The sequence below is a fragment of the Paralichthys olivaceus genome, chromosome 16 (assembly GCF_024713975.1).
Source record: "Paralichthys olivaceus isolate ysfri-2021 chromosome 16, ASM2471397v2, whole genome shotgun sequence".
Classification (NCBI taxonomy): Eukaryota; Metazoa; Chordata; class Actinopteri; order Pleuronectiformes; family Paralichthyidae; genus Paralichthys; species Paralichthys olivaceus.
Genome location: NC_091108.1, coordinates 8,710,211 through 8,821,319, shown reverse-complemented (window position 1 = coordinate 8,821,319; position 111,109 = coordinate 8,710,211). Strand labels below are relative to the sequence as shown.

At 41.5% G+C, this 111,109-nt stretch overlaps 1 protein-coding gene across 14 annotated transcripts; it reads right to left on the bottom strand.

Annotated features, from left to right (window-relative positions):
* Positions 1–19,560: 19,560 nt before the first annotated feature.
* LOC109638845 (adhesion G protein-coupled receptor L2-like) lies at positions 19,561–107,089 on the bottom strand. 14 transcript variants are annotated; one of them, XM_069511131.1, is made up of 24 exons: positions 106,417–107,089; positions 85,655–85,867; positions 67,377–67,590; positions 63,287–63,396; positions 61,210–61,224; positions 59,230–60,030; positions 50,611–50,910; positions 48,946–49,046; positions 47,108–47,293; positions 44,840–44,878; positions 42,404–42,587; positions 40,744–40,866; positions 38,180–38,385; positions 37,510–37,683; positions 35,198–35,407; positions 33,822–34,042; positions 32,972–33,038; positions 30,405–30,496; positions 28,867–29,035; positions 27,785–27,913; positions 26,328–26,424; positions 25,062–25,187; positions 22,201–22,254; positions 21,471–21,610 (listed from the first exon to the last, which is right to left on the bottom strand). In XM_069511131.1, exons 2-23 carry the CDS (start codon positions 85,728–85,730, stop codon positions 22,217–22,219), a joined length of 3,678 nt encoding a protein of 1,225 aa, XP_069367232.1. In that variant the 5' UTR covers positions 85,731–85,867; positions 106,417–107,089; the 3' UTR covers positions 21,471–21,610; positions 22,201–22,216. The 14 variants fall into 14 exon arrangements, with proteins under 14 accessions (XP_069367225.1, XP_069367228.1, XP_069367227.1 ...); XM_069511132.1 differs by having other exon boundaries at positions 21,482–21,610; positions 22,216–22,254; XM_069511124.1 differs by lacking the exon at positions 22,201–22,254 and having other exon boundaries at positions 19,561–21,610; positions 106,417–107,087.
* Positions 107,090–111,109: the final 4,020 nt, after the last annotated feature.

Genomic DNA, 111,109 nt, shown 5'->3' with positions numbered 1-111,109 from the left:
TGCTCTAAATATTTAGCCATTGCAGACCTGCAGTTCATGCTCTGTGTCTGCCTTAACAAGATGTGACCGTGTCTGGACTTAAACTCAATTCACATTATTACACTTCTCAAATAGCTCTAAATTTCTCCTTGGACATGAGAGACAGTTTTGGCCTCAGGTACCAGTGTTCAACAGGGAATGGCTTGTTAAATAGCACAGAATCAGAGCTGTGGAGTCTGCAGAGGCGTCTCACACGTATTGCTCAAGACACTGCTGATTCCAGGGTAACTTTCTGATCTTTCAGTATTCAGCTTGACTCCAACTTTCCCTTTATAAATCAAGAATGTGGGAGTGGTATTCTCACCCCATCTTTTTTTCCAACTCTCCTGATAGCTCTGCTTCCTGTGTTCAACATCTTTTCTCTAGCCTAGGTCTGCCTGCTACCGTTGTAATTAAGACCCAGTATTATCAGACCGGGATCAGATGAAAGGCTCATGAAGCACTGCTGAATTCAGACGTATGCCAAGGGCCAGCTCAGTTACAGACTTAATTCATATTCCCTTTGTTCCTCTCCAATCTCACAGAGGTCTGGAGGCTGCTGGAGGACTAGTGGGTCTAGTGACAATATAACAGGTATTGAATAGACCATTTCCAGTGTCACCATGTGGCGACTAAAGGCTTCAAAGAGCCGACAATTTGCTATGAAATGAAACCAGGAATCAGTCTGGCCCACACGATACCGTGTATCTCCAGCACTGCAATGAGACATTTAGCACCCCCACATTAGAGACCCTTGAACGTCATTATTTTCCTGAAAATATGAGTCTGCCGTGGCAATCGTGTGAAAGAGTTATTTTCATTCATAGAATGTATAAGTCATGATGTGTTTCCTGAGCGTGGACCAGAGCGAGGGACATCATCCGTTTTGCTTCCCTTTCTTGGCTCAAACCCTCTAATAGGCTGTTTCAAGTCTATTTCTGTAAACATGGCAGAAATTATGCTACCTAGCCTTGCAAGTGAAAGGATTCTGTTTGTAAAAGCTTGTTTGGTATTCCAGTCATTCCCCACCGAGCCATCTGGTGGCGGTCTTTGCACTCTCCTAGTGGATCATTACTCTTAGTGATGTTGTTGCCCTATCACTTGTTACCTCATTAAAATGAGTGATAATAAACCCCACAGGCCACGTGCACTGAAATCATATTGATCTTCAAACACATGCATATCCCTGCCATCATATGCATGTATGCATATAAAACCACAAATAAGCTCTTATACAAACCCCTCCACTGTTAGAATATTTTATCTATATTTATGGCCCAGCACATTGCAGGTGCTCGATTCATACATACTATAGAGACGCAGAGAGCAGGCTGGGTTTTGAAAACACAGACCAGGAAGAATGTTTAATCAGCCAAGGTCATGGCCGTGTGTTGCCATGCACTGTTGTCGAAGGAGGTTCTGGGAGAATATAGGGACCATCTCTCATCTGTATTCTCTTCAGATGGCTTGCGTTAGTAGGATCATGCAGATATGGGATTTTTTCTCCCAGAATTAAAACCCAGATGTCATGCTACCAGACACACACGTCCTCGCCACAGTAAAATATTATTTATGGTGCTGCAGTCAGCATAACTAATGCCTCACACTCAGCAATCACTCACTGTGAACAATGCAAAAACAGTCTTCAATTTGAACTTGTTGGCAATAATCCAGTTCCACCCATGCACCTAAATCTATCTGCCCTCCTCACTCTGCTCACACACGCACGCACTCACATGTGAATGTTAAAAATTAAATAATTTCACAGAAACCAAAAGAAAACAGTGATGTTTCTTTGATTTTTTTCTCCCCACTGTGGTCCCAGTTATTTTTTCTGGATGCGAGTTTAAATGTCAGAAACACTGAGTAAAAAGACTTTTACTGCAGCGCTGCATAAACACAGCAGTTTAGCCTCTTTCTTTAATAAATCCTCTACTCAGTGAAGTGATGTGGAATGCACTGTGAAGTGTGAATAGTAAATGCAGTTAATTAATAATTTCATAGTAAGGTGAGAACTGAAATGCTGCATTCACGTAATATATGCGACACCAGATTATCTTTTCCCTTCACAGAGACACACACAGAGAAGATGAAGGTTATGCATCAGGAATTTGTCGCACAGAGATTTTTAACGCCTCGCTTCTGCGTCGTTTAATGTAAATATTGTAATAAATTCTATCATATCTACAGATAAATGTGACATGTTAATACGTGTTTGTTGTGAGGCAGAAATCCCAGATCCATCCTGAAGTGGCAATCGACTGTGCCTCAGATAGGAAGCAGCTGAGAGCCTTCTGCTGTTTTACATAGAGAAGAGAAGCTTTGATGTTCCCCAATGAATTGTGCAGCAACAACTGTCCCAACAGGAGAGATAAGATCCACATGTCACAGGTACAAGCCACACAACAATATGACAAGGGCCTTTCATGCAGTAATTGATTATGCTAAAGCACCAAGTAAATACGGGCAAGGCACCAAACAGCAGTTTAACATGTCTGTTCTTTTGCTTTGAAATAACCTGGAAGCTGCAGTGATTATTTCTGTGATTTCTTACAAAAATACCCCAACCTCCTTTAAAACCAACTGATGGGATTGCACAAGCTCCAGTGTGTATGTTGGATGAAAAAAACAACTAATGCAAAAGAGATGAGGATGTTTGTCATTCTAATGTCCGCCTTGGCATTTTTTGGCAAAACACGCGGTTCTTCAGGGAGCCTGCGAGTGAAACCTTTCTGACTCTGTGCCCACATCGTTGCATTCTCTGTTCTGTCATTATGAGTCCTCACAACGGAAAAGCAGCCTGAGCCGGTGCCAGCCATCTATACTTAGAGCGGAAGACATTAAATGGAGACATACCTGAAGTGACACAAACTTGGCAGTACTGAAATAGTTTCCAGATAGTTAATTAACCTCAGCGACTGGATACAGCAGCGCGTGCGTGGCTGGTCAGTCGCAGCCTGTGCTGGGATAAATACAACCAGTCATGTTGACATGCCACAGCTCATACATGTCATGTGTGCACGGCTAGCTTCAACATGTTGTTTAGAGCTGAGTTCACAGGGTATTTTCATCAAGGAGGGGGAGAAGGTGCGTAGCCATTATGTTATGAAAACATACTAGAATTCTCCCTGCCCATAATTAACTCAACTAGTTTCTAAAATTATATTTGTATAGAATAGTGATACAACCTATGTCCTTTTCTCTCATTTTTGATAACAATAATAAATATATATATTTAAAAGACCAGTCCACCAAAATTATAAAAAAAAAGCAAATTAGGGTAATTGTAAAGCAAAAATACTGACAATTCCTAGTTTTTTAAATGTTAATATTTGCAGGTTTTCTTAGTCTAATGTGACATATTATTAAATATGAATAAAGGTTTTAAGGTTTGGTCAGACAAAACCAAATTTGGAATTCTATTTTCCACTTCACACTGACTTTATTATGATCATCATTATTATATTTATAGTATTATTGTTGGATACATTTCGTGCTAATCCATACAATGACCTAGATGTATCTGATCTAAATCTGTATATGCAGCATGGTACTAAAATGGCCCATCAGTTTCAGTGGGGGTGTGCCCTACTAGTTTTATTAAGTTTAAAAAAATCAAAGCGATCAATTCATCATGAAGATAAGTGTTGGTTACAGTCTTAATTGAGATATTTTATCTCTACGATGAAAAGTGAATGAATACATTGTCGCAGTGCTCTGTTGGAGAGATAAGTAATGACAGCTAAACTGACATTTGAAGTGTAACAGTGGTTGTGTTGCATGAGGTCCAGATGTCACTCTGCTGGGATGTTATGGAGAGAAAATGTCGAGCTAGGAGGTGGCATCTCAAAGTAACTATTAAGTCCAGAAAGCCACATGAACATTTATGTGGATCACTCCTCTGGTTTTAATCATTTCCATATTTCTCATCACCATCGCACACACAGCTAAATTGAGTAGATTTTCAAAAGCCTCATCTCCAAATCAAAATGTCAGAGCGGGTGGGACTGAGAGTGAAACATGTGGTGGGCAACACCTTGCAGCTCCTAGGGAAAGAAAAAAAAAGTATTCACATTTGTTGAAAGAGACTGCATGTGTCAGAAAATGGAGGTAAAATTGGAGGGAAGAATCTCGGAACTGGAATCAGGGAATGATGACACTTGCATGGCTGCGATTACACAAATGAATAGAAAACAGGTGGAATTGACATGCACACATCAGAAACTCTCAATTTTGACAGTGTTGATTTTTTGAAGGCTATTTCCCAACCACCTTTTGTGTGTGGAATCCTTGGCTTTTGGTTGTGCATGGCACTTTTTCATATACCAGGCTCGTCATCTTAGCTGAAATGCAGAGGTTTTTGTCAGGTTATATCAGTGGAGAGTTCAGCACACAGCTCTGTTCACAACCTCACATGCATGCGCAAAGACATCTGTCCAGACAAACCAAAAGACAGCAAGATTTTGTCGCAATTTGTTGAGCAAACCCAGTCAGTTTGAAAAGGTATATTAGCGTGATATTGGTGCCAAAAACAATCATGGCCAACATGTTGAGTATCCCAAATTCTTTATATGTATAAGCCCCACAAAGGCGTCATACCCCCACGTCCATTCCCTGACGTGTCTCTGTCAAATTGCCCCCTGATATTTTGTTTTAACAGAGTTTAGGTGATTTAAGAAACCCTAACAGAAGAAGACATGCGGTTTGTATTCTCATGGCTGTCTCGGCTTAAATGTCTCCAGATTCCTCATGGAAGGGATTGTAGGGGGTGATTTGCTGACGTTATTTACATGGAGAGGGTTTCGCAGCCTCCTCGTTGGCCAGAACATCAGGATTTTGGAATTTTTTGGCAGTGACCTACATCTGGATTTCTGCACTAGCGGATGCCCCACCCCCTGACAGCCTCTTGCAGAACCACAAGGCTGTTTTTGCTCTTGCTCTGAGTCACACTGCAACCCACACAACAGTGAATCTAAGAGTTCCCTGTCACACCTATCACAGCGGAGTCCAGTCCAGTCCTAAAACAACACTTCCTAGCTGTCTCTGCAACAAAATATGAGACAGAGGAGGAAGAAACAGAAAGTGTCCTTAAGGCCTTATTCTTCATGCTGTGTGTGGAATAGTATGTGGAGCACCCAATCTGGTTTTCATCCTCGGTGCCCCACCCTGGCTTAAATACAATGGATTGGGAGCAGGCCTGTGACTTTTAACTCACTCTGCAGATTCTATGCTCTGCCGCCAGTCTGGCCAATCTGCAGCCCAGAAAATTCCCTTGATGTGTCCGCCAAAGCAGCTTTGAATCCAATCATAAGGCCATAGGTTCCCTTGTAATAGTACATCCATGGTCCTTCGCTCAGACACAAGGACGTTGCGTTTACGTTCAGCAATGTGGAAAAAGACAGAATGATTTTAGCCATGAATCTCAGATCCCCCAAGTGATGCACTGCAAGACGCAGATAGTTCAGTAAACCTTCTCAATAGTTAATCAGTGAACTCCCTGGTGAAACTCTGGCTGGGAAACAGTTAAAGTCTCGTTTTTTTTGTGTCAGTTGTTGAAATTCAACCATAATTTTAATATACAGTCGAATATATCATCTGGCGCATCGCCCGGGGTGTGTAATCAAATCTATATTTGTCTTAGTTATTTCCACTCTGTTACTGAAGTGCCGTTTTCCATAGTAGAACCAGAATGGAGACTTTAATTAAAGAAAGCTGTGGTGAATGAGTGAATGTCAGTCTTTAAAAACCCAGTTGTTCACCCGTCAAACTTTGAACCACTGTTCTACGGAGTTGAGTGTCTCCACAGTGGGTTTTGAATGATTTTCTTGTTGTAGCCACCGTACAAACAAAGGCACCCCTGTAGATTTATGTCTCATCCCTCTCTCTCATATTGGACTCTGAGGGTTTTAAGGCTGTAATTAAATTCCAATCCCCACTCTCACTTCTCCACCGACTGTCCCCATCTCTGTGGGAGGTTGAGAAGCTGGGTTTTACCGCCTGTTGTGGTTTGTTTGAGAGATCCAGAAATCTCTGGAAACCCCGGCCATTACAATAGAATTCACACATGTGGTGCAGAAAGAGAGAGGGAGGGGGGGAGAGAGAGAGAGAAAGAGAGAGAGAGGGAAAAGGCCTGTGCTGGTTCACAGACGGAAGACTGGTGCGACATCCGGTCTGGTCGAGCATTTGAGACACTGCAGAATGTGTGCATGTTTTACCCTCATCTCCACCTCTGCCTGTGAACTGCAGGATTTGAGTATTCTCATGTCGAAGTTAGGGAATGCCCTTCCAACACGATGCCGTTTCATGCATTGCGATGGTGCTTTTCGGGTGTTAAGATGCCCTTATGAATAACTCAATCATCGTACCTATCAAAGCTTCTCCTTACCAGATGGCCACCCACTGCCAGAGCACAGATTGATGGAGTCAGCCCATAGCATGGCCAGCAAACTGGAATCAGCTGCAGCAGCAGGCTGTCAGTTGGGACTCCTGACAGCGATATGAGGGGCTAGACTGAGCAAGTCCAGTCCAGCGGGGACCAGCGGGAGTGGAAGGATGAGTTCTGCACCACTGATCCAGAGTGACAGTGATGGACAGGTTCAGAGAGGAGAGCTGATGGCCAAGGTTTTTCTTCTGTCTGAACAGCGTTTGAAAAGATGGACATGGCGGTCACAGGGCTTCAGAGTCCAACACGGCATGTGTGTGCCTGAGTGTGTGTGGTGTGTGTGTACATGTATGATTGCCTGCTCCAGAGTGTTGATGTGGGTGTGCGTGCATGTCAAATGGTCAAGCAGAGCAATAAATGTGAAGAGTGACAGTGAAATCTGAGATCAAAACCTTGTTTATGTTCAATTTTAGGTTGATTTTAGATGATTTGATTTAGATTTCAATATATATAGTTATATATATAGTTATATATATAACTATATATATATATTTTTAATTGATCAGTTATTTAGGCCGATTAAATATCAGAAAATTGTAATTGTAATCCTTAAGTGGAATCTCCAGATGTCTTATTATGTCTGACCAACAGTCGATGTTCAGTTTTCTATCGCATTAGAGGAGTAAAGCAGAAAATCCTCACAAATGAGACGATGAAATAAGAGGATGTTTAGCATATGTGCTTGAAAAATGATTAAAACTAATAATCTATTATCAAAACTCTTGCCAAATATTTTCCTCTTGATAATCGACTAATTGTTTCAGCTCTGTAATTTCTGAAAAAAAAAATTCATATTAAACACCGTTTTGTTTAGTTTTTTTCCCCCAAGTCTGCTGAAGCTGCAATTACTTTATAAACTCCAGTAAGAGAGAGGGAACCATTAATTCTTTAGGGTTTTTGGAGTCAGCTCTGTCTTGTTAAAAACCTGAGTTATTTGTCACAAAACATGTTTCTCCAAAGCTCGTGCGTCGTCGAGAGTCAGGGTTCCCTCTGACAAGTAATTACGTCAAGAACAAACGTTCCCAACGGCAGCAATTAATGTTGAACTCATAATACACAATGATACCCCCAGGCCCTGGATCTAATATGAACACTGGCACCCCTTGTCGTGCCATTTACCCAGTTGCCTGCTCTGATGACTAACATACTTAAACAGGTTTTCTTATTAAGCTGCATGTGTGTGCATGTTTCACCCGTCCTCCATATTTCCTCTGTGTCCTTAATTCTCTAGACTGCAGTCATACAGATTATATATGTCATCATATCCAAGGACCGGTAATAGAACTTGTGTTTTTTCTATGGGAACACAGTTTTTCAGACACATACATTATCGATTGCTACAACTTCAGGATGCAGACTGGGTGTATATCCTCTTTATGATGAAATGAATCTTTTTTTGACTGTGGCTTCTCCTTCAAGATTTGCAGTTCCTCCAGGAAATACATTCAGCGCAGATCCCTCTTCACCCCCTCTGGAAATAAGCGAAAACACAAGCCCTCGCCTCCCCATTTTTCCTGGACGCCTTCAAGGTCTCCACTATATCTCACACACACCGCATCCAAGTTTGAATTATGTTTAACACAATTCAACCATGGTCAGGAGAGCTTTCAGAATCAATACACGATAGGCTCGGACAGAAAAATGACCAGTGCATCTGCCCGATGTGGAAGATTGACATGCAGCATTTGGAGTCTGCGGTTTGAGGGACGGCTTCCTCTTGTGCGTGAGGTGGTCAGAGACAGCTCTGGGTTTAGGCTTTAGGGGCTTTGTGAGGTTGTTAAAAATGTTCCTGCTCACTTTTCCAGCTGCAGCCTTTTAACGGTGCATTAAACGACAGTTACCCCCAAAAGGTCACAGGGGAAAACAAGAAATGCTATTTGAAAATCAAGGGAGGGTCAAGAACAATCATTTTGCAGTACTCTCTCTTTTTCTTTTCCTTACTGTTTTTTCATGTGCAGATGTGCAAATAGAAAAAACAGATGAGTCATGAGTCATTTTACTTTGGAAAAAGATAGTTCCCAACCCTTAAAATGCATCAGTAACACAAACTTACAAGGGTATTTAAGTGTTTATTTTAGTTTTGAACAGTTATAGTTTAAGCTTTTTATTTATTTATACCCTATCACTCGTAAGCATCTACAGCTTAAAAGCTCTGTAAGGCTGTATTTAGAGATTGGGGTTGTTTTGCTTATGTCGGCTTGCTAATGCTCACTGCGGCAATTCTAACATGATGATGTTTAGCAGGTATGTTTACCATGTCACCAGCTGAGTTTAGCGTGTTAGCAAACATTTGCAGATTAGAACTAAATTCAAAGCACATCTAAAACTGTTATTTTGTCCTAAGGCAAATTCGGCTTTTCAGTCCATCCAACAGTTGCTATGATATTTCACTAAAAACCACCGTGGCTGACCTCATAGTGGCATCAAGGGGAATAATGTCTGAACACACTTTTTCAATGCCTAAAACCAAAATGCTGCACTACATATCTAGTCGAGCCAGAATCCAATTTTTTTTAAATTAATACATTGAAAAGAAATCACACAGGTACAAAGAAAACCTGAGCTAGCCTTGATTACACCAAAGGTTCAGTGTGTAAGATTTAGGTGAAAGCATCTATTGGAAGAAATTCAACATAAAATAATCCTAGTGATGTACAATATGTGTGTTTCACCAATATTGTACAAATTGTTCTTTTTACCCTACAATAGGGCTTTATATTTAAATACTCTATATTTACATCAGGAGTGGGTCCTCTCTACGGAGGGCGCCATGTTTTTATTTTCTTTATTACAGTCGTCCAAACTGGACAAACTAAACACCTTTTGAGTTTTTAAGACAACTACCACAGTTTATCTTTCATGTTTGGAAGGGGAGGGTGGGGTGAGGGGTATTCAGCTGCAAGTGACACTTCACCACTAGATGTCACAAAATTCTACACAGTGAACCTTAAGTCACTATTTTCAAGCTTGTTCCTGTAGTTCAAATAAATATATTTTGATGAACTGACATCTCATTTATTCATTTCGTCACCCCTTAATTATTGAAAAGGTTGTTTTTCACCAACGTAAGGCTTCCCTGATGGATACATTTTTGTCAAGTATGGTTTCTGTCATTTTTAGGTACCTTTTCTTAGGAATTTAATATTAAATATAAATATAGATTTAATGCTAAATGATATTCAAAAATATCATAGACGACAGCTGAGATGGATTCACAATTGGTCAGCTACTTTGTATCAATTAGTAATTATGAATTTGAGCACGCAACTATCACATGTGGAGTTCCTCAAGGGTCCATTCTTGGGCCTCTTCTGGTCAGCATGTAAATAATCTATCTTTCTCAAATTATGGAATATTACATAGTTTCTTACTACAATGCAGATGACTCATAAATATATATAATAGTGTGACTACAGTCCCTTACATTCACTGAAGAGGTACATTGAACAAATCGATGAGTGGCTCTGACAGAATTTCCTGCAACTGAACACAGAAAAACTGTAATTCCTATTTTTGGCCACAAAGAATAAAGCTAATAATTCAGTGTTTATTTTGAGTCCATGATACTAAAAATCCACAAATCAAGCCAGAAATCTTACAGTTATGGACCCAAACCTAAATTTCAACAGTCACATAATATAATAATTGTAAAAATCCACCTCCTGTCACCTTAAAAAAAATGTAATTAATGGATCTGTCTAAAAGAGATACAGGAAAAGTGTTTATTTTCAGCAGGCTGTTGCAATGCATGTCTTCACAGGTCTTAGTAAAAAAATCGACCAGACAGCTGCAGCTCATCCTGAAGGCTGCTGCCAGAGTTCTCACCAACACCGAGAAAGTAGAGCACATTACTCTGCTCCTTAAATCACTGGATTTCAGTGCTTCCTGTGTGTCAGAGGATAGATTTCAAAATCCTATTACTTGTCTATAAAGCACTAAATGGTTCCGGGCCTAAATACATCTCTACTTGTTACCCCTCAGGCTATCTGGAACAGGTTGACTCCATGTTTCCAGAATTAAAACCAAGCAAGGTGAAGCAGCTTTTATTTTCTGTGCTCCCAGTACACCAGTGGAACAAGCCTCCTGAATACCCAAGGCCTGCTAAAACTGTCAGCTCATTTAAATCAGGTTGTAAAACACTATTGTTTCCTGTAGTTTACCAATAAATCACATGCATAACCTCTTTTTATTCTAATCTTTAACTATTTATTTTCTTGTTTTTGCTTTTATTATCTGTTAAATGCATTTCAGTGTCTTCTCAACATCTTATTCTTTATGTGTTTCAATGCCTCTGCAAAGCACTTTGAATTGTCTTGTGTCTGAATTGTGTTGTGTTAATAAACTTCACCATCCACGGGAATAAAAACCATGAACATAGTTCCATCAAGTGTGGTTAAACTGATTTACTGATTTATCTATTTGAATGAATACACTTTTAATTCATTTTTTAAATTAATTTCAATTAATCACTAACAATTGATCAATGGATAGCACATAAAAATAATATTTCCTTTTTTCTATGCAGGGCATAACGCCATTGATTTCTTAGAAAACAGCTCACTCTCAAGGTCATATACAGCATATGAATTTATATTTATAGAAATACATTTATTATTTATTTTATGGGTATACACCCAAAGAGAAAAACTATTAACATTGCTGCGTCTCTTATTTCTTCCACGACATTTCATTCACTCTCCCTGCACTCGAAAAACAGTCAAAAACCTTTCTCGATTTAGAAGCAACAAAGTGACGAGAGAAGGAGAAGAGGGCACACAACCAAGGCTCTGCATGACCACAGTGGGAGATTTCCCTTTATACACTTACTGAAGCGACCTTTTGGCTCAGGTAAAGTTGAATATGTGAGTTCTAGAAATTCAGCTTATCATTTATAATGCACCTCCTCAAAAAGTCTCTGGGAGTAAAAAAAAAAGTGCAACGCGCAACCAAGGTAGAAACAAGTGTTGTATTGTGCTCTCAATAGACTGAAATGTTAAAGACGAACGCAGGCATGGGGTGAAAACTTGGAGATTTCTCAGACTGCCTCGAGCTTTTCCAGTCTGATCTCTCACAGGCCTGAGAACAGAGCTGCAGTGACTTTCCATAAAATATCATGGTTTTCCTCCTTCCGAATTCTGAATCACTTTTCTATCTTACATTGAACAAATGTAAAAAAAAAAAAAGGAGAAGAGAAAGCTTTGCTTCTGAAAAACACAGGGGCAGATATTTGCCCTGTATTAATTTTTTATTTAGCATCAATACAATTGTAACATTTTTCAACACTTTTCCATCACTGGAAAGTCAGCTGCCTTCTCTCTACCAAGACCTCAGATTCACATTCAAGTCATTCACAAGCATGAACAGAGCTTTTCTCTGGCCAAGACTTTTAGTAGAAAAATAAAAACTAGCATATCTACATAGTGCGTGAGGTGTGGAAGGAATATTAAATGGCCTAAAAAACATACAGTTAGATTGCCAATATACATAAAGTGAAGGTGATATTGGCCTGTTGGACAAGCTAACATTTAAGTTGGCCCTATAAAACCATGTTAAACAGATGTAAATATATCATCTGAAATAATACTATTAAAAAAATATATTATCCTCTCTTGATATAAACGAATTTGACTAATATAAGAAACCATAACCATAAACTCACCAGCAACATCCATTTATTCAGACATTGCCAATATTAAAATGCTAGTGTTAGTAAGTGTCTTAAGCAAAGTGAAATCTGCCCGGTCATTATTGAATATTTCTGTGTCTTTATTGTTTGACAAAAGGAAGTGATGCACCTCATGTCCGGGGACTCAACTCTTTCAATCGGCTCAGAGACCTGAGGTTGCCAAACATCTGCTCCGCAGTTGACCGCAGACCCTGCTCAGCAAGGTGCCTTGCTTCAAGGCAATCTGATAGTAGGAGGTTGAACCAGCTGAGGAGCTTCCCTCTGAATTTTCATCTCAGCCTCTCAATGAGAGTGTCAGAGTGATTTTTCCAGACCGTCACAGTACAGCATATTCTTTGTAGTGTTGTGTGGTGAGTATGTAGACGACCATTTCTAATTTAAAAGATAACAAAATCTTCTTTCAAAATAAAGTGTAGACGGTGAAATCCTCCCCACAAAAACATTTTGTTCCCGTCGCTCTTTTGTTTCCATGTGTTTGTGGGTGGTTTGGAGTGTGTGCCTCCGTCTTAACCTCTAAACCAAATATTTTGAGGAAATATGAACCATTGTTGATGTAGTGTGTAGCAAAGGTCATTAAGTGTCTACAAGAGAGCAACAATAAAACATGTCACCATGTGTAGCGGCTCAGTGCATCACAGCTCTGCAGTTTTCAAGCTGCAGCCAAACTTTTATTCAACTTACTCTCTTTCTTTCTTCTTAGTTTTTTTTTTTAGACCTGCCGCTTTGAATTTCAAATCAATGGCCCAGGAAAACATTGCTCTGGGCATCTTTTGAATGCAACTTCAAGCATGACATTGATTATCTTAGCTTCATAATTATCTCCACATGCTACTGTACCGCTGCACTTCGCATTCAGCCCAGGCTCACTACATCTTCTCTGAGCGATAATGGCAACTGTAAGTTAATTAGCGGTGAGTAAAGGCCTTTTAAATAAAGCGTTACTCAAAGACATCCCGCTGTTTAATGCTATAAATTTCCTCAGTGATCCGACTGCGAGGTCAGCGACAACAAAAGAACCGCACACTGACATGGCTACTGTCAGTCTGATGGAAATGTTTCCACTGCCGCAGTAAAATATTCAGTTGTTCTGTTTAAATCTGAAGCAGAGTTGTACAGAACAAATCGCACCAGCAGTTCCTCATTTCATTGTTTTGTCTTTCGCTGTCCCTTTTTGTGATAAATTGGAAATGCAAAATCGCCACAGATGTGTTTGTGTAATGGTGGGGCTTTCATATAAATAATGGGTGTACAGTTTCAGACATATATGGAAAACATCTGTGTGAATGATCTGTAATTATCACTCTGAAATTCCACCGAATAAAACAAGAACAAGGCTTTTTCTTGAAGCATTTATATCCCATGCTATACATGATTCAATAAGAAAGGGGCTTTGCTGTCCAGGCTGTCTTTGACAATACCGTCTCTCTGAATGGTCATATCAAAAGGCACTTTGAAGTGGGACATACACTAGAAAAGACCATATTTCATGTTCATATGCGTTTCTCATGTTTGATGGAACGTCAGACACGTTTGGAGTTTATTCACATATTCGCTTTTTCTTTCCCTCCCGGTCCTGCATTTTTTTAAAATTACAATCATTACATTTTGACTCAAATGACCAAAAACTGTGGGACCAATTGCTTAAATATGGGGAAATTCCTCTCCTGAGCTTTTGACTAATAACAGTCATGTGTTGTGTTTGTGTCTCCGGGGAAGGCATTGCCATTTTTCTTTTTATAAAACCAGACACAACCCAACAAAAACACAGGCCTGTGCTGAGTGTTTACTGTATAATGGGTGTGACATGGTACCTTAGACCAGCGCTGAGGTCACTGCTGGTGTTTCCTACGAGGTATGACAGCTTTACAACTGCGGGGCTCAGACTCGGATTGTTTCTGACACTTTCGGCTGCTGCAGCTCTCCGTCTTTCTCCTTTGACGCTGTATCTCAAACACTTTTTTCTCTTTCATTTTCACACACACACACACACACACACACACACACACACACACACACACACACACACACACACACACACACACACACTTGACATAATGCATTCCCTAGCACCTTAACCTAACCATCTCAACTAAATGCCTAACCCTTAACCCAACCTAATTCTAACTCTAGAACCAAGTCTTAACCCTCAAAAAGCCAATTTTATTTGTGAGACCAAGCCAAAATGTCCTCACAACTTCAAAATGTCCTCACAATGATGGTATAAAACCAAAATTGGCCCTCATAACTATAGATAGACATGCCCAAACACACACACACCCAGGCAAGAAATGATATCAAGCCTTTCTCAGCCAGACTCAAAGAGGACTCTTGAGCATATTTTAAGCCCAAAGTCTAAATCTCTCATAATAGGCTTCTTTGTGGAAGTCATGGAGGAGGCCTGTATTTCTTGTGAAAAAGTGCCTCTGTTGCATGGAGCGAGTTGTGGTGATATTCTAACAAGCATTAAAACAACAAACTAGAAATATCACAAGGCTAAAATGAGGAAAAAAAGAAAAATGACAGCGCAGTTAAATTGAAATATACTTGCATCGGAAGATTATGCAGCAACCCGCTAATTTTAACAGCAGAGCAGGATCTTTACAGCAACGTGTTGTGGTTTCTATATTGGTGTGTGTGCAGCTTCTCCCTATGCTCACACAGCTTCATCCAGCCTATAACACAGCCTATAAGCGCCCCAGCCTGTATGAAAATGTGACAGGACCTGATTTCGTCTTGTCTTGCCGTTTCTGCTGGCAGCACTTCTCGGTCTTTACCGGGGCTTTAAACGCACACAGAGAAGTTGAGTCAGCCAAGGCGACGCTGCGTTGTTCGGTGGGACGGTGGCAGCCGAGCAGGAGCGATTCAGATGTTCTTTATCTTCCTGCTGCAGAGTGAAATGCAGAGGAATGTAAGCTGTACATTCACAGAGGCCCTGAGGAAATATAATACTCCTTCTCCATTGTGGCTGTGCTAATGTAATTATGCATAGTTCCTGCACCAGCTAGAGAAGAGATTACTATCCACGAATATAAACATTGTCTGTAGGAACACCATTTCATTTTTAATAATAACACTATATATGTTTTTAGGCAAGACCTCGGCGGAGCGGGTCAAAAAGATTTGTATTAATGCAGAACATAATGCTCATTCCGGGAAAAGTTTGGGATAAACATGGAGGAATAAATAAATCGCTTTTAAGTGCTCATGCTTACAAGAGTATGTACAGTATCAGCTACGCTCGCTCAGCACGTGCACACACACCGCATTTCGGCCACGGCTCTGTGATCTGATTTTGAATGCAGTATCTTGTTTGATGTTTTTTTGATGATGGACATGAAATAATGTCCAAATCACCAGAGGCCGGAACATCAAACAGATCCAAATGAAAACACGGTAATGTCTTCTCGGACTGAGCCTTATTGCACTTTTCATTTGCCTCTGCCCCACGGAAGCCGAGCTTTGACTGGGAGCAGATAAAAGATGAGCAGATAAATGAAGTGCTTTCATCTCCCAACAAACTCTGACAACTTTTTCATTTGCAGACGCAAACACCGCACGGGTAATGCGTCGCGAAGTAGCATAATCAGATGATCGCAGAAGGTAATGTCAGCAGCTCGAGAGGAGTCAAAGGTGGGGGGCAGAATCAGTGGAGAGGATGAATGGCCACAGATCACTACAACAGGATAAGGGGACCACAGCCCCCCCCCCCTCCCATCTTATTGGTTGAGAGGATGTGAGCATCTACACTGTATATTGTTCAATTTCAGACTCCAATGTTCTTTTAGATCATAGGCTGAGAGAGCTTATACAGAGCACAGGTGACTAAGTGATAATGAACCAATATATATGCATCACGCAAAACCGATCCTTATGCTTGGGAGAGGGAGCCCGGCTCATTCATTCATCACAATTTTGTCTGTTATGAAAATGCAGACGAGGAAACTTCACCCCTCCTCGCCGTGACATCACACTCACCCCGCAGGGCTCGTCAGTTGCGAGCTGCCATGTCGACTCTCCAGTGTCTGTAATAAGGAAGCGCTCATAGACAATGCCGGGCCCATTCTTGGTGAACCGTAAGCGGGTCGTCAACTTTTGCATTTAATTTGATTTATAGCTGAACGGAAGCCAAGTTTCCATATAATTTACAGACCCATTTGGTGTCTCCCCGGGCTTTTGGATGGCTCTGTGTAAACCGAGAGGCTGATGTTCAAACAACGAGGCGGGAGAGCCACAGTGGACTCAGAGCTTTGCCTTGGCCTCCACGTCAGTCTCCTGACAGCAAACTGGCACCCGGCTCAAACTAATAAAGTGCACCACCCAGATCCTCCGGTGACTGCATGTACTGTATATCTGCCGAGCTTCTGTGTGGTCAGTCGGAGACGAGCACTCCTGGAAAGCAGAGGGTGAAAGACGAAAATCTGCTAAAGTCTGTGACGCGAGTCTCCTTCAGCCTGTCTCCTTCCCGGATGATGTGCTGCACCTCAGCACTCCAAGTGATTTGGACACAGAGACTGATCAAAAATGATTATGGCCCATCCTGTTAAAGTCATAATTAATTACTGCCATAAAAGCCTGGTGATATTTTATTATGGTTGACAACTCCCATAAAAAGAAGTGAAAGCAACAATGAAGTGATGCTACTACAACAAGGGTAGATTACTGACAGGGCAACTGTCCAGAGGCCTCAAAGGGTTAACTACACATCAGTTTGGTCTACATAGCAAGAAAGTGCATCAGCTATGATCTGTAAATCATCCTCCATCTTGAGGCCCAGTCTTGTAGAGGGGCCTAATGTCAAGAACAGATTTTAAGACCTTATTGTTTTCGTAACATGCAAGAGAAAGTTATTTTTTCTTCTGCATATGTTTGTTTGTCTGTTATTTAGCAGGATTATGCAACAACTACTGAACAGATTATTTTAGGCTTGGTGGAAGGGTGCTGTATGGGTCAGGAAAGAACCTATTAATTTGGTCCAGGATTTTTCTTACCATTGCGAGATCTTTCTCGATTTTTAGAGAATATTTCATGGATCTTGATGAAAAAACAACCGGGCATGTTTAGGATGTATTCATGAGTGTGTTCAGTCGGGTGCAGATCCAAATGAAGATCTAGGGAATTTAAACGTGTTAGTGTAAAGAGACTGTTGGGCCTTGGTGTAAGTATGAACTCTGCTGAGAACTATTCTACTTTATATTGAGTTAATAGACTCTCAGAACACTGAGCAAATCTCAGGAAAGGTACATTAATCTATCATAGGAGAAAGAAGTAGTGAAACATTATTCATGTGGTAGCTGAATCTGCAGCCACACAGTTCAAATAAATGGTAAAATTCACTCATCACATTATATGGATTAAATTCACGTTCATGGTTTCAGACACTATCACAGGTTTGAATGAGGCGGGCACAGTTAGTTTACACAGTTTTGTCCTTATAGTCGTATTAATTTAGTTTTCTTACCATTTCCGCGGCACCACTCCTTCTTCCTGGTTTGGGCAAAAGATGAGGGTGTGGGTGGAGCCTGTTTAAATACAGAGGCCCAGTGAAATGGACAGGATCAAGTGTTGCATCAGCATGGGGGGCTTTCTTTGAGTGAAGTTTTAGTTGCCTATTTTGTTTTCCCCCTTCGCACCCAAATGGTCTGATCATCTGAACATTTGGTAGGTGTTTGAGTTCATGTCCTGGTTTGGTGACAGTGTTTTTTCAGTAGAGTTTTGTTTTGTTGACCTCTTTAAAGGACCAAGTTATGTCTTTAATTAGCCTTTTTTTTATTCCTGTGATTTTTGATATTTTTGGGCGTAATTCTGGACAGTTCCTTTAAGACCAGGTGAAGATTTTTACTTTGCACTGTTTGTTTTTAGTCTAAAAATCACTTTCACTCTCATAGAAAAGTGGCAAATACACAACACTGGCGTCAAAGAATCTTTTTAGTATTTTAGAATTGATTAATTAACTCGAAGTTTCAGCTCTCTAGCACTGGCTGGTTTTATTTCTGGGATCCTGATTAAATATTAAAACTGCCACAGTACAGTGAGGATCAGTGTGAGGACCCGAAAACAACGTATTGCTGCAGGGCCCAGATTAATACAGCCATGACTAACCAGTGATGCCTCTGCAGCCAAAGCCAGAATTAGCTTTGTTCCTCTGTGATACACTTCCAGTGTTCTGTCAAGTCTCTTCACACTTTTCCTCAGTTGCTTTGGCTCTATTGTAAGAAAATTTTGCAAAATACAGTTCTCAGATCTGTAATTCATTACTTGACAATGTAATGCATGAAGTCAAATGTTCAAATGGTCCAGTGATGCATTGCTTTAGGTCAATCCTTATATTTGAGACATTTTTATAAATGTAAAAGTTGAAGTCATATTGAAATCATATTCACAGAGACATGTGTTTGTCAGCTGAATCATATCTTCGCCTTCATTATTGAGGTATTGTGTAGACATTGTAGACTGTATATAAAGATTAACAACGTTAACCTCCATCTGTGCAGAAACATGTCCTGAATACAAACACTGCCATCTGACACTTGAAGTGGAGCAGCAGTAGCAAGATCCTGCCGATACAAGTGCTCAACCAATCATGAGTCAGTCAGAACTGTCAATCATACTGTTTCACTCCGTTTTTATAGCATCAAATAACTAATTAAAACCAAACTTAACCCAAAAAATAACACTTGATGGAAACATTTCGGCTTCACTTTTAGGGAACGTTCATGTCGTCCATCTTTATTTACAGTCTACACTCAGTATAAAATGGTGTGAATATGTGTAATACCTGAAACATTTACTTTCTATTAGAGTAAAATTTACTAAAATTACAGAATGTCCTATTTTTTCCTTTTCAAATGAAAGTATAATTAGTGACTTGTATTCGTAAAGAAGACTGACTGACAGTGGCCGGGACAGTCAGACAGTAACACAATATTTGTTTTGTATTTGTTGCAAATAACAAAAATGTACAATATCTTAAGTGTTATCTGTTAAAGGTTCAGTGTGTAAGATTTGGGAGAAAATTATAGCACAAATTCAATATCAAATAATCCTCATGATGTTTTCACTGGTGTGTTGCATCAAAATTGTATGAATTGTTATTTTCTTTACCCCAGAAAAGGCCCTTTATATTTAAATACTTTATATTTACATCGAGGGGGTCCTCTCTACGGAGGCCGCCATGTTTTTTATAGTAGTCCAAACAGGACAAAATAAACTCCTTTTGAGTTTTTATGACAACTGAAGGTTTCTACATGCTTTCTGTCATGTTTGGAAGGGGGGGTGAGCTGATGGGTATTCAGCTGCAACATGCAACTTCACCACTAGACGTCCCTACATTCTACACACTGTACCTTTAATCGTCATTTTTACCCCATGTTGAGATTTTGAAGACAAAATGAGAAAAATAATTGAGACATCTGCGAACAAGAAAAAATTTCACATTTATTTGATATCAAACAGGAGTTGATTTAAATATCAGCTGATGATGGGCTCTTACAAAAGAAATAAAATGAACCTAATCAGTGCTGCAACAACTTTTCACACTTTCCTACCACATTCGCCCCCCCCCATTTTTTTCTCTCTGAATACTTCAGTTAATAAATTAATTAGTGTCAAGGGATGAAATATGTCTGCAAACACTGCAATATCGCATCGACACGAACATAAGTCCTTAAAACCTGACAATTTCAAGTAAAATAAATTACACAAGAATCCAATTCACTCCAAATCTGTGCATGGCCCCGGTGTTAACAAATATACTACTGGCAAAAAACTCATCATTCATGAAAGCAAAAGCACTTCACAAGCAGAGACGTGAGCATGATTTTATATGGACTGATATCTCTCAAAACTTTTTTTTTTTTTTAAATGCAAACATACAACGAGTCAAGTGTGAGAGGAAAAAGCACATTTCCACCATTTTAATTAACCTTGTCTGAAGAATTGTATTAACATTGAAAGGGTATAACTACTGAATGGTTGTTGTTTCTTTTTTTTTCTTTTTTCCTTTTAACTTTTTACACTAGTGGTACAGCAAAATATATTTTCTTTAGCTGTTACTTTGACAACAGTTAAATGTGCAATAGAGAAAATATAAGGCCTGAGTCTGAATTAGTGGTTTCTTAACTTTACAGTCCTGACTGTGTATTGGAGCCACACTAGTTCTAGTTCTGTATTTTATGACTAAAAAGACCCTGGTTCAGCAAAGTCCCCCAGGAATATGTCAGGAGTTTCATAGTTCTTTGCTCTGAGTTTTTTTACATTTTTTTTTTTTTATCCCTTGTTCTTCAACTCTTCTTTCAGTACAACAGAAATGAGACAGACTTATCTGTGTGACAGCGGCCTGTGTGTTATTCTCTGCACCTCTTTAGTCCAACAGCAGAGTTTTCACAGACCACATTTGTCTGGAATCGCATGGACGTGTTTCGTGTGTTAATGAGATCTGTGTGCAAAAGTCATTTATTCATTCCTCTTCCCACCCAACAACATTTCACTTCCTGTTGTAACAGGAAGAGCGTGCGGAGTGCGGAGCCAGACTCGCCGGCTCTCTTGACATCAACCAAAAGTACCCATCTGTTGAAACCTGTGCAAACAAAGACGGCCTGCTTAGAGGCTGGTAATGAGCTGCATTTGTCCGTCGGTGGTTGCCTCTCCCTCCTGCGCACATTCTTCGTTGTTGGGCGAGATGATGCACCCGTCGCTGATGCCTCGGTTTATGTGGTAGTAGGACAGGGGCTGCGGTGCGTCGCCGAGCTCGGGCATGCTTTTATGATACGCGTCCTCGCTCTCGCTTCGAGGAGAGGGGGAGAGCTCATCGTCCTCCTCCTCTTCCTCTGGGGGGTATGGCGAAGCGGAGGGCGAGGGTGAGTCTCTCAGGTTTGGCATGCTGGTGTAAAGCGAGTCTCTATTGTTGTTGGGTGAATGGGATCCCGTGTCCTCCACTGCGGTAACAGTCTCGGAGCCATGGCCACCTTGCCCCTCCAGGCGCCTGGGGGCCTTCTGATTGCTGTAGAGCAGGGAGTGAGTCCTCTGAGGCAGGAGGGGGGCCTCCAGTGCCTCCTTGTGGTGGGGGTGCAGGAGCAGCTCCAGGGTGGCGTGGCCTCCTCTTCCACTTCCTCTCTGCGGGGATGAAGCCTCGGCATGGTCCGCCACGATGGCGTCATCCTCGCTGCCGCTCCCACCCCCACCTCGGTCCACTGTCACTCTGGTCTGGGGAGGCAAGGCTCTGTCCCTCGGGGCGTCGCGACCTTTGGGGGCCCCGCGGGGCCTGAGGTTGTTATGAACAATCTCAGAAATGATCATCTTCTCAAAGGCGACATCGTCCAGGTTGAGGGCCCCCAGGTCACCTGCAGCCCGAACAGCCACGGCCTCATAGTCGTCTTCTCGCAGGGAGTAGCTGTTGTTGAAATTGCCATTGAGGGGGAGGGTGTCCATGGCACTGATGTCCCTGCTGTTGCTCAGAGAGTGCTGTCCTGCAACGAAAGGCAAAGGGAACGCGTGAGGTAAAATGTATTTATTTTTGACAGAACAAAACAAAACCGTCTCCACTACACCATCCACACATACTTGATACTGCTCAGGACACTTCACTCTTGTGCTCTTTAATCTCTGCGTTAATTTTAATTTCATCCAGATACAGAAACTTAAAAAATCCCAAAAAGAAACCAATTAGCTCTCCAAAATGTCCATCCTCCTTCTGGCTGAATATGTATTTAGCCAATCTAAGAAATGATCCTGAACAATATTGGAGAAATGAGAACAAGCAATGACTCAAAACTTAAAAACAATACTATAGCATCATGTTGTAATGTAGCGTATGAGCAGGTAACAACACAGAAGCACACAGAAAGCAGCAAACAGGATGAGAGCAAAAGAAACAAATGGATGCAAGCTGATGAGGAAGTGACACAAACAATGAGAAAAACATTCCACCTGTTAAAAGACGGCAAGACAAGAGAGTAATGCTGAACACAGATGGCCGCCACCTCTCTGCACTGAGGCCCCACAAGCACAGCAACAACCCCCACACACCACGACAGACAGGCACGGTGCAATGACTCACTTTGCCACCACTCACATCAAGTGTGTCTGCTCAGGCTATCTGGCCTAAGAACAGCTGATGTGCAAAAAAAGTAAAACAGATGCTTTTTTTCAATTGCAGCAGAAACAACGAAATCACTGAAATAAGACAAAAGTGGAAGCTTGTAACATCCAGCCTGGATTCAGTCGATCCGAAGGATTGTCTGTCCTTGCAATTAACCATAATTCAGCCCGTGGGATGCTTTGCACAAATTGTCTGAGGTGGAAGGAGAATGACAGCGAAATGATGTGTTTAGCAGTTTGAGAGGGAGCTAAAGGACAAATCAAGGACGACTGAATCCTGGACCCAGCAGGTGAAAGGGTTCAGCAGCAAGCAGTCTTTTTTTTTTTTTTTTCAAAAAAGAACATTTCTGAGACACATATTTTTACACAGTGTATCAGTATTATGTGAGCAACACAAACCCACACCCACAACCACACACACACACACACACACTCAGAACAGTGTACACTAATTTTGTGCAGCCCAATGACTAAGTTCAAGTAGCAGTATGGAAGTGAAGGGGTCCAGTTATATGAGGGGTTTATTTACTGCGTAACACCGTGAGGCTTTCGAGTGCAAGGCTGACATTTTGTAGGGTGTCATCACAGTCGGTTTTCACACACAATAAAGACAAACTTTCGTCGTAGGTTTCAAACCAACGTGTCGAACAATGGATGATAGCAAGCGGAAAAAAACACCTCTGGAAACAGCATCAAAGACTTTTCTAAAAAGAGTGAAAGGAGCGCAGAGAGCAAAAGGGCATAAAAAAGAGGATGGGTGGGATTATTAGACGCTTCCCTGAATAGACCCCACGTCCAAATTTGCATTTGTTTATGCACTGGCAGTGATTTTATTTTAGACAGGTATTGTCTGCGGGGAGAGGAGGGGGGAAATGATGTGAACAGAATTCAACTGGACACGGCGACAGCTGCACTCTGGGAACGGCTCCAGCAGAGATTCATCCAAGATGTTCTCCTTACAGATTTTACTGCGTCGGATGAACATCTGCAGAGTATTAGTTAGTATTAATACACTCATAATAGGAGACACACACACGCAGACACACACACCCTTCCTTGTGCAGGAGCTGAATGTAATGACTATAGCAGAGGGCATTTTCAAAGAGCTTATGTTAAACTTGACGGCCTCTCTGCACGTATTTCATACTTGGTTGGTGATCTTCACACCAGGTTTTGACATTTGTGTGTCACACCGCTGCCTGCTCTGCACAAACTGGTTTCCATATGTTAAATCCTTAAATTTTCCATGTTTGTCACTGCTTCCTGATCTACTGTTAAATAAGTACAGGATGTATTTCCTTTTTTTTGCTCCTGTGTTTAAACACAGCTTGAGTACAGCAGGTTCCCCTCGGGGGTGGGGGGGGGAGAGAAGAGGTCTTTCTACAGGTAAAGGAGATGTTTGAGTCCACATTCAAAATTACCTGCTAATTAAATATGGGAAGTCTTAATTCATCTCCTGTGCTGCAATGTTAACATGCAATTATCCTAGAATGATTAAGCAGGTAAACATGTTAGGGTAATAAAGCACAAGCTGTCTGCACCACACACACACACACACACACACACACACACACACACACACACACACACTCCCACACACACTAGTGCGTCTGACTTGGCTGCCACTGAGCTCGTAAAAGAAAGAAAGAAAGAAAGAAAAGAAGTTAAAAAAACAATCCTGAAATGTCTTTGATTTTCTGTGCAGACATTGTTTGGTCCCAACCCTGCTTCATTATCTCTGAGTGTGAAGTGTTCTCATTGTGCTGTGAGCGAGCTCGCGACACCAGAACGTGATGACTGCGGCAGGTTGAAGCTAAATGTTACTGTGAATCCTCTCTTTACACACTTTCGCCATACTGTTTTTGTATATTCCCTTTTATCATCAGATGCCTGTGAATATCTGAGGGCTACGACTCTGCCCGCATTGCGTCATGTGGTTCTGTTTTTTTATTTTTTTTTAAATTGGGTTTCTTTTTGCTCTGCCAGAGAGAGTGAGAGAGAGAGTGAGAGAGAGAGAGAGAGAGAGAGAGAGAGAGAGAGAGAGAGAGAGAGAGAGAGAGAGAGGAACTAGGTCACCATAAACACTGACGTGATTTAAATCAAGCTCGCTCATATTTGAAGTGTAAAGATTTCAACAAGTATGATGCAAATATCAGACGTGAGGGGGAGAGGAATAAACGATCTGGACCAACGTGTGAAACTCATATTCGACAGAGAGGAATTCCCACACGTCTGCTCAGTGTAGCGCAGATAAGATAGCATTAACGTCTGAGACATTTATCTCCTCGTGTTTATGGAGGAGGAACTTGCATTGATATGAACGACTGAAAAAAATACAAAGCAGAAGATGTGAGTGAAGAGGAACAAATGATAAATCTGGTGTCATTATTCTCAAAATGTTCATTCACACTGTGTCACAGGCACAAACTTCACGTGTTGCATGTTTAGAATAAATCTGTAACACTTCAACAGTTTGGGGAAATAGGCTCATTCACCTTCTTGCAGAGAGTTACAGAAAAGATTGATGCCATTGAGGTTTCAACCAGGAGGTGGTTAGCTTAGCTTAGCATAAATTCTGGAAAGAGAGGGGAGTAGTCTCATGGGAACAATGTCCAGTGACTAGCTCCTCTAAAGCTCATGAATTAACATGCTAGATCAGACTCAAGTGTAAAAATGACAGATAACCTCCCACTACAAAGGAGGAATGGTATCAATCTTTTTCTCGGACTCCCCTCGACAAAGCAAATTAGTATATTTCCCAAAACAAATTAGAACAAACACAAATCTTTGCAGGAATAAAGGTGGAGGGTGGATGTGCACCTGGGGAGTGAAAGGCCGGTGGAGAGGGGGTGTTGCACACGACCGTTTCTGCCAGCAGGTTGTTATAAGGGTTAGTGTCGTGGGTTCGGAGGAGAGGGTTAGTTAGGAGGTAGTTGCCAGTCATCCCTGAAATAACAGGAAGATAGAGAAAAGGAGAAAAATCAGGAGTGAGAAAGGAAAAAAAAACAGTTGAGGAAAAAAAGAGCAGGAGGTTCTGCACTTCATGGTCTGTGGCGGCGGCGGCGGCGGCGGCGGCGGCGGCGGTGGTGGTGGTGCGCTCGTCGGTTGACATAAACAAATGCTGACATTCGCTGTCCGGATTCTAACACTGCTAAAGATTTATGACCGGCAATCTGTCTGACTTCTATTACGGACAAAGCAACCATAGAAATGTTGGTCAGAGCAAAAAAAACCATCATCCAAACAGTCCATCGATGTAACTGACAAACAACGTTACCGCGACGAGTGTTGACCAAAGCGCAGCAACACAATCAGCTGCAGTGTTTACGTGAAACAAATTCATCCAAACAAACTCGTCCAGTCGAGACACCAGACAAAACATGTCTAAGTGGCCCGCCATGAATAATACAGTATCCCTATCATCCCCAGCATGCTTGTGTAAATCCTCAAGAATGTAATAACTGCCCTCAGTCATTTGGACGGACTGCTGAGAAACCCTGCGCTGGCATGTGTGTGTGCGTTTAAAAAAAACATCTCTCAAGTAATTCATAACTACGGCCAAATCTGAGCTGGCACAGTCTGGAGCCTGAGCTTCATGATACTGGGAACTTTCCCAAAAACCCCTGCTCTGACCTCAGCCTGACTTTACTCATCGCTCCTCCTCCACCTTCACCCTGACGATCATGGCGGGGCGACGATGAGCCTCTCCAGTTCCGAATGTTATGATTTGAACTCCGGTTCTCGTCAGTAACGTTTTATGCCAGGCTACAATTCGCACCTCTTCACTCGTCTCTTATTTCTCTGCTTTCAGATGATCGCAGCGAGCAGGGGAGGAGCAGGAATATATGCTACGAACTTTGACGCACTGGCAGCATTTAATGCTATTTTTTGTTTTGTTTTTGATTGCTTAGCGCGAAGAGAAACGCAACATTGAATCAGGCCTTATCTCTTCCCTGTTTCCGAGCTGCCACGGAGCCATGTAGGCTGCGTTCATTGAAGTGTTTATAGTGAATTCACAGCCTCATCACAAAGAGAATAGCGTATGTGTTGCGTCTGGCGGTGGTGGTGGAAGAAAGGGTAGCTTACCCTGGTTGAGTGTGGAGGTGCTGTTTATGTCTCCTGAGATGAAGGAGGACTCCGACTGCTTCCTCACAGTGTCGTTCCACATCCGCCTGATGCGGCTCTGGGTGGAGAGAAAAGCAGCCATTGATCAGGACTCAACATGGTGCTGCTGTTATTCAAAGCTTTCTGGCCCCGAGGATTGAGTGGCTAAGTGGTTTGTGATTCAAGAAGCCTACACTTTTGTACGTGAGTCAGCCAGCCCACTGCTTGATGACATGGTCGTGCTGCAGCAAAACAAAAGAAAACCCTGTGTGCTATTGATCCCAAAAAATAAAATTAATAAATAAAAATGGATACACTGACAATCTCTTCAACTTGTAATTTGAGAGATGGGCTCTGAGCTTCTTTTTTTTCTTTCTCTCTCCATAGTAAGAGCAGAAGCCGCCACCAAATTCCCAGAAGTGCTCTTAAGATAGATCCAGAGAAGACCTTGACGTCCTGTTCAAAAGCCTTCTCTCATCTGTCTCCGTCTTCTGAAATAAGATCTACCTACCAGCCACAATCACGTTCATTGAAGAAGAAAAACTGTATAAAACTTTACCCTGACACTTTTTGACCAAGGGAACATTCAATCCCACCCTCTGATATATAACCTCTGCTGTCTAATAACTTGATAACCGAGCCTTAGCGTTACAATGTGAAGCCTTAAATCACTTTATTCAGTTCGGTTCAGTGTGATTTAATGAGATGTAGGTTATAACAAGGTAAAACATGTCAGCACAGCAATAAGAGCACGGTGACACTGTTCTGCACCATGGTTAGATTTCCACCTCAGTGACTAAACTGTGTATTTGACTGACTTGACAATGATAAAAATTAGAGCAAAAGGTTAAAAATGAACTGAAAACATTTGAGACTTTACTGAAGGATAACTGTAACTATATTCTACCTTTGTTTTTGTCAATGAATTTATTGAAAAGACCAACATCGTTTGTCTAAGGCTTGCAGCCCCAAGGCTGTATGTTCCGAGTTTCAAAGGTATAGATGCAGCTACTTTTAAAAAGGAAAAACAGCTTCGATAAACATCAGAGATTTTTTAACAAGCGTCAGTCAAACAGAGCCTTTATTTCCAGCCAAGTTCAACTGCAGATTAAAACCCATTAGATGCATTAGTGAGCATTTACAACCACCGTGATTTCTAAAATACACTGCAGAGCCCTGTTCATATCACAACGTGCGGCTTTGGACAATAATGACTCCATGGCACAAATATATGAGCTAAATTATATCAGGCTTCACAGAAAAGACTTGTTGACAGGATCAGTCCATTGGTGGTTTTAGTCTTTTCAAGAAGAGAGAAGATAAAATAAACTTATATCTTACAAAATATATGCATGAGAATAAAATCCACTGACACTTAACTCCTAAATCCTGGTTCATCCTAAACCCTGATACCTCTGATTCCCAGTGCAGGTACGTACCTGTGTGGCAGATGAGTAGCGGGCCGTGGATCGAGACGTGGCCGCCTTGGCTGCACTGTGGGGGCCCTCGGCTGGCAGCGCGCCGCAGCACTGGGACTGACGGAAACATTTGCTGTACTCTTTGCGGACCTGCGGAGGAATAAAGGATCAGAAACCGACTGCGCGCACACACACAGCCCCCCCCCCCCCCCCCAACACCACCCAGCAAGAGACGCAAATCCCAAATCTTTATCAAATGGCAGCCGACAGGAGTTTAAATGCCACATCTGTACGGACAGGGATAACAAACGCTGTCACAACATGTTGAAATATTATAGAGAGGAAGCACTTTGATACGGCTGTTTCTAAGGAGAAGGTATAAAATGTCATGAAATGCCTTGTGGAAAATTTCAACATGTTACAGTGAAAATGATCCACACCTGCAATATAAATCACATAAGGAAAGAAAGAGGAGATTCTCAGTCCCGCTGCGTTGGAATTTTATAAACGTAAAAGCTGCTGCTAATATTCAGCTCACTCAAAGAGGTTTGCTTTCACTGCTGTCTGTTTATTTGTTGGTTTGTTTGTAAGCAAGATCACACAAAAACTGGTTTTCATCATCAATTAATCTGCAGATTATATTCTAGATTCATTGACTCTATTTAAAAAAATTACAATCATAGTTTACTAAACCCAAAATCATATCTTCAAATGTCCAACAAAAAAATTATAATTATATTATTTATTTAGAAAAGAAAAAAGAAAAAGATTTAAGAATATTTTTAGTATTTTTGTATGAAAACCGACGTAAATGATTAAGCATTTATCAAAACAATTACCTGTAATGAACTTGAGATTTATTTACTAACTTATCTTTTCATCTCTCTCACAGATGATCATTACTAATCATACAAGTCTTTAATCTTTAACATGTGCTCAAATTGTAAAACATTATATTCTTGTTTTTATTTGATAACAATAGTCTCAACCAAAAAATATTCAGTTTACAGATAAAAACCACAAGTCAACACATTTAAAATACTGGAAGCTGTGACATTTACTAGCTCTTAATTGACTCTGAATCACAGAAAACAAAATCTTGCCTTTTTCTGGAGGAGGCAGTGGAAGATGAAGATGAACATCCCTTGCAGAGTGTTGAAGATGGTGAAGAGGTACGCCATCACGATGGAGGATTCGTTGAGGAAGAACAAGCCGAAGGACCAAGTGAGCCCCAGCAGACAAAGTAGGGCAAACGCTCCCAACACCCACGACCTGCGAGAGAAAGAGGAGGGATATTAACCAGTGAAGGAGAATCTGCTGGGGCGGAAGCTTTCTCTTCCTGGCCAACACCTTGTTAAAAATGAAGAAACACACTAATTTGCTTTAAATACAAAACTGTGTTGGTGAAGTGTATAAAAACAGATACAAAAGGTTTTGGATTAAAGTGCATTTGCGTTGAGAAATATTTCCTTGGGGTTAATGGCTAAAGAGACTGCAGAACAGCAGGTTTTCTCCTGGGCAGCTTCCAGGAACTAAGCCTCGTGGAAATAAGATAACTCAACAGTCAGTTTCGATGACAATGGCTGGTTGTTACTGATACACGAGAATGAAGTGAGCCGCCTCGAGAGAGAGAGACGGCGAGGAGAGAAGAAATGGGACAACAGCATGTCACCAAGAGAGGACACACAGAAAAATGAGCGGCAGGATTGAGAGTGACGGATGATTAGAGTCTCTCCTCAGTTTCTGTGTCACATTTCTTGTTTTTTTACAAGAAAACATTTTTAGGCTGAGTAACCAACTATTTCACTTTTTATAACATTTGACAGAATTAGGATTTGATGTAGAAACTAATTATCAGCAGTTAATGAATTTTGATGATTTATGATAATATGTAAAATCAAGCATGCGAATGCAAACAAATGTGGGTTTTTCTGTGAGCTAAAAACAAACCTGAAAGCCAAGTCCATGCCTTTTTTTTTCATTTATTTTTTTTTAGTTTGGACCAAAATCCTTGTGGCTGCCTAAAAATCAAACGCCCACAGAACATATGTTGGCCTGCTCTCAGACGCATTGTTGAAGAAGAATCCAGGCACAGACATGGTCAGGGACTCGTCTTTTTATCGAGCAAACACAGCCCACTGGAAGCGGGAAAATGGGGCCCCCTATATTCCTGTTTTTACCATCATTAAATCTACACGGCATGTGGTGGAATCCATCTTCCAAGAAAGCCTGTAAACGATGCCAGCACAGGAGTGAAAAGATACCAAAGGTCAGAAAGGCAGTTATGAGAAATAAAAATAAAACCATATAACCCTGGGTTGTGTAAATACTGACATCATAAAATGAGCTAAAAAGGCACCAACTATGGACCAAAGTTACACCTGAAGAGAAAAATATTGCTCTGGTCGGGTTTAAGAGAAAATCAAATAAACGTGTAGGTCCAAAGCAGCCATTGAAATCTCTGGAAGGAGGCAAAAGCAGTAATGGTGCATATTATTTTTCTTTTCACACATACGCAACCACCACACACACAGACACGCACACGCACACACACACACACACACACACACACACACACACACACACACAGATCCAGCAACCACAGAGCAGACATCTAATCTCCCGGAGTGACACCCCTCACCTGATACCTCCCAGCCTGGACGAGTCGGGTTTCATGGAGGTGGAGTGCTTCACCATCTTGTACATGGTCACCACCAGGAAGATGACATTGACCTGTCAAAACAGACGCGAATCAGGATTAACAGACTGCACTTAGAAAGGAATCTGATTTCTGCTGCTAACAGGAGCTAGAAAAAACATGCAGACCCTTTACTTGGATAAATAAAGCCACACTTTGAAAACGAAGTTAAAAAATCCAGGATTAGGAATTTTACTGCAACTGAAATTGATGTAGTCGATTGAAGCTCAGTTTTTTGTCCTAATCGATGAATCTTAGATTTTTTTCAATTTAACCCTCACAATGCTGTTTTTGTGTCAAACCATTAGGTTCAATTCTTTACTTTGAAGAAGACAGAACCAACAAAAAAATAAATAAAAATAAAAATCAGGATCTTGTGAATTAAATGTGGTTTCATAAGGACACTGTTGAAGCTGAGGTATGCATTCTACTGAGTGTCATTCTCATTTGTAAAGTAAAAAGCGCCGTCAAAAGGAGTGTGAAGTGCAGTGGTTCACTTTGAAATATTTTGGCTTTAAAAGAAAATGAGGTTAAGAGAAAGTACCTACAATTTGAACATGTGTAAAATCTATTTTCACCTCTGGTTGCTAACAAACAGTTGGTATGTTTCATAGTGACATGTGAGTATTGCTTAATCCACAGTGGTTTTGGCTCTTTATAGCATCAACACCAGCATACCTTTACTGAGAGGAATATGAAAATGTATTGCTTTGGTGCAGATCATAAAACACGCTGACTTCCAAAAAGAAAAACAACCGTGAGAGGTTATTGCTGTGGTCTACTTCACACAGCTCTGGCCTTCAACACAAGCTGCGCAGAATGTTTCTCTTTCCTCTCTCTTGTTTGACATTACGCTCCATCCCAAAGTACAAATTCTCATCGAATATGAGAATGTATATCTCTCTACGTCCAAACCGATCGTAGACGAAAAAGGCTCCAGAAAAACACAGAGGAAAGAGCGAAGCTGAGTGCCATATTTTAGAAAATAATTTTACAGAGGCCAGGAAAAACATTTAAGTGAGCCGAGCCATACATCCAGAGAGGTTTCCATGCTCTCAGGATGTCTCGCTGTAAGCACGGCAGGGTTCGTCGCCACCAAGGGAAAGGAAGGAGATGTGTTTCAGTTCGGTCCAGCACTACATTAAACCTTTCAAACGCAGCTCTGTAAATATTCACTGAATTAAGTATATCCAGATTTTCAAAAACATATATTCTGTTTCTGCTCCAAGTGAGCATTTGGTAGGGTCCTTTTAATCCAAAGTACATGAAGGAAAATAAAAGATGAAAAGTCTGACTTGGCAAGAAAATGAAGCATAATAATCTAGATGTAGTGTCCTCACTTTATCAGGCACTTCATTTTTAACTCACTCACAAATAAGCCGAAAGATCCCCCATTATTACCCAACATGGATGGATGTGAACAGAGAAGTGTCTTTAAATGGAAACAAAGAGCGTGAGAGGAAAGCAGAAGGAAACCAACGACAGCAGCGGGGAAAGATGGAAGAAAAAGGAGTGGCTAAGAAGACAGAAAGAGGCTTTTAGATCACAGCTTAGAGTAATGCCAAGTTTTGTCTCTCAGCCACTGGGGCCGATTTACGTCCGCATGAGTCGAGTGGCTGGAGATGCATTTAACACAGCTGCGAGTGATGACACAGATCCGATGAGACAGACAGAGGGACGGACGGCGAGGCGAGGAGGCAGGGAGGCACTCTGCAGAAAGCAAGAGGCAAACCGCATATGCCCCCCCAACCCGTCATGCCCGGTCTCGAAGGGGCCGTCCTCTACAATATTCAGGTCTCTCACTCCGCTGCCAAATACGGCGCAAGAAAACTCGCAGCGCTGACACAGCACCTCTCCAGGTTTTGCATGTATTTACAGCTCATGGACAGATTTACGTGTGTTACTGTTCGCAGCTGTATGGATATGCAGTGTGTGTTTGTACAGGGCTGTGTGCATGCATTCTGGCACGTGTTGTGTGTGTGTGTGTATGTCAATGTGCATTGTGAACACCCAGCGCACCACATGAAATATTAAAAGGTGAAGATGGAGATGTCCGTGTGCTGGGATTGGCTGGGGACGTGTCATGATCCTCAGCAGGGCTATGAGCTGTGGTAATGGTTGTCTGGCCCACCCACTCATTACTTCCATGTTCACCCCCCCTCACCATCACCCTTGTATTCCCACTGAGCAAATGACCTTCATGCCTGAGATGATCTCTCCTCCTGATTGCAGGAGGGGAGTATTATCTAGATGTACAGCAAGGCCCAAACAGCTTTAAGCTGTTGCCGCTCACCAATTCTGATTTCAGAGGATTTCATAGCTGAGTGGACACTGATGTCCTTCTGTCAGCTATAATGGGACCACTTTCCTTTCATGCAAATTGATCTTAGAAATCAGAGCCAAGAGGCTGCCAGCACAAAGAGAGAAAATCTATAAACTGTTTTCAAAGCTTTTCATTGAAAGGGATAAAGAAAAAAACTATATCACACATGCACAAAATTACAACTTACCACAATTATGAAGGTCACGGGCCCAATGAAGCTCCAGATGAAATGGTTATCAACCCTCAACCAGCATCTATAGGGAGCAGAAGGTGATATTCAGTCCATTAAATCATCTCACTGCCAAAACAGACTTGTGTCTCATCGATCAGGTGCAGCAGAGCCGGCTGGATGATAGGTCACAGCAGCAGAATAGAGACTCGTCTGACCACAGAGAAGAAAACCCGACCTTGACAGAGCGTTGGCCTCATGCCATGAGAAGCTGCAGTCGGAAAGGCAGTGGTTGTCGGACTCATGACTTCACAGTCTGCAAATGCTTACAAATGTGTGATGCCTGACTGTGTGTACCTAAGACTCTGAACTGTAAACAGTGTATTGTATACAGTTCACAAAATGAATTGCAACCCTGGTCTGTGTTTATCACCAGGAAACAGAAATGAAGTGAGGACCATAGGAATAAAATGAAGTTAGAAAAAAGTTACTTAAATCCCATAAATTAGAGGATTGCAGTCTTACAAATCATAAAGCTTGCTGCTTGGATGAAGACCAGCAGAGAAGTGCATAAACTTTTAACTAGCAATTATCCACTTGGAAAGAATAAAAATTCAGCAGGCCAGTGCATCTAGCCAGCATAGTCATTAATGTTGCAGCTTTGCTCACATCCACTTTTTTTTTTTATCAGTGACAGGGTGTAAATGTTCCAGGGGCAGAGGTGGATTACTCTTTGTGATATCACTATCATTAGAACACACATGCAAGCTGTGTGGGTGTGTCATGATGGGGAGAGGGGAGGATTAATGCCCCTGATTTTTCTTTCATCCCACAAAAGAAGAGCCTCTAGCAGAGATGCTATACTTACGCCCGCTGTGTGCCGTAGCTTCTGTAGTCAATGGCTGCTGAGATGCCCACCACCACAGCCGGGATGAGGTACCCGGAGACGTAGTAGTACTTCCTGCGAGAGAACTCGCTCTCGAACACCTCCACCAGCATGAGGTACAGCTGCACGCCCTCCAGACACATCCAGGCGAACGCAGCCAGGAAGCAGAAGTGGAGAATGCCAGCGATGATGGAGCAAACCAGCTGACAGTGAAACACACGCAGAGGTTACACACAAACATAAGCAGTTTGATTTTTACCAGTTACCAATAATGAATTTTTTACTGCTTGCTAATGGTTTAAAAGTTCAATGACCATGACATAAGCAAAGTCAGATGAGAGTATTTGTGTGATGAAGCAGTGGCTCTGCTTACAGCTGCTCTAATCAATATTTGAATATCAACAAAGGATCAAGTGACCTCTTGTAATATGAAAAGGGCTGTTTGAGATTCTGAGCATCCTTCAGCTCAGTATTTTGGTTTGACGACTTTATTGATCCGGTTTTATGGCACAGCAGGTTGCTGCTTTTGTAAATTAAAATAAACCTTTGATAAACTCGCCGTTTACTACCTGCTCAAGACAAAACAGCAGAGAGACCAGCTTGTGTAAAGAGAGCATCATTTAGCAGCTTGAGAGCCAAAAGATTTCTCACAAGAGTTGGTAGAGACAAAAATGGAGCTAAAACATGGATGGATAATGGTTTTACATTCAGTGGGTTGATGAAAATACAGCTTTCAATGAATGCCAGTGTTGCTATCTTTCTGCTGGGAGTGCAAATAAGTAAAATTATATTATTATTATTATATTTAAATATTAACAATGTAAGGTGATAGAAGAACATTTATATCTTATTATAGCCCAAACAACTTTTGTTTGTAAAATACTAGTATGAAGATATCATAAATGTTGCTGATCCCCCAAATATTCAGTAAACTGGTCTAAAAAATATGAACATAGTAAAAACGTCCCAGTTTCCCAAAGAAATACCCTTTTGGGTCCACTCATAAAATGCTCAATTTCCGTTCAAAATGTATTATTCCGTTTAAGTGAGATCCCAAAGTTTCCAAAGGCACAAATGATGTAGGAGAAGTGTGTCTAAAAATCATGCATAGAATATTTGTATTTGATAAAATGGTGCAGTCATAAAAAAACCCATCATCCTGAGTTTGAATATTTTACTCAGTATCATCGTCATATATCTTCGTGTTCACAGGCTGAAACAGAGAAGATTGGTGATTTAAGGCCATTAAAGGCAAACTGAAGGAGAAATTCAAGCATTTAAAGGTTAATCACAGCGGACGAGCCCATTCGTCAGCAGCATGAAATTTAAAACCCCCTGCGGTGTGATTTCCATGGTACCTTTGGTTCCGTCATGTTGATGCCCACGAGGAAGATAAGCTCGCCGATGAAGAGGTTCAGGCAGAGGTTTTTGTGGATGGTGTTGCGGTCACTTTGAAGACCACGGAAGAAGCAGAAGGTGAAGAGGCTGATGGCGAGACAGACGAGAGACACGGCGATGCCCATCCGAGTGATGACGGTGAGAAGCAGTTCGTGGACGCTCCCCTCCCCCTGCACAGAAACACACATCCAGGGAGTGACCTTCAACTCCACACTTCTCTTCATGATCAGCGGCATTAAAGCAGATGATGGATGGAATGGAAATTGGTGGTGCTATTATTGCTTCTTACACATATATGTATTACTGTTAATATTATCATTATAACGTGTATGACAGTGGTTGCTTGAATAAGCTTTTTATCTCCTCTCTCCCCCATCTCCCCAATTTCTCTCCTCTCGACTTAACCAGTCGAGTCAGACGGCCGCCCACCCTGAGTCGAGCTCAGTTGAAAGGTTTCTTCCTGTTGAAAGGCAGGTTTTTTCCTCTACATTGTCTCGTACCAGCTAAGTGGTCGCTCCTGGTGGGAACTGTTTCCCTCTATAATCTTGTAAGGTCCTGACCTTTACTCTGTATTGTGCCTCGAGATTATATATGTTATGATTTGGTGCTATATAAAGAAAACTGGACTGAATTAAGTTGAACGCTGACCTGACTGAAACGCTCATATGCACATTTGTACTTACACAGAATATCTTTCAAGCTGTTGAAATAGGGTCATAATTTATTATATGGTATACACTACGAACAATGACAAGCTTAATGCAATCTTAGTGTGAGAATCAGGGAGGAGAAGCCCACAGTCATTTTGAGCACAATTACAGCTGAAGCTAAGATGAAGCTTTAGTAACTTTAAAAAGTAAAATCAAGAAGCTCTATTTTTAGGGCTAAAGTCTTTGAGGTATGAAATTCCCTCTCTGTGAGGGTGACAGGATTATAATTAAAAGAGACATTTTTAAACAAAGGAGACTGTAACTTTGAAAGACAACATTTTCATCTGGCTAAACTACAGAGGCTTCATATTAGCTTCAGCTCAATCTCGGAGTCTGCTCTCCACGCAGATTGTTTACCTGCGGGCAACCCAGGCCTGCTCAAATATGATTGGCCAGACCTGAAACGGCTAGCAGAAGGCTTCTGGCCCCAAAATCGTATCCCTCACCAACAAATAAACTTAACGTTATGGTGTAGTTTTTGCATAGAAAAAAGTGGTGGATTCTGTCCCTCATCACTTACAATGAAAACACATGAGAAAGGGATCTCTTCATACTTAGAGTGAGCAAAATCTGTTTTAGTGTTCAAACAGGCACCTGACAGCTGATTTAAGACAGACGTGAAAAATTGTGCGTCTGTTCTTTAACTTGATCATACGTGATGACATCTGGCACTCCCAGCTAACATGCTTGGATCACACTACAACGCCCATGTTGCAGAAAGTGACATCAGTGACGTCCACATGTGGGTTCTGCTATTTAAGGTCAATTCCTGCTGTGCTGCAGAAGATCTAAAACTGAGCACGTTTCAAGATGGGCACCAGGCAAATGTGGAAAAAAAGCAGACTTGACCATAAAAAATATCGTTCAACGACATGGTGGCCCGAAAGTGAGGCAATTCTTCCTGTGATATTTGTAATTTTATTGAGGGCAGGAGTTGCATTTGAGGTGATGTGCAGGGAATTGGTGTGAGATTAAGCCCGGCCTCAGGGCTCTGGTTTCAAGCTGTGGTTAAGGTTGAGGTTAAAACAGATGACAGGGACAGAGTTCATGAGTTGGGACGTATTATTACACAAACCACAAACTTATCCTCCACATTTATTACTGGCTGGGTCCATGTTCCACATGCTATTTATCATGTAATTGGATTATAATTGCATTGCACGACCAAATGGTTCCTACACCACATCAAGAGTGGGGAAAACAAAAGTTAAAACTGGGGTTCTGCAGTAATATTTCCCATGATTCTCAGGGACATATGCATGGAAGGATATTAGACAAGGACCACAGGTAAAATATAATTACCTCTGATGATGGGATGGTGCTTCCTGTACTGATGCACAATCTCGCTCTTTTAAAGTGACAGCCTGCTTCTCCACCTCACACACTCCTACCCCCACCCTCACCTTCTTCTCCGGCAATAATCTAATTATCTCCACTGAAATGCCATTCTTGTTCTGGCCGTGTGTGCACAAATCTGTCAGCGAGATGGAAGAAGAGCAACTAACTGAGACGGGAGGGGGGAAAAAAAACCCTCTTGTAACCAAGAGGCGAGGGCCACTCACCACGTTCCCTCGATGGGCCATGAGGATGGCGAAGTTGGTCAAGTGACTGCAGGAGCAAGTGGTGTGGCTCTTGTTGGTTTCCAGCAGTTTACAGCCTTGCGTGGACCAATATCCCATCATGCTCCGCTCTGAGTAATTCCAGAAGGAACAGTTGGGATTGTAGTAGTGCTCCTTCTACAAAACACAAACACAGAGAAAAAAAACATGAAACATACATGAACATGCTCTGAAATATGCATGATGGTACACAAACATACCTTGTATATTTCATATCTCTAACTGTAAGTCACCGCATGTCAATATATGTGTTGTGCGCACTCAATACCAGTGTCTGTGCAATTGAAATTCTTGAGACGCAATGGATTGTCAGGAGAAAAGGGATGAAAGAGATCAAAATAAAATAAAATAAATTGGAATCACAACAGTCAATTTTTGAGAGGGATTACTGTGGTGATTTCAAAGCACGAAAGGAAACACAACACACTAGAAGCTCCACTTACTTCTCCAACTCTATATTAGTATTAATCTCCGACAATGACACACATGGATAATATGGATGCATAATATGGATGTTCTCTCTACAACAATAACACATTAAAAGCTCTGTGTAAATGTTTAATTGTAGCTCTATAGTGCAATAGCTCTGGGGGAGTCTCAGGAGGGGGCTTACATCCAGGTGCTCCAGCGTGAAGATCACGGGGTCGGCCACAAACACGCGGCTGGACTCCTTGGTGATGGAGGCTGAAAGGATGTGGGAGTTGACGGTGAGGGAAAGGTTGCGTTTGCTCAGATCCCCCATTCCCCTCAGCGTGGCGTTCTCTGTGCTGAGGAATTGACCCAGGTGTTTGTAGAGCACAAACACCAGCTTGGCCACACCTGCAATCGGCAATATTAAAGTTATTAGACCCACAGGGTTCAGTGCTCATTCGGTGGTATTATACAAATGAAACAAACATTAATGGGCTAATTGCAGCCTCTGCATCTGAGACCTAAGCTGTAACTAGAATTGCATTCATAAGCGCTCATACCGCTGCCAAGACCTAATACTCACATTAAATTCAATCAAGCTGCACAATTTCACACACTCATATTGTAGATATCGGTCCTTTAAATGTGACTTTTTTTCCCCACTAAGATCCATGAATTATTCTCTTGGATATCGGTGAAAAAAAAAAAAGCTGTCTCAACGTTAAAGAAAGTGAAAAAACATTCCTACATTTGCCCCCCGATCAGCATAAAAACTGAACGGCTTCTTCCCTGACCCATACCACATCCTTCAACCAAGTTTCATGGTATTCCGTCCAGTCGTTTTTTGTAAAGCTGTTAAATAACAGGCAAACAAATGCTGATGAAAACATGAGAGAAGTGTCTCTCTCCCAGTGAACACAGAGGGCAGCTTTGAGCAAAATCCAAACCATGAGTTTGAAGGAAATTCCTTCCGTGCACACAAACAGGATTGTGTCGAGGTACATATCTGGGGAAGGCTACAAAAAACTTCAGTTGCACTGAAGGTTTCTAGGAACACAGTGGGATCCATAATTCTTAAATTGAAACAGTCTGGAACAAACAGGACTTTTCCAAGAGCTAGCGTGCCTTCCTAAGAGAGGTGACTAAGAACCAAGAGGTCACTGTGACTGAGCTCCAGAGATCCTGTGAGGCTGCAGCACTCCACCGATCTGGGCTTTATATGGCCAGACGGAAGCTTCTCCTCAGTGAGGTTCACATGAAAGTCTGCTTGGAATTGGCAGAAAAGCATCTTAAGGACTCTCTGTGACTCTCAGGCAGTGAGAAACAAGATTGCCTGGTCTGATGAAACCAAGATTGAACTGTTTGGCCTCAATTCTTAGCGCCATGTCTGGAGGAAACTAGGCACAGCTAATCACCTGCCGCATCATCACATCATCGTGCTGTGGGGGTGTTTTTCAGAGGAAAGGAGAAGAGACGAGGTTAGGGTTGAGGAAAAGCTGAACGGAGAAAAGCACAGAGATATCCTTAATGAAAACCTCAGGACCTTAGACTGGGCTAAAAGTTCACCTTCAAACAGGACAATGACCCTGAGCACACAGCTGAGACAACGCAGAGGCTTAGGAAAACTCTGTGAATGTCCTGGAGTGGCCCTGCTGAAGCCCGACTTGAACTCAATCAAACATCTCAGCAGAGAAGTAAAAATGGCTGTCCACTGATCGTCCCCACCCGACCCGACAGATCAAGAGGATCTGCAGAGAAGAATGGCAGAAAATCTCCAAATCCGGGTGTGCAAAGCTGCTCGCATCATACCAAAGAAGACTGGAGGCTATAATTGCTGCCAAATGTGCTTTAACTGAGGACAGAGTAAAGGGTCTGAATACTTATGTCAGAGGGATATTTCAATTTTATTTCTTTTCAATAAATCTGCAAAAAGAATGCAAAAAAATTTGCTTTGTAATTAACAGGTATTGACTGCAGATTGATACTGTAAAAATAAATTTGAACCATTTTGGCAGAAGGATGCATCATAACTAAATTTGAAGGGATCAGAACATTTTCTAAATATACTGTAAACAGACAAGGATTTTTAACAATATGTTAATTGTATTTATTATTAACCTTCAGAGAGTGTTGAGCCTATTGAACTAAGCTAATTACCGCTCCCCTTAAAGGTCCAGTGTGTAAGATTTAGGTGAAAGGGAACTATTGGCAGAACTTAAATGTAGAATAATTTCATCTAAATTGTATGAATTGTAGTTTTCTTTACACCAGAAAAGACCCTTTATATTTAAATACTTTATATTTACATCGAGGGGACCCTCTCTACAGAGGTCGCCATGTTTTTTACATGAGTCCAGACTGAATAAACTAAACACCTTTTGAGTTTTTATGACAATAAAAGGCTACCACAGGTTATTTTTCATGTTTGGAAGGAGAAGGTGAGGTTCAGCTGCAACATGCGATTTCAACACTAGATATCACAAAATTCGACACACTGTACCTTTAAGCTCTAAACTTAAAGCACACTTTTGTGAGTGGTAATTTTCAAGTAATCAAGAAAGTGAATTTCACAAAATGTCATATTATTCTTTGAGAAACATCTAATTAAAATGCTCCCAGGAAGAAGCTAAAACAATTAGTAAACTCAACATCCACCAAAATATGAATATAACATCAGTGTCAATAACCCCAACAAACCAAAGAGGTAAAAAAAAATCCCAAATTAACTTTAATTACATGTGTTTGCAGCAGTTGTGTGGTTCTCACCATTTTTGCTGTTGACTTTGACCGTGTTGGAGGAAATCTGAAGAGACGCTCCACCTTTGCTCGTCTGTGGAAACCTGAAATCTTGCACTTGACCGTCGGTACTTAACACGTACACTTCCAACACTGAGAGGTGGAAGGTGAGGCGGAGAGAGGGAGGGAGAGATACAGAGATACAGAGAGATGTTACACATAGGCAACACTTCAAAAGTACTACATGGTGTTTAACACAACTCTGAATTTTAAGACCTGGTGGGGTGTGTGTGTGTGGTAATATTTGGTGTTTGTTGCACCAGAAACAGAATCCAGCATTACTGGCCCCTGTGAAGTGTCATTCACTTAAAAAACCATGTCATGCTGGTTGGTTGCCATTGTGGATGCCTCTGAGGCAAAAGAAAGAGAAGAAAATAATAAGGGTGGCGATACTGGATGAGCAAAAGCAGGCGCGAAGCTTACTGCAGCATGAATGTCAAATATTCACAGGATCAAAAATATCATTGAGCTTTTACTTTTACTTTTCTTCCCCCCGTGGGTTCAGATAACTCTTGGCTCGACAAGCAAATCTCTGAAAATCCTCCAAATTCCTGCAGCCACTCTCCCCGGTATGCCAGCTGCCGGGTGGTGCTCCCTTTGATGTGTGAAATTACTGAGGGGTCAGGAGGACACACGTATCAGCACACTCCCTCCCATCAGAAACAGCCTCACTTCCTCAGATAGATGGCTTCTGACAGACGGAGACGTGGAATTGTTCTCCGGTTGCGCTCCACCTCTGCTGAGTTTTCAGCTCTTCCTTTGCGCTTCCTCCCTCTTCACCCGTCGTTCACCCCTTGATGCTCGCCTGGAGGTGCCATTTGGGCTTTGACAAACTGCTAATTAGGAGCAACAATCATTTTCACGCCCCCCCAAAACTCTTCAAGGGAGGGCAGGTAAGCCGAGGTTGTGTGTTTCTTCATATAACTGCATTTATGTTGCTCCACTGGAATATTATCTCTACTGTGCAGATAAGCAAGAGCTCATAAAAGTGTCTGCCTGAATGCAGTGATTAAGTAGCAAATATACAGCAGATTACACAATATATTAATCAGTGCTTTTCTTTGAGACGGGGCAACTAGTACTTATCAGCTTAGCTAACTACCACTTAATGGGAAAGGCTTGGAGAGAACAGAGTGCTGCGTGAATGGGACAATGCCATTCAGTTGGGCTCTTTGTTTTCCCCCAGAAGGGCTGGACACTTCATCTTGCAGCGCACTTTCAATGAGGTGACTTTACTATGCGAGAAAAAGATTAAAAATCAATGAGGTATAAGACAAAAGGGTGAGTGGGAGACTATAACCATGGTAACAAAGTGTTATGAGAATGTGAAAATTCAGTGCACAAAGCTGACTAAAATTGTTGAGATTGTGTTGCCTGATAAACTGCACAGTGAGGGCACATTCGCTTGATTCTTTTAAGACGCATATTTAGCTATGATGTCAACCAGATGTGGCCGTTTTTAAATTATATTCCTCTAAAGGAGACGTTTTCCAGATCTGGGGAAACATTTTTTATCACTCAGTTTGAAACAATTTTACTGATTCGTGGTCCACAGCCAGGAAAAACAACATCATAAATTGTGACTGACAGATATGTTTATCTGTTTTATAGCTATCTGAGAGGAACTTACTGATATTCTCTGCAGGTACTTTTACGATCGCTGGCTCGATCAGGTTTTCCGCAAGGACAAAGGCCCCTTCCTCCAGGGTATCCAGTAGCATTGTAGCGGCGTGCGTCTGTTCCGTTGAATTCATGTCTTTCCAGGATTTCAGGGCTTCCGGCCTCAGGAGGTTGTCAACGGTGTCCACAATGGCCTGTATCCATGGAGACAAGTGAAGTGTCAGTGTGTCGTTTCCTCCCATTAGAACTTCAGTTTGACAACAAAGTGCGGGGACTAGGCAGCAAATGATAGCACGGGCATGCATGGCCAACAGTGACGGCAGCAACAGCAACTGAATCTGAAATATTGAGATCACTGCGAATGATGACATGAGGGTTCAAGGATGTCATGAGTAACTAAATTAAAAATGATGATACAAAATGCAGAATGTACATTTTAATATTCTGTTTATGAAAATCTGAGGAAGTCTCTCTTGGACCATTTTCTTTATTGAATAATGATCTAAAACTGCTTGAGGGGAAAAAGAAATACAAACCAAATGTTTTTTCTTTTTCCCTTTACCGAAGAAGGCTGTCTGCATTGCTGTATTCACAAATTGAGCGGCTATTTTCCAACATATAACAATTATCTCCATGAAGAACAGTCTCATTTCCATGACCGGATCTCCACTTAATGGCCTTGAATACGATTCTCATGGAGGCAAAGGGGGAATCATTATGGAATCCATGTCCTGAGTGGTAGTCTAGATTTGGGGGGAACAGGGGGTTTCTGTTTGTTTTCAGAGGCAATCCTTTCATTTCCTGCTTTCAGATAAGAAGTAAGTAAGTCAAACATTCCAGAAAACCCACACAAGTATCGTATGTTGATAAAACAAGAGTTCCCCCTTGACCCCGGCAGGGCGAGTTCATGACCGTTTGGCACAATTAAGCCACAACAAAATTTGCCAAAATCCCACGACAGGCAGACAGCTGTACAAAGATGCAGAGCGGCCCTTGGTGTGACAAATCAGACTGACAATTTAACCATAGGTGTCATTAACCACCACAAGGCCACCACAATAACTGTAATTAACCACAACAAGCCCCTGCTCACTGTACCAATTAGTCGCAGCTATGATTATCCCATCACTAATTGACCACGGACAGGATTATCCGTTTGCCTAGAAAAACAAGAAAGGGGATCAACAAAAGTCTGCAGCAATATGTGATTAACTGCAACATTTAACCACTGAGCTCACATTAACCACAGCGATGATGACACAGGGCTCTCAGCGTGTCTTCATATCTCCGGACTGTGCACAGAAATCTAACTTTGTGCCCCTGACCTTGCAGGCAAACTAGAAGCTTGTAAGCTGTGACTCCAATGGGATTTATATGTGTATGTGTGTGTGTGTGTGTGTGTGTGTGAGTATGCAGGATAGAGAGTGGTGGCGATTACAAGACCAGGGTCATTATAACCACACATGGTGTTCCTCTCCTGGTGAGCCATCCTCAAAGGATCCATGAAATCCAAAGGAGGAAGAGAAGGGCTGGAAGTCTCTTCTTTGTGCACAGAATGAATCTGTGTTCTCAATGAATCCTCTTTAATGCTCGCCTGGGTGGAGGTCACTTTACAAATCACAGGGGCACTAGCAAGAAGAGGACCCGTGACTCACTTTACATAGAGGGATGTTTCGTGCAGTGAAAGCTCGGGGGGGCACAGGGTGACATTAGAGGAAAAATCAGAGGAGCGCCAAAGTCTTTAGGATTCATCCTCTGGAAAGCACGAATGTCTGCACCAAGGTTCACAGCAATCCATCTAATGTCTGTTGAGAGACATGAGACATCTCCTCCTGACTCTTCCCTTCATGTCTTTCATCATGTCTTCAGAATCAGAATGGTGGACAAATATATTAATGGGCTGAGAAATTAATCCCACAGATAAAACACAACTGCAATGGAAGAGGAGATTTTCTCCCCTGCTATGGGGACAAGGGAGACTAAAAATTGTACGATGTAAGCAAGTGAAAATTGAGCACACTGCCACTTTGATCACACTTCTGGCTGACAGGGAGGTGCAATTACAACCGTGGGAAGGCAATTATTCACACAACGTATAAAGAGCTGACAAGAGAGACGAAGAGAGCGAGAAAAAGTGGGGGAGGAAGAAAGAAAGGAGAGAGAGAAATGAAAGAGAGATATAAGTGATAGCACACAGAGGAGGAGGGGAGGGGATGGGACAAAGACGGAGTGATTTTGACGGCGGCAACCCTCAGATGGACAGAATGACAGGAGGACAGACAGCCGAGTCAGATGAAGAAGCAGCCATATCTTGTACGAGCAGGATCACCAGGCACATACTGTAACAAAACAATCAAGGACATTGAGAGTGACAGTGCTGCATGCTGCTGGTCGGACATTAGGGATCGGGGAACAAAAAGCAACATGGAAAGCCTGGTAGTTATACCTTCATGTAAGCCCTGCACGTCTTCTCTCGTTTTTGAAGCTTTTCCATACAACAAGAGAGGATCGAGCACAGAGACAGATTGCAGAGAGGCAGTAAGAAAACAGGGAGCATTAAATCATACTACTTACCATAAAATTACAGATTTTATGAAAAAGAAGAAAAGCAGCAGGTCTGTGGACTACAACCTTAAAATGATGTGACAGCTCTTAATGCTTTTTGGGAGGAACTGTAGTTGAAATCTAAAAACTAATGTGAATCACATAATAGAGAAGGAGAGAGGAAAAATGCACAGAGGAGCCGAGGGAGAAAAAAGATGCTGAGACTCAATTCTGATGCTCCCCATTAGTGATGCTTTACAATATGTTGATAAGATAAGCAATGTGAGATGAGGTCATTTGTATTTCATGGCATGGATAGAATAATGTAGTACTAGCTCTTTTTTAAAAATCTCCCTCTGTCGGTCTCTTGGTATTAAATAAGTCGCCTTATTCTCCTAATTGAGACAAACCGGAGAAAATCACATTCTCTAGCTCTCCAACCGAGTAAGAAAACAAACAGATACAATGTTATTTTTATCCAGGTTACAACCTCCACATCGCAAATACCTCAAGAAAACACACAGAGGGAAAAAAAATGTTTCTTTAACCCAGTCAATATAGATCCCATGGACACCTCAATTTGGATTGCGGGAAATGGCTGCATGAAACTTTAACGACCATACCAATGTTTTTTAGCTCCTTAAATACAAATCTAGTTTTCAAATTGAGGCTTTAGTTTTTAAAATGTAAATTTTCCCTTGTTTTAGGCCCCCATTGGATTTTATTTATTTCCATAAAGCATGAAAGTAATTTGAGCTGTCTAACCCTTTGCATTTTCATGAGCATTAAGTTGTCTTTCTGCAGCAGACTGATTTTCTTCTTCATCTAAACGAGAAACCGGGTTGAGCAGGTAATTAAAAAAAAACAGATTTCCTGATTTGGACCATATCCATTCTACTATTTTTTGTTTGAAAATCTTGCTTCTCTGCTACAGATAATCCTGGCGTCCATACTACTGGTCTAAGAGCCGTTAAAAAGTTTTTGAGACGCTGGTGGCTATTCATCGAGTAAATCCTGCGTACACTGGCATGTGCAAGCCTTCCTGTGTCTTCAGGTGTGTTAGTATGGACAGGGATTAAAACTGGTATGAAGCTAAAATGCTCATGTGAACAGAAATTATTTCAGTTTGAAAACTAAACAAGATTTTTCAGAGTTAAGTTCCTCTTAATGAGCATATACGAGGTTTCATCTCTGAACAGGTTTATACAACTAACACATTTTAACTCAGAAGAAAAACTGAGCTCTGTCTGTTGCTACAATGGTTTCAAAATAAGATCAGTGCTGTGGGGAGAAATCTGACTTGGTGTCTGTGTATGTGGATGTTACAGTAAACAGGTTACTACAGAGTGTGTTAACACATCATCTGATTCCCTCCTAAGGCTGATTTCAATGAATAACAAGGATCCCAGTGTGAATTTAAACACTAATGTCAAGTCTGCCTAGAGTTGATGACAGACTGCACAAGGCAAAATAGTTTCTAGCTATTGCTAGTAAATTTACTTATCTCACAGAAATAAACAGAAACTATTAATTGAGCAGTAGAGCATTATCTTCAAATGCATAATATCATTTGAAGGTAAGAACATAAGGAACAAAAACGGCACAGACGACATATGCAAATTTGGTGCAAGTCACCTTGTTTGCAGGGAAAATAGAAAGTCTAGAAAGTCTGAATAACAATGCAGTTCTTTCAAACTGTCACTCATCTCTCCATGGGTTCGCCTGCAGCTGAGAGAGGTAGGTACGTCTCGGGCCTACTCTTTCCTCTTCAAGCTGCTGCAGCAGCTCCAGGAGAGAGCCGTTCCACACTTGTCAGCAATGAAGAGTTATTCTATGTGTTGGTGGGGGGCTCAGGGCCATTAGCTCATTTAAGGTGGGACTGCCAGGTGAGCCTGTGTTTTCAAAGCCAGGGTAATTACCAGGGAGCAGTAGAGGTATGAGCTTCCCCTCAGGGCTAGACCGGCCTCTCTAGCCCCCTCACCTGAGACTGTGTGTGTCCACCAGTGTGTGTGTATGCACGTTAGCGAGTGCAGGCAAGGGTTTGTGTTTGTGTGCGTTGGTAGGTGTCCCGCTAATGAATGTTCTGAGTCATGCTGACACTGAGCTGGGCCAAAAGGGGGACAAAGTGTAATGAGAGGTTACAATAGGCCAGACAGGAATTTCACAGTACCTTGTTGAAGCTGCGTCCAGCTGAGTCCTTCTCACTGGGCCTAAGCTCCTGCAGCTGAGCATCCAGGATGTCCACGAGCTGCTCCATCAGGCGCACCGAGGAGCTGACATCTCCGGCAAACACTGGGCCCTGTGTGTGGCGTGCCAGCTCATTGGCCAAATTAGCAGCATTTTCACCACTTCGAATCTAAAAACAGCAACAAGGAAAACATGGTGGGGGGGTGTGTGGTCAGTGAAGCGGGCCTGAGATGATGGCTCTGCGATGGGAAGCTGAAATAATGTATCCCACATACACCTCAGTCATAATTCACCGCAACAGCACAGCTTGTTCAGAGGGAAAAAGTCATTATGTGCAGAAATAATGTGAGAACAGGGTTTTGCATGTTTAGCAGGGGACACAATAGACAACTGGGATGCAGGCTTAAGAAGAAAAAAAAACAACACTACTTGGAAGTAATGATAAGATGCCAGTGTGTGTACTATCATCTGTGATCAGTGTAATCCAGCACTGATGATAAGTGCTCTAATTTTTGGCTGCACCCACTCACCACCAATCTGCCATGACCGAACCATGACCCAATTTCACACCACATACTAATTTTACACAGTACATAAGATACCAGTCTTCATTGTATGATGCCTCTGCAGTTAATATACAAGGAATCCACGCCCATTTTTTACGTAGAGGAAATGAAGATGCAGAGACAACAATCACAATGCGACTTCAGGATGCCACTGTCAATTAAACCCTACATACAGCGAGCTGATCGAGCATTCACTTCATATCATACAGATCATAATTACGAGTGGCTGAGTGGGAAGCCAATGTTTGTACAATTCGACCTCCAAGGTGCAATTCAGAGACGGATATATCTGGAATTTCTCACAGCTACAATATTTCCCACTTGGCAAGAAGAAAATACACAAACATGTGCGAACAAACCTGGGGCACAATGGCTCCAAAACTACAACCAACGGCAACTGAATTAACACAAAATCCAATATCAACACTAATTCAATCAGCTAAGCTAATTACACACAGTTTTATCTGGTTTCTCTTATTAATGAGCAAATATGCAAGAATTAAAAAAAATACCTCACTACGGATCCAATTACTTCTGTGTCACTATAATGGGTGTAAGAAACTTGGAATAATGCCTGAACAATACTAAACTGGAAAAACCACAATATGATACGGGAACAGCGTGAAAGGGTTTTTCTAAAACCTGAATAAATGTTTGGGGTTTTCTGTGTTTTTTACGCATTGTCGTTTTGGAGAGACCAATCAAACACTAAGCAGATTTGATCTGCATACAGATTTTTTTGAGCATACGAAATTCTATCACATTTTAAACAGAACATGATGAAAAACCATCTCAGAATTAGCAGCGCTGCATGGAATTAGGCTCCTTCATTCATCATTTCTGCATTTCTCTAAATGCCTATTGACAATACCCATGAACTCTGCATGAACCCGCTGCATTGAGGAGGTGTTTCTCCAGCGTTCTGCATGACGCTACAGTCTGTGCCTGCTACTAAAACTCTCTGCATTAGATTTGTACCTGCAGTACTGTGGACAGTAGCAGGAAATGACTGATTTTGTGAGTCAAGGTAACTAACTGCAGTACTTCACATTTACTCCTGAAGTTTAGACAGCTCCTTTCTTTCTGCTACCACACTGCATCACCACACTTTGTTTCAGTGACTGACCATTTCTCTGCTGGAATAATAAAAATACACCAAGGAAATGGGTCAAAAGCTGTGACACGGGCCTTTGTTTTGGCTGCATAACGCACTTGTTTCCTGCTATATTGTGTAAATGATACATTGCCGGCTCACCTTTTGTGCCACTTGAGTTACCCAGTGGGAAGTGCAGTTGCTGAGGTCCGGCCCTTTGGAGCACCAGGTCCCTGCCACAGTGCAGAGGAAGGAGGCGATGCCTGCAGTACCACAGAGTAAACACAGCCGTTGGAGGGAAGCCAAAGCCAGACTCACAAAAAGCTTTCTCCTGCTGAGTCGTCATTCAAACACACTCTGTCACTGGAAACTGACTGTTTGGCACCAGCAATAATATACAAACAATTTCAAAGCCTGAAAGTTTAGAGAAAAAAAAAAAAAAGGATACTAAAAGAATATCAGGTTCCAACAGAAACAGTAGGCACTGCTTTGTTATTGTCATTAAATAATTCACAACTGTAAACATTTCATATTTTCTCATACTTATCGTATCTAAATAAATAAGTTAAACTCCTAATGAGTAATTTTACACACATAATACGCTTAGATTTCTCTTCCTTTTTTTCACCCTCACAGAGAAAACACTGTCTTCTACTTTGCTTTCATCCTCCAGTATCCCTGCTTTGTGTTTTGACAGCGCTGTCACTCTGTGTGATAGGGTGTTAAGGTAACTTGTGAGAGATTCCTGTGTGAGTATCATTGTCAACTGAACTGTCATAACGACCATCAGCACAACGTCCTCACTGTTGATTTCCTATTCTCCTCCAGGAGGGATTTCAACTGCAACTGTGTTGTCCGGATTTGGTTAAGACAATTAGTCGACAGTGGATTTTTGGTGTTTTTATGGTATTTTAGAACTTCCCAAATGCCGTCAATCATTTTCATTAGTTCCTCTGATGCCGTGTTATGCTTTATTTTTCAGGATGAAATTGGTTTCAAAATTACCCACAGGAACAATCGACCCTGTGCCATTATATTTAAAAAAATTGCTTTTGACCTTAGGCTCTAATCATGCTATTGTGATGGCCCAAGAGATTCTCGTTTGGTATTTGACATGCCCTCTAGCTGAAGTGTCAAAGACTCAGTACATATAAGCAAAGATGGGAACAGCAAATTAAAACCCCTCAGTGAGAAAAAGTACAGTAGCAGCTACGTTCAGAATCTTTGAAGCTTTGTTTCTGATCATTTGTATGCTGTCAGTGTGCTTTTGACTGGAATACTTGATTGTTAATGGGGAAAAAAAAGGCTAAACCTGTTTACACCCTGCAGAGTAACACTAGATTATCCAAGATGGTTAAAAATAGCTAGAAAAAATAACAGTAAAAAAAACGATAGCCTTGTAACTTTTGGTTGTTGTTCAAAAATTGCTCTTTCAACTATATGGGAATATTTGAGGAAACAGTTTGTGCTGGTGTTGTGTTGGATTGCACCAAGATATGACTTCGGGTTATTATGTGTTGTGCACCTTTCAACACCACGGATGCTATGAACACATCATTTTTGTTTCCTGGTATGTTACGAAGGAGGGAGTATGTCTCCTTGTTATGGGAAATAATGAGTGCACTTAATAGGGATTTTCTTTTTATAAGCATTTGGACATCACTACAAAATGACGAATTCACCATATAGTGAACTATATAAAGATTAGTGAGTGATTTCAGACACAGCCTTTGTCTCTTCTTGAAAGAGCAGCCAGTATCAAACTAAAACTACAGCTAAAGCCAATAGTTGGTTAGCTAAGCACAGTCCCACCAGATGGTGGCCTACCTCTGGTCCCTTTGGGGCAGGGCCTCTCCACAGTGGTCCCAGTGTGGGTCTGGGGCCAGTCGATGGCCCTCCTCCTGGTCGCCTCGCAGAAGCGTCTGGGTGTTGGCGGCAGCTCGGGGACAGTGGGCTCAGCTGTACTCGATCCACGACCGTCCTCAAACGGATCTCTTCCATCTCTTGGATCTGCACCTGCCACTGTAGTGTCACCATGGCCCTTAAGTGTGGACGCAGCGGTGGTGGTGAAAACTGTGGTGGTCTTTGGCATGGATGATGCGACGGAGAAATCTTCAATGGTTGGCCCTTGAGTGAGAGAAGAATAAAGCTTTTAGAGCTCAAGTCATAAACGTCCTTGTCTTGAACTCATGCCCTGTTTTCGCTGTGGGGAAACTGCAACTACTTTGACTCCTGTGGCTTGTTATTTGTTACGAGAGCAACTGCTAGTCATAATACCTGGAAAGGAAAAGCTTCATGCTGCTTTCACTTGCAATTTCCCCTCTTTTCTGGTCTTTAGCTGTACAAAATCAAGGCAAACCTGCCAATGTGTCTCTATCTGTCTCTCTCTATTCTTAGTTTACTTCAGAAAAGCAGTGGTGCTCGGGCATTCTCTGACAGAGCAGTGATTTCTTCCCAACAGAGTCAGTACCTTGGGCTGATTAAATGTCAACAATCAAGACAAAGCCTGCCTGCATTTTACTTATTTTTCTGCCTAGTTCATCTCTCTCACTTTGATAAAGCTGGTGTGCAGAAGGAAAACTGCATCGCCCCAAACAGAAACCATACATCAGCGATAACACAACCCTGCTGTATTCAATTCGCACCGACCCTGCAAAGCAAATCTATGTTTGAATGAGCACAAGCTCATGATCAAGTGCATTTGTGTTTTCTCCATCGCTCAAGTGCGCTCAAGCTTCAAAACTCTGTGAGTGTAGATGGATGTCTGCTGAGAGAGCCTGGATAGAAGTAGGAAATGAAAGCAGAAATAGGAAATCTATACGTTTTATACAGTGTGAATTGCCAATATGAATAAAATGAAATGTCTACGTGGATATACAAGGCTACTTGTCTCCCGCATGAATGATCTTACATTTTTACTGACAACCACCTGATTGTATTTGGAGATAAAAGCACCTTCCCACAATGAGGTCTGCCGTTATGAAAGGCACTACAGTGTTGTCCTCAGCTTCCCCGGGTGCTTCTGGGAAAAATGCAATATCATGCTATCTGACACTCCATCATCAAACACATATCTCCATTTCCTGAGAGAGAATGGTGACAAAGTCCACATTTCACATTGCGCACTCATCAGTCATTCAGGGAAATCTTGGAGGTTTTTTTTATTCCAGTGAAACATCTGGGTTTATTACAGAGCTGATATGCGGTGGTGTGGGCAGGAGGCCTCGGCAGGGAGGGAACAAGGATCCTGTTATGGTCACTGAAGAAAAAATGCAAACCTTCAAACCAACCTGCACTGCAGCTGAATTGTGACATTTTACTCAGTGACCTTTTCCACTGGCAGGAAGCCCTGGCTAATTACCTACTTATTCTGTCATTGTGTTTCTTTCACCTACATTTTCACAGGTTGGCTCGGACAGCGTGGCTGCGAAAGTAAGAGCTAACACGTACGGGACTTGGGCGGATGATCAGAAAGCCTTGGTTAGCACCCACCATCTTTCTCTTTTTACTTTTTTTTGGAAGATATAGAATCAATTTAATTAAAAAGAAAAAGACAAATAACCCTGACCAGGCTACAACAACAGTACAACACTGCGACTACAAAAAGAAGGTTAAAAAATATTCCTGCAAATATATTACGTATTAGAGGTGAAGATTTTATATTGACTCTGGGAAAGTGACATGATTCATAGGCTGACTCTGTTAATTCAATATTTGTATATAATGCAATGCGAGGGTGAGTGGAATTGGTTTTCAGATTATTAAACTTCTCTGAGCAAACTTTTGCTTTTCCACATGCTAATATAAAAACCTAATGTGCTTGCATCACCTGATTAACCTGCTCCTGAGATCATAGTAATCCAGCTCAAGCACCTATACACATTTCCTCAAATTATCATAAATTCATAAATTATCACAATTTCATCACAAAAGTTTAGTTCAGTTTGGACGTTTGTTTTTCTTTCATGGTTCTTTATCCATCGAGGCATATTTGATTTGATTTTAACTGTATATATATATATGATTCAATCAATTTGGAGAAGGTGTTAAATATATATACAAACAGTATATATTTGTGTGTGTGTTTGTTTGCCAGAAGAATATAAATAAATGAATAAATGTTTAGGACGGATCACCAGGAAACTTGGAATGATGCGTTGTCATTAGGTTTTTGTTTTTTTTATTACTTTTCGCTAATACCGTGATTATTATTTATTACTGATTTTTGTGTACAATTTGGTGCAGTTTGATTTAAAAAAACATCCAATGGCCCTAAATAGTTATCTATTCTATATATCTCGATCACTATTTTAAAGGGTATTGAATTTACTTGTTGAACCAGAGCAAAGAATGAAACCGGAGATTTTAAAGCTTTTTTTTTAGTATTTACTTGTTTTCTAAATTGCTTCTTATGACTGATGGGAATTCCAACATGAAAACACAATTACCTGCAAAACTGTAAGTTGTGGTTTTTTCACACGAGAGAGAAGTTCTTTTTGTCTGTGTACTTGAGTCTTGGAAAATGTTGCATATCATGGGCTCATTAATGAGATTAATTGATAAGGAAATGAATCAACGCTTGCTGCCCTAATTCCCTTGATCACTCACAAACCCCAACGGAGAGAAGGGCTTAGAAACATTGAGACAACACACAGAATTTTAGTTTGTGAAAGAAGGACTGAGATATTTCGCACTGTGGGACAATTGGTCACTGTGTCTTGGATGTTCACGCTTTCAGGCAGAATGGTGGAATTATATCGTGTTAATTAGCAGACACTCAGATGTCGCCTGAGTGATTTTTTTTTCCTAATCAAAGACAAGATAAAATCTTTGTGCATGTTTATAGTCAGCGTGTCTCGGGCTCCACATCAGAGAGTGATTGTGACTAACATCAAGAACATCAAATACACAACATATCTTTTCAATACTACATCAAGTAATGTGCTTGTCAGATGCATCTGTGGGCTTATTTTGATGTCTCTGTACCATGCGCTACAATTTTCTTTTGATGGCGGAGAGAAAATTCCCCTCCAGTGAGAGTGTGTCCTCCGATAGCACTGTGAGAGGGCTGCACCAATTAGCTGCCATTTCTCTCAAGAGGCTGTGAAGTCACTCTTTATGGGCAATCTGACACCGAAGGCATACTGTCGCCATATGCTGAATAATACCTCCTTGTAAATAATGGAAGAGTTTGAGATTGAACACTTGACAAACGGCTGTCACGAGTCTAAACAGAGCACGTAAATTAAAACAGAGCTAAATAGGAACGAAAGCCATTATGGAGGATCATCAATCAAGACATGAAGATGAGGCAGGATTAGTTTTATCACTTTATTGCCCCCCGGAGTCATTTACATATCAACGAGGATGATGACAAAAAATATTAAACCATAATCAGATGATAACAAGCTTTGATATTCTGTTCGTCCTTGTTTTTATACATTACACTGCTACACTTTTTGAAAAAAAATCTCACATTACACATATCTACCTGTCAACACAAACTCTAGGATGAATGGATCATAAGCCACCTAATACCTAATATTAGGGACGTGTAATGACAGCTGGCAGCCAAATATAAGCTGTTTTAATTGGTTTAAATTCTGGAGATGAATCACCTACAAGGCTAATCCTCCCAGTACAATAACAAATAGTCATATTTAGTTGTAAGGAAATATGCAGCGCTCGGTTAAAAAGCAGGGATCCATTTCGACAGCATTTGAAATGACAAGAAAATGAGATGAATGGTGCAAGAAGAGTAAACACACCATATGGTACTGCAACTGTAAGGCTTGCAGCTGGTGTGCTGAGCAGAAAGAATGAAAACACGGAGAAACTGCTTCTTCTAAAAGTTCAGAAATATGCCAGTAAAACTTGTCTGTTTAATCCCTGAGTGTAAAAACATTGATTTATTGTTTTATGGTGGGTTATGTGGGTCACATGACTTCAAGATCGAGCAAGAAGGGAAATGGTGAGAACCGCATAACACAAGCTGTCTTTGAAAAATTGCTAAAATCTTTGTCTAAAATGAGATAATGCAGTAATTAAGACTACTAAAATATAAAAACTATAATGATGGGAGACAAAGACCGAGATAAAATAGAACCTTTTCCATACAAACAACACTGGCAACACAAGTTTGAGTTAATCTAATTTTGGATTGTGAAATGTCTTCGTCGGTCACCAAACTAAAGGTGTCCAGCTGCTCTGTTGTGTAGACGATAGACCTCAATACTTGCCTGTAATTATCAGACAACACAGATAATGTTCAATAATCAATCCTGAGAGAAATAATCCGCTGATTTAAAAAAAAACAAAGTCAACAATGTCAGATGGCAAAACACTAACAAGTCAGTTTGCTGGAGTAATTGGCCAGTGATGCAAAGTGCATTTACTCACATACCATGCTTATGTGTACTATGTACTATGCAATTAAAGTTTTGATGTACTTGTACTGCACTTTCTGAACTACATTTCTTCAACAGCTGGAGTTACTTTAACTTTACTGCACAATGTAGAAACCTCCATCTTTCTTAGTGACCCTTGTCTAATATTGAGCTATAAAAGTTTTATTTTCTTAAAACAAGTTAATACAAGTCAGCTGGTTATAGGACATTTGCCGTTTGATTTGAATCTACTTGTTTCTACGTTGGACTTTTACTTTTGGTGGCACTTAATGTACATTTTAATGATAATAGTTTTTCTGAAAGTTTGAGTTCAGGGTTTTACTGCAAGTTAATTGTCATTTTTACCCAATGGATGAGCAAATCTAAGAAACAGCTTCAAACCTTTAATCAGACTAACAGGCAATGCTAATGAGGCTTTATATACAGTACCTGTGCCGTGTGCCGTGCCCATGTGTCTTCATTGTGTCTTTATTCATTGAGTTTAACTCACTAACAAGACTGTCTCCGAGGAGAACTGAGTAAGAGCTACAGTTAGTCTTTTCTCCTCTGTACCTAGAGCCAGTGCTGGTAATTAATGACAGGGAAATAAATCCCACAAGACATGAATTTTACATAAGGCTGTTTATCTGCTTCATTCAAGCCTACATGACGGGAGCACACAGCTCGGCATGCAAGGCAAAGGGGCACGAGATGATTTTCTCTAGTTTCTGATCCAACGCTGAGGACTACTTGATCATTATTCCTGCTAAATGAAAAACACAAGTTGTTGTGAAATTGTTTGCAGGCCTCGCTGCTTTACTGACAGTTGTTCTTAAAAGAGCAGCAGACAGAAAAAACTCTCAGCCGGACATATCCTGTGTCTGTGTGGGGGTAATTCATGAGACCTGAAACTGAATACTGTGGAGCAGCCGACGTAGCGCAGTCACAACTAGACAGTCTGAGTCAGAGGGAGGTGGCAAAGCTGTAAAGACACGAGCATGAAGACAGGAAAATATATGTGCCGACAGAAACACGCTGTAAGCGAAAAGACCAAAACTCCCTGTCATACACGGCTGTAAAGTCCGCTTAAACAATTTCCTGCCATAATTCAGCAAGAGGGCCAATTAGAGCTCCTCCAAATCTTCTGCTTTGCTTCAGCCTTTATTTCTGTTGCTCAACATCATGCTTCAGAGGGTGGAACACAGGCTTAGTAAATGATACATCTATAAATGTCCCTCGTCTTGAATGCTAACCTGGAGGCGTCGTTCTGGGATATAAAAGCAAACCCAAGTGCAGCGAGGTGCACAGCTGGGTTTAGCCATAAAATGGCTGAGCAGAAAAAAAGAAAACATCAGCTTTGTGATGATAGATAGTGTATGTGTGGCATGCGGGATATGAAATAGCATTTTATCCCTGACATTTCACTCCAGAGTGGAGTCCACTTGTGCTCACTGCTAGATACCAGATTTTTGAAAGTGGCTCTGCCTTTCGGACAAAGCCATTAATTTTATGCCTCTCGTCTTTATGGTCTCAGATCAATTCCACCTCAAACGGAAATTAATTTTCTCCTTTCTCTCCTTGTTAGTCTGAAATGCTCTCTGCAATTACGACTCTTCTGATTGTTTCTTTTTCTGAATTCATTGGACTGAAATCCATTAATGTCTTTGCACATCACAGAGAATGCATTACCTTTGTCCCTCTATGTTTTTGCAGTTGTGAGCACCTAGGTGTGCTTTTTATTGGCATGTGCCTCTTTCAGAGAGACCTCTGAGGAGGCGGACTCTTTAAATATTGATCATTGCTGTTTTGTGTTCACAATGCATTAGCAGAGCAGAGACGTTTTCTTTAAACGCGTGTGAACTGTTTGGAACAATAAGCGGAGAGATCAATATGGGGAATGCTCTCAGCTAATCACTTCAAGCATGGCCAGAATTAAAAAAACCCACAGTGTGGCAAACCCTATATGCGAAGTAAAGGAATTGCAGACAACTTGCTAAGGTCAATTATGTTCTGCTTTGATCACTTTGCAAAAACTCTCCTAATATAAACTCCTAATCCTGCTGGCACCCCAGCGCCTCTCTGGGATGAGCATTACAACCAAGGTTGATGCTTCTGACAGAAAAGGACACTGACACTTCTCGTGTTACACTAGTTCTACAAAGCAGAGAAATATACTGGGTTTGGTGTTTGAGGTAACTTCACTCTGCGGTCGATGAATCTTAATGGGAACAATTAATTTCCTTTACGCCTCAAGTGCCCCTCAGTTTCAGAGAGGGAGACATTATTTCAGCACCATTAGATTACCCTGCAGAATAGGTTGTTTAATTCAACGCCATATCATGGGCAGCGATAAATCCTAATAGCTACACAGCAAAGAAGTTAAAGGTGTAGGTCTGAAAAAAACTAATAAAGAAGATCCAATTATTTTCAAGTGTCATTCACAAAAGGCCGGCGTGGCGCTGGTCGCAGCATCTCGAGATGCCTCCTCTCTCTCCTTCTTGAACTCGCAGCATTTGAAAATGTTCCAATAAAACATGGTTAATGATCCACGGTGACAAGTTCTGCTGCAAAGATTTATTTCTAAATTGGATCCTAATAAGAAAACAGTGGCAGGAAACAGGTACTTAGAATAAAGAGTAAAATGAACAACTGTTATATATTGTGTTGTGTTCCTGTTCGAGCAGCAACACTGTGCCTATGTGGTATTTATGTTTACCGAGCCATTACAGTAGCTGAGAGAGCATATTAAACCCTTCATTGAAAATGCTCTGTGATAGCCACTTCTCCCAGAGCCTCCTTTAAGACAAGGAGGGTAATTATGATAATTCAGCTGTTAATTACATTTACATACATCAGGACGTGAACAGTTGAGCTGGCAGTTTGCATGCATGGAGAACTCATTAGAATTGGAGTATTTTTCATATCTGCTCTAACGTACCCTTAATTGAAGCTTTGCCTGTTCTGTAAAACAGACACAAACTCTGAGCTCCCCCTTGGGTGTCGAGTTATTGCGGTTGGGAGATTCCAGGGAACGGCAGGAAAACAAACAGACGTGTTGACAAGAGGGCAGAGTTCAGGAGCACACAGACTCCATTGAGACATCAACACCGACCCCCCTTCAACAGCGCAGGTCAAGAATCAGATTTCCCCCCTGGCAAACCCCCTCCCGAATATTCAGAAGTTAAAAATCATAACCTAATCCGGACCAGTGCTCAGGGGCAACCCGAGCCTCTGAAATGACGCCAAGTCGGGTCACGCTCCTTGTTTCCCCACTTGATAAAGGAGACTTAGCCTGGCTCTGTGGGATAAGGTGGCTGCAGTCAGGTAATTAAGCCCATTATCAGCTTGATGTAAGGTCACTGTGTGATGACACGTATGTCACCTCTCAGCACTACACCGATTAATTTAAGCCACTAAACGCCTGACAAGATTCTTCACTGTAATTTATCTCCTACCTGTCATTCTCCTACTCTAATTCCCCATGTGCCATATAAGTCATTCACTCTTTATCCTGGTGGTTTTACAAATGTTTATCACACCACAATAGAACGGCGATTATCTCCTGATCATTTTCAAAAAATGGCTTCTGCGAGGTTGCTGAGGTAGCCATGGCAACACAACTCGAAATCCCACAGTAAGCATGAGCGGATAACCTCTGTCACACTGTGCACAATACTTCTCCAACGTATTCCCAGCATTAGGGGAAAGTTCGGGAGGGCAGTGTTCATAATGGTTTTGAATAAGGCCCGAGATTAAAGAATTTGATAGGGTCCAAGATTCAGCTGGAGTGAGTGCCTCTGCTTCCCTCATGGTAATAAAGAAGCTGATTTTTTTGCACTGCTGCAATGCCACTGGGACCTATCCCTCATTCCAAGGTGAATCTGTAATTTCTGTCTGCAAATGAGCCCTTTCCCCAAGACTAACACAACCCTCTTTCCTTTATCACACCTGAATTGCAACCAAAATTAAAAGGCAGCCATCTGTGACATCCCACGTTGCAGCCAAACAAGAGAAGAATAACACAAAGACAATGAGCTAAAGAAAATGGAGCAGCTCTCACCTTCGGCGGGATCCGGCGGCTTGAAGTCCAGGTCGTAGCGCAGGATGTAAAAGTTATTCCACACGTACAGCTGGTTGTCCCTGGGGTTGTAATCCACAGCGGTGATGTACTGGTACTGGTTGGGGAAGAGGATGTCGGTGTATTCGCCGTGGCTCAGCTTGGTGTTGTATGTGTAATCGATTTGGCTCCTGCTCGCCTCGCTCTCGTTCTCTTCGTAGGTTGAGCGCACCACGTGCAGCACGCCGCACACCATGAAGGCGTTCGAGGCAGAGCGCTTGTCGTATGCCGTATCCCACGTGGCCTCAAAGCGAAGCGTGTACGGGTTGAGCTGGCTCACCACAATGCGTCCATTGTTCTGTTCGGTGGCATAGATTACCCATAAACCCCTCTCATCTACTGCCAGGTCAATGTCTGTCTTGCCACCCCAGCGGTAGGGTGAGGTGTCGTGATAGTTGGCGTTGTTAACAATTGCTTCGCCACTTTTGATGCGTGTGCGCAGGTCGAACTTGACGATGTTGCGGGTGCGTTCCTTATTGAAGAAGATAGCGCCGTCGTAAGCTACGAAGCCTGTCCCATCCACACGGTGCGGCAGTTTATATGTGGTCGTCTGGCGACCATTTTTGAAGTCCTCCAGAGAGGCGTACTCGATTAGGGTGTCAGTGCGGTATGGTGTCCAGGGCATGAAGAAGACTTTGTCTCCAGCCTGCAGAGGGTCTTTGCACCACGACCCCGCCTGCTGCTCTGCCTCGAACAAGTAGGTGGCCTCTCCTACACCCTTCAGAGTCCCAGGACAAATGAAAACTAGTGACAGAAAGAGAGTGAAACAAAATACAATAAGGCCAAAAGTTAAACAAATACTGTGCATGACACATTTGACATGCATCATTCTCGCTGCTGTACAACTCAAGATCAGGGACTGTGAATTTGGAGGAATACTTTAACTAGTGCTTGTGTTACTACCGCTAATGAAAAGGGGGGGGGAAAGAAACCAAATGAATGTGTCATAGTGATTATTTCAGAATGATAAATGTGACGTTAAGAGAACTTGCATCTCAAGGGTCTGCTGCTACATCCTAACAGAGACGAAATAAAATGAGAACCGAAAAAAAAAATTCCTGCAAATGAAAGACATGGGAAATGGGAGAAGTAGAGTTCACAAGTTGTTTTTTTTTCTAATACCAGCATGTCCCTGTCGTCAAATGCCACATGAACAACTGGGAATATGGAGACACTGCACATGCATAATCACACGACTGAGGTCATAAACCAAAATGGTAAGGGAACCGACTTCACATCTTGTGATAAGAGTGAACAACAGGTTGTCAAATGGTGGTGGTGGCAGCAAAGCAGAGGGAAAATGAAAGTGGAGGTTTTGGGAATAGATCGAACAGTGCTGAAGGATTTTTGCTACTTCTGTGGCAAATAAACAAGAGTAACCACTGATGGGTGAGGGAGGCCATGGCAAGGTTCCCATTTTGATAGTTTTATAATAATTGGTTCTGGATAAAAAAGGAACACAGTGAATTGTTTTCTTTTCAAACTTTTTTTCTCAGTCTGTGCCAATCTCACTCAACCATCACTGCTATTTCACATCACGTGCTATGGGTGCAGTGGAAATTGGGCCAAGCAATCTACAAACTGAGCCAACTAAGAATATATACACACAACTAGTCATTCTTCAAGGGTTAATACAGTGCTAAGCAAGAGTCCCTGGAACAAATCAACACCGAACAGTTGGTGTTTTCTTTCACGTTGTTGGGAGGGGGTGGAAACTACATTGGATGAGCGTGGATGTCATTTGAAATTCTGTTTTGGAATTCATTTGGACTCCATGGGTGCAAACAATCCTCCTATGGGTTTAGCATTTGACAGGAGAGGCAATCAGGGGGGGGGGGGGGGGAGACGTGAGGGGAGCTGTACTCAACACCACAGAACAAGGAGCTGAAGGAGGGGGAGGGAGGGACCAGACCACTCATTTACCTTTTTGCTCCACTTCTATTTCAGGCATTGGAAAAGAAAGCGAAAAAAGAGTGCAAAAGGGAGAGAAAGGTTATCATGAGACAACTACCAGGTACAAAGAGGAGAATTAGTCGGAGGATATGACCGTGAGGTGAACTGCGGTGCTGCTTTGAGAAGAGGAGCTGGAGGAAAGAGAGGGATGTTTGTTAGTGAAATGGCCTCTCGTCCTAGGATCCAAAACAGGAGAGTTATAACTTGAGAAGAGCAAAGTGTCATGCTTCTCAGCGTGTTAAAACTTTTCATTCCTGCGGTCATTAACTGCCAACAAAATAATGCATCGACCACCCGAAAGCAGAATAAATCCCTCTAAAAATGCATCTGCTAAGTGGAGGGAGAGAGAGAAAAAAAAAATCTGAAAGTCCTGGTCATACTTCAATGGATTAGAGTTATTTTTGGCTTGTATTGACTGAGGGTGGAGTTTGTTCGAACTTCATAAACACAAATCCAAACTCGATTCCAAACTCGCTCGCCCACACACGATAAACATGACACGGTGCTAATATTACAGACCAGAACTCAACTTGAATGAGCCAACGAGAGCAACAGCACATTAGATGATGGATGAACAGTCGCTCTAATATGGAGGTTTTTTTTTTTTAGGCATGTTGAAGCTGCGTACACAGGGTGGAGGGAGAGGGGGGGATCTCTGAAAGATTGGAAGCTAAAAAAAAAACGAGAGCCAAGAGGTTAGTGGGGGGAAGGGAGGCAGGAGGTAAAAGGGAGGTCTGTTTGAAAGAAGAAAAAGAAGAGATGAATATTTCAGAAAATGTTTACAATTCATCAATTAAATACTAAGTGTTTTAACAGGCAGGGATGAAGGTTAGATTTGTACTCATAGACTCTAAAATACCCTTTTGAGGTAGACTAACTCAAATCCGATTCCAGAGACATAGTTTAAAGTAGTGCCGGCTTTAAACAACTCTACAGTGCGTTTAATTAAATCATCCAAAGACGAGAGCCGCTCCATGACCGTGTGCAGAGATTTGGTTAATCTGAGAAAAAGATGCAGAATCATCTCACAGTTTAAGGATTTTAACTCCAATATCCTCTGTAATATGTTTCCACATGATATTACTGAATGTTCTGTACTGATGTGAGACCAATAATGCACTTCTTTCTCTATAATCTCCATTTTTATCTCAGCAAAACACTATAAATCTGTAGTTAATGCAATTAGAACCATTCAGAGAGTAAATTCACCCAAATTACACAGATCCCAGTTCCCCCTGGTCATCACTAGACACGCATATAGTTTTGGTTTTAAGAAATATCTAAGATTTCTTTCTTTCTTTCTTTCACCAAGCAAATACAATAGATGTTAAAAGAATGTTGTTTGAGGTGCTCACAGCAGAGAAAACTAACATTTTTACAGGGATCACATCTTCTGCAGAGTATAGTTCCAGTGGAAACTGCTCGCAGCGAAGTCTGTAGAGCAACACAAGCTCGGTTTCTGGAGAGAGATTTTACTGATGCTTTTTTAAAAATGTCGTGTTTTTTCATGCTGTTAGCACCACGAGCAAAAATGCACAAACTAGCGTTGTAATGATGTGGAGGCACAAATCTCAGTTTGATGAATCTGAAAATTCTTGGGCTGAGTGCAGACACCGGCTCGGAGAGAGCACACTGACAAGACACACGTTTCATTGTAAGCCATTAGAGAAGTAACATTAATTTAGTACAAGAAGATTTGTTTGCCAATCGGAAACCAAACCAAAACTGTAAAGGCATTTATCTTAAAACTTAAAAGCAAAACTAACTGAGAGGTTAGATTCCTCAAGCGGTAAGAAATGTTTTTTTTTATAATTGGGGTGAACTGACCCTTTAAATGACTGCAACGCGTTATTTTTCAACATAATTTCTAATTAACAATGCTAAAGTGTTCTTCCAAATACTCCCACGAGTTGAAGTGTCATCTGTAAAACAAAGGTATTCAGTGTATTTGCAGAGGCTGCAGTTATAGCACATATCTGTCTATTCTACAGACACTTCATTAACAGACAGTGAGAGTTCAGTGTGTGATTAGGATGGCGATACTTACTATAGGGAACACACTCATACTGGACCTCTAAGTACTTGTAGGTGCCAGGGCATGGATCAGGAAAGACATCAGAGCCAGTGACAACCACACACTGCGTACGGTTGTTGCACCTAGAAAAGATTGACCAGAGATTTCATCATGACTACCCACAGCAAGGGTGCTCGACAAAGACAACATTAATAACACACAGGGCGGGAAAAGTTCATCGTTATGGCTACAATGAAATTGATGAAATCCCGGCCGGGCCTGTCACATATGCATTCTAGTTTAAACCTTGGTAAACAGAGAGAGGAATGAAAATATTAAGGCAGCGTAAATGGATGTGCGTGGGAATGATAATGATTAACCGAATGAGAGAGCAGCTACAGGCATGTTAGGAATTAGCGATGGTATTTCCTTTAACAGCGTCCTTATGCCGCTATTGAAAGGGAAGACATTCATTAAAACACACTACAGGTGGCGGTGGCATGACTGGACTGGAATGAGTGACCTCCGCTGAAACGGAGCAGCTCCGCTGCATGTACACGACAGAAGCGGTGTGAATGGGTCGTTTCAATGAAGTCATTAGTCTTTTCCTGTATGAAATGATTTCCCTCAGCAATTGAGCAGTCTGATATTTGAACTGGAAAGTCACAGCGTGTGCATGTGTGTGTCTGCAGATGTTTCAGGGTGCATAAAAAAAGTTCAAGTAAAGAGGGAGAGGGGGGGAAGGAAAGCAGAGGACTGAGTTTGTGTAAATACTGTATACGGTGAAATTGGCTTCACTTCAATCAAGCTCTCTCAAGGCCGAGGGATTGAGGATAAAGTCAGCAGAAGCAAACAAGAAAAAAACTGGCACCAAAATAGGACATTCAACAATTTGCAAGCTTGAGATAAATATTTCAGAAGGTCAGTAGCAGTCATGCAAGTTGGACATATATTTTAACATCGGACATGACATTCAAAGAAACATTAGTAATTTAAGAGGCTTTCTGTGGCTGCCAAATGGGTTCGTGCTTCACAACAACAACATTGAACCTCGTCTGCGTACTTTGCGTAACCATGCAGGTTTTTAAGGTAAAGAATAAAAAGGGAAATGTACTGTATGTGCATTAAGCAGAGCTACATTCAAAATCCTGCTTTGCATTTTAGTGACAAAAACCCATCCTTTGCAACTAATGGATTATTTCCCATTAAATATGAATAAAAAGGTGCAGAGCCCATTATGAAGTTAACAAATAGCATTAGCATCATCAGTGATGGTTTAAGCATCACTGACAATAGGGTGTCAGCTGCACTTAAGAGATTCTCCGTTATGGCTTCACTACAGTCAGAGCTGCTGCGAGGGAGGCGGGTCACTGCATGAACATGTGAACCGACTGACACCAGATGAGAGCATCGCTTAAAATGCACGGAGAGAGATGCTATTTCATTATTTGATTTAATATTTTTAGAGTTTATACGTCTGACGGACACTAGTCCCCAGTCATGGAAAATACATTTACTCAAGTACTGTACTCATGAATAATTTTGAGATACCTGTCGCTCACTTTAATATTTCATTTTATCCCAGTTTGTGCTTCTACTCACGTCATTTCTGACGACAACAATGTTCTCTGCCCCACTACATCTCCCTGACAGTTATAGTTACATTTAACATACAAGCCATTGTATTGACTACATTGTCATGGAGTACCCAAGTGTATTGTAAGTATATAAAATTAGCTTCACACCTCGCAATACAATATTAAAGTACTGCTTCCAGGCATCTGTAACAATAATCCAATAAGGAATTGCATAGAATAATATACTTTGAAGCGGTAGCAGTACAGTATGTATAGTAAACTTTAGTACAGTACCCTTATAGTTTGACTTCAGTAATTTTATTTTTACATAGTATTTCCTTTTACTTAAACCTGAATTAACTCAACCTTTGGGCTCTTGGGGGAAGCATAACAAGCTGTGAACATAACGGCAAAGTGCTGTGTTGTTGTTACGGCTAACGTGTTAGTTTGGAGTTAGTGCTCGGTTGGAAGTGTCACTTTTGATTACACCACGTCATTTGATCTGCAGTAAATAAAAAGGATCTGAATACTCTGCAGATTTCTTCAAGATTCAAGCTGTAATGATTCACTCTGGCGTTTATTCTACTGTAATTTTCAGATGCTCCTGCCTTGGAGAAAACGGAGATGTTGTTGCTAAGCGTTTTAACACGCTGCCTCTGTTTTAAACTGCTGCTGAAATCACCGGGTGTAATCTCTACTGCACTGAGCACAATCTCAGATTCCTTCTCTTTTTTCATTTAAAAGCTGCATCTATAAACCGGTTGAAGAAGTATTCTGTTAGTTTCACTGGGTCAGGGGACAGGTTTCCATCGATATAAGGAAATGCAAGTGAGCAGAGCAATCTTATTTGGAGTTTACTGTGGGTGAATAGTTTGTGTACTGACACAAAACATTGAGGCTAGCAGAGAGAGAGACAGGTCTGACATAGAGTCCATTTACAGTCCATGTCTGAGGGCGGGGGACCACCTGAATATTAAACAGGACCAGTGACTTCAGTTGCCATCAGTTCCTCCATGCATTTTTAATCCAGCCACATTTTTGTCAACAACCAAATATTTTACTTGACAAAACACTTTGATGTAGACATTGTAGAAAATCAAGCAGCCTGATTCCAGACTGGTTGTTTTTGATGTGGAGAAACTGATTAATATTTTTTTTGTCGCAATTTCAAAACCAACAAAACTGCCACTCTGTGCGGCAGACTCCCCACTGTGCCTATCTCAGCCAATCTTGGTTAATATGTTTGTTTACTGTATCTGCCTGCAGTGCTTTTGAATTTGTTAATCTTCAAGATGTTGGCCGGGCATTGTGGTGCACTTTAAAGAAACTCCTTGTTTTAGTTTACTGCAGCCTGAAGGAAGAGTGATTGGGGTCTCCCAAAACTTTGTGACTGCTTTAACATCCCTGGTTATCACATCAACCCTAATTACGGTCAGGAATCCGCTTCCTCTGATCTGATTCATTAGAATAATTCCAATGATTAAGGGCTTGTGCTGTAGCTTGTGGTGCAGAGTCTTCTCAAAGCTTTTCGCTCGCACACTGCCTCCAGGGAATCTTCTGTGGAGATAAGTTTGAAGTGCGGCTTCAGCAAGTGAGAGTCAGTCTTGTCAACAGACGCGGTGCACAACGTAGCAGGTTGCAGTAGAACTGAAGGACACGGACACAGTCAGCGATGTGTTGCTGTATGAGTGCACTGGGACTGGGCTGTAAATTTAGAAAGACAGGGAGAGACAGCGGGGCTCGATCTTTTTTTCCGTGAGCTATTCTGTGGTGCTGCACCTCGTCATGGGAGTAAAGAAGTGAATCAAGGAGGGAAAACCCCACAGGAGTATGATGGTGGGTGATGATGCTCAGAAGTTAGCTGAAAGGCTGGGGCTATGTTAGGACAGAGCAGTGCATTAGAAGATGAACTGCACTGGTTACTATTCATGAATAGTTCATCCAGTGCCCTTCAAACACACACAGACACACACACACCTCTAGGGGCATGCAGCAGTCGAGCTGAAGTGTTGCTGTGCTGTCGTTTGACAGCGAGGCAGCATCCTGTGAGATGGTAACCGGCATAAAAGGCACGATGATGGGCATTGCTCACTACCTGAGGCAAAGTCACTTCAATTGCAGTACAAGTGTTTGAACAAAGTAAGCCCAATATTCCAGATAGGGAATTAAGAGGGTGTCTTTGTGACTCGTGTCTCTGAGCTACGCTGATTATGACTCAAACAGCAGCAACAACATGAAGCTGGTGCGAAGAGCGCTGCCACACAGACGTCAATTCCTGCCTGTCAAGAATTAATCTGTGCCCTAGTTTTCTGAATTTCAAAATGCCACCTACATAATCTAGTCAATGAAAGAAAAAAAAACGTGAAAAGGTGCGAGATGTTGATTAATTGTCCGGCGTGTGGGTGGATACAAGAGCAGGGTGATGATTTAAACATTTCTCTTTGTGTGCAGAAATGTTGGTCGCAGAGAGAAAAAAAACATACTTCTGCTCCTCAGCTCCTGGTCATGGTTTTGAAATATGATCCCTCCTCTCCCCAGTGTTTTACCTTTGTGATATAATCTTGTAGGCATCAGGGAGGTAGCAGTTGACGTTCTCCATCTGAAATGGGTCAGCGTCACAGATCTTGTCATCAGTGCGGCCGTAGTTGGCCGTCTCGATCATGATGACATCACTCCCCGGGCAGCGGAGATCAATTGCATATCCTTCACATGAGAGCTCTCTCCTGACCAACCCAAAGGGCAAGGCTGCACGGCTGAACCCTGACGTACACAGAGACGGAGAAAAATCTTGAGGCACATAAATAAAAAATTAATGAGTTAAAGGGTCACTGCTTCAAGACAATAAGGCCACACATCGTGCAGAAAAAATACACTGGTAAAAAGTAAATAGGCAGCAGCAGTCCAATGTTTACCACAGTTTTAAACAGACGGGCCATTACACGCAATACAGGAATGGTGAAAGACGAAACAATTCATCTCTCCATCTCTCTGTGGTCTTGGATGTTGGCTAAGACATCGAAATTGTAAGTCACTGGAGACCAGTGGTAACCTCATAAATTCTTGAGCAAATAGAAAAGCTACAGAGCACCAGGAAGGTCTCCACCTAGAGAACATCCACAGAGGGGCCAAACCTATGTGGACTGAGAATAGTTTGTTCTACAGTCATACATGCCCTTTCCTTTGCTTCTTTTTGCTTTACTCGCTCTGTAAAGTGAGATAGAAAAAAAAAGAATCCTGGCAGAATGGAGTGTAATATAATCTATTTTACAGTGTCGGCGATCGAAGAGGGGACTGGTCTGGAGTCCACACGGGAAAAATCTATACACGGAGCGCAGCAGATGGGAGTGCAGCCAAATAGCTCTACTTTGGGGGAAAATTACTTATTTCACACAAATCTGACCCCTAAGCAATAAAATGTCTTGTCACAGATAGATGTGGAGATTCGAAGAGAGAAAAATGTCATTAAAACCCCCAAAAGAATGAAGGAAGGAGAAATCCATTATCTGAGGTTAAAGCGATCTAAACATAAAAAAGGAGCACTGAAAATCTGGGAAAACAATTAGTGAAAATCTAAGTACAACATGCAAATGTGTTCCATTTTAGAAGTGCAAGGAGAGCGCGGCATGAACCGTCAATAATCGCCATAGTTTGGAGCAATAGTGGGTCCCTGAGGGGGCAGTAACCATTTGTATTTTCTGCACTGCTCTCTCCTAATTAGCCCTCCTTTCAGCCTGTTACCTTTTCCATGCTCCCATTGGCTCCCGAGCATTGTGATGTTCGAACACTTACCACCCTGGGTTCACTTTGCCCCCTCACTCTAATTATGCTCACACTTTTGACAGCCGGGGTCTTACGCAATTAGCATTGTTTGAACTGCTTGGAGCTGAAGTGATTCCGACTTGAAATCCGTACCCTGAAACCCCCCGACCCACATGTGTGCTAGTCATTTCAGCCCGCTGTGCCTGGCTCACTTGTATGATATTCCATGTCAGTCTGCACGTCAAAAACAGAAGACACAGAGAGCTGCAAAATACAATGTTGAAGTCATCGCCTATTAGGAGTAACGTCTGCACACACTAGTCCTGGTGGCAGTATCACAAAATAGGAAACTAATGGTATAAATTCTCTGGCACTCGGCCACAAGACATTTCATTATAATACCGTGATCTATCTAATGGCCAGTAGATTCTGCTTAGCTGGAGTGTTTATCACCTCATTAGGAGACGTCGGTGTAGCCGCACCATAAGTGGAGGGCTGTGGGGTCACTCCATCTATTCCAATAACCTGTACAATTACCTGCACCTTTCAGAAAACCTGTCCAGGGTGGTGGATGATAAAACACAGAGTGAAGTCGCCGGCTTTACTGCGAAGACTAATGATTGTTCCGCCTGCCATTCCTCATGGAGGGAGTGACGGGTTTATCACGGCAGCTACAGAGAGCAGACAGAAAGAATGCATTTCATGGAGTTTTAAAATTCTGAGCAGAGAGACCGTCATTGGGCTAAAACACTCCCTTACACACACACACACACGCCATCTGCCTCCATTACCTCCTTCTCTGGCTGTCCACTCCCAACTCTGCCCATCTATCAGCTCACTATGGCATGATGGCATGCTACTGTCAACACAGACCAAGCGATTGATTAGGATTGTGCCTCACTGGCCTCCTCCTCCCTTGCCTGCATAGATCTCTCTGGTCATAGGCTAACACTACATCAATTAGGGGGAGTATCTAGACTGTACTGGCGGCCTTAAGAACAAATTGCTTCTTCTCCAAACTGCATATAGTCTCTGTCTCATTAATGACTTTCTTGTCAGCTTGTAATTGTGCAAGTAATGACAAATCTGTCTAGAAATTTCAAATACATATATATATAAAGGAGTATTTTTATGCTGTGCAGGAGGAAGAGGAGGGGAGCTGAATTCAAGGGAATGTACTTTGGTCGGCTTAACTGGATATTGCTTGAGATCTTAGGATTGAAGCACAGCTAGGGAGGAAATACCTTGCGACAACAAAAGGTTTCTGGATGTAGGTGTTGATTTTCTGGGTTTAGACAAGTTTTGCGAGAGATCTCGGAAAGAGGGGATGATTGTTTGTGTGCACAAGTGTTAGTGTCTTAAGGAAGTATGAAAAGCTTTTCATCTCACGTTCTGTGCTTTGTTTGACTGCTCAACTTTGCAGCAGTTGAATTCTGCGACAGAAGGGCACCAGCTGCAGGGAAAACAGTGTCAAAAAAACTGGAGGGGGATAAAAAGTCCACAACAAGATGCATGTGTATGAATTTGAGAAAGAAAGAAAATGAGCTGCACTCTCAGTGTCTGTACCTCAGATTAACATGAAATTACACAATCACTGAGGGAACTGAATAATGCGTTATTGAGAGCATTTAGTCAAATTGCCATGGTAACCACTTTGACTCAGTCATAATTGGCTGTGATCCCTATTCCTGGCCTTGTTGACACAGAGCCTTATCATGTATTCTGGTCAGTGAGTGACTGCGAGGAAAGTAGCTTTTCAGATTCCTCCCCCTGACCTGCCTGCTAAGCTGTCTATTGAGCTCAAGAGAGCAAAGCAGAGGCCGGGATCACTTCTCAATATGTTGCATTCTGGGAGTTTTTCTTCTGCTACCGTTGGCAGCCTTTAATTCACTCCCAACCACCACACCCCCACCCCTCCAATCCCTCATCATACATATTTTGTTTTCTATCAACACCCTTGAAATTGGAAGTGGCACTGTGGCTCAGATGGACACATCTGAAAACATTCAAGAGTTACACTTGGTGCCTTTTAAAAACCCTGGAGATGAAACAAAAAAATAATGGAGGGGTTTTTTTTGTGTTGAGATATTTGTCATTTTGTGGCTGTGCCAGACCAGTACACATATATTGGGGTTAATCTCTGCTGGGCTGTGTCCTGATCAACCTTTAACCCTAACAATTCTAAAGGACATAAAATGGTGGGAGGAAAAAAAAAAGTGGAGGAATGTTTGATCAGTGTTAAAAAGAAAAAATCTGGGCCAGTTTTGGAGGGTAGACAGAGTGGAGAGGGCTGGAACAGACAGAGAGCAAAGGCGTTGGTTGACGCTTGTCATCCTCCATTAAGGTTCCTTTGATTGGCCTTTGTGGTTCTGAAAACGGCAAACAGCTGCATGCAAATGGCCCTGTTTGCCCAAGGCTGGCCCCCATTGTTCTGGGCTTGGGTTTGACAGGGACGCTTTCTCTGCAGCATAAAGGAGGGTGTAGCCTTTAGTCAAATAAGAGTGCCCCCACCGTGGTCACAGCAGGAGTACTTCAAGATTGTTTGTCTTTTTATGTTGTTTTATTCCTTATATTACTGGTAGCCAACATCTTCGGAAGAAAGAGAAGATCTTAGAGTCAAGCTTTTCCTCCAACAGCAGGGGATGCCTCCATAATCCAATATCCGGACTGACAGAGAGGCCATATAGCATGTTCTGCTCAGGTGGAGTAAAGATTTTCAATGGGAATTTATGAAGTGGAAAAAAAGAAAAGAAAAACCATATATAATTCCAACTATAAGGAACTGCTTCATAATTTTTTCCCCCAGTCTCTTTGTTCTTTACCGCAGTATTTTCTAATCTGTTCCATGACACACTTTGATTACTGGCCAAAGGAAAAAAATGCCTAAATAATAAAATTCAAGAGACCATTGTGGTGAGGGATTTCATGTGGAAAATAAGACAATAGGACTCTTAAAATGTCTATGCACATATCTCTAAGATGACGAACTGAGCTGGATTAATTCACAGCACGCACAGTCTACAGTTCCACATCCCTAAATTTGTAAGGCGTTCAGTGCTGCAGCCTTAAAAAATGTGTGACACGTGCACTACCTGACTGCCCATCAGACGTGAGACACACAGGAGCAAGGTGGAAGATGAGAAAGGACATTTGGGATTCACAAAATAACACCAGCTATTCAAACACAGACAACACCCGAGAGCTCCTCACTATGCCACAACGGCTCATATTTCATATCAACTGTCGAAGCGCGGCGAAACACTGAAAATCTACTTGGACATATGGCACCATTTCCCATGACACTTTAGTCCCTGCTCTGGTCTACCTTGCTGGGAAGTGTTTCTAAAGACAGTGTCAGACATAACCACAAACCCCAGGGCTACACCCGCCTTTCCCAGACAGCTGCTATCAGAGACTCTTGATTCCGATATAAGGATGCTAAAATAGAAACTGGCACTATAGGGCCGAGTCCATTTGTGGTTAGACAAAGCGCTCTAAGTCGTATCCATTTTCTCTTTCTGGTGATGTATGAATTCAGTGTTGCCACCTCAAATTCCAAAGCCATCATTTGTATTCATGGCAGAGGACTGTTCTGTAATTTATCTCCCGTTTATTTCATTTATTCAAAAAATGAAAGACAGTGGGCGGAGGGAATCACATGTGACAGGTTGAAGCATGTCTTGTTGAACGGGTTTAAGAGGAAACATTTGTCATATTGCTGAGACTGAGTGTGATAGACCCTGCTGCTGCCACTTAACTCCTCAGGTGGGTCCGTTGAGAGGAAGTGAGATTCTATCATGCCAGATGCAGGCATGTAATGTTTTCTCTTTTTGTAAAGCAGCGTGAATTTGAAGGGAAAATAACCTTTTTCTACCTTAGTCTCATAATTGCAGTTTCTTTAATACATTCCCCTAAAAGGTGAGTGGTTGGATTTAGTAGTTCTATTACATGTATATTTGTAAATGTTGTTCAATTTCCACTATTTCAAATAACCTATTCTTTTTTACTTTTAGTATATTTGTACTTATATGTTTGCACTGTAAAGGAGTGGCACTATAATTTCATTAGACCCTGTTCAATGACAATAAAGGCATTCTTCTTCTTCTTCTTCTTCTCACTAATAAGTGCAATACCTGGCATTTTAAGAGTTTTTTTTGGAAGTGGTGTCATTTATGTTTTTTTTACTCTGGAGCAAAGGTTAAGAGAATTCATAGATTAAAATGTAGGCATATTTGCTCTAAAGGTCGTCAGTTGGTGAGGATTTTGGACTTTAGCCTCAGCCTTTTCGCATCTAATCAAATATGCAGCCTTCATAGGAATATCAAATATCAAACCGTCTCATGAATCTTTAGCATCAGTATTAGCTTGCACTCAAACGCCACAGTAGTAACAGCACATATTATTCCAAAATTCCACAGTTGTCGTTAGGGAATGAGAAGGTTTTCTTTCCTTCTGTTTGAAATTTGTTTCAAAAATGACTGGTAGTAAATCTGCCATCTTTATCCCTGTAAACTGCAAACTTTATGTGCACCGCTGGCATGAAAGGCTTTACAGGTGTAGATAGATTTTATATCAATATCAATTTTACTATATCTCTCACTTAAGTAGCGGATTTATTTCCCAAAATGTTAAAGTACATCTTTTAGACTCAGACTAAATGTTAAGTATGTAGTCCCCTATAGATTAGCCACTACCAACATATGGCATTAAGGCTACTTGTCGGGCTTACCATGCCACTCTCATTAAAGGACAAGTTTTCAAAAAAATATCAAAGATCAATATTTATTTGGAAAGATTTAAAATTCTTGTTTCTTGAATAAACTGAGGTGGCGAGTTCAAAGTAAGCACGACCCATTCGCCACGATTATGAGGTAAAGGATTGAGAATTGATGAAAAAAATACCAGAGTTTGCTGCAAACACTTAAACGAAGCGTAGGGAAATATTTGCAAAGCACAGACCGTCCTGTTTTGCTGCGAAAATCACAGTCTGAAGTTGCACATTTCTCAAAAACATTTAAGTTTTGGCCAAACTGCTGCACAGTAAACACAGTGAAACATTTTGTCTCTCCACAAACAACCACTCAGCTGCACAAGACTGCAGATGAAGAATTCATCCCATGGGAGAAAGAACCAAAGGGAAAAAGAAAACAGACTGTGTCTTAATTCAGCCACAAGAATCAAGGTTTTATCCTGCGTCAATTGGTTGGATGATCCTTGACCCTGTGGGCGCACATCAAAGAAAGCCAGCACGGAACGAGAGGAGCATTATTATATTACTAATAAGTATAATCCTCTACGTGTAAAGGAGGTGGGTGCTTAATATATAAGTCATGACAGGAATAATTCAGTTAAAGAGAAATTACTCGATGTAATGTCTTCTTTTGTTTGGACACATCACTCGGATTAAAGCAGAGTATAATTCAACAACTTGTATAGTCTACTTAGAAAACAACCCTTTCATAGTGATACAAATAACTGTCACAGAGGCTAAACATTTGAAAGAAAAAGAAATGTTCGACTTGGAAGATGAAACAAACATATAGGCTCCTGGGGGAGTCCCATTTTGACAGAATTAGATCATTGCTTGTGTATAACATACTGTTGCTTCTCTTTTTTTGCAGGAGGGTTGATGAAACATGCAGAAAGAGGTGAGTTAAAGCAACTCTCTCATGTGCAGCAGGGGCATAGTTTCACAGGTTTGATCCACCCTGAGTGATGCTTAACCCCCCATAAAGCCTATATTTTACCCCTGCACCGAAACCCCATCTCGATTTTCCGCTCAAGAAAACGTCTCAGACTAAGTCAGGTGGCTCCCCAAGGGTGGGGATGAAGAGGAAAAGAGGAGGAGGATGAAGGGGAGAAAAGAGGAGAAGGATGTGGGTGCGTCTCCATCACATGCCTGTGCCTCTGTTCTTGTTTGCTGGGGCAAAGCCTCCCCATTTCACCCTCCTAATCAACCCCGCATCTCCTCCACCCAACCCTGCCCAAACAGAGCTGAGCTCAGGCTTACTCAGTGCGTCACATAGACAGGGTGTCAGGAAAAGCTGCAGCTGGAACATGGATTACATGAATAATGAGCTGGAGACTCAGGATGACCAGGAACAGAGATCGAGGCCTTGAGACGATAATGAATAGACAATTCTGATAAGGGGGTTTATCTTCGTGCAAGGCCAGCAGTAACCTTTAACACGATTGTGCTATCACTTTCACCAGGCACAAATCTATGCTGGTGCTTTCGTGCCTCGAAACCTGTTCTAAACAAACCCACTTGTGCCGAAGTGGTTGGAGTGATACAGATGTGGTTCTTCTTTATGCAGATGAAGTGGGTCAGCACAGTTTTGACACGACAAGAGAAACCCAAAAAATTATAATTTTGTTTTTCCTCTTTCATTCTGACATACTTTTTTCATCTAGTGCGCATTTCGATGAACATTAAAATAAAAATGTTTCATGCAATTAAGGCAGAATCCTTGCTGGCTTACATTAACGGGTGATTCTTATCAGGGATGTCTTCAGGATACATCCTGAACTCCTGCTAACAATGTCCATCCTTCTGCAACCCATTTAAAAAGAATTCATGCACCAGGGCCTGACTTTTAAATCGAGATAATCCAATTAAAAACATTTCTTGGTCGCAACTTCAGGAAAATAAAGGTTCTATTGATACAGGGGGAGACTTTCCAGAGACTGCAAGGAATAAGTCGCATAACAGGAGAAGCTGAGTGAGCTTTACCACCGACAAATGAATCTGCATTCATGTGATTACTGTTGCCTGTGTGAGCCAGTGTCATTTATTTTTATAGGTTTTTAGTGAACAGGTGGTGGAATTCATAACCTCACATTAAAGAAATCCGTGACTTTATTTTCAAAAGATTCTCATCAAATAGCCATTGAACTGGATTGAATTACTCGGAACTTGACTTTCATGAGGCTTTTATTTGTTTCTCTGTTATTTATCATATGTTTTTGAATTGGCCAAAAAAAGTCATACATTTACACAGGTGGAAGAATTAAGTCAACAAACTTTACTGCACTTTTCCCCTTTTGTACTTTTGTCGCACAGTTGGAGTGTACTTTGCTGCTCCTCTACAGTGGTAGGCACAGTTGCAATGCTACCGAGAAATAGCTGACAGATGCCTGCATGAGGCTGTCTCCATCGAGCATGTAACCTCCCCTTGCAGGCCGCAGTGGTCCGTGGAGAGTCCCTCATTCATGCAAAGATTTTGCCTCTCATTAAATACACATGTACATACTGTATAGTCTGACAGGGGGAAGCATTTTGATCTGTTATACAGCTCTGTCTGGAGTGTCTTGGAGATTTACCAGGAAGGCTGGTGAAAAAAAGCATCCAGGCACATTCCTTCCAGTAGCCTGCCGCTATCTCTGGAGCACTGACCCCTTTGATTGACTCGAGTGTGATGACCTTGCCCCATTCCCTTCCACCAGCATTCCGGTCAATGCGAGCAGAAAACAGGAGTGCTGATAAGAGATGCACAGATGGAGAGATGTTGATGACAGACAGTTTCCTGCCCCTCATCTTCGACGAGACCATTGTGCCTCACACACCCAGTGGGAAAATACGGTACAGGGGGGTGGGGGGGGGCAGATGCCGATAGTGTAAGACAAACAAAAGCGTTCTTTGTGCTTCGCTATTTCACTGACTTTCCTCTTTCTGCATACTTATTTAATTTCCTGCACGGAAGGAGAGGGATTCCTTATCTTGGTCTGTTTATACCTGCAAATCGCCTGGTGGCCTTTTGTTTGCAGGTGACCCACCCTGAGGTGACATTTAATTCCTGGACAAAAAATGTGTGGTCATGCTCTATGGCACAGACTCAGCCTGAGGAGATTACTAATACAGTGAATGCAACAGACCTGCATTCATTGCCTGTGGCAAGAGCTGGCCTGCAGGCACAGAGAGAGAGAGAGAGAGAGAGAGAGAGAGAGAGAGAGAGAGAGAGAGAGAGAGAGAGAGAGAGAGAGAGAGAGAGAGAGAGACCCAGCACACATCATTACACTGATTTGGATCGTATATGAGCACTCGCCATGCAAAAGTGGGTGAAATGAACAAGAAACCATTGGCAGACGAAACAAAGTGGAACCAGTTTTACTTTATATTTACACGTCAGTCCCTCTCTGTCCGTTTCTTTCTCCTGCCTAATGAACAGACATATCTGTGCACACGGTAAAATGCACACAAATCAAAGAAAGCGCACAAAAGCCCATTTACCAAATGCATCATCATTACTTTAGTGATTGTCATCCATTGTCCACTCTCAGCATTAGTTTTGACACCAGCATTTATGGCAAAAAGGATAAACCAGCGGCAACAAACCTCTTTTTTTAACCATTTTTACAATATATAAATAAACCACCTGAGACTTTTTGTTCAAATGGCATTCGTATCCGAAATCAAGCTCTCTGTTGCTTAAAAATACATGTCACAACGAGAGAGGGAATAGCAGGAGTGGCTCTGCTAAATATAAAACAGGGCTAGGGCAAAACCTAGTGTATGGCTTGACTGTGTAAGTTTAATGTGTGATACAAAGGATGTCGTCGAAAAAACTGTCGCAAAGTACTTTCAATGGAAATGAGCTAAAGCTGGCTCAAAAAGTCGCTAGAAGTCGCTAGATGACGTAACAAGCTAATAAGAATATTCATGACTTCAAATCGGCTTTGCATTCTGCCTGGTGTCAGCCAGTTTCAGCCCTTTATCTGTTTGCTCCTCTCCTGTACTCTGTGCTCAAATATACATCATATTAATACAAGCAAATTCCCAATAAAGCTGTTCTTATTTACACGTTTTCTGTTTCTGTAATATGAAGTATGAAAATAACAGGCTAGACATCCCTTCCCAAGCTGCTGCTCTGCACGGCTACAATCCTGATTTTATAACCACAACGTCATCTGAGAAAATCCCCATGCACATAAATTTAAAGAGAGTGGCTGGACTGGGATTTCACTTATGTGTACTTGTAAAATGACCACTCACAGAGACAGTTACAAGCTCATTCCCTTCCATGTCAGCTGCCATGTGGTCAATTGAATAAGATGCATTAAAAAGTGAGCCTCCTGAGGGGAAAGCTGCATCTCGTGCTTGCTAGGCAATACTGGCGACTGTTTTCTATGAAAAGTGGACGTATTTTATCAAAAGACATATGTTTCTGGGTGTTTTTTTGGAAAACAGTTCAGCCGTGTCGATCCTTTCCTCCCGTTCACTTCGTACGAACATTTGCTTCCTGTGGCAAAGTAAATCTGCAGCGTGACTTTGCGTAAATAGCAACAATGGTTTTTTGGTTGACCACACTTGGACGTCATTGGCTGTTATTGTAAATGAGGACCCTGATATTAACTCTGTTGAACCAGCCAGTACTTTATGATGTTGGACATGAAAATTATAAACTGTTAAACGAACTATCAACCACACAAACTGAATTCTGCATGCGTCACATCTTGCACTGCCTGCGTTCAGCAAGCGATGATGAGGTATTCGGGAGATTATCGTGCCATAGCAGTTGACTGGTCGACCAATCATGCAACTGTATCACAAAGTTAAAAAGCATTCAGCTGATCAATGGTGAAACTTTATCCATCAGTCAGTCCCGAACATTTGAGTTTCAAAGTCTGGCTTCACTCTTGCCTCAGGTACTAACAATCTTCTTTGATCACCTCAGCGCAGCATCCACTTGGTGTTAAATATTACATGCCTGCTTTTGTTTTTGCGTGTTTGTTTAGCTCTTGTGCTTTTTGGTCAAATTAAATTAGCTCTGGCATTCCCTTCAAGCTATTTTTAAGTTCTGGGTGAACACTTAACTGCACAAAAATTTCACAGGTTCTTGTTGACCCTGTAAATACTTGTGACTCTGCTGCAAACCAGATTAATATTGTTGGCTTCACCTTCCCACACACAAGGAAAGGAAGAGGGAAAAAAACCTCAACATCGTTCTAAAGTGTAGACTTGATTTTATTTGAAACCCTCCTGCTTCCTCTCAAGATTAAATGCATTACTTTGTTATGACAGCTGAACCCTCCTGTGAAGCAGTGACTTACACCGAGCAAATCCAAAAGTTTAGATTGTGAGGCAAACTACTCTGTGGTTGTAAGCTGGACTCATCTATTATTTGAATTAGGCTGCCTGGAGAAAGAAAACAAGTGCAGACAGCATTTAAGAAAGGAAAGAGTGAGGTAGGCATCTGGTCTTGTGTTTATACAACTTGTTACCATAAGGGGTGTGAATTGAACGGCTCTGAGATGCTGCGGGCGAGTGAGATTTAAAGCATGCTTAACAAATGAAATCAAACTGTCAGAAAACTCCTAGTCCATTAAATTAAGTAATTGTTCGTCAACTGGACATATAACAGCGACTTTTACAATCACGCCCAAACACACACTGAAGCACAAGTCTCTATCCTAAAGGGAAACAGGTTTTCTGATGTGCGCAAGTTGGATGGAAACATTTCTTGCTGCTTTTGCTTTACCAAAAAATGCACTCAGGAAATCGCTATTGCAATAAATCTAGGATGAGCCTATCAAGGGTGATATTGTATTTCATTTCCTCTGAGTGATATACTGATCCTGGAGATTCATGGGACCGGCTCATTTCAATATCATGTTCTCAAAACTTTCCAGGTCCTCGGATGTTATTAAAAGAGCATATTGTTACGAGACGATATACAGAAATATATCTGCTGCACCGCATTAACACAAATTGAAAGGCTGCACGCTAACTGCAGGGATTGTGACAAAACCGTATTAGTAAATAAGCAGAAGAGAAATCTAATGGTTTGTCCGTCTCCATGTGGCTTTCAATCTGTAGCAAAGTCTATTCAATCCAGATGATGAACCCCCTGCCTTATTTGTCGGAATACTTCCAGTTCGGCAGAATTTCCATGCAAGACTGATGTATCAGATGCTTTCCCTTCCTTTGTGCTTGTTCTCAGCAAACAGTTTGACCAGTCATCTGTGAATCTCCCATGGTTTAGCTGATAATTCATGATCTCCCTGCCATGGACCCGCAGCATTCAATATGAATTATAAAATGGCAAGCCAAGCATATCAATGGATGACAGACTGGATGTGTATGGCCCAGGGCCAGAGAGGAGTTAGAGCACAATAGCCCCCCCCCACCCATTCATTCAACCCCAGGACTGGAAATACCAGTGTGGCACAAGGGAGGGTCTTCCATCAGCACAATGTATGGCATTTCTTGAGACAAATGTGTTGTTAACCTTCGCAACCTTTTCGGAGGGAAACACAGGCATGCTGGTATGTTCGAGCATGGAACATTTCACAATCAAACAAAAATTAGTAAGAAACCTACAATGCGATGTGGAGCAGCAGGAAAAGGAGACGAGAAAATCTTTTCAGGAATCTCACGCTGCTTTTTGCTTTTTCCTCAACGTGATTCTTGTGTCGACTGACTAGATAATTAATAAAAACTGCATTTTAATGTCTTTTATTCACAGTCTTCTCATGCTGGAACACTTGGTGGTGCCTAAACAAACACAGGCTCTTTACCCTGATCCCCGTCGCTGCAGATATGACACAGCCATCAAACACAAGCTGCTTAATCTTTTACATTTCCCCTTTTGTGCAATATTTAGATATGAGGAGCGAGGTGCTCACCATTCTTTTAACACAACAGCCAACTGAAAGTGTTGACATTGACTGCATGATAAAATGCCCCCTAAATCTGGCTCTCTTTACTTTAAAGGATCACGATAACAGCTCTCATTCAGTCACAGCAGGTATGCGTCCGTGCACTTGGCCCGCCTTTGTGGACACTGCCTTTGAATCCGGTCATCTGCTTTCAGATCTGCAGACTGGGCGGTCTGAGACATCTAAAACAAACCTGATACCTGCGTGAGCGACTTTTTTCTAGCAGGAGAATAATTTTATACGATATGTTATATAACGGCACAAGGATGTGGAAGAAATGGAGTAAAAATAATGAGGGTAATGTGGTGCATATATGTAGAACATGTCAGTGTGATGCCTCTACTGCTTCTTTGTATTAATGTAAAGTGTTAAAGATATATTATATCCTTACGTTGTTCATTAAAACAAACACATTCTACAAATGAGAAGCTCACAGGAAATGAAGCATGCATGTAATCCAGCATTACTGTTTTGAATTTCAATCCTGCATTTAGTGTTTACTCTCCCAAACGTCCTGTACAGCTGCTGCTGCTGTTGCTTTCCATTAAATGTGCTAAACTGGTGATACACAGGGTGACTTTAATAATGCAGCAGTCATGATATAAATGAAATATATTTGTCACTGGAAGTAGCGCTAACTGTGACAGTTAATTAACACAAATAAATGCATCAACAAAACTAGTAAACAGTATTTTTCGAATCTCCGATGCCTCAGCAAGGTATCTAACAGTGCCATGCTGTCAGGTCGAGCATAATGACCCTTTAAAGCAAAAAATAGACATCAATTAGATTAGATTAACGTGGAAATGACATCTCTCCTTACATCCGATCTCAGATTCTATCTCTCCTGCTGAATATGATATTGCCTGTTTGCATTTATTTTGCAATTTACTTCTGACTTGACAGCAGGCCATTGTCTCTGAAAGCTCTGACAAGTGATTAGCTATAGCTCGCTGCAGACAAGTGTGCTTGTCAGGCTTCCTTTGTATTATATTATTCCATGTATTAAGTACAGTGTGGAAACTTTACTCATTAAAAAAAGTACTTTCTTCTTAGCAGGTGAATAACCAAATCAGGTTGTGATTTCTCATCTGCAAGATCTGCAGTAGTCGTGAGAAGTTTGAGTCGTGCAGCAGCTTTAAATGATAGTTAAGAGCGTAAAAGTGAGCGAGAGAATGGGCGCATGATGGTGAGGCTGGCGACTGAAGAGTTACCAGTATGGCTGTGAATACCACTGAAATATATGTCGAGTTTAGGCGGCTTGTCAGTAAATAAATCCTACAACTCCTCGAGACCAAAACCAAGCACCCCATACCCTCACTGCTGTCAGGCGCCCTCGTCCGCAACACTGCTCATATATGCCATGGCTACAGAATAATTGCCCTCACATACTACAGTCCATCATCAACAACTGCTGTCAAATAAGGCGGTGACAACATGCCAAGAAGTTACAGTGAATTCATTCATTTCCTCACTGCTATGTTTTAACCCCTTACATGAAAGTTACATTGAATAATATATTGTATCATATATATTATAAACTTTGCACGATTGTCACACACTCGTCTGTTTCACCTCTGTGAAATACTCTTGCCAGTAACACTGTCCTGGTCCTAGTCACAGTTATAAAATAACCTGGTATGCCTGGATTTAATTACTCCACTCCAGTCTGATAATCCACGCCTTCTGCGTAGTTATCACATTAATCTATTCCTCTCAGCTAATTAAGGCGAAGGATTTCTTAGAAAAGATCGCTAGGAGGTTTGAGGAGAATTTTGAGATCACACAGGAGCGTCATTATTAGTTAATGGTAAATATTTAGAAGATTGTGATGGATATTTTTTTTTCAGTTTAAAAGAATAATTCTAATCACTCTATGGCCAGGAAATGTGCAGAAAGCTGAAGGTGCGTGTGTGTGTGCAGCTCTCCTTGCCGATGTGTAAAAGTAATCACACGTCACTGATATCCAACTTAATTGTGCCCTGCTGCTGCGCCATGTGCAGCAAGAAATCTGATTGCAGCTGCTCATGTAATTGGAAAAAAAATGTTAATTAACTTTAATACCACTTGCAAAAATGTTTTTTTCTGGCCGCTTGGAGACATTCAGACCAAATTACTGATCTTTTATCAACCTTTTAAAATCAATAATGTGAACCTGTTAGCAAACACTTGTTTACACATCCAGTAGTTATGGAGCAACGTTGTTATTCATATTGAAGCATGTTTCTGACCAAAATTCAGTCTCCTATTTGCCCTCTTTCTGGTCTCTCCCAACTCCTGAGGAAAATTCATATGTATATCAAATTAACTCATGAATCCTTCATTAGTTCTTCATTCATTATTTCAAGTCAACAGACCTCAAGTTTGAGCAGCTTATCTTAGCAGTTCTAAGGTCATCTAAAAAATGAAATGAGGTAAGTTGAATTAACTTGAAATCCACACGACTTACAAATTATATTAAGTTAATGAGAAAAGATGACTTGAATCCACTAAGTCCTTGTATTAAGTTTTTTGCAGCTCAGGAGTTCATTCAATTCCATTTGGCACAAATCGATCAAGTTTGTCAAAACAGAGACTCGACTGGAGTTCATTCTTACCACTGAAGGGAAAGTCAATACCAGGAGAGGGAAAGAACACTTTCTTTTTAGCTCTGTCAATTAGCATTTCAAAGCGTGAGGAATGTTTTAGGGAAGAAAATGATAACCTGATTATACTCTTTCCTGGTGAGGGACAGAAGGTAATTATCAAGTAAGGAGCTTTCCATGCGGGGACTCGGATGGAAACACAGATCATAAGCACTGCGGTGCAGACCCTCAGGGCTGGACAGGCTGAAGGTGAGTTTCATGTGGATAGAACCAGATATTGTTTTTAGACTGACACACACGCATGCACGCACGCACACACACACACGCACACACACTCACACACGCACATTCCTTTATTGATGGATGGGCAAATATGCATTCTTAGTCCTGAGAGCCCTCACATCAACTGAAACCCTAAACCTGGACTTTCTGCATACCAACGCAGTATTCATCTTAAAGAAATCCAACAAGACTATTCAACTCAGTTTCTAAGCCACGGTGAATCAGAGGGCTATTCTTCAAATGCCACAGTAAGATTCTTCTATATTATCTAAAATTGCTAATCTACAAAAAAAATGCATCTCAGCTTGAAAGAATGCTGCGATAGCCTGTTCCATGGCAATCTGTCTTTGTTAACAAATTGTACACTGCATCCAGACCTAAAATAAAACTGGAGGAGAAATCTATCACAGAACAAAACAGCAAGAGAGAGCAAAAAGACAAAACTCCAATTGAAAAGAAGCCCCCCCACCCCCTCCCCAAAATGATGTGCTTCAACATCTATCTGTAATCAATGCTTGGCACACTAGCATGTGATTTTGGGTTACTTTGTTTCTCTGGTACAATGGGACTGAAAGGGGAAAAATGTAATAATCATCATTAAGCAGACATACCAACATCAGCGGTTTTGATGGGCCCTTAACAGACGGGAGTGTTTTGTGACAATACTTGTAATTATAGCCAAATGTACTAATCCAAAGTGAGGGAGGGAAACAAAAAAGAGCCCTGGGATGTCGTGGCAGACAATTAAAAGCGCCGGCAAGTTATTTCCCAGGGCCTCAGTCTGGAACTGAATCAAGTGCCCTGCCTTTGATGGTTTCAGGTGCTGGCTGATCAGAAGGATCAGATTTAGGCGCAAATAAAAAATGCATCAATTCTCTGTAGCTGCAGTGCTTTTAAGTGCACTGAGGCAATCTGTAAGAAACCTCACTTTGCAGAAAAGCTGCAGCGAAGTTTCTCTAGAGTGAGGATGGGGAACATAACACCTGGCCTCTGGGCCATACAGAGCCTGCAATACAGTGTGATCCAGCCCACAAGGTAAATCATAAATATAAAAAAAACCCAGTGTGAAAACAATTATATTTTTCTGTGATAAAATAAAATTATGATTAGGTGATTATTGTTTGTTCAAGACAAACCAATGTACCTAGTTTGCAGGGATCTTCTTGGAGGAATGACAGAGACCACATGCAGCTAAAACTGGAGGAGTTGCAAGAATGTGCTTGGATAAAAGTATCACTCCTCTGTAGAGTTTGACGCCAACAAACAGCTTTCACAGAACCACATTCTGACAATGAGGATGGGACGAATTTTGAGAAGAAGTTTTGTGTTTAGAGAGCTAATATATAAGAAGCTGAAGGCTAATTTAGTAGGGAAATTTGAAGGAGTGCTTTGTTGTTACTCCGGAGCTGCTTGCATGAGACAAAGTAAAATTGTTTCAAAGTGTTCGTCTTGAAGAACCATCTCAAAGTGAATTATTGATATGGCAAGATATTGAAAAAAGACAAAAGAGCACCACAAGAACTCTTCAGTTTTTTTCTCTTGCCTGTGATGAACAGAACAGCCAGAACAAAAAAACACCAAACCAGCCAAATTTACTATTAACTAGTTACAGCCACCACATAGGTTAGAGAGGTTAGGGTCATCAATGTGCATAAAAGGTAAGTTTTGCCTTCAGAAAATGCTCTACAGTTTAAATTGCAGATAGAAAGGGTTCCCGTTCCTGCTTTAGAGGAAGGATTCTAAAACAATGAGTGTTGCTTTGCAAATAAAGAAATTTGTCATTGGATCGCCAAGAACAATAGTCTCAGCACAGTGTTTGAAATGAAGCTTGGCGAAAGTTTGGATCTTGCGCATGCTTCCTAAATCCCAAGCACGGTTCCTGCCATCTCTAAACTTCACTGGCTTATTCTCACTTTTATCCAATCACAACCTGACATGCACGCCTTGAGCCAATCTCCTGTAAACTGTCAAACTTTTAAATGCTCTCCCCCCTGTCATTCAGCCGTCAGTTCAGCGCTGTGATCGCTGCACGAGCCACCTCCACCCCTGCACCACCTGACCAGAACATCTGCATCTCCTATCGCACCCTCCAGATGCCTCTGGTGAAACGTCTTAACTCAGTGCTGCATTCTTCATCACCACCACCAGTGGTAGTTGTGGAAGTCTCCTTCATTTTCAAGGAACTTAATTCATAGGGCTTCTTCTGTGGTTTTCTGCTTCCTGCCAGGGTATATGTGCAGACTTCTATTCCTCTTGTTGATAATAAATTGAATTTTATTCTAATTCACTGATTCTCATTTGTTTTCCTCTGAAGTTTCTCCTGATGGAAATACCTTTTTTAAAACTCCAAGGGTAAAAAAACCAAAGATGAAGAACTCGGCAGCCTTGCCACATAACAGCTCTTCACTTCTTTTGTGGCGACGACAATATTTGCTAATAAATTCAAAGCATTTATAAAGCTGAATGATAAGTGGCTTCCTCAAAAGTTGACCAAAATTACATGGAAACTACTTCTGCCAAGCAACTCCATGGTAACTTACCTTGAGAACAGTGAAAGCAAACGAGAAGGAGCAATAGGCAGTGAAACACTGGACACCTCCACAGTGCGGAGGCCATTGTGTGCTGCGTGCAAACAATCCTGGAGCCTGTTGGCTAATAATAGTCGTTCAGTGTGTTGCAGAGGGCGAGCAGAACTCTGGAGCGATGTCAACGATCAGTCGTTCTCGGAGAAGCATCACCAGTCATCTTCTCATCTGGAAGAAAGAGAGGAGAGGGTGTAAAAATGGAGAAAATGGATGCACATCATAAGCATCATCGTAGCTGAAGCTTTGTTTAAAAGTCTAAAAATTTTGAAACAGATCAAAACTGTCATAATACTTCCACAATCTCATTGGATGGTAAAACTGTGATATTCATTTGTCAATATCAATGTATTTTCAATCATTAATGTGTTTTTATTTCCCAGTCAATACTAGAACATATGACATTATATAAAATGATTCTATATTACTTTGTAAATACTTGCTCAGCCTGTGGTGATGCTGGTTTCAGGTTTTCTTTCTGAAACTGCAAAAGTGACCTGCAGTTTTTGAGCTGTTGCAATTTAAGACCAACTGCAGGACTGATTATTTTGGTCAAATCATGTTTGAGTGATCGTGACGGAGGTAAAAAAAAAAAAGTGGTTGGCTAGGTTACTGAGCTCAAGATAATAATAACCCTGAAATTCAAGTCAGCAGTGTTGAAACATTTTGGTTAAAATAAAACAAAACAAAAAAAAACAAAGTATGAACCAAACCACGGCTCAAAAATCAAGGTCTGAACAGAACCCTGGATTTGGAGAATCATTAGACCCCTGCTGCTGCTGATTCAGTTTTTCCTCTGGCTGTGTGCACTGTAATAAAATAAATCATGTGTAAATCGGAACACCATGAGAACAAAAATGTCTGGCTGCTGTTTGATTGACTAAACAAAAGCATTTTTCAGACAAATATCAAAATTCTACTCCTCAAAGGTTTATGAGGGCACCAAAAACAAAGCAGATAGCGTGCCTGCTCCTCGGCACTTATTCTGCACTCTGCAGCGTGTTACAACTGAGTGTTTACACTGCCTCATTCTTCCACTCTTCCCCGTTCCACCTTCCCCATTTACTCCCAGATCCCCGCGGGAGAAAGCTTGTCGCTCCAGCAACACGTTCACACAGGACGCCATTAGAGACACCGCTGCTTTGTGAGCTACTTTTGTCTCCTTCCTTATCAAGGGATGGCAAAACAGTCCTTTGTCTGCGAAAGCTGCAAAAGGTTAGAGCCTGGGACAGACTAGCAAACCAGACAGATAAGCTGCTTAACAAAGTCAAACACCGAGGAGGGATGTGTTGTGTCATATGTGAAATGCCACACACAAACACACACACACAAACACACATAAGACTCTCATATGCATCCCTGCACAAACATATAGCCAAGGACATGCACACTCTTGACGGCATGGACACACACATGCAGAGAAAGGGGGGCGCACAAGCACATAAGGCACACGCACACACACATTCACACACAGATATGTTGCATCTTGTTTAGTCCCTTGTGGTTGCCATCCAGGCTCTCCTCAATACACACACACACACACACACACATATTCCCACTGTACACAGGATCAGTCACTTGGTAGCCACCGCTATGCAGAGGAGAGTGAATGTTTCCCGTTTCTGAATGCAGCTCTCGTCAGCCACCCTGATTATTTTATAATGAACCTAAATTTGAGCAGCAGAGCAGTCAGCTCTGATCGCTCTCCAGGCCTCACTAATGTGCTTGGATATTTTTGGCAACATGAAAACCCACAAAACATGGGAAGCTTCCACATTAGCATGCTGAGTAATAATTTAAGTCACTATTGGATTCATTCTATACGTAACCAGTGCCTGGCCGGGACATAACATTTGAATAAAAGCCCACTGGATCTCCACCTAGTCTGAAGCAGCCTGAGAGTATTTATTTTCATTTGAGGTCACTCTGGTCGAGCAGTCGTGCAGCACAGTTTGTGCCAAGGAAACACACATACAGCCTATTTATAATTTATCACTTAAACTTGGGTGGCTTTATAGGAATTGTGGTTTTATTTGTCTTCCAGTTGTTTATCTGCCAGTGGCGCCTGACCAGATCAGATAAGAGGGAACTGAAGGGGGGGAACTTTCATAGTATCCTCCATGGGAAGCCTCACACCACATCCACGGAGGCTGCACATGCCTCTTAAGTCTCGTAACAAGACTTTCACAAGTTCAATATTGGGCAGAGCACCAAATCTCTAGAGACACATATGACTTCTTCCTCAGCCATTTATCATCTCCAAAAACGAGGCCCGGGGCCATGGGGTAACCGTAATGGTGGTTGACAGGAGGAGATTGGAAACTGTTGGGGGCACATCCCCTGGCCCCTCTGGCATGCTGGGCCTTCTGAGCCACCCAGCCCCCTCAGACACCAGGGGGCGAGAGCCTGCCAGGCCTCGCAGATGAAGTCTTGCCCTCACCACCCCAGGGTTCTTTCTCCTGATCAGCCGTCGCCCCGCTGAGTAACACGTTTTCTTTCTATCCTAAGCCGGTGGAGGACACAGCCGTGCTCATCTTTCTAAAAACACTGTTTTGTTTGGGGGACTTTCTGCACTGAATTGGTCCAGACTAAAGATAACGGGATTAGGCGATTAAGATGAAGATGCTTTGCACAAGAACTGACACACAAATCATAATTTCCCATCAGGGGACAAGTGGGAAGATGATTGTTGGGGGGAACTAAGATGTTCCCAGGCAGAAAAATGATTTGAAGAGGTAAGTGAGGGATTGTTAACCCCTCAGAGATATCTACACTGAGCCCCCACCCTCCTCAAGCCTGGGAATCGAGGTTACTTGAAACTCGTCCAGCGATTTTCACATAACGATCATCATGTTCCACTGACGCAGACGTGTACAAAAAAGGGTACACAGTTATGACTGTCACCACCTACACTAAATCTAATGTGGTCCAACATGTAACATACATGAGAAGACCGCAGACAATTCAAAGGTTTTTCCTTTCCGTCCTCTTCCCAAAAAAATCCATGTACATATATATCGCTCTTTCTTTTCCCTATTAACAGTACGTCTTCCTGGAAACAAGGCGAGAAGAAAAATCTACCAATGAAATGAAAAATGATGTGCAAACATTTACGACATCTGTTTTTCTTTTGTCTCCAACGCATACATGGTGGAAACCCAAGGAGAGAAATCTATCATCAGTTAAGATAATGGAGAAAATCACAGTCCACAGCAAATTTTTCACATCAGCCTGATAGAAATAATAAGCAAGCATTTAGAAGAGGACGGAAAGCAATTAAAACATAATTAAAATAAATGGATAGAAGGAGACAGCCCACATGTCTTCACATGAAATACAAGGCTGAGTGCAACAGCGGGCAGAATGAATGTGGGGCTCCTTTGACAAAGCTTGTGTCTGCCCAACTCAGGCTGGAGAGGAGTCCGGTGAAAGAGAGAGTGGGAGACGGGGGGAGTTGGGGAGTTTGTAAGCCGAGTGGGACTAAATAGATGGGAGAGGGAGAGCAGAGGAGGAGAAGAATGGAAGGGGGAGAAAGGAAGGGGCGGTAGGGTCACCGTTGGAGGATTGACAGCCTGTGAGTATGGCCTGACCTCCTGGGTTCGCCTCCAAGTTTTCTCCACAGGCTTAGAGAAGACAAAAATAAAGCCCAGGAATGTTAATTTATTTTCAATTGTCAACGCAGAGAGAGGAGAGAGATAAAGAGCGCATACATACATATCAAGTAAGACTGAAACAAAACTAATGCGCAAGTCCAAGTGTTTGCTGAAAACCCACAAGTGAAATAGAGATGTGGCTCTGTTGAGCTGCATCTTGCCAACACAATGATTCGTCTTTGAATAGCCACCAATTTGGAGAACTTTCTGCTCCGCCTCCATGCCCTACATTCGGCACAAAAAAAGACTAACATGTGAGAGGGAGAGTTTCAAACATCAGAAAATGGTTGATGGGTAAGAAGTGGGAGACGGGAACTACAGGAACTAAGAAAATACAGCCTCCAGACACTTCTTCTGTCCTCCGTGCACCCTGATGTTCCCAAGGAAGTCTTTTGTCATGACAGTCCTGTCAGGGCTGTGCTTTCACGCCCTTCAGGGACATGATGTCATTTCCTTGGCTCCACCAGTGATGTATAGGAGTTGCCATCAACTGCCAGAAACAGCGATGGGCCGACACCAAATGCAGCAAACAGACAGTGTTTCATCAACGCAGAGCTGATGTACGACTATCAAGATTAAAGATGGCGTAAACTGAGCTTTACAACCGTAAACACTGGAACCAAGTCGATTTTTCAAATGTTTCATCTAAAACTATTCATCAATAAGATTTAAAGATCGAAAGAAGGTCATTTCCTTTTAAGGCACAAAATCCACTGTGTTCAAATGTGAACAGTTCTTTGTTTCCTTGCTCTTCTGTGATAGTAAAATCGATATTGGACTGTTGGTTGGGCACATGTGACAACTGAGTACACAAATGTTTGATTTGATGGACATTTTAAAATATTTTTAGACATTTGATTGATTCATGTGTGATCAGAAGTAAAAGCAGTTTTGACTTTTAAGAAATAAATATAAACCTGAAGCAAAAAATGCATTGTTCCATTAATTGCAGCCCTGCAACACTGGAATTAAGGATTAATATATTTCTAAAAGACGACTTTGGTTAAAAAAACAGAAAAAAACAAACTTCATTCATTTCACAAGGTCAAAAGCGACATCTTCAAATTTGAAATGTGCACCACCTAAATGAATACGTTTTTCTCACAGTGAATCAAGAAAAACTGTTTATATTCACATTTGGAAGCAGAACAAGGCTGTAACCATTAACCATTTTGCTTGTTAGCTTTCAACATGAACAATTGATAATCAAAATAATTACTGATTACTGATCGAGTTTTCGGTAATCAACTGATCAGTTGAGCCGCAGTTTGCTGGAATTTCTTAAGGCTTTCTGCTGATTTTTAGGATAACATAGCTTTGGATTACTTCCTATGAGCCGGTTTGAGCTACTACATCAGACTTACTGCTTGATTCAATACAAATATATTTTACGAAAGCCATTTTCTCAGATATAGCATATATCACAGAATTGCTCTCACATACTCGAAATTCTACAGTATGTTTAGGCGACGGGTGTTGCAGAGGTAAAGTTTGCAGGAGGCTGGATAGAAACATCATCAACACCTCAACTCGCTCGCTTTGAATTCTCTGGACAATGACCAGCTTCGTCAACAGTTGGACCAGTTGCATCAGACAATCAAACAGTAACATTTGCCTTCACACGTGTAGCTCCTCAGATGAGTTCAGGGTTGCAGTGCGTAAATGAAAACGCCAACAGGTCCTTTTTGAGGAGGGTTGATAGATTAAAAGAACTTCTTGTGTTTAGGCCTGGATCAGAATGAGTTCTTGTAACATTTGAATATGCAAAAGTCAATTCAAGGCACATCAATTGACTCATTTATGTCTTGTTTATTTTTTGTTTTGTTTTTTATGGCTCTGGCTTAAAAGGAGACCTTGGTAAAAAAAAACATGCTTTTAAGTTGAAATGTTCTTAAGTGCAGCCCAAAAGGCCCGAACAGAAAAAAAAACCCCGAAAAGGTGCAAAGCTATTTTGTTGAGAACACACAACAGTTGGTGTGTTCAGCGGCTCCTGGCCAAATGATTGAGGCAAGAGATAAGATAGTGCCAGCGGGCAGATGGACACAGAGAAACAGAGAGGGGTGAGCAGAGAGGCTCAGTTAAGTGAAAAAAACAAAGAACAAAGAAGACCCCTGCTGAACAACCAGGTTAGTGTCAAGCTAAATGAAGCGGCTGAGGTGTGCAGGCTTCAAAAGGAGCTGTGCTGAGCAGCAGACGATTGGAAAAAAAATCGTAAAAGCAAATGTTTATGAAGAGGTTTGTAGGTGAAATCACATTCATGAAATCTGCCTTAAAAGACTTCACAAACTGATGATCAATTGAGTTTTTCAATTTCGGATTTTAGTTTCATTTTACACTGACAGCTGTTTTGGTCCGAGCAACAGTCCGAAACTCAAAGAAGTTGACAAACCCAAAGCAGGCAGTTGTATGGTTTGCTTGGAGCTGCACATGATGAAACAGACTACATTTTTAATCAGAGTTAAGTGCAGTCGTAAGAGCAGAGCTACATCCAACAGCCCAGTAAACATGTTTCTGATTATTGGGGTTTTTTTGTGTGTGATTTAAGGGGAAAATACAATTATGCATATGAGCCAGTGTGCGCAGCTTATTTCATCATAATTACTGTTAGAAATGCTGCAAATGTTTGGCATTTTGATTCAAGTGACTAAAACCTGCTCAAAGTTGTTAAAGATTAATTTTCCGCCAGTTAATCAACTAATAATTCCAGCTGATTTTATTGTAATAAACAATAGCTTGTTGTGGATATGCACTGTAGTCTGCAATAAATGAAACTGCACAGAATCTGCGGAGATAAGGGGAGAGCGGTTAATATGTCATTCAATAATATTCAAGCTGCATGCTTGAGCTGAGCAGAGTTGCCGTTTGTGCTTGGCATTGAAATGAATGGGCTGACCTCAGAGCAGTTGGTTGAGCACTGGGGTCACCGGAGAGGAGCAGCGAGCAGCTCAACACTGACACAGAAAAGCGTGGATTTCTTCTTTCTATCGGTCTCTTCATAAATTTACTGAAAGCCGCACTTCTCGCCTCTGCTGCGCATAATTCTAGCACTCCCCTGCACGCTCTTTGTCCACAAACACGCCCACGCACGCACTGCTCACCTCCAGCTCACATCGTTAAAGCACTTTTTTCTTTTTTACAAGGAGAAAAACCACAATTGGCCGGGCAACATTTACCCCACATTAACTCACAACACACACACACGCTCGCGCACAACAAATGTGTTGATGTTCACACCTTCTGGGCGGAAACTGTATCGACACCATATTAAATTTTTACTCACTGTATAGCCGCTTTCAGAGGGCACAGGCTTTCCGTACATAAAGTAACTGCTAATACGTAACATCTGGGATGTTAATGAACAACATGCCCACGAGGAGCAATCTGTTTAATCAAGTCTCCGGCGTTACAGGAATCCATTCATGTGCTGCCATCACAACAAAAAAAGATGTTTCGTAATAATCAAACATAATTTCCACAACTGACAGCAAGTTGTTTAAACAAAGAGAAAAACAGCAGAAGGAATGTTGCATCTGGACCACAGTGATCTCAGGTTGTGAAAGCCAGAAAGTCTTTTTCCTTTTCCCCCCTGAAGGAAATGACACATTATTTGTAAACTATCTCAGGGTTGTCATTTGTGACGGACTGGCTGTGGTTTTTTTATCAGAGGATATTTCTGATGGGAAGCAGGAGGTCTCGGATGTGGTCCCGTCACTGACATGGCAAGATTCAGCTGGGGCTAAAATTTACATGGCCCCAATTTTCAATTACATCTGTTCACATCCCCCTCCCTAAAAACTAATCCCATCCAAATAGGGCTCATGACATAATAGGCAAAGTGCCACATTTGTTGCCAAAAGCAAAGACTTTTCACTCAGAAATATATGCAAATTGAGCAAACACCATTAATCCGAGTGAGGGGTAAGTAGTAGACACCGAGAAACAAATTTAAATTGTATATTCAACCCAGTGTAGATTTGTTTTTTAGGAGTGGGGAGGGACATGAAGTCTGAGGTGCTGCTTCCTCTTTTTATGTTTGTATCAGTGTAGAACATAACACCCCATAATATTGTAAAATTGTCGAAACTGTAAAAATGCCAAATAGACTCTGATTCGGCTTTCAACATGTGAGGATCGGCTGCTATTTATTTTAACGTGAATATCTTAAGTGAATTTTTTGGGGGTTTTGGACAAAGGCCATCTGAGAACGTCAGTGTGGGCTCAAGGAAATTGGGAGATTTCATAATGGTCTGACATTTTATTGGCAGAATGATTACGCCATGGACATAAATTAGACCATTCCTAAAGTTCACTCAAATTATCTTTGGATAAAACTCACGTATCACTAACTCTTGTGTATTCACATCTGCCAGTAATATAAGCATCTCCATTCCCTCCTTGTATTTCAGCCACACAGCTGTTACATTACCAGTCAATGTGTCTTGTGTCAAAGTAGGAAATTATTTTTATAGGAGGAACATGAGCTGTTAACCAGATAATTTTCATCATCTAACGTCTGTCCTGACGTCCTGATTCACTCCTCATGCTCGCTGTATTTTCCGATTGATTTTATTTGAATGCAGTGACTGAAAGAGACAAGTTCATGGTTTCCTTCATATACACTGATATCTTCCTCCTGCTGGTTTCACCTTCATAAAGTGGCTTCATTTAACTTCACATTACCAATGTATGATCAATGGGCTGCTTTCCAACTACGGACAGTTTGTGTGGTCTCTATTCATTCAGTGTCCGAGGTGACGGACTTGCATTAATTCGCCTTGTTTCTGGGCTGTAATGTGCCTCAGAGGCAGAGGCTGTCGAGTTTTTGGTTGAGTGTTGCATTTCTTTACAAATCATCAGGGGACAATTTGTTAAATGACATAAGCACATGTTTGGTAGGTGACGCCATAAAACACAACGGTCACAGACACAAAGGCACGCATCACTTTGCATTAGGACTGAACTCTGGACGCTGCAACAGCACGATGAACTACAGACTCTGAAGGGGGGGGTTACTATGAAGTAACCCCCCCCTTCATAAAACTCAAACTATAAACTTATTATTATTGCATGACCAGTGTGAAGATACTCACTTAATTGGAAACTCAGTTTAATGTTAGGGCAATAAAAAAAATTTCAATTAATTTCATTAGTAGGAATATGACATTCAATATATATCAATATATAGCTTACATGCGTATACTGAAGAGGTTTAACTCATAATTAAATGTATTGCTGTTTATCAAGTGTTTGTCATTCTCTGATCATAAAGTTTAAACCCAAGCCCTTCCATCAGACTTTAAACTAAAAAGAAATATTAATGTGACATTTATCGTGATAATTATCGTTATCAAGAATGTAAACATTTTCTATCTTGTACTGTCGCCCAGTCCTAGTTTATATCATGATATAGTGTGTAAGTAAGTGTAAGTGTGTTGGATTCACAATTTAATATATTAATCTTTGTTCAATATTAATATTTGAGAATTTATGACAACTAGATCTATTTGAAGACAAAACCTTAGAATCTGGACCTTTTCACTAGTTTGTAACTTTAGTTAGACCAAAAAATAATAATAATAGATTAAAACATAAATAATAAAGAAAGTGACTTGAAGTCAATAGGTTGTGTTCTGGTTTATATGTATAAAATCTGAAAAAAGATTTCTTCACGTTCACTGGAATCTATAAATGATAAAACTGAATGAATGTATTATTATCAGTAACTACTTGCTACTTCCCACTCACACAATACATGACCAACACAACACAAAATTGTAAAATACTGATTAAGACAAACACCCTAAGAAGAGTGTCACCATAAATAACATGTGGTAGAGTGAGTATAATAATTAGTGATACTATATGATTAACAAACAGTGGGTAATTCTTGAGGAATGTGATTTTCCTTGACAACTTAAGTCTCTGGTGGTGTGAGGGATTCAGGAGGTGGAAATTGACTCCACACTCCACCCTGCAGGATTCCTAGCAATGTTTAATGATGCTCAAATCTGGCGAAGGGGGAAACCTCACCAGGAATCTGATTTAATTTGTGAAACCACAGCAACACCAGAGTAGTGGGCCTGTTCAAAAATTGCCTCATATATACCTCAGCCATTACACTATTGTGTGAAGTAATCATCAAACCTAATGAGTCCCGTGAGGGGGCTGCCAATGCTATTAAGGACCCACCACCACGTTTAACAGTCGGGCAGCAGACGTCTACTGGTGTTCTCGGCAGGTAAAACCATCAGGATCCAGGAGAGAGTGAGAAAGGCATTTTATTCGTTTTCCATTTCTCAGTCACCTACTCTGGTTTGTGACTCAGCCCTGGATATAAGTGTTCCTAAGGGCACCTGCATTATCAATTCCTGCTTTTTGATCAAAAATATATTTGGCTGAGATGTTTTACAGGGTTTCTTCTCAGTTTTATTGTGTTTACCTGCTCATCCTCACAGGTTTGTGTGAATATGCACCACTGAGCCACTGAGTCACATCCACTGTATTTTTGGAACTTTTGACACTTTTTCAATTAATCTAAATGTGTCTGTGGCACAGAATAACAATTACTCATTATTACTCATGCTGAGTTACTGGATTTGAAAGGTTGTGATTTAAAGCAGTTTTCATTGGTTGGTTTCTTTTGGTCTCTGCCGCCTCTTGAGGGATAAGTCTAGAGCTGCTTTCAGACAAGAACTGAAGTCCAGATATTCTCCAGTAATTATCGAAAGGACTGTATGTGAGAATGTAAATGTCCGAGTCAGTTAGAGGGCTGGCAGGAAAACTCCAGAGAAGGTCTGATGTCCACAGAATTCACACTGAGCGGGAATGTTGGTGACGTTTCTAACATGGACACAGAACAAAAAAAAACAAAAAAAGAAAGCAAATATCTCAGGATGAAAAAGAGGAGAAAGACAACAGAGATTTGAGAGCTGTTGGGCAGTGGGTTTTCTTAGAGCTCTGAGAATTTGCCGATATGCTGATGTTATGCAGTGTTATATTAAAAAGCTGATTTACGCAGCTGTAAAATTATTTATATTTGTCCAAATATCAAAAAAAGCATATTAGTACCTACAACCTGCTATCGTGAAATAATTACCAGCACTATGACTGACATGCTGTCGTGATTTTTCAGAAAGTTCCCTCTCATTTTGATATTTTTAGTTTCTGTGGCCAAGACACAAGTAATACATTTATTATTTGAGGAATAAAACTAATGTGGTGATAAGACTCTTTTGAAGCTGACCCACAACTGATAATTTAACCAGATATCATTAATTCCAAAGGCAAATGAAAATTTGTTCAATTTCATTAAGTCAAAAAGAGAAAAGAAGGTGTGATTGATGAAATTTTAGCAGTTTGTATGTGTGTGTCTGTGTGTGTGTGTGTGTGTGTGTGTGTGTGTGTTCTCCAAGCCCCAGAGCGCCTGATTATTTCAACTATTTCAACTCAAATTGTGTTATAATTCAACTGATCTGAAACATCATTAACATGCTTAACAACACTAATTAAAGGCTGATTATTCTGAATTATTGCTCTGATTAGAAAAATCTTTCTGTATGATACAGTATTTCACAACAGCTTTGAATATCAAGCTAATATCTCTCAGCCACTTTGCCCAGTTTAACCATTTGGCTGTGGTGATTTGGAAATAAGGCATGGACTTAATATGCACACACATGCTGCAGGCCTGGATGGGTTTCATGCTTGTTTTCAATTCAAAGTGCTTTTTTTTCCTGACTATCGGTTTCTATTAATTTGTCCACCCACTCTGTCTGTTCCTCTGGAAACTAAAAACACTGGCATCAATCTGCAGCATTTCCAGTGGGAAATGGCAGCTGGCTGGACTTGTTTTTCTTGTTCCTTTGCACATAATTACTTTTTTTGTTCTGTTCCTGTCCTCACTGACACAGTCTCATGGTTATTATTTTAGAGTTACTACCCATGATTCGGCTGTAAACCACTTCGTTTTCATTTTCAAAAATGGACCACTGCACTGGTGGGCCTGAAATGTCTTCTTCCTTCACAGCAGACACACTTATCCACCCTGTGAACAAGAAAAATGACTCTACGCGAATGCAACCTGAGCTGTAACAAGCTAGAATAATCAAAACTTACTCCATAATGTCACAACATATCTCTTAACAACTAAACCATTTCCCAAAAAAGTCCAATCTCAGGAGGCAGAACTCGCCAGATTTCTTTCTGTCAATACAACAATTCTGTGAGATTTTGCCAAAGATACAAACAGTTTTCAGAATCAAATGTGGTGATCCTTAGCCAAAAATGTCTCCATTTCTAAATAAATGTTAAAATGGAACCAAAATGAAGCCTAAAGGACAATTCAGGCACACCAAATTATACGCTTTACCCTTATTTCCATGAGTTGGTTCAGCTCGCTCCATTGTAATGCAAACTGGAGGGGCATACGAGCGCATAGAGAATGGATTGGAACAATGATGAAAGTGCCCGCTGTAAGAATCAGGACAGCTGTCAGGGTGTACATTTAGCAGTTAAGGGGAGAGGTTTTAATGAAATGCAGCTATGTGTGCAGCAGACAGAGACACAGACACTCGTTCCGTCTGCAGCGTGTTATACAGTTTGTCACTCAGGGTCAGAGGGGCAGCTCAAACCTCCATTTCTCCCTTTAGAAACAGACTGGGCTTGTGGCTGCGTGGTTTCTTCCTCCAGGAAACAGGGGCGAGTCTAGGTTTTTTATTTTACAATGAGGGGGCTCAGGGGGGGACCAAGTCCAGGGGGCCTGCGAAGGTTGTCTTCAGTCCTTCACAACTTCTATTATTATAATATATATATATATAACTGAATGTGTTGATAGCAAGAAGAGCGACGTGTGGTCTGTGGTGAGTTGTGTCTCTCCTCTGATTCCACATCACAAATCAAACAGCTATTGACAGCCCTATAATCCTTAAGTGTTGGACACTGTCAGATTGACAGGAGCCAGGTGTTTCCCCCTGGTACCCCCCAGGAGCCGATCATACTTAAGAGAGGGTTAGTGCCACCACATGCCACCCCTACAGAACACCCCTGCCTTGGGCCAAGAATATAACAAAAACAGAGGCTCAGGGTTGGGCTGGGCCAGGGGGCGGGCAATAAATATGATTTGTTCAGAATTTACATTTTCGAAGCTTTTTGAAACAACTGTTTTGACAGAATTAACTTGTACAATTTTGAAAATATATTCGAACAGGAATTGGCTTAAATATGCACCTTACAGATTTGGGAATTGTGCATGAATGTTAGCATGTATATTTGGCCCCTCTGTGTAAACTGTGGCCCTAATATGGCCCCTGATTTATAAAAATCCTGTTATTTTTACATTTACCTAATCGATCATTTAATCTACCTATTGTTTTATTAGTCCGACCAACAGTCCAAAACTCAAATGTTCAGTTTAAAGGTTCAGTGTGTAGAATTTAGTGACATCTAGAGGTGAAGTTGCATGTTGCAGCTGAATAGTCCTCATCTCCCCCTCCCCTTCCAAACATAAAAGAGAATCTGTTGTGAACTTCAGTTTTCATGAAAAGTTTTTTAGTTTGTCCAGTTTGGACAACAGTAAAAAACATGGCAGCCTTCACAAAGAGGACCCCCCTTCATGTAGATATAAAGTATTTAAATATAAAGAGTCACATTCTTTGGTAAAGAAAACAACAATTCATACAATTTAGATGAAACACACCAGTGAAAACATCACTAGGATTATTTTATATTCAATTTCTGCCAAAAATCCCTTTCACCTAAATCTTACACACTGGACCTTTAAGGCATAAAAAATGAATTAAATAAAATCCACCCACAAACCAGAGAACAGATGATGTTTTATCTGAAAAAAAATTACCTAAACAATTAATTAATTGTCAAAACAGTTCCACGTTAATTTTCTTTCAATTTACTCATCAATAAATCAACTAATCATTTCAGCTTTAGTGGCGACAAAGTTTAATTGCTCGCTCAAACTTATTCTGTTCCTTCACCTGACAGCTTCACCTCACATCACATCCTGACTTTAAACATTTGTTTCTACAAAATATTTAAAAATAAAAAAAAAGGCTAAGCCAGAGTGCCGTGTGTGCTCATACAACAAATACACAGCCACCACAGCACTTCTCAGGGCTTTAGAAACACAGAGGCTTCTGTAGATGCATTGCTTTTCTCTGCTGCCAACTTTCCCTTGTGCTGTGGCTTAACCCAACAGTGGTGTAAAGGATGCATGCTTCTTTTATTTTATTTTCAGCCCCCTGCCTCCTTTTTTCCTTCTCCTCCAGTACATCATTCCTTTGGGTGTTTGTGCAGTGTCCCTTAGTTACCGGATAAGAGACCCACCAGCTCAGAGAGTTAAAAGCCTGCCCTGTCCCACTCATACAAACAAGACCATCAATAATTCACCCTCATCGGGAAGCATTATCTAACGGCCTTATGAAAATTTAAAGTTTGTGGGTGACAATACAGAACCATGAAGAAAGTGCTCCACTCCAGGTGGCAACAGATACTATGTTTAAGTGGAGGCAGAGGGAGACTCGTCTGCAAGGCTGATTTCACCAGTGCACATAAAAGACAGACGCCTCGCTGAAACAAGTGATAGTCAATGAGAAGACACATCTGCACTCCACCGTGTGTGTGTGTGTGTGTGTGTGAGTGTGTGTCTGTGTGCAACTGTGCAGCACAGAGGTGGAAGCGTTTGCTTGGCTGTATCAACGCCCAGGCTCATTCTCATTGACAGTGAAATCCCTCTAAGCCTGGATCAATTACACCCAGCTCTGCTGTAATTAAAATGTCCCAACAAAGGTCTTAGGAGCACAGGACAGAAACCTACCCATTGAAAATAAACTCAGTCCAATCTATAGCACCATCTCCAGGAAAATAGCTTAAGATTAGATTCGTCTTTCTGCAGCAATAAGCACAAAATGTGTCCGAGCATGGCTGCCTTGCTCACAAATAATTTTTTTAATCCCCTAATAAGATCAAGATATTATTTTAGATAATGTGCAAAGTGCACGGGCTCACAAAAAATACAATTATAACCGCCATCAATGCAAGTACATTTATAAAGCGTTAGCCATTCTAAAACACAAAAGAAAACCTGTGCTTGTTTTTGTAGACCTTAACTACTACGAAAACTAATTATTTGTTCTCTTAAGTACCTCTGATGGTTGATTATGCTCTGCTGAGGAATGACAGAATGCTTATGGGTCTCCTAATTAAAACTCAGCAGTGAAGTGATTAGCAATCACAACTGCACTCTTCAAATATCAAGATCTGATTTGCTTGGCTGATCAACAACCGTCCTTCTCTCGCTGCATCTCACAGGGTCTGCAGTCCCTCTCTCTGTGTGTGTGTGTGTGTGTGTGTGTGTGTGTGTGTGTGTGTGTGTGTTAATAAGGCCCCTGAAATGGGGGGAAATCAGCACAACTCTGCAAGAAAAGGCTCAGCTGAATTTTCTTTATCTCATAATTTCTGCCTTTTTTGCCAGGATGTCATTTCTGTTTATTTTAATGCTGAGTGCCAGCAATCATGAAACAAGATTACACACCACCACTGATGAACGCTTAAATGTTTTTGGTTGTACATGATAATTCGTCATGGTATGAACCCTGAGTTTAAAATATCAGTAACATTACTTATGGCAGCCACAGAAATGAAAGTTGAAAGCTGCTCCCTCATTGCATCGAGGAGGGACTGTTCCACAGACACAGAGAGAGCAAGATGGCTGACTGCACTGACACATTTTGAAAGCATGCCTCGCCATCCTAGGTAATAGATTCTCTTTGCCGTGCGACTCCCACCGCTTCTCATCTTCTGTGACAACGCCTGCCAATCCAAGCCCGGGGAATGTTCAAGGGCTTTGACAATATCTCCTCACCTTGAAAACACATTGGCTTCATCACAAGACACCAAGTAGGCATCAAAAAAAGCCATTAGACAAGGCACACAAAGAACTGGAAGGCTACAAGTGCACAGCTCCCTAAAGATCGGCTTTAAAAGTATTCTTTCTATACGTTACGACAACAACAACAAATGCCAGCAATACCGTGGGAGGTGACATTTAAATGTTGGAGAGAAAACGGCACTGCAAGAGAGGAGCACTAAATGTGGAGGGCTGTTGTGATCATTTATAAGAATCTGCAGCAAAGCTGAGGTAAGTGAATGAACTTAAAAATATATATTTAATTTAGCCTTTCAATGCACTAAGTAACTAGTTTCTCAGGGAGCAAATGTGCTGGTGCTGTTCATGTAAAAGCTCTTAGAGTTCAAGCTCAGTCTGTCACATTCAGACTTAATGTACGTGACTTATTTGGATATGGGTGTCAGTGAGTACCTGTTCCAATTCCCCTCTTTGCTGTGCAAAATGAAAAATAACAACGTTACATGAAATCAGAAAAGTGATTTACATTTTTATACGATTCATGAGGACAGGGATGGGTTTCTCTGCAGTGAAGCATGGCCCCAGCCTCCATTTGTAGGATAATTATACGATACTATTTAGGAATTTGAAGAGGAGAGAAGCATCTCCAAGCTGAAGACTGATGACCTGTCAGATACACCTAATACCAACACAAAGCCCTCAGCCTTTAATCTGCACACTTCCTGTGACCTGTACTGTGACAGAACCAAATAAAGCACACTATCTCCGAATCCCCCCGAGACAGAGCAGTGTCCTCATATGCTAATGTCCGCCAGTGTTGGAGGAGAAGCTTCTAGGGCGGCCCAGACAACTCACAGGTCAGTGCTAATCTTCTGATATATGCAGCCTAAAGACGCAGGACACATCCATCACACGCTGCCGACGGCTCCCCAACTGGGAGAGATCTGAACGCACCAAAGGGTTAACACACACCCCAAAGAGACCTCTGATGATCCATCACTCAAGAAACCAGCCTCCCTTTGAGTGAAGCGTCCTTTAACAACACCATTGGTAGCTTTCTTAGCGAAGGCTCGGCGGCGAGCGCGCATACAGCCAGCGTGACTGCTCGACCGGAGCTCCGAGCCTCTGTTGATCATTAAACATCCATTTTGAACCAGTGGGGGAAAGTTAACTGTCATTTTAAAAACAGAAGGTGGTGGTATGGAGGGGAATTTTTTGCTCCCTCAGATGTATTTTTTCAGTGAAAAGGAGCGAGACCATATATCCATCCATCGGGTTAACTACCCTAACGCATAATCATTCGTTTCAGTCATCTGTCTCTTTATTTTTGAGGCGAGCCACAAAATAGCTACGATGGGTTTTTGGACTTAAATGAGAAACTCACCCCAAAGTACTTTGTTAAATAAACAAAATGCCCTTCCTTTTTTTAATCCACTCCTCTCTTGGCCCTTGTCCCTCCTTTTTCTTCCTCTTCCTCTGGTTAACGGGCCAAATGACAACAACAAGAGTGCAGCTTCCAGCCAGCGTCAGTATGTTCTGTGGAGGCCTTTTCTCAGCTTCAGTGGGAAATGTCAGGTTTGGTGTCAGCCCCTCAGAATCAGATACTCTAGACTATTTTGTAGCAGCACTTACCCAGAAAGAAACTCATCCTGGAAGGAGCACCGATGCCAATTTCTCCACGGATAGTGGCCTTAACAGAGCAGAATGCATGTACCTCTCCTCTTCAGCAGCCTTTTAATAATCTGAACAACCAGGCTCGCCTCAGCACACCACAGCATGGTCTCCACTCCACTCTCCACTTTTCCTTGACTCGACAAACTTACTGCACTTGCTTTTTTTTCTTCCTTTTTTCCATTTTAATCGCCCCTGCTCTGCCCTCTTACTCATACACGATGCAAAGATCCCGGTTACCTGGGCTTCTGTCAGAAGGCGTTGTAAGAAACACAGGAAACCATCGACTGATGTCAGGTCAGCACAACAGGAAAAAAAAAAAAAAAAGAATTACGCCATTCATCTGAAAATGCACTTAACATCAGAATATTTCTAACAGATGTAAAGAGTATTTCTCTGCTAAGACCAACCCAATCAGAACTGTCCTGTGTACCATTATTCATCCCTCTCTCTCTCCATCACCCCCCCCTCTCTCTGTCCATTTGTTTGTCCAACTTTTTCACAGCGAGCGTGTCAGAGGAATTGAACAAGACAGCTGTCAAACCCACCCTTCTTGAGTGAAGATGGCAGGTGAGGTCCTGTTTTTTTTCCCCCTCTCTCTCTACCTCTCTCTCCTTCTCCTTCCTGCTCTCTTCGGCTCAGATCTAAATACTGCTCTCCCACCCTCTTTCCCTAAGTTTCGTGATGTTATTTTGACGGAACAAAGGGAAGAAAGAGGGGAAGGAGCGAGCTCTCATCTCTGGCAGGTTGGGGAGCAGTTGGCTTGTGTTATTACCCAGGAGCGGGATGACCATGAAGGGGCCACCGACCCCTACTGCGCTCCCATTGGCATTTACATTCCCTGTCTCTGTGTAATAACATCTCACAAGCTGCACTTTCTTTCACTATTAACCTATGCTGATCCTATTTTCAAAGTGAGGGCACGGGCGAAAAATAAAAAAGTGCTTCTCTTTTTTTTGTTTCTCTCATTAGAAATGTGTGCAAGGGTTTCTTTTTTTTCCATCAAACTAAAGATTGCGGAGAACATTAGGCCACGCATCACAAGTAGAAGAAAGAAGAGATCCATCAAAATAAACAGCGTCTTGCCGCATTCTTTCTCTGACAAACAACAGCTGCACAAAATGGGAAATAAATATTATCTCTGCGACAGAAAAACAATCAGACACAACTAGGTAGTCGGAGTCTCTCACAAAGACTGGAATCCTCTGCGTCTTTACATATACACTCACTGAATGTGGAATTTAAGCATTTAATTTTTTTGCGAGAAACAACTCGAAAACAAATTCTTTTTTAAGCATTTTAGATGAGGAGTGCTGCGGTCGAAATTACCAGTCAAAATGTGTAAACAGATTTCCTTTTTTCAGCAACTTATTTATGCTTTTTCTTTTTCCTCACCACAGACGCTCGAGAGATGCAGACCGTGGTTGATGTTTTATGCTCACCCCGGGAAAAACTGTTGGGGGGGAAATGTTTTAAACGGACGAAAATCTTTTTTAACATGACCACGTCTGAATGGCGTCCAACATTTCCACTAAACACACAGCTTCTGGTGTTAGATTATGGCCAACAAATTCTCCCCATCCACACTAAATCTGCTTCCAACACAAACACTTGCTTCTCACACACACACACACACACACACACTATTAACTGCAGTGTCCAGCAATCCTGTGACTAGTATCCACCAGCAGCAGCAGCAGCAGCAGCAGCAGCAGCTCCCCATCAGAACAAAACTGCTTAGAGGAAGGGGGCTGGTAGCTCAAGTTCTCCCTATTGAAATGCAGACACTTTGATATGGAAATTGGCAGTTACAAAAACCCGCTAGAATTCACACTAGCATGCATTGAAACCATTTGCGCAATGTGAGATGTGATGGCACTTCCTCCCAAGACAACACAGACAAATGGACCAAACCAGCACTTCTGGGGTTGCGGGCGAGAGATAGAGCAGAGGTAGAGAGAGAGAGAGGGTGGAGGCAACAGAACATTTGCGACCCCCCCCCCCCCCCCCCCCCCCACCTCCTTCTCTTTCTCTCTCACTTTGAATTCCTACCATCCAACCGTCCCAGCATTTGTGTGGAGAAGCTGCCTGAGCTGAAATTCAGGGTTTTTCAAAGACCAACATCTAAATTCACTCCCAAAAAAAACCATCCTATTATAAACTGCAGGCAGGAGAGGAAGTGACCTTTCCTCCTCTGGAACCACTGATGGGTATGTCAGGGTGAAAAAGATTTTAAAAAAGCACATTCACCATCATCCCAGCCGAGGAGCACTTTTTGGTCTTCTGTCTTCTGACACAGAATATTAGGAGCCGCTGTTAAAAATATGGCAGCGAGACAAATTTGTCACGACCTGCATACTACGCCTTATATAATGCTGCAGTTCTCTGTCATTACAATTGTGCGTTTGTTTTCAATACCAAAAACTGCAGCTGAAAAGTCATCATCTGTACCTCCCTGCGTGAAGGCTGTTATATAAGTACATGTCAAAGATGCTCTCAGTTTCCAAACTTGTCAGTATATGACTTATATAATGTTGCAGCACTAACCTGACTTGGCTTTGACAGTATGGATTATGTGCAAATGTTATTTTAACCTAATATTTCAGTCCGACACGAGCCCAGCTCTCCTGGGCCTCCTTTTTTTTAGCTGATGTGTATGTGGCCCTATTTCTAAAAGCCTCACGTGAGAGTGAGATATGGCTCCCTCAGCCTGTAAAAACTGTGTGTGTGTGTGTGTGTATGTGTGTGTGTGTGTGTGTGTATGTGTGTGTGTGTGTGTGTGTATGTGTGTGTGTGTGTGTGTGTGTGTGTGTGTGTGTGTGTGTCCCATCATCACACATGGCTGGCTTAGGTCTGTGAATTATACATGCTCTGTGAAATGATCTTATTTTATAGCCGCAAAATGGAGAGCTAAATGGAGACAGTAACTGACGTGCAGCTACTTAGCTCCTGGTGTCCCGGGCTGGGTGGAGATGTTTGTGTGAGTTCTTGATTTCTTGCACCGTGTTATCACGCTGATTATCATCGTTGAATTGCTCACAAATCAACTCCCATTTGGTTTTACAGGCTTTAAATTCATATCCAGGACCTGCTTTCTCATCATGCACAACTTCAATAAATAATAATCCCATTTGTGTCCTTTTTAAACATCTTAAATCTTAAGAATAGTGACTACATTTTACCATGTGGATGGAAATGCACTATTTGGTAGGCTTCTAATTTAAATTGCATACAGATACATTAACTCAAATCTACATTGGAGTGATCTTTGAGGCCATGCAACTTCATTTTAATTAAAAGTCTGCAGGCTACACACTCAGAAATTATGTTATACACTACAGGGCTGTGTATTGATTCCCTCGCTACAGTTTTAAACTGCTGGAGGAGTCCGTGGGCCCGCTCCCTGACATTTGCCTCATCCTATCTCGGGAGTGTAAATAAATGGTATCGATTCTGCAGAGGAATAAGCCAGCATCTCTGGAAACACTCAAAACATCCGCTTTTTAAAGGCTACTTACAGTGGTGCGCCGTGCCAAAATATGGATGCCGCCTCGTAGTGTGAATTTTAGATCAACACCAGGAGCCCCCCTCCTCTGGTCTCCTCTCCTCTTTCAGAAGAGGCCCCCAGAAACTAAGCGGCTGGTCGCACAAAGACGGCTGGGGCTCGGCTGCATGCTCCACTTTCTTCACTGCGCACGGATGGCGGGATTTCCCGTGGCAGGTATATGTACTTCTTCCAGCCGGCACGTCCGACGCCGAGCCGATAGCTCCATGTCGAGGTGGATCTGTTCAAAAGTAAAGATCGGTACCTCCTCCTCCTGCTTTCGGTTGTGTGTGCGTGCGCCCGGGCTCCTTCCGACGGGAGCGATACGCGCAGACTGCATAAAAACACAGGATCACTTCAAGGAGACGAGATGCGCCCCTGCGAAAAAAAATCTAACTCCGAGCACGTCTCCCACACACACACACACTGACAAGTCTGTCTGAGTCTCCAGCGGCCTGGCTCACACTGAGCTGTAGCAGGACTTGTCTAGTCGGTCCTTTTTCCGCGGTGCGCTCCTGGTCGTTCCCTCCGCGCCTCATCCACACTCCGTGCAGACAGTCGGAGCTACAGCCGGGACTGGAGGCGAACGAGGCGGTGAGAAGCGGCGCACAGGTCCCCTGCTCTGCAGCAGCTGGCTGTGGAGTCGCGCGCAAAACCTGGAGCGGATCTCCGGCAGGGTGCGGACCGGAGTCCCGTGTACTAATTATGACGGCTCACGATTAAAGGGAGAGTTCACCCAAAAATGAACATTCACCCCTTATCTACTTACAGCTATGATGAAGGAGGGTTTGAGTCCAAAAAAACACTTTTGGACTCTCAGGGGTGAACAGTTCAGCAGCCAAATCCAAAACAATTGAAGTAAATGACGACAACTTCTTAAAATGTAAAAAAAAACCAACATAACGACACATAACATAGCCCTGATATTCAAATTCAACTCGAAACAAGGTCATTTACATCATGTTTTAAGCCTAAATGTCTGCTAACGGAAGTAGCAACACTACAGCAGCAATAGGTTGTTTGTGCATGTGTGTGTGTGTGTGTGTGTGTGTGTGTGTGTGTGTGTGTGAACGCGGCTCCAGAGGATATCAGAGGAAATTTAGGCTAAAAACATTGTGTAAATGTTTTCACCAGTGTATAATCATCAAAGTTGTACTAATTTTTGTTTTCTTTACCCTAGAATGAACCCTTTATATTGAAATACTTTATATGTACATCAGGAGCGGGTCCTCTCTACGGAGGCCGCCATGTTTTCTACAGCCAAACTAAACACCTTTTGAGTTTTTATGACAACTGAAGTTCACCACAGGTTCTTGTTCATGTTTGGAAGGGGAGGGTGAGATGAGGGGTATGCAGCAGCAACATGCAACTTCACTACTATTTGATTCTAAACACTGAACCTTTAGCTCGTGTTTTCACCTCTCATGCACGTGTTACAGCCCAAACAAGTGCTGCTGTATTTCAGCCAAGCTCCTGGACTTTAACAATCCAAGTTAGATCATCGTTAAATCAGGATCCCCTGCTGATTAATCAAGAGAAGAGTGCAGAGAGTGCGGGAGCGCTCATTAGCAAAAACATGCTTCTGAAAGCAGCTCATATAAATGACACACTTATTCTAATTCTCTTTTAAATTCAGTAGTGCAGCCAGTAGTTTGTATCTGGATAATTATTGTTATGTAATAAAGAGAACAAACAAGACACAGTACTGGGGCAGAGAGAAGATCTGTTTTAATTGGGTGACTCCAAAGTCTGCAAAATGCAAAATGCCTCATAATGATGTGAAACTCATCTTTTATTACTTTTTTGAAACAAGAGGTACTTTGTTAAACAAGACCATGTTATCACAGAGGGAACCTTGAAACGTATTCTATAACATTACAAACAATAGTCGAAGAATTGGTTTAGCATCCAATCATTCCAGTAGTTCACTCATCTCTGAAAGCCCTGCGAACTTTGTTGCAACTATTTTCGTAAGTGATTAATGATTTATTCATATTTTGTCATTGTGAAAGTGAAAAAGCAACTATCGTCCTGTTCCAGCTTTTTAATTGTGAGGATTTCCTAATGTCTTCTAGTCTTATTTGACAATAAACTGAATACTTTTGGATCTTCGCACAAAACAGAAGATGTCACATTGAGCTTTAGACGTGCACTTTCTATGAACACTATGAATCTATTGGTCAAAAACCCTTTAATGAATAATGACAGTAAGAATGAAGAACAAATAAGTGGTGGGGTATAATGTTACAAGGGCTACAATATGTGCAGAAGGAATTCATGCAGATGTATGTCAGTGACTTAGGTGTGTGATATGTACATCATGGAAAGAGCCAATGAATGGTGTACAGTGGGATGAGTCTGGCTATGTCATGTACAGTATAACCGCCAAGCAAGTATGTAATATGTTCAGTGTAATATAAATCCTGGGAAAGGAAAAAGGCAGGGATTAACCTCAACCTTGTAAAAAAATAAATAAATCCAGAAGTCCTATAATCAGACACATGCACCTAAACTCCCAGTATAATCAGTTCCTCAGAGCAGATGCTGACACACGCTATGGGTAAACATCCATCCATATGTTCGTGGCAAGATATTGCAATATTCAACGCCTCCCTTTGAATTTTTTTCTTGTCGACATGGAAAAGCATCTGCAGCAGGATTTAAACTGCAGAGCTTTACAATGCTTCACTGAAACCCTGGATAATACTGCAAATAACATAGTCCTGGATATATTTAAATACGGTTAATTTAATTTACAGTCCTATATTAACATATCACATGTCAAAACCTCTCTTGTAAATATATATATATATATATATGACTTTATATTTCACATATTAAAGAACCTTCAGAGAGTCTTTTTCCCAAAGTAGATTTGTGTTTTTCCTCGTGTTCCAAGCAGCAGGTTTCTTTTAATCTCTGTGTGGTATGAAAATCAATAGACAAACTCTTAAAACTTGTTTGAGCTAAATGCAACTTTTTTTTTTAAACAGAGACTGCGTACACAACTCGAGTAAGTGTTTTTTTCTCCTTTCTTTTCACTGATGGTTTATGCAGCGTGGTTTACAAATTGAATAGCTTGTATACACTATTTGCACAAAATGGGCTATAACATTAAAAAAAACAATAATCCATTGATTTCACATTTTGCTCAAAACTGAGCCTTATTTCTTCTTATGACCTTTTAAGTGCTGTGATTATGCCCTGAAACAAACTGCATTATTCATCCATGAAGCTGGATTATGTTGACTAGTGGATATTTGTGAGACAAAAGGAAATAAACCATAAACTGCTAAATGTCCTCTTGGAAAATTCTAAGATTGTGACAGAGCTAAAGAGACTGTGCGTGTGTGTTGAGGCCAGTATGAAGTCACTATCTTGTGATTCAAGTGCTCATAAGAATATTCAGAGAATGACACACAGATTTTTCAAACCACATGGTTTTTATCTTTGCTCGTTGTGTTTTTACTGAACAAAAACAACACTGTTATGCAAATATCTTCGTATAATGTATCGCCACAGTTTCCACAGAATCTTGGCTTTAAGTGAGAAAAATTATCTAGATGCAAAAAGGAATTTTCTGTTGTCCTGACCCTGTCTCCTTCTTTCTTTTAAAGCCCACCAGGGCTTCTTTGTTGGTTACAATGGAAAGGGGACAAAGTGAATCCTGATTTCACGGTTGTGAATGGAGACCCGAGTGGTGACTGACTCGAAACCTCCCCAAAAAAAACTAAAAACTAAAACTGAGATTACTGGCAAAGATACGGCTTCTGATGATAAAATAACACTTCAAAGCTGCAAAAAAAACCTCAGGATTTTTAGCGTAAGGTGCAAAACATTGGCATCAAATTGTAATTTGTGAACAAATATGATATAATCTTAATGACTAAGTGGACGACAACATGTTTGTGTAAAGATCTCTAATTATTCAGTCATGATTTGTTGACTACTGACAGCTGCGGGCTACATATTTCCATCTTGCAAATAGAGGATAAAAAAATAAACGAAGAAATGAATGTATTTCACAATGTTCTGATTTATTTGTCACCACGCAAAGGCTATCATTAGAAATCATTAGACCTGGGATATGCCACAGCCACACAGCACACTAATGCTTCATGAGATGTGTAATGTCAACCTGTGCTGCGCTACCAGCTGTGTCCTTATTGTGAGCAGAGGGATCTCAGCACAGCCACCTTTCTGCTCCGGAAACATGCCATATTTGATGAGCTGTCTGAGCTCCATCATTAAACCTCTAAATATCCTGCAAAGTTTCTGTTGTCATTTGTCGACAATCAATGTACTGGAAGGAAAATGATCTGCTCAGCTGGAAGCAGGTTTATGGCAACATTTGCCTCCGGTTTTTAAGTTCAGCCCCATGCAGCTTTCTTTTGAACATGATATTTTACTGTTAGAAGGAGCTTTCATTCTTCCCCAACACAATTCCTATTTTTAGATCCTTACTTTTCAGCACTGTAATAAAAAAACAAATTCAGGCAAAGGACATATTTGTATGAGAAAAGTCGATATAAGAACAAACACTTTGGAAATATTAATGTCTTTAAATATCACTTCACTTTTCATCCCTTCATGAGCCAAAGTACATAGCCAGGTCAGTGGTTTGCGTTACACGTGGCTTCAATAAAAAACAGTCCCCTGGCCGCACA

Coding starts and splice junctions, on each gene's coding strand:
- LOC109638845 (XM_069511124.1), bottom strand. CDS start 85,730: ATGGCCTCCGCACTGTGGAGGTGTCCAGTGTTTCACTGCCTATTGCTC. Junction 67,591..85,654: donor TTGCTTTCACTGTTCTCAAG/GTAAGTTACCAT, acceptor TGTGTACGTCAG/GGTTCAGCCGTGCAGCCTTG. Junction 42,588..44,839: donor CGTGCAGGGCTTACATGAAG/GTATAACTACCA, acceptor CCATGGATACAG/GCCATTGTGGACACCGTTGA.